The sequence below is a fragment of the Eumetopias jubatus genome, unplaced genomic scaffold (genome assembly GCF_037043125.1).
Source record: "Eumetopias jubatus isolate StellerSeaLion01/CBP00866 unplaced genomic scaffold, mEumJub1_p1.0 scaffold_4, whole genome shotgun sequence".
NCBI classification, from domain to species: domain Eukaryota; kingdom Metazoa; phylum Chordata; class Mammalia; order Carnivora; family Otariidae; genus Eumetopias; species Eumetopias jubatus.
In genome coordinates, this window is record NW_028274810.1 from 87,053,509 (window position 1) to 87,186,642 (window position 133,134).

At 50.8% G+C, this 133,134-nt stretch overlaps 8 protein-coding genes and 1 long non-coding RNA gene across 18 annotated transcripts; 5 read left to right on the plus strand and 4 right to left on the minus strand.

The window, feature by feature from the left end:
- Positions 1-13,154: 13,154 nt before the first annotated feature.
- KDF1 (keratinocyte differentiation factor 1) lies at positions 13,155-21,155 on the plus strand. The gene is made up of 4 exons (XM_028113925.2): positions 13,155-13,218; positions 18,560-19,627; positions 20,112-20,186; positions 20,756-21,155. The coding sequence occupies exons 2-4, from the start codon at positions 18,592-18,594 to the stop codon at positions 20,836-20,838; spliced, it is 1,194 nt and encodes a 397-aa protein (XP_027969726.1). The 5' UTR covers positions 13,155-13,218; positions 18,560-18,591; the 3' UTR covers positions 20,839-21,155.
- Positions 21,156-22,610: 1,455 nt separating this feature from the next.
- On the minus strand, positions 22,611-35,686 carry NUDC (nuclear distribution C, dynein complex regulator). Its single transcript, XM_028113982.2, has 9 exons — positions 35,475-35,686; positions 33,272-33,349; positions 25,762-25,965; positions 25,607-25,672; positions 24,694-24,816; positions 24,423-24,617; positions 23,505-23,588; positions 23,292-23,410; positions 22,611-22,885 (listed from the first exon to the last, which is right to left on the minus strand). Exons 1-9 carry the CDS (start codon positions 35,553-35,555, stop codon positions 22,834-22,836), a joined length of 1,002 nt encoding a protein of 333 aa, XP_027969783.1. The 5' UTR covers positions 35,556-35,686; the 3' UTR covers positions 22,611-22,833.
- Positions 35,687-45,982: 10,296 nt separating this feature from the next.
- NR0B2 (nuclear receptor subfamily 0 group B member 2) lies at positions 45,983-47,603 on the plus strand. Its single transcript, XM_028113587.2, has 2 exons — positions 45,983-46,523; positions 47,305-47,603. The coding sequence occupies exons 1-2, from the start codon at positions 45,983-45,985 to the stop codon at positions 47,601-47,603; spliced, it is 840 nt and encodes a 279-aa protein (XP_027969388.2).
- Positions 47,604-53,317: 5,714 nt separating this feature from the next.
- Positions 53,318-60,745, plus strand: GPATCH3 (G-patch domain containing 3). Its single transcript, XM_028114048.2, has 7 exons — positions 53,318-53,771; positions 55,705-56,126; positions 57,616-57,790; positions 58,103-58,162; positions 58,905-59,026; positions 59,143-59,270; positions 59,999-60,745. The coding sequence occupies exons 1-7, from the start codon at positions 53,336-53,338 to the stop codon at positions 60,213-60,215; spliced, it is 1,560 nt and encodes a 519-aa protein (XP_027969849.1). The 5' UTR covers positions 53,318-53,335; the 3' UTR covers positions 60,216-60,745.
- Positions 60,746-60,936: 191 nt separating this feature from the next.
- On the plus strand, positions 60,937-69,123 carry GPN2 (GPN-loop GTPase 2). Its single transcript, XM_028113924.2, has 5 exons — positions 60,937-61,538; positions 62,326-62,482; positions 64,658-64,818; positions 65,847-65,977; positions 68,821-69,123. The coding sequence occupies exons 1-5, from the start codon at positions 61,128-61,130 to the stop codon at positions 68,891-68,893; spliced, it is 933 nt and encodes a 310-aa protein (XP_027969725.1). The 5' UTR covers positions 60,937-61,127; the 3' UTR covers positions 68,894-69,123.
- Positions 69,124-79,278: 10,155 nt separating this feature from the next.
- On the minus strand, positions 79,279-80,114 carry SFN (stratifin). The gene has a single exon (XM_028113971.2). The coding sequence runs from the start codon at positions 80,106-80,108 to the stop codon at positions 79,362-79,364; it is 747 nt and encodes a 248-aa protein (XP_027969772.1). The 5' UTR covers positions 80,109-80,114; the 3' UTR covers positions 79,279-79,361.
- A 4,556-nt stretch (positions 80,115-84,670) lies between these two features.
- ZDHHC18 (zDHHC palmitoyltransferase 18) lies at positions 84,671-107,586 on the minus strand. 4 transcript variants are annotated; one of them, XM_088022546.1, is made up of 9 exons: positions 107,171-107,586; positions 102,796-102,956; positions 93,331-93,480; positions 91,683-91,820; positions 91,521-91,569; positions 90,879-90,981; positions 89,338-89,450; positions 88,349-88,448; positions 84,671-85,084 (listed from the first exon to the last, which is right to left on the minus strand). In XM_088022546.1, the coding sequence occupies exons 1-9, from the start codon at positions 107,485-107,487 to the stop codon at positions 85,016-85,018; spliced, it is 1,200 nt and encodes a 399-aa protein (XP_087878672.1). In that variant the 5' UTR covers positions 107,488-107,586; the 3' UTR covers positions 84,671-85,015. The 4 variants fall into 4 exon arrangements, with proteins under 4 accessions (XP_087878672.1, XP_087878671.1, XP_087878673.1 ...); XM_088022545.1 differs by lacking the exon at positions 84,671-85,084 and adding an exon at positions 85,091-85,409; XM_088022547.1 differs by lacking the exon at positions 84,671-85,084 and adding an exon at positions 85,465-86,064.
- A 127-nt stretch (positions 107,587-107,713) lies between these two features.
- On the plus strand, positions 107,714-110,849 carry LOC114216926 (uncharacterized). Of its 2 annotated transcripts, none has more exons than XR_003610878.2 (3): positions 107,714-107,997; positions 108,322-108,459; positions 110,448-110,849. It is a non-coding gene; the product is annotated as an uncharacterized LOC114216926 (long non-coding RNA). The 2 variants fall into 2 exon arrangements; XR_003610877.2 differs by having other exon boundaries at positions 110,467-110,849.
- Positions 110,850-120,538: 9,689 nt separating this feature from the next.
- Positions 120,539-130,750, minus strand: PIGV (phosphatidylinositol glycan anchor biosynthesis class V). 6 transcript variants are annotated; one of them, XM_028113879.2, is made up of 5 exons: positions 130,263-130,750; positions 128,971-129,066; positions 127,055-127,196; positions 122,671-123,792; positions 120,539-121,347 (listed from the first exon to the last, which is right to left on the minus strand). In XM_028113879.2, exons 3-5 carry the CDS (start codon positions 127,130-127,132, stop codon positions 121,066-121,068), a joined length of 1,482 nt encoding a protein of 493 aa, XP_027969680.1. In that variant the 5' UTR covers positions 127,133-127,196; positions 128,971-129,066; positions 130,263-130,750; the 3' UTR covers positions 120,539-121,065. The 6 variants fall into 6 exon arrangements, with proteins under 6 accessions (XP_027969680.1, XP_027969677.1, XP_027969678.1 ...); XM_028113876.2 differs by lacking the exon at positions 130,263-130,750 and adding an exon at positions 130,078-130,146; XM_028113877.2 differs by lacking the exon at positions 130,263-130,750 and adding an exon at positions 129,741-130,071.
- Positions 130,751-133,134: the final 2,384 nt, after the last annotated feature.

The following is a 133,134-nucleotide window of genomic DNA, read 5'->3' on the forward strand; positions in this document are numbered from 1 at the left end:
CGAACTTAAAACAAAGGTAAAAATCAGCAAATGCCTGGAAAAATAAAAATTTATATCAAAACCAGTGAAGGACAAGGGCGTCTGGGAGGCTTAGTCGGTTGAGCATCCGGCTCTTGATTTTGGCTCAGGTCATGATCTCAGGCTCCTGGGATCGAGCCCCACATCAGGCTCCACGTTCAGCGGGAAGTCGGCTTGAGATTCTCTCTCTCTCTCCCTCTGACCCTCCTCTCCCTGCTCAGCTCATGTGTGGGCTCTCTCTCTTTCTCTAAAAATAAACAAATCTTTTCAAAAAGAAAACAGTCAAGGACAGTATGAAAAAGAAAAATTACAGAGCAATGTTACTTAAGAATATGGATGTTAGGAGCGCCTGGGTGGCTTAGTCGTTAGGCGTCTGCCTTTGGCTCAGGTCATGATCCCAGGGTCCTAGGATCGAGCCCTGCATCGGGCTCCCTGCTCCGCGGGAAGCCTGCTTCTTCCTTTCCCACTCCCCCTGCTTGTGTTCCCTCTCTCACTGTCTCTCTCTCTCTCTCTGTCAAATAAATAAATAAAATCTTTAAAAAAAAAAAGAATATGGATGTTAATGCCCTCAACGAAATATCAGCAAGCTCAATCTAGCAATGTGTTCAAAAGATAATACACACATCATGACCAAGTTGAGCTTATTCTAGGAAGGTTGATTCAACATTAGAAAAGCTACTAGTGGAGGGGCACCTGGGTGGCTCAGTTGTTAAGCATCTGCCTTCAGCTCAGGTCATAATCCCAGGGTCCTGGGTTCAAACCCCGCATCGGGCTCCCTGCTCAGCAGGAAGCCTTCTTCTCCCTCTCCCACTCCCCCTGCTTGTGTTCCCTCTATTGCTGTGTCTCTCTGTCAAATAAATAAAATCTTTAAAAAAAAAAAAAAGAAAATCTACTAGTGGAATTAATCATATTAGCATGCTAGTGGAGAAAAAACAAGTAAACATTTCAATTTATACAGAAAATGCACTTGATAATTCAATAATACTTATGTTAAAAATTCTTAGCAACCTACATATAAAGCGCTGTTAACCCATTCATTCAATCATCTTTGATTTTAAAAGAAATCAGAACATTTTTATGGGCTTCTAGAAGTATTGTGGGTCTTAGGTGCTGTGCCCAATGGATAAATCAGCCCAAACAACTAACACCATTAAGGGAAGGATGGACACCATTTTCAGGGCGGTATTTTTCTCTGGGAGGATGAAAAAGGAGAAGCAACAGAAGAGGGCCATACATGGGCTTCAAAGGTACTGACATGTCCAATTAAACTAGTGGTGGGTGCCTGGATATTCCTTTTTATTTTTAAGATTTCATTTATTCATTTGTCAGAGAGAGCACAAACAGGGGGAGGAGAAGAGGCAGAGGGAGAAGCAGGCTCCCCACTGAGCAGGGAGCCCGACGTGGGGCTCAATCCCAGGACCCTGGGATCATGATCTGAGCCAAAGGCAGACGCTTAACGACTGAGCCACCCAGCCGCCTCATAAACGGTACACATATTTTTATATAGGGACACGTATAAGTATATATACAGTTGCCCCTTGAACAGTGTGGGGGTCAGGTGCTGTCAAAAATCCATGTATAACTTCTGACTCTCGAAAAACTTAACTACGAGGGCGCCTGGGTGGCTCAGTTGGTTACGCGACTGCCTTCGGCTCAGGTCATGATCCTGGAGTCTCGGGATCGAGTCCCGCATCGGGCTCCCTGCTCAGCGGGGTGTCTGCTTCTCCCTCTGACCCTCTTCCCTCTCGTGCTCTCTATCTCTCATTCTCTCTCTCAAATAAATAAATAAAATCTTTAAAAAAAAAAAAAAGAAAAACTTAACTACAAACAGCCTACTCTTCACTGGAAGCCTTACTGATAACATGAACAGTCAACTAACACATATTTTGTGTGTTATTTGTCTCATATTCTGTATTCTCACAATAAAGTAAGCTAGAAAAAAGAAAATATTCAGAAAATGATGAGGAAGAGAAAATACATTTACAGTGCCATGCTGTACTTATGGAAAAAGATCTGCATGTAGGTGGACCTTCACAGTTCAAACCTGCAATGTTCAAGGTCAACCGTATTATTTTATATATATGTATGGACACACACATATTCTTGTACATGTTATTCACAATAAACTTTTTATTTTTTTAAAGCTTCTTTTTTTTTAAGATTTTATTTATTTGACAGAGAGAGACACAGCAAGAGAGGGAACACAAGCAGGGGGAGTGGGAGAGGGAGAAGCAGGTCTCCCGCCGAGCAGGGAGCCCGATGCAGGCCTCAATCCCAGCACCCTGGGATCATGACCTGAGCCGAAGGCAGACGCTTAACGACTGAGCCACTCAGGTGCCCCCACAATAAAATTTTTACAATACAATGTGTAAGAACCAGGTCGTGCGGGGCCCCATCGACCACGGCGGGGCCTGGCCCACTGCAGGCACCCCCTAACTGTGTGCTGAATAATGTGAAGACTGGCTGGCTCTGGGTCACGTCCCTCCTGCTCATTCAGGATAAGGCTCCAGCTCTGGCTATCTGCCAACCCCCATCACAACAGGGGTGGCCGGTGGAGGTTCTGGGGACCCTCCCCCAGGCGCTCCAGTTGGGTCTAAAGCCTCCAGGCCCTGGAGGGTTTGCTGGGCTGGCCCTGGCTTCTCAGCTGTAGGATGCAGAGGAACAGGGGCTAAGCTAAGGGACAGATCCCCAGACTCAGGGGCCAGAGGGACAAACAATCGTCTAGGGCTTCTAGGGACCAGAGTGGGAGAGCCCTCCCCAACCTTTTCTATGGGGCTGGAAGTGGCAGTTCAGGCTCCCCAGTCCCTGGGAACGGATGGATCTAGGCCCTGGGCTCAAGGGGACTAGTGGCATTCAGAAGACTGGATCCCACACTGACTAGAGCCACCCAAGTGGCCCCCAGATCACCAAAGATTTCACGCCCCTGGCTGGCCATGAATGGCACACAGTACCGGACCTAATGGGGTCATGCCAGCCAGGTGACCAGACAGAAGGACCTTGTCCATGCCTAGTTCTATAACATCGTAACTCTAGGGCTGTCATAGGTTGAGGGAGCCCAACAATAATGGAGACTGGATTTTCCACTGGCCAGATGAAATGAGGGCTCTGAGTAACTTTTGTTTTGTTTTGTCTTGTTTTTTAAGTAGGCTCCACAGCCAACATGGGGCTTGTACACACAACCCTGAGATCAAGACCTGAGTTGAGATCGAGTGGGACACCCAACCGACTATGAGTGCTCTGAGTAAGTTTTTGTCTATTTTCAGGCACATGGGTGGCTCAGTCGGCTGAGCATCTGACTCTTGATTTCGGCTCAGTTCAAGATCTCGGGTAGTGAGATTGAGCTGGGCTCAGCGTGGAGTCGGCTTGTCCCTCTCTCTCCCCCTCCGCTCCTCCCCTGCTCACTCTCTTTATATGTCTAAAATAAGTTAAAAAATAAAATCTTTATATTTTCTTGCCTACCTGAATGCATGCACCCATATTCATACCCCCTACACCTGCTTCTGCCTTTTTTCTCCCTTCTCTCTCTCAGACTCTCTATCTCCACCTCCTTCTCCAGGCCTTTCTCTGATTCTGCCTTCTCCTCCCCCGAGCCTCCCTCTCTCCCCCTCACCACCCCCACACCTGCCCCCTGCACTCTGCTCCCAGTCTCTCTCTGGGGCTCGCTTCCAGCCCCACTGCAGAACACTTTGGGTCCAAGGAAAAGAGGCTTTGGCTGTGAGTGCATCAGATGCCAGGACCTACCCTCCCTCCATCTTCAGGTGTCTGAGGCCTGGACTTAGCAGCCACCTGCCCTGCTGCCTCCAGACAAGCTGGGAGGAAGGAGCAACATGGCTCCAGCTAGCGTCGGATGTGGGGCTGCTAGGGCCTAGCCGGCTCTTGTGTTATTGAGCTCCTGTACTGGTTGCTCCACTTGGCAGACCTCTGGGGACTCTGGGCACCAGCCTAGAACAGTGGGACAAACTCCAGGTCACTCAGGCTAAGGCTAAGCTAGACCAGCCTCTAAGCTCCAAGCCTCCCTCCATCTCTGCACCTGAGCCCCCAGGGCTAAACCTGACAACCCCCCACTCCTCCCCACTTGATAGGGAACCAGCCAGCCAGAGGTACCCTATGCCCTCCGCTGGCCCTGGCCTCTGACCCCTAATTTCCACACAGTCCCCCGCCCCATCCTTCATCCTTCAGACTATGTTCCCCCACCTCCACAGACAGGGCGCCCTGAGGGTTGGACTCCACAGGAGGGTCCTGAGGGCAAGAGTGGGGCTCTCTGCTCAGACTGGGGGCTCCAAGTCTGGTTTGCCCATCTCCAGTCCATGTCACCACCTCCCTTTATGTCTCCTCACAGGGTTCTGCCTGCTTTAGGGGAGGTGGCGCAAACTGGGGACCCAGCGGGGAGGGGTAGCCCGCCTCAGCTCCCACACCAGCCTCTATGGGCATTCCTGCAAGCTCAGGAGAAACCTGTCCTTCCCTCACCTTCCTATGATTTTGGCAAGAATTGAACAGTGTCGAAAAAAGCACAGGATGTGAGGAGCCAGATCGGATGGAATGACTTCCTCACTCCGAACCTCAGTTTGCTCATCCATAAAATGGGAAGAATAGTATCAGCTAATGGTCTGCCCAGAGAACACTGGTGGGTCCACTTTCACCCCTTCACTGCCAGGCCTGGAAGGCAGTTGGCCCAGGCTGGGGCCCAGGCTGGACTCTACCTGCTCCAGCTCCCAAATCTTGTCTGACCAGCTATATATTCTTCTAGTACTACTCCATTGGGAACCACTCTGGAATCCCTCCCCTGGGACCCTGGACAAGCTTCCCCTGCGGCACTAAGCTGTCACCTCTCACACTGCTGGCACTTCTGGGAATGGTCTGTCTCTCCCACACACTGTGCATTGCCCAAGGTCACATGCCAAGTCTCATCCCTCTCTGTGTGCACAGTGCTCAGGCCGGGGCAAGGCCCAGAGAAGGTGCTCAGTGATGCCTGCTGAGTGAGAGAATGGCCTGGAGACTTTTCACATTCTCTACCTTGATCACCACACCCTTCCTATCCCCGCCCGGGCCTCGCCATACCTGCCCGGGACTTTGTATCTCCCCTGCTGCTGGTCTCCCGGGCCCACGGTCCTCCTCAGTGTCTCACTTGGGGCAGGACACTACACCAGGACCTCTGGCAAACCCTGACTTTTGTCCTCCACCCTTGAATTTCACCCAGTTCCTCAGGCCACAAACCCAGGGGAATGTGTGCTAAACAGTCACATTCACGGCTTTCATGAAGCAGGCCTCCAGGTATGGATGCCCCTGTGTGTACCCTCCCATGTTGACACTGGGCTTGGCTTCATGGCTTGCTTTGGCCAATGGGGCATCAAGAAGCATGAAGCAGAGACTCAACAGGCACCTGCACATTGGGGCCTGTCCTCTCAGAAGCCAGCTACCACCCTGTAAGATGGTCAGCTAGACAACTGAATGATGAGAGGTCAGGTGAAGAGAGGTCCTGGGTGATTTGGCAATCCAGCCCCAGCTGCCCCCAACTCTGCAACCGGAGGAACAACCCCAGGTGAAACCAGCAGATTTGGCCAGCTGGCCCCAGCCAAACCACAGAATTTTCAGAAATAATATACCATTGTTGTTTTAAGCCACTGCGTTTTGGGACGGTTTCTTTCACAGCCATAGATAACTGAAGCAAGGCCCAATCCTGCATCTTCTCTTTCCTCCTCCTCCACATCTAGTCCTATGAAATCCACTCCCAGAATACATCATACATCTGAGCACTTCTCACCACATCTCCAGGTGCCCCCTGGTCCAGGCTACCATCATCTCTCGCCTGGACCATGGCCACAGCCTCCTCACTGGGCTCCCTGCCTCCAGTCTTAACGTCCCTCCAGTCACCCTCTGGCGACCAAGGTGAAGTCTTTGGGGTTTTGGTCAGATCACGTCACACCCCTGCTCAAGACCCTCCAGTCAGTCCCCATCACTAAGACTAAAACACAGAGTCCTCCATGGCCTTCAATACCCCGTGTAGTCCAGCGCCAGCCATGTGGCCATCCCCATCTCCAGTGGCTCTCCCCCTTGCTCATCACACCCCAGCAACGCCGGCTTCCTTTCTGTTTTTTGAATATGCCAAGCATATCCCCACCTTGGGGCCTTTGCGCCAGTCTGCCCAGCAGACTTCCTGTAGGTCTTTCTGTTCTCGACTTACATGTCCCCTCGGGAAGGCCCCTTATAGAAGAGGAAACTGAGGCTTGGAGAAGGGAAGCCATGGCCCATGTTCACACAGTTAGGAGGAGGCCGGGCTGATATTCCATCCTGGGTCTGTGGGATCCCCCCACTGTAGGGCTCTTTCTGCCACATCAGCAGTTTGGGAGGATGACAGTGGTGGTCGTGGGTGCCTGAGAAAGGAGAGGGGTCAGAGGGGTCTCCTTTACTTACTCCTTCTACAAACACTCCTGGCCATAGCCTTTGGACCCTGCCCTGGGCTGGGTGCTGGGGACTCAGAGATGAATCAGACCAGACTTTGCCCTCTGGGAGCTCCCATCGGGGACAGGGAAAACAGCAGAAGAGGTCAAGGGCAACAGAGGGGCTCAGGCAGCCTGTGGGGTTAGCTCAGGAAGGCAGTCTTCAAGCTGGGAACTCTCCAGGAAGGCTTAACAGGGGATGTGAGGTTGGCTAGCAGGGAGGGCCAGAAAATAGGGCTGGTGTTCAGTGGCCAGAGCTGACTGGTGTTCCCTGTGAGAGACCAGAAGCCTCAGCATTGGTCCTGGGTATCCATGCCCCGTTGTGTGTGTGTGTGTGTGTGTGTGTGTGTGTGTGTGTGTGTGTGTGTGTGTGTGTGTGTGTGTGTGTGTGTGTGTGTGTGTAGAGTGAGGGAGCAGTACCAGGGCTGAGGTGGAGATAGACAAAAATAGGGTGGAATGAATAAACGGATTTTACTGATGCGGAAACTCAAGTCCAGAGAGGCTGAGCGGCTTGCCCCAGCTCACAAAGGCACTAGCTGAGAAAGGCAGGGCTGAAACTCAGGCCTCTCTTGCCACCACACAGAGTACAGTATGGGAGAAGAGGCCTACCCCCTCCAGGGCCTGCTGCTTATTCACTATACCATCCCAGCTAAGGTCACTCCCCTCACGGGCCTCATTTCCAGGGAACCGGATGAAGGTACTTTGAACACAAGGACTCTGCAGAAAATACGTCTAGTGCAACCAAATTCAGGGCCAAAGAAACAGCCTTTGCCTTAACCTGGTACAGGATGGCTCCTCAGCCTGCAGCTCCTTCCGGGCCCAGCAATAGCCGCTCGGCTAGCAGGAGCCAGGGAGCCCCAGGAATCCCCAGTGTTAAGCGGACCCGGGATTTCCCACCCAACAGTCTAACCTAGAGTTCCAGAAGCCACCGCGGCCCAGCTCCTTAGAATCCCAGGGCTCCAGGTGCACCTTTATGTACATCATCCTCCCAGCGCAGACCTCAGCTCACTGGCCCTCACTCCCCAGCGTAACTGCCAGACTTCCCAGGTTCTCCTCAGCCTCCAGGACACACCACCCTTTGGCCAATGAAGGAAAGGGGAGAGGCAACTCACTGGCCCTTTGTCCAACCCGTTCAGCACATCTGACCAATCAGAGGAGCCAAGACGGCCTCGACTGCCATATTCCAGTTCTACTTATCCTGCACCATTCTGTCTCCTTCCACCCCGAGGGGTTCCCTTTCGCTGGTTCCATTCCATTCATTGCACTTGGAATTTCAGGAAATCCTACCTGAGCAAGAGGGACCTGGTGAGCAGAACTGGAGCTGATTACAGCAGGGGATTCTTGTGGGAGATCCGCCCCCCCCCCCCCCCCGCTCTGCTGGGGCCTGGAACAACCTCCAGGACCCAGTTTCTGGGGGACCCAGAGGAGCCTCTGCAACAGCTCAGGCTATCTGTGCAGAATCAGCTCTGGGCTCTACCACTTACTGGTTGTGTGACCTTAAATCTCAGAGCCTCTGTTCTCTCAGCTATACAGTGGGGATTTGGGACCTATTCACTGAGTGATGGTGAAAATTATATGGAATAAGGCACAGAATACACCTAAGACCTAACAGGTGCTCATGGGCAGCAGCAATAATTTGTTTTCCTGCTTATTCTCAGAGGCGATGGCCCTTTTAACCCTAACCCTCAGAGAGTCCTGGCCCCGGCACGGCTGGGGAGGCAGAGAAGGAAGAAGGAGTTCAAATGATATAGCTAATCACCACGTGAAACTATCGCTACTTTGACTTTATAGATAAGGTATCTGAGGCACATAGAAATTCAGTAACTTGGCCAAAGTCACACAGCCAGCAAGTGGCAGAACAGGGGCAAAATTCAGGCCCTCTGGCTGCAGAATTCGCACTCTGAACCACCATACTATCCTGCCTCACATGAAACCCATTTTCAGATGAGACGTGCTGAGGTTCCAAGAACTTAAATGCATAGAGAGCTAAACCGGTGCTCTGAAGTTCTGGCAATTTCCACTGTTGCATGCTGCCCCCTAGTGCCCCCTATGGGAGACACACACCAGAGGCTGGCAGCAGACACCCCTGCAGCCTGATCCACACTCCCCTGACCCCACCACTCCTGCCCATGACCAAAGCTGCACATCTTATAGTTTCTAAATATGAATGCCATCTACATATACAATTGTGATATTTTTTGACTATCTCACAAATCTTCAAATTCAACAAATCTAACTCCAAGTTTATACTTTTGCACCCCAGACTTGCCCTCCTCAGTCTTCTCCAGGCAGCCAGCCCGTGGCACAAGCCAGAACCCCAGCTGTCTTGACATCTCCTTCTTCTCCCCAGTCTGTTACCAGCCAAGGAGGCTGAATGGTGGCTGAGGAAGGAGATCAGAAAAGTAGACATCAGAGTAAAGCAACAGATGATGGCCCCTGGTCATGGCCAAGAGGGAAAACAGCTCAGTGGGCTCTGGTTAGAAAGGCACGCCTTGGGGCGCCTGGGTGGCTCAGTTGTTAAGCGTCTCCCTTTGGCTCAGGTCATGATCCCAGAGTCCTGGGATCGAGCTCCACATCAGACTCCCTGCTCCGCGGGAAGCCTGCTTCTCCCTCTCCCACTCCCCCTGCTTGTGTTCCCTCTCTCGCTGTGTGCTGTGTCGCTCTCTGTCAAATACATAAATAAAATCTTTAAAAAAAAAAAAGAAAGAAAGGCACCCCTTTCTGCTTAGAAAGAAGTCCAAACACAGCCCAGAGGGCTGTGAGGGCTCCTCATAGTGAGGAGCACGACACTGGGAACCAGAGGGCTGGGTGCTGCTCTGTCACAGTATGGCCTTGGGACCTTAATGAGCCTCAGTTTCCCCATCTGTAAAATGAATATGACAATGCCTACCTTGGGCTCTGTAAGGATCAAATTTAAGTGTTTGCTTTGTAAACTATACAGGGAAGTACACAGGAGAGGTTGATTGTTTTCTGGAAAATTCACTCCAGTAGACTTCTTTCCTTTGTTATGCTGAATATTGGACCCATAAGGTATGTTGTTGTTCTCAAAGAGGGTCATTGGGACACCTGGGTGGCTCAGCCAGTGAAGCATCCGACTCTTCAGTCCAGGTCATGATCTCAGGGTCCTGGATAGAGCCCCACATTGGGCTCCTCGCTCAGCGGGCAGTCTGCTTGAGATTCTCTCTCCCTTTCCCTCTGCCCCTCCCCAGCTTGCTTGTGCATTCTCTCACTCTCTCTCTCAAATAAATAAATAAATCTTTTTAATAAAAAAAGGTCATCAATTTTTTTTTAAATTATGGTAAAAGAAAATATATAGGGGTGCCTGGGTGTCTCAGATGGTGAAGCATCTGCCTTCGGCTCAGGTCATGATCTCAGGGTCGTAGGATTGAGCCCTGCATCGGGCTTCCTGCTCAGTGGGGAGTTTGCGAGTTTGCTTCTCCCCTCTGCTTGTTCTCTCTCTCTCTCTCAAATGAGTAAATAAAGTCTTAAACAAAAAGGAAAGAAAGAAAGAAAATATATAAAAACATAAAATTTGCCATTTTAACCACTTTTAAGTGTACAATGTGGCATTAATTACATTCACACTGTTGTGCAACAATTGCCATGATCTATTTCCAAAATTTTTCATCATCCCAAATAGAAACTCTGTACCCATTAAGCAATAACTTCCCATTTACCCCCTCCCTCCAGCCCCTGGTAACCTCTAATCTCTGTCTTTATAAATGAGTTTGTTCTAAATATTTAATATAAGTGGAATCACGATACTTGTCCTTCTGTGTCTGGCTTATTTCACTTAGCATAATGTCTTCAAGATTCATCTATGCTGGGGCGCCTGGCTGGCTCAGTCAGTGGAGCATGCCACTCTTGATCTCGGAGTTGTAGGTTTGAGCCCCATGTTTAGAGATGACTTAAAAATAAAACCTTAAAAAATATTCATCTATCTTGTAGCATGTATCAGAACTTCATTCGTTTTTTTTTAAGATTTTATTTTTAACTAAATCATGATTGTGGTGGTACTCATGCCATTGCATGAACATTTAAAGATTCACAGGGATGAGCCTGGGTGGCTCAGTTGGTTAAGCGTCTGCCTCTGGCTCCGGTCATGATCCCAGGGTCCTGGGATCGAGTCCCGCTTCGGGCTCCTTGCTCAGTGGGGAGTCTGCTTCTCCCTCTCCCACTCCCCCTGCTTGTGTTCCTGCTCTCACTGTGTCTCTCTCTGTCAAATAAATAAATAAAATCCTAAAAAAAAAAGTTAAGTCCCGACCCCGGGATCATAACCTGAGCCAAAGGCAGATGCTTAACGACTGAGCCACCCAGGTACTCCAGGACTTAACATTTTCCACTCAATATTATTTCACCATGATTCAGCCGCATTGCTGTTTTTCATTCATTTTCTTTCTTTCTTTTTTTTTTAGATTTTAAGATTTTATTTAGGGGTGCCTGGGTGGCTCAGCCGTTAAGCATCTCCCTGCTGAGCAGGGAGCCAGATGTGGGACTCGATCCTGGGACTCCGGGATCATGACCTGAGCCAAAAGCAGTAGCTTAATCAACTGCGCCACCCAGGTGCCCTTCATTCATTTTCTACTGTTGTATAATTATTCCACATTTCTTTATTTCCTGTCAATGGCATTTGAGTGTTTTTGGTTTGGGGATAATATGAACAATGCTTCTACTACCATTCTTATACATGGCTCCTGGCATATGTGGCCTTTTTTTTTTTTTTAAGATTTATTTATTTATTTTACTTTTTATTTTTTTTAATTATTTTTATTTGTTTTTGCAAGAGAGAGAGAACATGAGGGGGGAGGGGCAGAGAGAGAAGCAGGCTCCCCAGTGAGCAGGGAGTCTGATGTGGGACTCAATTCCAGGACCCTGGGATCATGACCCAAGCCAAAGGCAGACGCTTAACTGACTGAGCCACCCAGGCACTCCTTATTTATTCATTTTAGAAAGAGAGCATGCATGAGTGAGGAGAGGGGCAGGGGGAGAGCACAGAGCCCATGTGGAGATTCATCCCAGGACCCTGAGATCATGACCTGAGCTGAAATCAAGAGTCTGACGCTTAATCTAACTGAGCCACCCAGGCACCCCGTATGTGTGCAATTCTTGTGGCTGTACCCAGGAATGGACTTCCTGGGTCTTATACACAGACATTCAGCTATACACAATGTGACTCACTTTCTGGGCTCCAAATGAGGATATATCATACTACTTGCCTCTAGGTGAGAATGTGGACAAGATGTGGTGGGAGTTGCGGATGGTTCCTGGTGGAATTGAACACTACTGTGTGCACATGGTAAGGCACCCATAGACTGAGATGATGGTGCCCTCAGAGATGAGACAGGGAAGGAAACCCCCCAGTTGGCATGGGCATCATCTTCCAAGGAGTGTTCCACCCTGGCTGGAGGAGAGGGCTTGGGACCCAAACAGGGCAGACAAAGGGCTCTATGATTCTATTTGGCAGTCTCTCCGTCTAGGGTTGGGAGGATGTGTATCTGGTACATCTGAAGGGGGGAGGCCTCGCAGTGCTGAATTCCTCCTACTTACCAATCCTTGCCCCAAAGATCTCTCCACATATCCTTTATCTCACTTTGGATCCATTATCTTTTTTAATTCTCCCAGTTGGAGAGGTGAGGCTTAGAGAAAGGAAGTGCCTGCCCAAAGTCACACGGTTTTTTCCAACTGCCTGAACAAATAATTTTCCCTTCCTTATCCTCAGTTTCCATATCTGTAAAATGGGAATAACACCTGACTCACCTCACAGACTAGTGGGAGGATTAAATAATACTAGGCAAGCATGAGCCCTGGAGATGCTCCTTGAAAGTCACTTGTTTAAAAAAAAAAAAAGGATAGTCACTTATTTATTGGTGCTGTTGTTATTATTAAGTTGTTATTAAGGAGAGCAGGAACCCAAGATAATCTGAGCCCTGACTTCTAGTCACCCAGTGATGTTGCCTCTTGCAGAGACACCATGGGAAGTGGTAATCATGGCCCATTTTGATTACCTCTGCCGCTCCGTGAAGTGTCATTCAGGACTGCACAGCCCAGCCCCCTCCTCCACCCTGCTTCTAGGCCCCAGAATAGAAGGAATTGATCTCCCCTTCAGACTTCCCCAGAGGTGAATTAACCAGCGAGCAGAGGATGCACACCCCCTATTCTATCTCAGGGCAAAGGAAGAAATCGGGGAGCCCAGTGGTTCATTCAACTGAGAATATCTGCTGAGCACCTAGTATGTGCCGGTCCTGCGGTGGGCACCACGAGCACTGGGAACAAGACCAGACCCTGTCCTCGAGTCAGAAAAGGAGGAGTCAGAAGACAAGAAAACTGCGTGCTGAGTATTATGACAACGAAGTACAGAGAACTGTTCTATATAACAGGAAACCAGACAGGCCTAGGGTCGAGGGAACGCGTCCCAGGAGATATATGCCCTTGGAGCTGCGTCTTTAAGAACTGGCAAGCTCTCCCCAGGCGCGCAGAGACTGCTAGGACTACCTGCCCATTTAACAGAAGAGGAGACTGAACCACCAGCGTCGGTCTACCCTGCCCGCCTCGCTTAGCCAGACCAGGCTGAGCACCGCTTCTTGTCCGTAGGCCCAGCGCCCCAGCCTGGCCGCGGTGAACCACGCCCCCCCACCCCGCGCTCGGGGCGGGGCCTCTGCCCAGGTGCGCGGCGGCGTCGGCGGCAGCGCTTCGCGGAGGCAGGAAGTGTGTCCCCAGCGGCGGCCCGTGCAGCGCTCCCGCGAGACGCTCACCTGCGCTCCAGGTGAGCGGCGAGGGGGGCGGGGGGAGGGGCCGAGCCGGAGGCGGCTCACCTGGCGGGACAGGTAAGCCCCGCGCGGGCCTGTGGGGGGCGAAGCACGGCGGCACTGGTGTGGAGAGACCCCCGAGGCTACTCCTGGGCGGGGGAGGGTCCCGGGGCCGGTTCCTCGGGAGCCACCCTCCCACTTCCGGGGTGCGCGGGCCGGGCCGGGGAGCGGCCCGAGCGGGCGTCTGGGCTGGGCGGGCAGAATGTGGGAGGGGGGGGGCCGCGGTCGCCCTCAGGGCTGCGCTGGCTGGGGGCGGGAGCCGTGCTGGCCGGGGGAGGCAGGGTCGGGAGGAGCCGGGGGGCCGTGCACACCCAGAGGAAAGGTGTCAGGGCAGGCGGGGGGCCCTTGCAGCTGGAGAGGGTGGTGATCGCTCCGAGGGCACTGCTGGTGTAGGGGCTGTGCTGATCGGAGGGGCAGTGCCGGGGTCTGGTTCTCCCTTGCCTCGGGAGTAGGTGTCCCCGGATGCCGGAGTCGCGGGCTGAGTTTTGGGGCAGGAAATGGAGGGTGCGGGGATGCCGGGTGAGAGAGCAGAAGGCTGTTTCCCGAGCAGCGCTGGGGTGCCCCTCTCGGCCGGGTGTGCAAGACTAGGCTGGGTACGGGGGTGGGGCCTGTCCTGGGGACCTTGGGAGGAGGGGGATGGTACAGAGACAGACCCCTGTGTGTGTGTCTTCTCAGGGACTGGGGAAGGGGAAGAGCATCAAGACAAGTTTGGTGAGGGCGGACTTAGGACCTTCTGACTCTGAGGAAGATCCCTGCAGCGACTTGGGGCGCCCAGCGTCCAAGCCCCTCCCACGTGCCAGGCACCACACTAAGCAACATGCACGGAATATCTCATTTAAACCTCACAGTGGCCCAGGAAGATACTCCTCTCTCACTCCTCTCTCGCCTTTAAAGAGGAGAAAACTGCGGCCCAGAGTCTTGCTCCAGGCCACACAATAGGAGCAGGGGCCCTCCCCTCACTCAACCAAGTGACCAGTGTTCCTAGGGTTTGGGAGGTGGGGGCAGCAGCAGTCAGGGGAAGATAAAGCCTGGAAAAAATGGGCTGAGTTCAGGAGGGTTCTGGACCTAGAGGGGTGGGGGAAACTGAGACAAGCCATTGTCCTTACCCTAGGTCTTGCTCTCCACTTCTCTCTATCTCACCCGCATTCCAGATATGTGGCACAAAACAAAGTACATGGGCTCCAGAGTCTGGTAGAGCACAGTACAAATCCTGTTCCATTCCTTTCCAGCTGGGTGTCTCTGGGCAAGTCACTTCTGAGCTTCAGCTTCCTGATCTGTAAAGTGGAGTTATAATACTTACAGAGCAGGTGTGACTGTTAGGTAAAGTGAAAGTCCTCTTGGGCCGTAGTCTGTTTCTGGCCCATTCACTGCTGTTTCCCCAGCATTTAGCACATTGCTGGGCACATGGTAGTGCTCAATAAATATTTGCTGGGTGAATTTAATGAATAGTAGCAAATCCTTAAGCCTTGGAGGTAGAGAAGGAGTGACCCAGACCATCATCAGTAACCCCTTGATGTTTTTACAAACCCCAGGTACCCCAGAGCTCAGTGTGGTTCCAACAGTGTAGAGGCACCCAATCTCCTCATCCAAGGCCTGAGCCTGGAAGACTCAGGGCTTCCTCTGTGGTCCCTCCATGGGTACAGGTCCCTCCATGGAGCTGGCGGCTGGCCACTTTGCGCCTTCCTCCCAAGTAATAGATGGGATGAGGTAGTGGGCAAGAATCTGGGCCAGGCTGCTTGGGTACAAATAGATGTGTGGCTTGAACAGCTTACTTAACTTATCTGAGCCTTTCGATGTAGAGTAATAATAATAATAACAACAATAATAATACCTGCGACTAAGGTTGTGAGAATTGGTATAATACATTCGCAGTACATAGAACAATGTAAGCTGTCAATAATTAACTCATTTACTAGAATGCAGACTCCTGAGATTAGGGAATTTGGTGTCCACCAAATTTAGAACAGTTCCTGGCATTCAGTAGGCCCTCACTAAATATTTGTTAATTGAGTGAATGAATGAGTCCATACTCACCCCCACATTGCTCAAACCAAGGCAAAGGTTTTCAACCACTAGCCTGTCTGGATCGTGAGGGACTTCCAAGTCATCTATTACAGTTTCTGTGTGCACACCTTTGGAGAGGGGGTTTCACTGTCCTTCCCCAAGCCTGCTGCTACCCCCACTCTGGTCAGCCTAGAGTCTAAGTCATTTTTCTTCCTACCCAATGGTCCTGGTTCTACTCTGAGGTCGCACAGAATGTGTCAGTCCCCTCAAGCACTTACTGTACCCAACCCTGTTCTGACACTGAGGCAGAAGGGAGTCAGACACAGTCCCTGCCCCTTGGGGTCATATAGGCTTATCTTCAAACAGTGGGTTCAAGGCTGACCCAGCTGACAGAGCCCAGCAGGAAGCTGTGAGGAGAGGGGCTCCCATCTGACTTGGGGAGCTGGAGGGGCCTTGGAGAAGGAGTGCTGAATGGGGCCAGAGGAGTGAATTCTATAATTGCAGGAATAAAGAATTCCTGTATCCTCTTACCAGTCGCATGGCTAACATTCCTTCCCTCCCTTTCTCTCTTGAGACACATGCAGCTTCTGATTTTCGTGGGAAACTTTTTAGATTAGCTTGCTGATATCATGCTCCAGTATATACTTCCTGAGAATAAGAACATTGTCTTATATAGCCGCAATCAAATTCAGGAAATTTGACATTGGCATATTCCTAGTAAATAATATACAGTCTACTTTAAAATTTCATCACTTATCCACATTATCCAGTTTCCTGTTTTTCCTCTTGATCCAGGATCCAATCAAGGATCATACATTGCATTTAGTTGTCATTCCCTTAAGTTGGACTTATCTGATGTCTCCTCATGATTATGTTTAGGTTATACATTTTGGGCAGAAAATACTTCTTAAGTGATGTAGTATCCTTCTTAGTGCAGAGTATCAGGAGGCACAGGATGTCAGTTCATCCCATTATTGATGATGTTAACTTCGATCGTTTGATTACAGTGGAATCTGCCAGGTTTCTCCAGATTTTTTAAGTTCTCCCTGGCTGCAGCAAGTAGAAGGGAATGGAGGTGGCCAGAATGGGAGCCTTGACAGTACCTGGGTGAGAGATGATCATGGTCCTGTTTGTTTGTTTGTTTTTTAAGATTTTATTTATTTATTTTGACAGAGAGAGACACAGCGAGAGAGGGAACACAAGCAGGGGGAGTGGGAGAGGGAGAAGCAGGCCTCCCACCGAGCAGGGAGCCAGATGCGGGGCTCAATCCCAGGACCCAGGGATCATGACCTGAGCCGAAGGCAGACGCTTAACGACTGAGCCACCCAGGCGCCCTGATCGTGGCCCTGTTTAAAGAGGTGGCATTTATTTGTCCAAAGCACATTGTCTGTTAGATCCAGAACTGGGACTAGAACACAGATATTCTGATGCCCACTCCCAGGCTCCTCACACATCACTAGTTCTAGGACCCCAATGCCATTAAATCAGGGATAAAAAGATAAGGGATCAGTGTTGCAGAAAATCCAGGTTGTTGCGTGGCAAACCCCTACAGGGATCGTGGCCCTTCCACATATCACTACGTAATGTTCCCTGACTCCCTCAGGCATAGTTATTCACTCCCATGATGCCTCCTGTATCCTACACGTTACATCTTAGGAGCTTTTAAGCATCTGTTTTTCCTACAAAACTGAGTGAATCACAAGAACAGGGTCTCTAGTTTATTCATCTTTAGTTTTACAGCGCCTACGGGCTCAGTGATTATGGGATAAAGGAAGTCCTCACTCTGAGCCTGCTAGCAACCAAGTCAGGAAGGGAAAGAAGGTGCATTTTGTGGCTTGGCTTTCTTGTCTAATCAAAGGAAGCAAAAGAGTGCTTGGTTTTAAATATTGCTAGGAGAGCAAATCTGAGCCGGTCTGAAACACTGACAGGGGAACTGTCACATGCCCATGACTGATTTGAAGGAAGAGGGGAAGGGAAGGTAGTAACGGTCAGGTTCTGTAACAAGTCACATGGGAAGGCGTGTGTTGAGAGCCTCAGAGACTTTGTTGGGTAGGATTACCAACAGAGGGAATAAACTGGGGGAGACCACTCCCCAGAGAGTGAGATCTCGGGAGATTTTCTTTCCATGTGGTAAAACATTTTAAATTTTTTGTTACCATTTTAATTCTACAGTTCTGTGGCATTAAACACATTCACATTGTTGTGTGTTGTGTAACCATCACTACCATCACTACCATCCATCTCCAGAACTTTATCATCTTCCTAAAGTGGAACTCTACCCATTAAACGCTAACTTCCCATTTCCCCCTGCCTCCAGCCCCTGGCAACCACCATTTTACTTTCTGTCCTAAGAATTTGACGATTCTAGATCTTTCATATAAGTGGGACCATACAATACGTGTACTTTGCGTCAGGTTTATTTCACTTAGTATAGCGTCTCAGAGCTCATCTGTGTTGTGGCACATATCAGAATCTTACTCCCTTTTAGGGCTGAATGATATTCTGTCATGTGTATACGTCATGTTTTGTTTGTTCATTCATCTGTCAGTGGACATTTAGGTTGTTTCCGCCTTTTGCCTGTTGCGAATAATGCTGCTGTGTGGACACTGGCATACAAATGTCTGTTTCAGCCCCTGCTTTCCATCCTTTTGGGGGGCATATACCCAGAATTGGGATTGCGGGGTCCCATGGCCGTCCTGCGTCTAATTTTTGGAGGCACTGCTGTGCTGTCTGCCACAGCAGCCGCACCATTCTCCAAGGGCTCCTCCGTCCCCACACCCCCAGGGCCTGCCATTTTCTGCTTCTTCAACAGTAGCCATCCCACCACATCCATGGGTGTGAAGTCCCAGGACATTAAAAAAAATTTTTTTTAATTTTTATTTAAATTCAATCAATTAGCATGGAATGTATTATTAGTTTCAGAGGTAGATGCTAGTGATTCATCAGTCTTCTATAATACCCAGGACTTTTTTTTTTTTTTAAAGGTTTATTTATTTATTTGAGAGGGAGGGGCAGAGGGAGAAGGAGAGAGAGAATCCCAAGCTGACTGTGCACTGAGCGTGGGACCCCAACGCGGGGCTTGATCCCGGGACCCTGAGATCATGACCTGAGCCGAAATCAAGAGTCAGACACTTGACTGACTGAGCTGCCCAGGCGCCCTGTCCCAGGAAATTTTGACATGTACGTTAGACCAGAGACAGAATTTATTCTTTGGGGAGGGAGGGACACTAGGTGAGGGTTCATGGGCATAACTGCACCCTTGAACCTGACTCCTTCCTGGCCTCTCCTCTGTAGGTGCCTGGCTGCAACAAATCATGCAATGAGCCATGCCCCGCCCTGGACACCCCCGCCCATCATCTGGGCCCCCACGCTTGGGACCCTGGGAGCGGCCAACAGAACTATGCCTGGAGACTTTTGATGAGCCATCCCAACCCCCACCAAGCCGCCGCACCCGCAGGCCAGACCCCAAGGACCCTGGCCACCATGGGCCCGAGAGCCTTACCTTCATCTCTGGCTCTGCTGAGTCTGCTGCCGAGCCCCCAGCCTGTTGTCTGCTCTGGCGCCCCTGGGTGTGGGACTGGTGCCGGGCTGCCTTCTGCTTCCGCCGCTGCTGGAGTTGCCTCCAGCGGTGCGGGGCTTGCATGCGGGGCTGCAGCCCCTGCTTGTCTGCTGGGGACTCCCCTGAGGGGGCTGCTGAAGCCAACTGGGCCAAAGAACACAATGGAGTGCCCCCCAGCCCCGACCGTGCACCTCCCAGCCGGCGGGATGGCCAACGGCTCAAGTCAACCATGGGTAGCAGTTTCAGCTACCCTGACGTCAAGCTCAAAGGCATCCCTGTGTATCCCTACCGCAGCGCCACCTCCCCAGCCCCTGATGCGGACTCCTGCTACAAGGAGCCACTGGCTGAACCCCCACCCATGCGGCACAGCCTGCCCAGCACCCTTGCCAGCAGCCCCCGTGGCTCCGAAGAGTACTACTCCTTCCATGAGTCAGACCTGGACCTGCCCGAGATAGGAAGCGGCTCCATGTCCAGTCGAGAGATTGATGTGCTCATCTTCAAGAAGCTGACAGAGCTGTTCAGCGTACACCAGATTGACGAGCTGGCCAAGTGCACATCAGACACTGTGTTCCTGGAGAAGACCAGTAAGATCTCGGACCTTATCAGCAGCATCACCCAGGACTACCACCTGGATGAGCAGGATGCTGAGGGCCGCCTGGTTCGCGGCATCATTCGCATCAGTACCCGCAAGAGCCGAGCCCGTCCGCAGACCGCAGAGGGGCGCTCCATGCGGGGTGCAGCCCCTGCTGCTGCCCCTGATAGTGGCCACGAGACCATGGTGGGCTCAGGGCTCAGCCAGGATGGTAGGTGGGGTTCCACATGGCTGAAGGGCAGAGTGAAGGAGGCTCTGGCCAAGGGAGGGCTGCACTGGGTCTGTGGCCACTGCGGGTCCACCCCTCAGCCAGTCCCTGCTCTCCTTTGTCCTTTTCCTCCCTTTTCTCGACTCCCGTGTCCCCTAAGAGGACCCTCTGTCCCCCGCTACCACCTGCCAGAGCTTGCAGGCCTCGCCTGGTTAATATAACGCGATCCCATATGAATCTGGACCTCGGCCCTGGCCTAACCAAATCCTCCACCCAGCCACCACTGCAGACACACACACACAAATGCACACATGCACACACGCACGCACAGGCATGTGCACACGCAAGTCGTGTCTTTATTTTAAACATTGTTTCTCAAGCCTGGCCCAGGTAGGTGACCCCTCCCTCATCAGGCTGGGAGCTGAAGGGGGGGTAGGGTTAAAAAGGATGTGATAATGACCACTGCCCCCTCCTGTTCCCTCCCTAGAACTCACAGTGCAGATCTCCCAGGAGACCACTGCAGATGCCATCGCCAGGAAGCTGAGGCCTTATGGAGCCCCAGGTTTGGTCCTGACCTGATGAGTCAGAGAGGGGGCACCGCCCTCAGCACCACCCCCCCACCCCCGCCGCCATGCCCCTCTCCCAGCTTCCTCTGGGGTGGGTGGGGCTGGGATCAGAAAGGGACCAGAAGCCTTGAGCAGCCACAGACCCCATCCTAATCCTGCAAGCTGGCTTAAAGGGTTCACTTAGGAGACATTCAGGGAGCTGCCCCTGAACCAGCAGGGGGCAGGTGCTCCGAAGTTGCATCTCAGCCCCCCGCGTCACTGGGGAGGACAGTGAAGGGCGGAGGCCATCCATCAGTGCTGAAAAGACACCCCCGTGTGCATTCTGCTGCCTTCTTGGGCTTCCTAAGCTCCCAGGAGTGGGGTCACTACCCTTTAACAGACAGCAAGGCTGGGGCTCAGAGAGGTCAAGAAGCTGAGTGGGTCACCCGGCCAGGATCAGACTGAGATCAGACTGACCCAGGCTCGAGTCCCAGTCTGCTCGTTCTCAGCAGGCTTCTCCCTGCCCTTGGTCCCTGGATGAGCTACTTCCCATCTCTGAGCCTGTTTCCTCTTCCCTTCCCCTCAGGATACCCAGCCAGCCACGATTCATCCTTCCAGGGCACAGACACAGACTCGTCGGGAGCGCCGCTGCTCCAGGTGTACTGCTAACCCTCACCCGCCCAGTATGGCCCACAGCTGAAGAGGGGAAGCAGGACCCCCTTTGGAGGAGGCTGGGCCACGCTGGCTCCTCCCACCTCGGCTGACTGGTTCCTGGACCATGTGCATTTCACTGGGCCATGGTGCCCACGTCACTCTGGATCCCTTGCTGGCCTGACCCCTGCCCGGGCCTGTTCCTTCCCGCCCACGGTCTTCAGGCAGCCTGGATCATGGAAAGCAAAGACTTAGGAGTTACCTTCTGGGATTGAATCCCGGCTTTACCCCCATAAAATACACCCCATAACCAGTCATGCAAACTTCTCCCTCCACAGGATGAGGGTGGGGGGAGAGGGTGACAGCTCAGAGCAGCTTATCTTAAATGGATTGGGTTGGGGGGGGGGCAGGCAGGGCCTCTGTCTTGAATTCTGTGGGCAGTGCCCACTCCACCTTATGTTCTGTTGGTTCTTGGCTGATGTTCTATATCCTAACATGACCATAGTTGCAAGTACAAAGATAGATGACTGCCTGGTCATCTCGGCTGATACTGCCCTTTCTGTCCAATCTGCTTGACCGATACACAGAGCAGGAGACAGGATAGAGCGCCCAGCCTGCCTTAGTGTTGTGGGGTCAAAGGCGGCTAAAATGAGAGCAAGAGCGTCCACCTCTCAGGTTCACTGTGAGTTCCAAAGAGCCAGTTTCTGTAGTTTCTGTACCTGAGAAAGGTCTGACAAGTGGTTTCTGTCATTGCTGAGAGGTTCTAGGCAGGCCTACCCGGACTCCTGCTGCTGCAGTTCACCACCTGCAGGCTGGCCTGCTTCTGGCCATCCCTGCCGTTTCCCCAAGTCTTAAGCATGGGTCAGCCCCCACCCACCCTCAGACTTGAGGCTTCCTCCACCTCTCCCTGGTTCTGACAGAGCACTGTGGTCTACTGGAACCTTCTTGACCTTCCCAACTACCGTGGAGGGGGTCATTCCTTCATGGCTAGGAGGCTGGGGTTCAGAGGGGTCAAGGAACTTGTCACACAGCTAGTAACTCGCTCTGGACCTAGAAGCTGGCCTCTTGGCAGTTCTGCCCCAAAGCTGGCAAGCTCACCTGCTTGGGGCAGAAGCAGGGTCCCCTTGTTTGGACACAAGCCCAACTGGGTTCAGAAAGATCCTACTTGGCTACTCCTCACACACAGGAGTGTCTTGTTAGTCCTCTCAGCAATGACAGAGCAGGCCCACCAGACCACTCTTGACTAAACAATTAGCTATCCAGGATCCCCACGCCCTCACCTATAAGCCCCCACACCTCACCTTTTTATTGTCCCCACAGGCCCTTTTGGCAAGTGACAACTAGACAAACTGTACTCATCCAGCTCCCTATCAGACACACAGTACGGTCCCCTTGGGGGCTGTGACCACAAGGCCCAGTACCAGTGACAAAACTGGCCCCTTCCCTTCAGCTCTATCTCACCCACATCAAAGCCTCGCCAAGATTGAGAATGTTAATGGAATCAAGTCCAGCTGGTCTTAAATTCTGCTGAGTCCTGGGCCCCTTTAAGAATGACATATATTCTGGTCCCTGTAACCAGAAAAACTCACCTTTGCTCAGTCACACACAGACTAAAAGCCTTGTTTTAATTCTCCCTTTTAAGTAATGAAAAACAGCCTTACACTGAAAAACAGTGTAAGGACTTGCTCTGGGTCACATGGCAGAATCTGGGCTAGAAACCAAGCCCCCAGCAGCAGCAATAAGAGAGGCCTGTCCCCCAGGGAAAGGCCAGAGCGAAGAGAAGACACAGGTGGAGTAAATAGTTTTAATGTGTAACAGTAGGCCAACTGGGGAAGATAAGGCACCCCCCCACAAGGCCCCAGCCCTTCTCCCATGATGCCCTGGGACTAGTGTGCCTGAGCCAGTCCCGTGCCTACCCCAGCCCTGAAGCCCCCAAGTCCCAGGGGAGGGTAGGAAAAGAAGGTGGATGGCTGGGGGCTCAGCCCCAAGAGTTCAGGGAGGCAAACACAGGGCCTAGTTGAATTTGGCCTTGGAAAAATCCATTTCAGGATGCTGATCCATGAACCTGGGGAGGGAAAGTGGGAAGAAGGTAAAACAGGCCATCCCCTTCATCAAAGAGCCCCTTTCTCCCAGCCCCACAACCTCAGGTCTAATTTCTTTAGAACCCTGAGCAAGTTGGAGCCAGGCCAGGCAGTGCTAGGGCCTCAGGGTCTTCCTGTAGGAGGCAATGACTGCTTGTGTTATCCCTTCCTACCCCAAGGTGCCTTTGCCCTCAAGATGACCTTGGAAAATGATTAGGGTAGGCAAACTGAGGCTATAAATCCATAAACTTGGCTGGCTTATCCCGGAAGGGACAAGGCAGCTCCTGTGTCCTGCTCAGTGACCCACTCACTGCTGTCACCCAGGTCCAGGCCCAACACCCACCTTCCCCACCCCACCTCCCACCCCCGGCCAATCTCTGCATTGCTCACTTCTTCAGAATCTCCTGCTTTTTCTGCTCATCCGAGGTGGGCAGGCCCATGGACTTCTGCCTCTGGTCGTACATCATCTTTTCCACCATGCTGCGGGTCTCACTGTCCAGGTCTGAGAGCTAAGGGCAGGCGGTAACAAAGATAGGTGAACTCTGGAGCCCCCTACGCCCTCACCTCCCAGCTGAAGCCCCCCTACAACCAGCCAGGGCTCACCTTGGAGTTCTCAGGGTTGATCTTCTTGGTATTGATCTCAGGGTCACTGGACACCAAGCGGCTCCACCACTCCATCTTGTTGATCTGTGAGGAGGGGAACCACCGGGGGCTGGGAGGTAGCTCCCTCTGTGCCCTAGGATGCACCCCTCACCCTTTCCAGAACCCAACTCACTCCCATCCACATCCTGTGCGGGGACCTAGGGTGCAGATGGGCAAGGCCTCTGCCTTCCCCAGTGGCTGGGGGAAACGGATGAGACCGTAACAAATCAGCATCATCGGGGCAAAAATAAAACAGAGGGAGCTATTCATCCAGGGTGGAGAGCGAGAAGTTAAGAGTGGCACCTGGGCTGGGCCTGAGGGACGCACAGTACGCCTGATGAAAAAGCAAGACAGGGATTTCAGCTGGAAGGAGGAGCAAGTACAAGGGCAGAGGTGAGGGAGAGGCAGGTAGACTAGGAGAGGCCTTAGGTGCCAGGGGAAGCCTTCCTTGGACCCATGGCACTTAACAGAGACACTGCTTTACATTACATGCATTGCCCCGTCTCTCTGAGGGAATGAGCGGAGGCTTTCTGAGGGCAACTCTCTACATTTTGTCCACGGCCCTCTCACCAGCACTTAGAACACCCTCTGGCACATAGCAGGTATCCCCGTATCTGAACTGAAAGCATGTACAAACCACAGGAAGATGCTTCAGTACCAAAGACCTTCCATCTTAATTCCATCCCTACCTAGAGGGAGGAGCCTGGCAAATCTCGAGTTGCCCTTTTCCTGACTCTAAAATGGGACAGACCTACATTAAAAATCTGGTGCAGATTAAGCACGTCCGCTAGACCCCCAGCAATGGTCCCCAAGTGAATGAGCAGACACCTCCCTCCTTTCTCCACCAAGATGCAGGCCAGAAGGCCGCGGTGCTCACACCTTCTCCAGATGCACCGTCACCACCTTGCCGTCCTCGATGAGCCACGAGCTCTCCTCCACCTTCACCTCGTTGTAGAGCTCCCCGTCAATGACTGCCGGTTGCCCCTTGAGCCCCACTCGGAGGTGCCGCCGATGGATGTCCACCACCACATCCTTCCCCTTCAGCCGGAAGTTCACATGGAAGGGCAATGCCAGCTGCATGGGGCAGGAGAAGTCAGAAGGAGCCCCAGGCTGGCTCCCTAACCTCCTAACCCTAGCCGTGGCCACTTACGTCCAGCTCAGACAAGGTCTGGGTCCAGCGGTAATTGGGCAAGTCGGCCCCGTTGCCAAGGTTGGGCTTCAGTTTCCCTTTGTCTTTCTCCTCCTCCTCCTCCTCCTCGTCCTCCTCAGCCTCCTGCTCACAGTTGGGGTGCTCAGCTACTTACCTGACAGGCACAGACTGTACCCCACTGAGCCAGGCCCAGGGCTGACCCTGGGCATACAGCCGCCAGATGAAACAGACCCAGTCCCTGCCCACTCCATGGCCCACTGGGAGCCACAGCTTCTGATCTCTGCCTGAGAGGAGCAGCATACCGTGTGACAAAGGACACAGCTGGGGAACAGTGACAGTCAGAGATGGACCCAGAGAACCTAGCTGGGGATCCAAGCCAAGGGACTTGGAAAGAAAGCCCGGCGCAGAACAGAAGGTCACAAGGTAGCCATGCGCATGGTTGTTCTAAAACAAAACCAGACTGCCCAACGATCAATTTTCTTCTTCTGTGTCTGTAGGGCTGAGACCCCTAGTGTCAGACCAGAAACTCTGGAAAGCCAAACGATTGGGAAGCTGGATTTGAGTCAGAGGGAGGAGCCCTGAGGGGCACATCCCCCAGATGTGTCCAGAGTAGCCCAACACACAGGGCCAGGCTGGGCCCACAGACCCCGGCCCGCCTGAATGATACCTGTCCAGGCACTGCCCTCTCTGGCTCTTGGGCTTTCCTACCAAGGCTTTAAGGCCAGTGGGTTGTTTTTTTAAAACCTGATCCTGTGGTCCGATGTCTATGAGCGGGATCTTGAACTCTGGGGAGGACCCCCACAGCTGAAGGAAAGGGCACAGGGGGAGGCACTCTAGAGACAAGAGAAAGGCTAGAAGGTCCCTGGAAGTTCCCAAGCCCTGACTAGTCTCAGGCACCCCCAGTCCATCTCACCTGCTTCCCCAGTGAGCCAAGGCTGCCATTCTTGAGCTGGGCCTCATGATTCTCTGCATCTTTTTTCTGTGGCGAAGGGCACAGCAGTTGGCAAGAGCATCCTCGCTGCCAGTGCCAACAGGGATGGGGGCTGGGGTGGGGGAGCCCACTCTTACCCGGTCAATCTCCAGCTGCAGCCTCTCTGCCTCCTCATCAGTCAGCTCCTTGATCTGGGGCCCAGAGGTCTCGGACTTGGCCTCCTCGGCCAGCCTGGCTGCCCGCTCCGCCTTCTCCCGCCGCTCGGTCTCCTGCCGAGCTCTCTTCTCCCGCCGGGCCTTCTGTGCCAGCTGGTTATGGTGGTTGAAGGTCTGTGTGATGAGCTAGGGAAGGGAGAGAAGGTGATGAGGCACTGGGGCAGTGGCCAGTGTCCCAAGGCTTGGAGTCCAGTCCACCTCTATGTGCTGGATGCCTGGGCACGGCACTGTACTCAGAACCTCAGGTCCTCATCTATAAAACGGGGATCACACTGTACACAGCAATCGCAGAGTTATAATGAGAACACCTGCAAAGTACCTAGTGGGATAAACAGTGGCTATTTAAAACAACAGTCGAGGGGCACCGGGGTGGCTCAGTCGGTTAAGCATCTGCCTTCGGCTCAGGTCATGATCCCGGAGTCCTGGGATGGAGCCCCGCATCGGGCTCCCTGCTCGGCAGGAGGCCTGCTTTTCCCTCTCCCTCTGCCTGCTGCTCGCTCGCGCTCTAATAAATAATAAATAAAATCTTAAAAAAGAAAAAAGTCTAGTGACTAAAAACACGGACAGTGAAGCCAGACAAGCGGAGTTCTCACCCAGGCTGTCACACACTAGCTATTGTATTTTTAGCAAAGGACTTAACCTGTAAGAGCTTCAGATTCCTCACCTGTGAGGATGAATCTCTGTACCTCACAGGGTTGTTGTGCTCAGAGTCCTTCCCTACAGAGCAGAACTGTTAGAAGCCAAACTCCAGCCTCCACCCAAGAGGCCTCCCCTGAGCTCGCAGGCCTGCACTGCCCAGCTCCTGACTGATCTCTTCCCCCACATGTACCTGTCTCCAGGACAGCAGACCCAGCCGTGCTGCCCTCAGCACCACGTCCGGAACTGCCAGATTAGCAGGGAGCCAGAGAGAGCTTTCTTGAGGGAAGAGGCTAGACTCCTCTCCTCAGCCTGCAAGCTATCAATGTCAAGTCCCTCCTCTTCCACTGTGCCTCCCTAGGACGCTTCCAACCCACATGCTGCTGGCTGTCCTCCCTGCTGCCCAGGAGCTACCACAAGACTGCTGCCGCTGTCACTATCTGACTGTGTGGCCTTGGACAAGGGAACGACTCTGACACCTTGTAAGCTCCATTTTCTCACCTGTCATGAGGATCAAACACAACAGACACTTACACAGGCTGGCACAGTCCTTGCCAAATCACAGCCACATACAAAGTGTTAGCTTCCCAACACTCCTTGCCTGACTTAGGCTAACCCGGTGTCAGCTGGTTAGTGGTGGGAACAAGTACATTCTCCACTATAAAAATACAATGGGAGAGACGGCTCACCTGTTTATACCAGTAGGTCTCCAGACGTGGTTCCCCACACCTACAGCACCAGCATCATCTAGAATTTGCTAGGAACACTAAACTTCGACCCCACTCCAGACCTACTGAATCAGACATTCTGGGGTGGGGCTCAGCAGCCTGTATTTTTTTTAAATTTTTTTTTAAAGAGTTTATTTATTTGAGAGAGAGAATGAGAGAGAGAGAGAGAGAGAGCGAGCATGAGAGGGGGGAGGGTCAGAGGGAGAAGCAGACTCCCCGCTGAGCAGGGAGCCCGATGCGGGACTTGATCCCGGAACTCCAGGATCATGACCTGAGCCGAAGGCAGTCACTTAACCAGCTGAGCCACCCAGGCACCCCTGTATTTTTTTTTTTTTTAAGATTTATTTGAGAGAGCGCACGTGAGCACACATGAGTGGGGGGAGGGGAGAGATAGACAGAAGGAGAGAGAATCCTGAAGCAGACTCCCCACTGAGCACGGAACTCGATGCAGGACCCTGAGATCCTGACCGGAGCCGAAATCAAGAGTCGGCCGGGCCACTTAACTGACTGAGCCACCAAGGGGCCCCAGCAGTCTGTATTTTTTTTAACAAGCCCTCCTGCCCAATTCTCAAGAAGACCAGAGTGTCACACCTAGATTGGAGTTCCCAGACTACTCCTTCTACCTGTGTGACCCTGAGGTCATCACTCTGTGCTCCTATTTCATTATTTTCAAAAGCAATCTTGCATAAGCTGTTCTTTGCCTACAATGTCCTTGTCCCTACCCCCAGGTCACCCGGCAATCTCCTGCTCATCCTCTAGAACCAGCTCCAGTGTCTCTGGAGCTTCACCTCTTTACCTTCAGCAGGCCCAGGAACACACCCAACTCAGGAAACCCAACCGTGTCAGCCCACACACTTGGAAGAGACCTTGCAGGGCACTCAGCACATGATCAGTGGTCAATTTACCATCTTCCAAACATCTCTGAGCCAGAGCAGGAGGGGGGGAAGGGTCTGTAAGAGCTGAGAGGCTTACGTGGGGCTCAGGGTCACCAAAGTCACCAAAGTCACCCATGGGCTCCTGGACCTAGGTTCTGGCAAATGTCCCATGGCTTCTCATTCATTTGATGCCAATTCCTCCTGCTACCTCGGAACTCCCAACCTCATGCCACACCGTGGTAGTTCCATACTCTACAAGGCTAAAGGCACCAAAAGCATCCCCCAAACCAAATGGGTTAACAAAATGGGGTTTCAGTGAAAGAGAAGTTGAGTCACCCGGAGGCCATTCTGCTGTCAGCAGAATCAGTCATGAGATAATTACGCCAGCGGAGGCTGTTCCACCACAGGGCCTTGGTCCCAAATCCCTAATCGGGAAGACCTTGAACTCAAGCCATTTGCCAACCAGTGGCCAAGGGGAGGCGGGAGCAGGGCCCTCCCCTCTCCCAGCTCCAGTGAATCATGTTACATCCCATTTGTCCTGTTCCTTCCTAGCTCCTGGAGGTTAGGTGAGGGCAGAGCTGAACCACCAGGCCCAGTCAAGGCCAATCACAGCAGCCTCTGACCCCTCCTCCCAATCTCCTCCTCCCAGCCTTACCCAGGCCCAGTCCCAGGCAGAGACCCCTGGGGGTGTGTAGCCTACTCTGTGGTGCCAACCAGCAGGCTGTCACAGAGCAAAGCATCTGTCACTGGACACATCTTCAGGAACCACAGCTCAGCAGAGTAGGAAAGGGATGAGGACGGTCACGCTAGTTCTAGAAGACAGGCCCCAGATTCTTAAGCGGGCATACTGAGCACAGCCTTTCCCTGACCGAGGCTGGGTGATCGCGGAGTAAAGAGTGGTTCCCACCAGCCTGGCCAGGAGAGACACCAAGAGGTATTTAACCTGAACATAGCAGGCGCTTGGAGGGGTGGGGTGTGTGTGACCCAACACATCTGAGAGAGAAAACACGCTCCTGTTCTAGAACTTCATTTAAATGAAATCATTCAGTAAGTACTCGTAAGTGTGTGTCTTCCTTTAAAAGGCTGAACAATATTCCATTAGATCCACTGTAAGTATATACGAGACTCTTTACTCCTCCATCAATGGGTGCTTGGACTGCTTTCAGCTTTTGGCTCTGTGCACAGTGCTGCTGTGAACATGGGTGTACAAATCTCTCAAGAACCTGCTTTCAATTCTTTTGGGAATGTACCTAGAAGCGGGATTGCTGGACCATACAGTTCTATTTTTAATTTTTTGAGGAAGTGCCATGCTGTTTCCCACAGCAGCTGCACCATTTTATATTCCCATCAACAATGCACAAATGTGCCAATTTCTCCACACCCTCGCCAACACTTGGGAGTTTTCTGGTTTTTTATAGAAGCCATCCTAATGGGTGTGAGGTGGTATTTCAGCATGGTTTGATTTGTATCTCTCTGATTAGTGATGTTGAGCATCTTTTATAATAAAAAATTTTTAAAGAGCCACAATAATGCACTTTTATCAGAAATACCTGAAGATTACCCTTTTTGCCACATCCCTGTAAGCAATGGTTTTTGTGGGTCTTTTCTTTTCACACTTTCGTCAGTTTGGCAGGAAAAAAAGGACATTTCACTGTTTATTTCTCCTAGATTTCCTAGATAACTAGTGAAGTTGGACATCTTTTCATATGCTCTTTGGATCTGCTATTCTTGGAATTGCCTATTTTTCTGTTTATCATTTTCTTGTCAATTTACAAGTTCCTGCATATTAAATTAGTCATTAAATTTTCTGTCCTCTCCACTGAACACTTTTTCTAAATCTGTTTTCCAATTAACTTTATATGTCCCTTTTGCCAGACACACAAAGTTTTCAATGACTGAACAGGCAAAAAGCTACCTTTTCTTTTATAGCTTCCAGGTTTCTAATCTTGCAAGGCCTCCCCCACAGAAGATCATATGGTTTCCTAGCTTTCCTTAACAGACTCTTCTTGGTCTGCAATTTATTTTTACATATGAGTAAAACAGATGGTATACTTGTGGTTCTTTACAGATAAATAGCCAGTTGTAGGAGCAATGACTTATTCAATCATCCTTTGCCTACAGAACTGAATTACTACATCAGACGTGTACTGAATTCTCATGTGCTAGACTTTTTCTGGGTTCTCTATTCTGCTTCACTGTTCCATTTGTCTCTTCCTATGGCAATAACACACGGATTTGATCATTATGGCTTTCCTCAAATCCACAATCCCTTATCCATAATTCCTAGCCCCAAAAGCTATAAAAATTATAAAACTGTTTTTGAAATTATAAGTTTGTGGCATGAAGGTATTTATAGTCTTCATATCTCCCACTTGGTATGAATATTGATAGACGTTTCTCTACAGAAATACTAATGCTTCATTACAGGATGCTGCTCCTAACTCACACAGCACATGTTACACACGTTACTACACTGTAACAAATTACCATATGTATAGTATATGCACCGTTATCACCTCCTAAAATCCAAAGAATTCGAAATCCCAAAACACATCTGCACCTAAGAGGTTCAAAAAAAGGACCACGGGGGCATGTGGGTGGCTTAGTCGCTTAAGCATCTGCCTTTGGCTCAGGTCATGATTGTAGGGTCCCAGGACTGAGCCTGCTTCTCCCTCTCCCTCTGCCTGCCACTCCCCCTGCTTGTGCTCTCTCTCTCCCCGTCAAATAAGTAAAATCTTAAAAAAAAAAAAAAGGATCATGAACTTGGGGCACCTGGGTGGCTCAACTGATTGGGCGTCAACTCTTGATTTCAGCTCAGGTCATGATCTTGGGGTCATGGGATCAAGTCCCAAATCAGGTTCCCCACTCAGCAGGGAGTCTGCGTTTCTACCTCTTCCTCTCCCTCTGTCCCTCCCCTCATGAGCTCTCTCTCAAATAAATAAATCTTAAAAAAACAAAACAATGTTTTTTGTTTCCACCATGAATTTGTATTCTCAAACGTCAGCCACTTCATCTACATGACCTCTTTTTATCCTCACAACAGCCCTATGAGGTAAGGATTAAGACCCCTTTACAGGTAAGAAAAAAATGAAGCTCAGAGAAAAAAATGATTCACCCAATGCCACACAATTGCTGGGGGCTGGGGGGGGGGTGAAAGACCGGGGACTGGGATTCCAGCTCACATCTGCCTAACTCCAGAGCCCATGCTCCTGACCAGTGCACTTGAAAATGATGTATCTGGTGGCCTGCACACAGTAGGCACTCAATATAAAAGTTACTGTGTTACAAATGGAGACTAGGTGAGAAGGCTGGACAGGTTTCTGCCTGCCCGCAAGTCTGACCAACCTCCTGGGGAAGAGCTTTGTTTCTAAAGGAATGAAAAACCAAAGAGCATGACAAGGTCTAAGAGGGGACCAGCAGACATCCAATACGTGGCAGCTACCATCATCCCCATACTTCTAAAATACCACTTTTAAGATTTTATTTATTTATCGGGAGGGCAGAGGAATAGTGAGAGAATGTCAAGCAGACTCTGAGCTGAGCACGAAGCCCAACATGGAGCTTGATCTCATGACCCTGAGATCACAACCCGAGCCGAATCCAAGAGTCAGACACTTAACTGACTGAGCCACCCAGGCGCCCTAATACCTCTTCTTTGTATCACTCACCTCTCTCCCTTCATCCAGCTCACTCATCCTTCAAGCACCACAGCCTCACAGCTGACACCTAGCTGTCAGCCTAGGTTAGTCCCCATTTAATGCTCCCAGGTCTCCTCCCTAACACCCATGACTTCTTCATTTTTTAGGGGCCGGGGGCAGGGTGCTACACTGTGAGATCCATGAAAACAAAGACCATGTCTGTATTCATCTCTATAATCCCAAAGGGTCTGGCATAATACCTACCACAAACAAAGCATCAAGTGTTCGATAAATACTCATTGAACGAATGAATGACTATTATAAGGCAGTCTGGCCCACAGAAAAACAGGAGGTGCTGGTGCTAACACAGAAAGAATATATGAACCAGAAGGGGCCTACAGGTCAAAAAATCCACCTTCTTCCATTCTGCAGACATGTAGATTGAAAGAACCAGAGAACTAGTGGGAAATCAACCAAGCCACACAGCTGGGCCAAGATCCCCGGACTCTCCACTCCCAGGCTAGTGTGTCTATGACAGAGTAGCCTCAGATCATGGTGGGATGCATGCATGAGACAGCATGGCAGCTAAGCAGACCCCTGAAGCCACAGAAAGCAGTTTGCAAAAAATGTCTCCTTGTTACTATGTCTCTAAGTGAAAACAAATATCAAGGTCCTAAAAATCACTGTTCAATGAGGTAACCTTTTCATGACTTACCAAGCTGCAAAAATATAATTACAACCTAAGGAATCAAAAGAAAGTTCAAGGTCTCAGAGCCTGTAGCACAAAATGCAATTCCCAAACCCGTGAATTTTGGGTCACAGCGTCTGGGAATACTGGGATTGGCTGGCTTTAAGTTTTTCTGTATTTGTTTTCTAAGCTCAATTTCTAACATTTGCCCACTCTCATCTCCAGCTAGGTAATCAGATAAAACCTCCTTGATGGAAAAGGAACCAAGAAGCGTGGTGTCAGGGGCAGAAGGCAGTTTTACAACAGACTCTGGTTCCCACCCTGGCTCTTCTACAACTTAGCTCAAGACTTTGGACAAAGTCCCACTGCCCGGGTAGCACAGTCCGTTAAGCATCCACTCTTGGTTTCGGCTCAAGTTGCGACCTCAGGGTTGTGAGATCAAGCCCAGCATCAGGCTCCGTGCTCAGCTTGGAGTCTGCTTAAGACTCTCCCTCTGCCCTTCCTCCCCAGCTCATGTATGTGCATGCGTGCACACTCACTCTCTCTCTCAAATAAACAAATAAATCTTAAAAAAAAAAAAAGACTTTGGACAAAGTGCCAAACACTTTGAGCTAATTTCCTCATTTGCAAAATGGGAATAGTAACACCTGCCCGTCTCAAGCTGAAGGATCACAGGAAACAGGGGTAGATAAAGCACCTGGCAAGGAGAGGGGCTTCAATACACAACAGTTTGCTTCCCTTCCGCGACTCTTTGCCCTTGGCATTTTTACTTCTGCTGAACGTTATTATTAGGCCAAAGGAAGATGAGGTGAGCCTTCCTTCTGAAGAAACAGAGGCTCCAAAGGGACAGCAGGCCCCAACACTCACCTTCTCTGCCATCCCCTCTTCTCCTCCAACAAAAAAGTCTGTTTTGCGTCGAAGGAAACTGAAGAAAGTGTTCACAAGCTGAAAAACAGAAGGAGACTGAAGCTGTGGAGATGCCGCATTGGGAGTCCCTCAACTGCACAGAAATCAGATTCTAGTCCAGGAGGGAGCTTGAGACTAGACTGTTTCACCCTGAGCCTCTCATCTGAGGAGACAGCCTCCCCCAAAGGGCCCTACCTTAGTCACTTCCACTAGGAAGCCTATCCTAACCTTATTTAGATAGCCTGAGAGGCAGATTTTTCATTTCTCCTGTATATGTGTACATGCATTTCACATTCCTTGAGGCTCTCAAAACAGCCTAAGGATATAGAACACTCCTCTGCATCCAGGGCTTGAAATACCTAGGCCCAGTTTTCCTTCCAGATAGTAAAAAGTCCATCCAGACTGGCACTGGCTGAGTTACTAGGGCAGATTCGAAAAGAGGGGAGCAAATGAAGCCACTTCAAAGGGTAAAACCAACTAACTGGTGGGTATACCAGAGTTTCCAAGTGGTTAAGCATATGGGTTTGAGTATCAGACTGATACATATTAGCTGTCATCTTGGAGAAGTTTCTTAACTCTAAAACAGAAGTAGCAACAACACCTATTTCTAGGAACCTAGTGAGGATCAAATGAGATACCACAGGTGAGGGCCTTTAGCAGTGTCTGGCCCAGAGCAAAAGACCTCCTGCCAGAGTGAACTCCTCACACGTAGGTACCATGAACTATGGCTTATTCATCCCCAAAGCCTGGCACCAGATCTGGCTCAGCGTATATGCTCAGTAAAACTACTGAATGAAAAGATCTACTGGTGACCTAGAGTTAGCATATACAAGCCCTTTTATTTGCCCAAATGAGTGGTTTTAAGGCCGATGTTAGAACTTATCTCCATGGTTTGAGTTTCTACTTCTAGATACTTTTTTGATTCACTCAAAAATGCACTCCCAAATCCAATTTGGAGTCAACAATTTAGGAGGATGGGGGAGGGAACCTTTACACACGCAAATTAGTAACTCTTCCCACCTAAAAGGGCTTGGGAGTTCTTGGTCTCCACCAGTACCTGGGTAAAAGAATGGGAACAGAAAAGCTCAAAGAAAACTCGTTCCCAGTGAGACAAAGAATCAGCAATGTACTGTGGAAAGCAAACAGGCCTAAGGAATCTGGTCCTAAGTCAGGAACCTGTTGGGTGATTTTGGGCAAGTTCCTTTGGTTTCTTTTCAGAATGAGAGTTCTGGAACTGATCTTGATAGGCTTTTCTACTTCTAACTTTCCATGTTTTGGGTCCAAAAAACCAACTCCAGAATCTATACCAGTTGGTCTGTGTTATTGCATGGTCAGTATGCATGAATTATGCTTTTGAAAAGCTCTTTTTAAGCTCCATCAGGGCAAGGACAGATTTCTGCTCACATCTATGTAGCCAGGACCCAGTCCGGTGAGTGTCTGGCACACATCACTCAACAAGTATTTGTTGAATGAACAAACCTGATTATTGAGAATTCCTTACTATCCTTCACGTCAAGACACTACTCTCCTCACTGCTCAGAAAATAAGGGACTCGTAGCTCTGTCTCAAAGACAAAGGAACTGAGGCTTGCAGACGTGGAAAGGTCCCTTGTGGGTAGGTGGTAGAAACAAATTGTGAACCCAGGCTTCCTAGTTCCCATTCAAGGCCTGAAAGAACCACGTGCTAACATCACACCCCACCCCACCTCCACCCCCACCCCCCCACACACATTCGTCAGCTCGGTCCAGGTCTTGGTAGATGCAAATCCCAAAGACTGGGAGGGTTCAGCTTAAGAACTGCTCTTCGCCGGCGGCCATCAGAGGGGGAAACGAGGCCGGAAGCATGTGTGAGACTGGGGGACCGGCTACGGGGGGAGCTGCGGGTTTTCCAGGGCCGCGTTCGGAGACACAGGAATTGCTAAGACAGGAACTAGTGAGCGGCGCCGGGGACCCGGGACAGAAACGAATGGGGCCTGAAGTTAGGTGGGGAGGCCAGACCGGAAGCTGGGACACGGTGAGAATGGAGGAGGAATCCCAAGAACCCGCGAGGCCCAGGGGTGGATCTAAGCCCCCGAAGACAGGGAGGTGGAGCGAGCGTGGCTAGGGCCGCGCGGGTGGGCGAGCGCCGCAGGACCAGGCCAGGCCGACGCCGCGCGGGCCGTTACCTCCTGCACGCCGCCCTCGTGCTGCTGCGCCATGGCCAGCAACATGCCGTCGAACCGCTCCTCCTCCTGCTCTCCGCCCATCGCGCCTGCCCCTAGCCACGCTCCGAGATCCCAGCTCCTCACTCGCGTCCCGCGCTCTCCCTGCTCCTTCGGGTAGTGTCCGGCCCAACGGCTCCAGTCGTCCGCCTTCCGCAGCGGAGCCGGAAACACGCACGCGCCGCACCGCCCAGGCTCGCCTTCTCGCCCTCTCTTCCCGCCTCCCTCCCGGCCCGCGACCATTGACCGCGCGGCAAACAGCCCGCTTCACCAACCATTGGTCGACTCGCTGAGCCAATCGAGGAGCGCGTCCAGGAGGCGGTAGGCGGAGCCGAGGGTCCCGGAGTTTGGCGTGAGTTGCTATGGTCACCAGATGCTTTGGAGCCTTCCAGAAAACCCTGAGCTACGATCTGGTGGGGTTGAAAGTTAAAAAGGGATAAATGGCGCCTCCGCCTCGAGAGTGACTTAACATTTTATAGAACGGTGGAGCTGAAAATGTCCTTAGTTATCTCCTCCAATGCTTCCATGAGGCAATGGAGGCCCAGAAAGAAGGGGCTTGCCTAAAGGACAGCCTACCTCCGTCATCATCACAGAATCGCCAGGACCAGCTTCTTGGAATTACAAACTACAGTCGCGCGGGCCTCGGTCTTGGAAGTGCTCCGTGCTTGGTTTTAGTGTTCTTCTGCTGCAGTCCTGAAAATCTTAATTTTTGAACAAGAGACAACACGTTTTGCACTGGGCTCTGCAAGTTATGTAATGGTTGCTGTATTCGACCTTCACTCCTGTTAATGTGGGGGACATGTCCCAGCCATCTAAGGCCAGCCCCTCCACTTTTGCAGTGAATTTCATCATCATTGTCTTTTCAGAGATTCTACCCTTGTTATTAACCTTTTTTTAAAATTTCCTGCATCAAAAATGTCTTTCTTCTGGATCATTCCCCTCAACTTACAAACATGCTCTAATGTCACTTATTTTTTTACTATTCTGTGAGCCCCTTTTCTCTTTCTACCACCCCAATTTTCAGTTCTCACTTTCAGCAAAAGTTGAAAAGATTGCTATACTTGTCTCTTCCCTTTGTCACCTTCCATCTTTCCTCAATTTATTCTAATTAGTTTTTTCTTAAAAGACTCTAGCCAAGGGTATAATGACCTTTTATTGCCAAAGTCCATGGACCACTGTTATTTTCCTCAACTTCTCAACTGCATTTGACACAGTTTGCCCCTTCTTTTAGAAACACTTTTTTGGGGGGGGTGCCTGGGTGGCTCACTTGGTTAAGTGTCTGCCTTCAGCCCAGGTCATGATCCCAGGGTCCTGGGATGAAGCCCCTGGGTCAGGCTCTCCGCTCAGCAGGGAGCCTGCTTCTCCCTCTCCCTCTGCCTGCTGCTCCCCCTGCTTGTGCTCTCTCACTTGCTGCCAAAAAATCTTAAGAAATAAACACCTTTTTTTCCCTTTAGGCTTCTGATACGGAATTGTGTTCCCCGAAATTCATATGTTGAAGCCCCAGTGTGACAATTTGGAGTAAGGGCCATTTAAAGAGGTAATTAAGGTTGAATGAATTCATAAGGGTGGGTCCCTAATCCCATCTGAAAGCGTGTCCTTACAAGAAGAGGAAGAGATCCCCAGGAAATCATTGGTACACAGAGGAAAGGCCATGGGTGGCAACCTTCTGCAAGCCAAAGAGAGAGGCTGCAGGAGAAAGCAAACACCTTGATCTTGGACTTCCGGCCTCCTGAACTGAAAAACTATGTTTCTGTTGTTTAAGTCACACAGTCTGTCGTATTTTGTTATGCAGCCCTAGCAAACTAATAGAGCTTCTGTGTCACCACCCTGACCTGGTTTTCTTCCCACTGCGCTAACACTCTTTCTCAGTGTCCTCTTCTACCTAGACCAGTAAATGCTGGCGGCTCTGTTCTTTGCTCTCTCCTCTTACCTCCTTACACTGTCGCCTTAGGTGATCTCATGGTATCTTGGGCCCGGACCTCACCAGAGCTCCTGGTTCTTCTATCTCACTACCTCCTGGACAACTCCGCTTGATGACTGATAGGTATCTCAAAACTTACATGGCATTGGGAAGATGAAAAAGTTATGGAGACGGATGGGGGTGATGGTTGCACAATAATGTGAAGGTACTTAATGCCACTGACCTGTATACTTAAAAATGGTTCAAATGGTAAATTTAATGTCATGTATATTTTACTACAATAAAAACATTTATAACTTTTATGAGACAATTTGAAATTTGAACTCTGACTAGATATTTGATTATATTGAAGAATTATTGTTTTTAAAAAAACTAACATGGCCAACATCGATATTTCCCCACACACACACAAATTAATTCCTCCCAAGGTCTTCCCCACTGAGTCACATGGCCTCTTCTAACACCAATTTGCCAAACTCCAAAGCTCCACTCACCCACCCATTTGCACAGGCCAAAATCTAGTCTCATCTAATCCATTAGTGGTCTTGTCAGCTCTTCTTCCCAAGTATACCCTCTGTCCGTCCCCTTCTCACCTTGCCGTGTGAAGCAAGGAGCTGTTGTCACTCTAGTCCAAAACAGCACCATCTCTCGCATCCTAGCTTGTCTCCTTACCTCCTTTCTTGTCTCTTTCTGGTCCATCCTCCATCCAGCAGCCAGAGCAATTATTCTAAAAGATAAGGCATATCTTGTTACTCTTTTGCTTAAAATTAGCCCTTATGGATTGCCATTGCATTCAGGATAAATTCCAAACTTCCAACCATGGCTTCTGACGAGTGACACCATCAATGTGCTGCCCACCTCTCCGGACACATTTTGTCCCACGCTCCCCTTCACTCACCAGGCTCCCTCCTCATTGGCTTCTTTTGCTTCCTCAAATGCTCTGTCCTAGTTCTGAGGCCTTTGCCAGTCAACTCCTTTCTATCCATCAGGTCTCAACTGAAATGCCACTTCTGTGAGAACTGTACGAAACTTGATATGCAGATTAAGTCTCCACCTCCATGACTCTTGCTTTCAAAGTGCTTCATGCTCATCCTCTGTAATTACTGACTACATTGAAACATACAATTAAGAAATTTTGGTTCATCTCCTCTCACTGAAATATAAATTTCATGAAAGATAGTACCTGTTTGATACATCTGAACATTCAGCTCAGAACCTCAAACATTGTAGAGCCTCAGTAAATATTTAGGGAATGAATAAGTGGTCTTTGCCTGGTACCATTGAATCTCATTATACAACTTATCAATAAATACTGGTAAAATTTATTGACTTAAGTACCCAGTACTGTACTGAACGCTTGATAAACATTATTTGACTTAACATAATGCTCCTATGTTATTGTCCCCATTTGGAGGATGAGAAAACAGAGACAGAGAAGTGAAGTTATGTGCTCAAGGTCACACAGCTGAAAGAGTAGAGCCACGGTTCAAACCCACGAAGCCAGACTCCAGAGTCCACACACATTACCCACTTCACCACAGGGTTCTGCCTCCCTGAATTAGCACTCTGATTTTATAAATCATTCCCAGATGCTTGTTTGATATGACTCCTCCCTGGGAAACCAAGACCTGATCTTGGACCCTGGTGAATTCACTGAGATAATAAATGTTGCCTGGGAAGGCCTCTTGGTGACCAGTGAGCAACACCACCAACAGCAGGTAGGTGGGTGATCACACCACCATGTGCTAAGCACTCTATTAGGAGTGCGGGCTTGGTGACCTGGGAAGTCAGGAAAGGAGAAAATTAGTCTTCTGAAGAGGTGGAGAGGGAAAGACGTGAAGCCTGTGCTAGAGAAATAACATTTGTTCTAAGACCATGAAAGGGGACTGGGAGCTGACTAGGCAGACAGGGTAAGGGAAAGGCATTCCAGGCAGGGGGAAGAGCAGGCACAAAGACAGGTGACATGCCCAGGGAATGAAAAGGCACCTAATGCTGCTTCTCTGATTCCCAGTTCTAGTCCTTAACCCAGGCCCTCTCTGTCCCAAGATCTGGTGGCTGCCCCCTCAATTAGCCTGAGGGCTTTGTACACAACGGGAGCAAACAGGTGCACCCCGGCCACAGGATTGCAAGATATTTTCACATATATTATCTTACCGGGTGCGCTTTAACTTCACAGATGACACTCAGCCCAGTGCCTGACACATAGTAGGTGCTCAATAAGCCTCAGTCATTATAATTCTTGGGATGATGATGATTGTTGTTCCTGCTCGGGTAGGAACACCTTCATCCCCTCATCGCTTGAGGATTAACTGAGATCACTGCAGTGAAAGTACTTTGTAAACCAGAGTGTTGTACGTGAGAGCATTGTCAGGAAATTTCCCTCCAGAAAGCCCTCCGAATTCAAGCTGCTCGGCCCAGCTGCCCCATTCTAGCATCCCTGTGCATCACTGACATCCTCTGTTGGAACTACTGAAAGCAGGACTGTCTCTTCCTCCTCAGAATGGGGACTCCTCAGGGCTGGCCTGTGTCTCCCCCACAGACTGAAGACTTCCCCTTGAATAGGGACTCCTGAAGGTTGACCTGTGTCTCTGCCTTCAGACCAAAGGCAGGGCCTGGGCAGAGGGCAACTGATGGGCCATCTCCCCCACAGAGGCCTCCCACCTCACTGAATGAATAGCTTCAGTCATGCCCCAGGCTGAGAGATCCTTGCTGGGGCTGTTCCTTGCCCTCCAGGACTCCATAACTGACACGTTGGCTTTCAGGCCACACACAGGGCTCAGGAAACACAGTTCTCCACGGTGCAAAAAAAACCCCAAAAACTGCAAGATGAAACCTGGGGTTCCAGCTTTACCATGACACCCCCGTCCCCGGCTGAGAGATCTCCTCTCTTCCCTGGGTCTCCTCCTCCTCCCCTGCTTCCTCTAGAAAATGAGGGTGAGAGCAACAATAATAATGAGCATTGCCCTTCCTTTACAGAGCACTCGCTGTGTGCCAGGCTCTTTGTCTCTTGGTGACCTGACAAATACCTAGGAAAGATGTTATTAGGGGCAGATTTTCTGTGAAACTTCATGTGGCACCTCCAAGGCCTTGGAAGAGGCCCAGCAATGTCTTCTTAGGTAGATAGATAGATAGATAGATAGATAGATAGATAGATAGATAGATAGATAAATACAGATTTACTGTTATATGTTATATACAATATATATATACATATTCTTTTTAATTTGCAAAAATAAAATTTCAAAACTACAATTGCTAAGACCACTCTTTCTTCCCACTCTATCCCACTTCCCAGTATGAATGATTCCCAAGACACCTGGAAGTATGTGGGTGGTGGGAGAAAGGATATGTAAAGAGCAAGAAGCAAATCTGTGCAAAATTCATCACTAAGTTGTCTGTCATTTAATAGTGACACCAACTCAGAAAGGAAGTTCTCTCCTATAAGGAGTATGCAGCATATGCAATTATAAATACTACATGCATATCTTTCTTTTTTGATAGTAATTACACAAAGTAGAATTTATCAAAATTCCTACTACATATCTCTAAGCACTACTACAAGTATCAGAAACGTGTATGTGTGAAGTGGCATGCTTATATATCCCGGCTATAAAGAAAAAAACAGGGCGCCTGGGTGGCTCAGATGGTTAAGCGTCTGCCTTCGGCTCAGGTCACGATCCCAGAGTCCTGGGATCGAGTCCCACATTGGGCTCCCTGCTCCTTGGGAGCCTGCTTCTCCCTCTGCCTCTCTCTCTCTCTCTCTCTGTCTCTCATGAATAAATAAATAAAATCTTTAAAAAAATAAAGAAAGAAACATGTTTTTATTACTAAAAAAGAAGAAAACTTTTTTTTTAAGATTCATTTATTTATTTGAGAGAGAAAGAGCAGGTGTGAGCTGGGAGAAGGGCAGAGGGAGAGGGAGAGAGAATCCACAAGCAGACTCCCTGCTGAGTGTGGTGCTCAGCATGATCATGATCCCAGGCTCAGGTCATGATCCCAGGGTCCTGGGATCGAGTCCTGCATCAGGCTCCTTGCTCAGCGAGGAGTCTGCTTCTCCCTCTGACTGCCACTCCCCCTGCTTGTGTGCTCTCTCTCTCTCGCTCTCAAATAAATAAATAAAATCCTTAAAAAAGGGGGGGAACTAGAATGAACCCCATTATAGTGGATTAGAATTGCAGATGATAGTCTGAACCTGTTTTTTAGTATGTATAAATAGATACAGAAATAAATGTAACTGGGGATGCCTGGGTGGCTCAGTCAGTTAAGCATCTGCCTTCAGCTCAGATCATGATCCCAGAGTCCTGGGATCGAGCCCCACATCAGGATCCTTTCTCAATAGGGAGCCTGCTTCTCCCTCTGTCTGCTGCTCCCACTGTTTATGCTTTCTCTCTCTCTCCCTGACAAATAATTAAAATATCTTTTAAAAAAGAAATAAATGTAACTGTAAGTGTGTGTGTGTGTGTGCGCGCGCACACTCTTTAGCTCTGGAAGGGCCTGGGAACAGGGACACCCTCATAACAGTGAGTAAGTCTTGGTTTCTAATTATCATCCTGGCACCCAGATCACAGTTTTTCAATACTCCACTCCACTAAAAGATTGAATCAGAGATTCTTGGATTACTGGTTGATTCCAGGGCCTTGAAAAGAGGTATCTTCTTATATCAGAAAACAAAGGATGTTCGAAGAATGATGGGGCATGTCAAAAGGACTGTCAGACTCCAGTTTAAGGATTAGCTCCATTGGGCTAATCTGTGACAATCTGAGCATTGAAATAATGATAATAATAGATTACAAGCTACTAAACAAAATAAGAGACCATGAGTTCATAACTAAATACACACATATAGGGGCGCCTGGGTGGCTCAGTTGGTTAAGCAGCTGCCTTTGGCTCAGGTTGTGATCCTGGGGTCCCAGAATCCAGCCCCACATTGGGCTCCCTGAGCTCCCTGCTGAACCTGCTTCTCCTCGCTCTGCTGCTCCCCCTGCTTGTGCTCTCTTGCTCGCTCACTAAAACAAAGAAATAAAATATTTTTAAAAAATAATAAATAAATAAATAAATAAATAAATAAATAAGTACAAACATTCATTCAAACGATGAGAAGGTATATCTACATAGCTTCAAAATACCTCCTCACAAACTACCGGTTCCTTTCAAAGGGAAAAGAGTAAATAAGTGGAGAAGCCTGGCAGACATCACTTTAATCAAGTGAAACTTGGGACAGATAGAAATGTGTGCTACCCGGGCGCCTGGGTGGCTCAGTTGGTTAAGCCTCTGGCTCTTGGTTTTGACTCAGGTCATGATCTCATGGGTCATGAGATAAAGCCCCACGGCAGGCTTGAAGTCTGCTTGAAGATTCTCTCCCCCTCTCCCCCAAATAAATAAATCTTTTTTATTTTATTTATTTATTTATTTGAGAGAGAGAGAGAGCACAAGCAGGGGGAGCGGCAGACAAAGGAAGAAGGAGAAGCAGGCTCCCTGCAGAGCAAGGAGCCCAACACGGGGCTCAATCCCAGGACCCTGGGATCATGACCCAAGCCAAAGGCAGACACTTAACCGACTGAGCCACCCAGGCGCCCATAAATCAATAAATCTTTAAAACAAAACCAAACCACATCACTTCTGTGATATTCCTGTTAAAGATACATAATCTGAATCTAATCACAAAGAATCCTTAGGCAAACCTAAGTTGAGAGCCTTGCTACAAAATAACTACAACTCTTCACAAGTGTCAAGGTAGTGAAAGGCAAGGAAAGACTGAGGGACTTTTCCTGACTGACAAAGACTAAAGAGACATGACAAACAAATGCAGTGTGAGATTTGGGCCTGAGCCCCGTAGCTGCAAGGATTTCACTGGAGCATTTGGTGAAACTTAAATGGAGCCTGAGATTAGATGGTAAATGTTCCATGTTAATTTCCTGATTTTGATGGTTGTATTGTGCTTATGTAGAGGAATGTTCTTAAACGCAGGAATTACACGCTCAAGTATTTGAGAGCTAGGGGCAGCGAGTCGGCAATTTACTCAAACGGTTCAAGCTAAAAAAAATTTCCCTGTGCTGTACTTGGAACCTTTCTGTGTTTGTGATGGTTTCAAAATAAATCTCATGTGAAGAGGCAAGCAAAGAATGTGCAGCTAAAACACATGGGCAAATATCGTCAGTAATTAATCAAAATATTTTGGTTTTCAGTCAGCTTATTTTAGTTTGTGATTGGTCGTGATTTCTCATTTTATTTATTTTGAAGATTTTTTTTTATTTTTAAGTAATCTCTACACCCAACGTGGGGCTTGAACTCACAACCCCAAGATCAAGAGTCAGCATGCTCTACCAACTGAGCCAGCCAGGTGCCCCTCTGTTTTCTCATTTTAAATATTCACTTTCATACCTGATTTTCTTTTTTTTTTTTTTAAGATTTTTATTTATTTGAGAGAGAGAGAATGAGAGACAGAGAGCACGAGAGGGAAGAGGGTCAGAGGGAGAAGCAGACTCCCCGCTGAGTAGGGAGCCCAATGCGGGACTCGATCCCGGGACTCCAGGATCATGACCTGAGCCGAAGGCAGTCGCTTAACCGACTGAGCCACCCAGGCGCCCTCATACCTGATTTTCTATTCCTAAAAAGGGAACCTCCAAATTGTATAAGTGTCAGGCCCCATAAAACCACTATCCACTATTGGCCTTTCTTGTACCTTTTAAAGATGAGGAAACTGAGGCACAGAAATAGAAAGTGACTTGCCCAATGTCACTAAGTGATGAAGCAGGATTTGAACCCAGGCAGTCCGACTCCAGAGTCTCCTTCAGGGAGATGCTGAGGACTCAGTGAGATAAAAGGATGTGAGAGGAATTTTATGAATGGAAGGATTAAGATTATTCACAATCAAGGGGCGCCTGGGTGGCTCAGTTCGTTGGGCAACTGCCTTCGGCTCAGGTCATGATCCTGGAGTCCCTGGATCGAGTCCCACATCGGGCTCCCTGCTGGGCAGGGAGTCTGCTTCTCCCTCTGACCCTCCCCCCTCTCATGTGCTCTCTCTCATTCTCTCTGTTTCAAATAAATAAATAAATAAAAATCTTTAAAAAAAAAGATTATTCACAATCAAAAGAAAGAGGCACTCTGTCAGCTAGGGCTTAGTTCCTTCCACAGAGGAAAGGGAGGGGCAAAGTCCTCCTACTGTATGCCAGAGACTGCTTGGAATTTCACATCCAGGACCTCACTTTGTTATTGTCCCGGATGAAGCACCTGAGGCCCACAGGGATCAGCCCAAGGTCACACACCTGGAAAATGATAGAGCCCGGAGCCAGTGCCAGGGATGGTGATGGCTGCCCAACAGTGTGCTAGCAGAAGACTTGCCAAGCTGGGCTTGCCAAGGTCCATAGACCTGACACAGCCGAGGACCTTCCCACCCTCTCTCACACCCTGTGCCCCACCATCCTGAGACAGATGCCCAGGACAGAGTTGCCATGTGGCTGGCGGCAGTGCGAAGTGTCTGCCCAGATCATAAGTAGGCAATGTCTGTAGACCAGGTTGCTACAAGGGGGGGGGGGGGGCGACCCAGGTGGCCACCAGCTCTGGGAAACTTAGGTCACAGAGCTTGGGCCGCACAATTGGCCAGAGGGCCCAGGGGAACAAGCAAGGACTTTAGAGTCAGACAGATCTGAGCTCTTGTCTCTTCTTAGTGGTCTGACCTTGGGCAAGTCACTTCACCTCTTTGAGTTTCAAAAAGTAAGAATCTTGCCTCATGGGGAAGCTCTGAATATCAGAATGGAAAGTGCCTGGCATACAGTCAGTGCTCAATAAATAGTAGCCGTACTTCATTATCATTCTGCGAGGGCTTCTCAGCAGATACAGTCTTTCCAGAACTTTAGGAATCCAAGCTGAGGAGAGAGAGTTCTTAAGAACCTTATTTCTGCAGGGCTCCCAGAACTGGAGTCAGGGGAGGGAGGCCTCCTAGCCTGCACAGTGGGCAAAGTCCTCCCAGCCCCCCAGGGTCCTGGCTCCCTTCCCTGCAGCCGGTTCCTTACCAACAACAGGAGCAAAGCCCCAAGGTTAGGCAAACAAGTCAGTGATAAGGCACTTCCAGGTTGGGCCTTGCATTCAAGGCTTGTCCAGCTCCAGGGCTGGCTTCCCAGCTTAGTGAGAGTCCTGCAGGCTCCAACAGGGACACCTGCAATGGCCACCTGCTGATTGTGCACCTGAGGCCTTGGTGCCCTGGTACAGCCTAGGTTAATGACCCTGTTTATCCACTTGAGTCACCCGATAAGGGGCAGCCAAGCTGGCTGTGCCCTGCACGGGCTGCTTCATTGACTGAAGCGATTATCAGGGCCACGTGGAACTCCCAAAGCCCCCTCCCCCACCACTGCCCCACCAATCCTGCAGGCAGTGCGTGTTTCTTTTTTTCAATGAACACGACTTCTGGAGTCAAGGTTGTCAGGCCACTCCCCCCCCCCCCCCCCCCCCCCCCCCGCGCCGCACCGTCCCTCCCACTGGGGCTATAAATAGCACCCAGGGGGCAGAGCAGAGAGCAGGAGGGCCAGGCGGAAGGACGAGCAGATCCCCAACCATGAGCTCCAGCCAGCCAGGGACCTGCCCGTGTCAGGGTGCTGCAGGCCGCCCAGCCATCCTGTATGCACTTCTGAGCCCCAGCCTCAGGGCTAGGCCCGCTGTGCCCCCAGCTCCGAGTCGCTGCCTATGCAGACAGCACCGGCCTGTCCGACTGTGTGCCCCGCATCGCACCTGCCGGGAGGCCTTGGATGTTCTGGCCAGGACAGTAGGCTTCCTCAGGAACCTGCCGTCCTTCTGTCAGCTGCCCCCTCAGGACCAGCAGCGGCTGCTGCGGGGCTGCTGGGGCCCCCTCTTCCTGCTGGGGTTGGCCCAAGACACTGTGACTTTCGAGGTGGCTGAGGCACCGGCCCCCAGCATACTCAAGAAGATCTTGCTGGAGGAGCCCAGTAGCAATGCAGGCGGCGGCCAGCTGCCCGATCGGCCCCAGCCCTCACTAGCTGCCGTACAGCGGCTTCAATGCTGCCTGGAGTCCTTCTGGAGCCTGGAGCTGGGCCCCAAGGAATATGCCTACCTGAAAGAGACCATCCTCTTCAATCCTGGTGAGCTTCCAGACATTCCTGGATGGGGGCCCAGCCAGGGAAGGCACTTTCTCAGGGCTTGACCCCCGTTATCTCTTTGGGTCCTCATTATCACCGAAAGTCACCTCACAAAAGAGGCTCCGAGAGGTTAAGTGATTGGCTGGAGGTCACACAGCCTGGTACAGGCAAAGCAGGGACGGGAATTCAGGTTTATTCACTCCAGAGACTGGTCCTTGCCACTCTGCCTGAGAAACTTGCCGTTGACCCTCAGGGAAGGTGGGCAGACACAGCTGTGCCTCAGTCACAGGTAAAACTGCGGGTTCAGAAAGACCCCATAGAGAAGAATGAAAATGTGAGAGGAGAATTCCTCACCAGAAAGCCCTCATGGAATGTATAAATTAATTAATTATAGTGATAGTAATGAATATTCGTATTACATTTACCATATGTTAGGCCCAATTATAAGGGTTTTGCATATACTAGCTGTTTTAAACTTCATAACATGCCTAGGAGATAGGTATTATTATTGCCATTTTACAGAGGAGGAAACTGAGGCACAGATATTAACTTATCTGAGGTCATGCTGCTATTAAGTGACAGTGTGGGATTCAAACCCAGGCAGTCTGGCTCTTAACCATTACTCTGGGCTGCCCCATAAATGGATGAATAAATAAAATGATAAATACATTGAGGAGGTAGTAATGGCGCCTCAAAGACCAACCCAGTGACCTCAGGTCTTGGGCTAGTATTGCTGCCCGGGAGTGGGGTACTCACCCGCCCTCTTCACCCTCTCTGCCCACAGACATGCCAGGCCTCCACGCCTCCTCCCACATCGGACACCTGCAGCAAGAGGCTCACCACGCACTGTGTGAGGTCCTGGAGCCCTGGTGCCCCGCAGGCCAAGGCCGCTTGGCCCGTGTCCTTCTCACAGCCTCCACCCTCAAGTCCATCCCGCCCAGCCTGCTTGGGGACCTCTTCTTCCGCCCTATTATTGGAGACATTGACATCGCTGGTCTCCTTGAGGACATGCTTTTGCTGAGCCAACCTGTTCCAGCCCAGGCAGAGAGCAAGTGTAGGCTGGGCAGAAGCTGGCAGCACTGACTTGGTCCAGCTGTCCCCAAACGTGACACCGGCTCCCAGAGGAGGCAGGCCTCAGCTTCCCTGGAACCAACAAGACGAGCTATGGGGCCCCTCACTCACCGCACACCTCCCCCCCTTGGCCTTTCTTGGTTTGACACGGTGCTCCAGCTGTCTGGTCATCCCTTAGTGGTCCTCAGAGCCTCTGGGCCAAAACTCCCGACCCCTCCTGAGATGGGGATGGAAGCTTAGATTGCTCACTGGGACAAGAGTCCTACTGACTTTGCACAGAACTGATTTAAGTTATTGGTTTTTGTAATAAAAGGCATGACACCTTCGGAGCCTGACCCTGTAATTTGTACATGTGGAAGGGAATGTCTCACTTCCAGGGCCCACCCTGCTCCTATCAGAAAGAGTTCCAGAGGAAGGAACCATAAGGAGTGCTGGAGCCAGGCCTCAGGGCACTGGGGTATTAGTTTTTCAGGGTGGGATGATTATTTCATTTTGGGGGACGAGATTTATTTTGCACAGGACTGAATCCAGGGGTTAGGATCAGTTCAGGCCTCCTTACTTCCTTGCTTTTACCTTTGGGGCTGGGGGTGTCTCTTCCTTATCCCTAAGTCCCTCACTGACCCCTCCCTTGGCTTCTGACCCCTACAAGCTCCCTCTCACCTCAATGAGAGTCAGATCACAGCCAGTAAGGAATATGAAGCAGCCCATTCCCAAATTGAAACAGGCAAGGTCACTGGAATTTCTACAGTTTGGGATCATTCACTTCCCCATTCCTGCAGGTGACAGAAGAGGATAGTCCACTGCTGTCCCAATGGGAGGCCCTTCTTTTAAGGGCACCCAGGGCTGGCCTGGCGCAGCTGTGTGGAGGCCAAGGCCTGGTGAGGTTTAGCTGCCACCCCAGCTTTGAAGTCTGAGACTCTTCCATAGCAGTTGATTCACAGCTACAGCCCTGAGCCCCTCTGAGTTCCCTTCCATGGCCCCTCTGGCCCAGCTCTTCTCCTGGAATCCATTCTCAATCGCTTCTCAGCCTTTTGGCTAAGATCAAGTGTGGAATCCATTCTCATTGGCCAGCAACCAGAGAGGCGGTGCCTGGCATAACCAAGGCCTCCAGGACTACTCCATTCAGTGCGGGATCGGGTCTGTTCTGATTGGTCAATCTCTGTGGCTCACAGCTGGGTAAAGATTTTGAATACCATCCAGGTTAGGGTGACTGACCTGCACACGGGAGGGAATGATAACAACACACATGCCTATAGGACCCCCTTGCAGGCCTCCCCCTTTCTTTAGCAATAAGGCCCTGCCCATACCAGTCCCACCCTCTTCACCACCAGTTCGGATTCTCTTCATGGGGCCAAGTTAATTATTGCTCAATGAGAGGTCATTCACTCAGGGACAACAGTCGAAGAGTTGTCATTCAGGCCTCTCCTGAAGGCCCCCAGGATAGGACCACAATTGAACTAGCCATATACCCATTATGGGCACCCAGTGCCAGCAGCAAGGGCACCCCTGTCCCTCACCCAATCACCCACTCACCACTCAGACACCCAGAGTGGCAGAAACACACACCCCACACCCCACAAGGACACACACAACTCAGACCTATAACTCTCACACACGCACATGCACGCGCTAAGACACACACCTACGCAGACCCATAAAACAGACCCACCATCCACCCACACACAGCACGGAAATGGACAGCCAAGATACACTCACTCGGTGACATTCAGCAGACCCAAACACATGACAATAGGCACATGCACTGGAGACAGATGTTCACACATCCATCCCTATGCTCAAGGGCGGGCACACGATACGGAGACACCCTCACACTGGGGCATGTTCTCCATTTTCTGTATGTCACAGGAGAAAGACAAGTGGCCCCCAATGTAAGCAGACTGATGTCTGCACATCTTCAGGGTCTACCCAGAGCCTGCTAATCCCGGCCAAACTGCTCTGCTTGGCATTTGGGGCCTCAACTAACCAATCACCCCCTTTCCCCATGGTGATCCCAACACCTACCCTCCTCTCACACAGGCCATGCCCTGCTCCACAGCTCCCCCAAGCCAGGACCTAATCAAAGTCCCAAATACAAGCATCCTTTACAGCCTAGAGCAGGCCTTGCATTCCCCCTCCCCTACCTTTCCACCAGAACTCCCAGACTCAGAGCTCAGGCCCCCAGGGCCCCTCTCTCTGCCTGCCCCTCCGGGCACTTGGACATACACTGTCCATCTCACCACACAGATGCGGGAGGGAACTCTTCCAAGAGCAGATGCCTTGTCTCTCCAGAGGAGCCAAATCCAGAGGAGTCAGGGATTTCAGGTCCTTCTATCTTTTATGTTCCTTCACTAACTGCCCCCATTAGTTTATTGTTGCACCTCTCTGAACCTGCAGGCTGAATCTTCCTGCCCCTCACCCCTTCCCTCCTCCAACTTTGAACAGCCACTAGAAAGTGCTCCTCTCCACCACCCACCCCAGCCTTTCCCCTCAACTTATCTAATGTTTCCATCACCCAAATAGCTTCCCTGATCAGCATTACCTTGCTCCTTTGCAAACTTCTTCCCTGTCCCCTCCACATGGTTGGGGAGCTACACTCTGTTTCTCATCTGTATTTCTTGTCGTTCCCTGTGCCCTATCCAAACCTTCTGCAAGGAAGATCAAGAAAAATCTAGCAAAACTAAAGAGAGAATTATAATACAATAAGAGCACTGATGCTTTCTCTGTGAGACAAATGTGGGGGACTGTGTCTCCATTATCAGCAGCTTAGAAGTGGGAACTGCCTCATCAACCAGAGAGGGCAGAGGAGGAAACAGGCTCAGACAGGGTATGCAACTTATACTCAGTGTCTCGACTGATCACTATCTATGCTGAGATTTGAACTCAGGCCTGTATGACTGTGGGGGCCAGGCTCGCCAGCACAGGTTGGCATGAGTCATGGCCAGGATCAGGCTGTCTGGAGCCAGCTCAGCTCCTGTTTACTGACCATCTACCCTCGCAGCCGTGATCCTTATCCTCAGGCCCAGCCAGGGATAACTCACTAGGAGTCAGGAGAGGGCTCAGCCTTGGGTATCATTTTATTATCACCATTATCTCTACCTTTGTTAGCCTAATCGTTGACTGCTTAATAAACAGTCAGGTGCTGTGCCTTGGCCGACACACCCTGCCTGTGGGTATCCTAGAACCTATGATGCCAACAAAAAGCCAACATCCACCATCGATCCCTCCATTCATGCCATCATTGAACATCTCTCTTGATGACCACTTGTACCAGACCCTGTGCTAGGTGCTTAGGGGGGCAAAATACATAAGATATAGCTCCTGCCTTCACTGAACATCCTGTCTATGGCAGAGAGAGACACAGAAGTAATTGCAACCCAGAGAGATCTGAACTGTGATAGAGGGATGTTCAGAGAGCAGCAGGAGCTCTGAAGAGGGAGTGATTAAATCTGTCTGGAGGTGGGAAGAATGCTTCAGCCCCATGGTGACTGCTCTGAGCTAAAGAGAATGAATAGGGGTTTCCCAAGGGATGGGCATTCTAGATAGAGGGAATGAGAGGTGCAAAAAACACCAGGGTGACAGAGTGTTCAGCTAACTGCAAACCGTCTGGGGCAACTTGGGCCCAGGGCAGCAAGAGATGGGTCTGGAAAGGTGGACAAGAGCCCAGAACAAGGAAGCAGAGAAAGGCAATCCCAGTGAAACTGCTAGAGGCAACAAGGCTAAGGTCTCAGGGGAACCAGGGTTAAAAGGGGAATCACTCATTCCAGGTGGGTCGTCCTGGGTGGCTACTAAACAATAACCAGCTAACGTTTATCAAGAGCTGTGCTCTAAGCATTTATAAAATATATTAAGTGTAAAGAATAGGAGTACAATGAACCCTCATCATGTCCCATCAACTTTGAAGTCCCTTTCTAAATCTATCACCTCCCCCTAAAGGTAATGATTACCCTGAATTTGGGGTTAATCATTTCCTTTTCTTTATTATTTTAATGCATACTTACTTATGTATCCCTAAGAAACATTTTTGTATTTTTGAACTTTTCATATAGATAATTCTGTTTTCTGACTTGTTTATATCCCCTCAACATCATATACCTGCTTAATAGTATTAAATGCCAATTTTTTGCTCTTACAAACACTGCAGCTATGAATATTCATATATATTGTCAAATAAAAAACAAATCTGGACTCAGTAAAGAGGGACTTCATTTTACTTTATTTTTTATATATATTTTTTAAGATTTTATTTTACTTTATTTCAGAGAGAGTGAGAAAGAGAGAGCACGAGAGGGGGGAAGTGGGAGAGGGAGAAGCAGACTCCCCGCTGAGCAGGGAGCCCGATGCGGGGCTCAATCCCAGGACCCTGGGATCATGACCTGAGCCGAAGGCAGACACTTAACGACTGAGCCACCCAGGCGTCCCAAAGAGGGACTTCATTTTAAATGATTATTGCAAGAGAGGAAAGGAACTATTGCAAGGGAGAAAGAAGCTATTGCAATGGGACCATGAGATCTACCTTCAAGGGTTAGGCAAAAGGAGTTCATCATTCAGAGGGAAAAGTAAACAAGGCTAGAAAGAACTGGGTGTGAGGAAGTGCCAGGAGTGGCATGATGGGACAGTAGATCAGAAAATGTTTTACCCTGAAGCCAGCCTATTCTCAGGAGGGGTTGTGCGCTGGCGCAAACTTGGGGGGTGGGAGAGGGAGGCAAAGTTCAGGGACCCGGGGAAAGGAGAGAAGCTTAACCAAAGTTTGGTTAACAAGCATTTTGTTCTGATTGATCAGTGGGGACAAGCAGTTCATCTAAGCGTTTACAAGGCAAAGAATTGGAATTTGGAGCCTGTTGCTAGCCTTGACATAGGTAAACAAGGGGGGCACCCATGGGTTTTATCTAAGTCATAAAAGGAAGCGTGTTTCTTTGCAGTAAGCTGTGTTCCAGGACACAAAAGGGTGGGAATGGGGTTTCTTAACCTTCACTCTTTTCCAGGATCACAGGGCTGGGTGAAGCTTAACATTGTCAATAGAGACATATGCAAGAATTTCTTTTAAGTATATATACATAGTAGTGGAATTGCTGGGTCAAAGGATATGAGTAGCTTCACTTCTACTGGGTAATGGCAAATTGTTTTCCAGAGTGGTTGTACTAGTTTACACTCCTCAGTGGTGTATGGGAGATCCAGTTGTTTACACTGTCACCGACACTTGAGGATTTAAAATTTTTGCCAGTCTGATGGATGTTAAGTGGGTCTCACTGCATTTCCTTGATTATCAATGAAATTGAGGCTCTTTCATTGTTAATTCGATGTTTCTTTTCTGTGAAGTGTCTTCAGTCCACTTTTCAATTGGCTTATCTTTTCCTTAGAGATTTGTGGAAGGGCATGAATATGCTTTGGAAGAATAAGTGAATGAACCGAAAAGGCTGTGAAGGAGAAAGCTGTGATTAGGTGCGGGAAATCCCCAAAAACCAAAAATCTTAAAAACTGCACCTCCCGCAGGCTTCTAATTTTATCATCACTAAAGCCTTATGAAAGAGATCTGTAAAACCCATTTCTCAGGTGAGTGTTCTCATCATCGTCGGCTTCTCTCTGCCGGGGAGCGACCCGAACGACTTACCCCATACCTTCTCAGCGGCTCCACCACAACCCGGCGCACTAATCGCGGATTACTCTACATTGCGTAGCAGCGGCCTCCGCAAGGCTTGCGCTATTCTCGCGAGAGTTGGTCCCAGCGGATCACGTGACAATCCAAGATGGCGGTGCCCAGCGAGGCGGAGGAGGAGGCGACAGTCTATTTAATAGTGAGCGGTATCCCCGCGGGTTTGCGGTCGGCCCAGCTCCGGAGCTACTTTAGCCAGTTCCGAGAACAGCCCGGCTGTGGCTTCCTGTGTTTCCACTACCGGCATCGGCCTGAGCGGGCTCCCTCCAAGGCTGCTCCCGACTCTGCCCTAATTCCTGTGGGCCAGGACCTCGCCCAGACTTCGGCCACCGATGCCCACGCTCTCTCCACTCCGGACTCTGCTCCCGTCCAGACCCGCACCTGCTGCTGCGTCATTTCGGTACGGGGGGCAGCTCAAGCTCAACAGCTTCTTCGCATGTACTCGGGCCGCAGATGGCTGGATTCTCAGGGGACTTGGTTGCCCGGTCGTTGTTTCATCCGCAGACTGCGGCTACCTACTGAGGCGTCAGGTACGGGTGGGAAAGATAATAGACTGAGCCTACCGGCCCTGGAACGGAGACCCCTTTCCTGAGGGATGACGGGGATAAGTCAGGTCTCTGATTATCAGACTCTTAATTGAGAGTTTTAGGTCAGTTCTGATCAGTTTCAGGCTCAACTGCATGTTAGTCTAACTTAGAGTGGAAATAACGGGAAGAGGCCTGATGGGATGAAACTTCATTTTCCAATTTATTAGATTCCTTCTGAGACCCTTTTCTCAATCTGAGGGGTTGATATTCCACTGACACGGAAGGAAGAAAAGGAAATGAGATTTCTAATCCTCTTATTGTCTTTTTTAAGATTTTATTTATTTATTTATTTGTGAGAGAGAGAGCGCGCGCGCACATAAGCAAGGGGAGTGGCAAGCAGAGGGAGAAGCAGGCTCCCTGCCGATCAAGGAGCCTGATACGGGACTCCATCCCAGGACCCCGAGATCACAACCCTAGCGGAAGGCAGACGCTTAACTGACTTAGACACCCAGGCGTCACTTAGTGTCTTTTTTTTTTTTAAGATTTTATTTATTTATTTGACAGAGACATAGCAAGAGAGGGAACACAAGCAGGGGAACTGGGAAAGGGAGAAGGAGGCTTCCCGCGGAGCAGGGAGCCCGATGCGGGGCTCGATCCCAGGATCCTGGGATCATGACCTGAGCCGAAGGCAGACACTTAGTGACTGAGCCACCCAGGTGCCCCTTATTGTCTGTCTTTATCACATTCTTCGTTGCTTCCTATCCAGCCCTGTCTTGGCAAGACGCAAATGAAAAGACAATCTCTTTTCTCTGGACAGCTCCCATTTTCATGGGAAATCACTTTGATGGGGGAACAGGAAACACTGCAGAGTCCTCTCATTCATTCATTCAACAAATCAAGCTTATATGCTGCACTTAGTGTGACTCTAGCAGCTGTGCAGAGAACAGTTAGACACAGCCTGTGCTCAGGATTCAGAGAGGAAGACAGATTTGTAAAAAGGTAATTGTCACAGAGATGCCATTATAATTTTTTTTAAAGATTTTATTGATTTATTTGAGAGAGAGAAACAGCGTGAGAGGGGAGAGGGTCAGAGGGAGAAGCAGGCTCCCCGCTGAGCCAGGAGCCTGATGTGGGACTCGATCCCAGGACTCCGGGATCATGACCTGAGCTGAAGGCAGTCGCTTAACCAACTGAGCCACCCAGGCGCCCGAGATGCCATTATAATTGTTTACTGAGCACTTCCTGTGTACTTACTAGGCACTGTTCTAAGCCTTTCATTTTCCTATTGACTCCTTGCAACAATCCTATAAGGTAGGAGCTATTGTTACCCATTTTATAAGTGAGGATACTGAGGGATACAGAAGTTATGTTACCTGCTCAAGGTTACAGAGCTAAGAAGTGGGAGAGGCACAGTACAAACCCAGGCACATTGCCCCAGAGCCCATGCTCTTTATTACCAAGTGCTGCGAGATGACAGGAGGAAGAAACTGATCCCCTAGAGGGATCAGGAAATGTGGCTTTTCATCTGGATCTGAAAGAGAAACAGGAGTTTGTAGGAAGGAACGGTGTTCAAAGTAAATGGCATTTGCAGACACAGACAGATGGTGAAAGCCCATGGAACTTTCAGGGCATGTTAAATTGTTTGGTGTGGATGAAGCACATGGTATGAGGATGTGCAGGGAGTGGGGGTCGGTGGCATTTGAGAATCAGAAAGTCAACGGGAACCAGATCTGAAAGAAACTCATGTGCTCAGCTGGGGTGATGAGAAATGGCATGAAATTATTAGGTGGTTCTGGTCAGGAAATGGAGGAAGTTACTCTGGAGAAGTGTGAAAGGGAGGAACAGCATTAGGCCAAAAGAGTTGAACCAATTTCTGGCTCAAGTGTTGCTGGAGGCTTCTAGATTTCAAGAGCCATTTTTTCCTTTCCTTTCCAAGGTTTGGGCTCCTTTCCTTTCAAAACCCGGAAGGAGCTGCATAGTCGGAAAGCTAAGAGTGAAGCCTTCACTCTGGCCGATCTGAGGCAACTGCCAGAGCTGAACCCACCAGTGCTGATGCCCAATGGGAATGTGGGGACTCCTCTGCGAGTCTTTTTGGAGTTGATCCGGGCCTGCCGCCTACCCCCTCGCATCATCACCCAGCTGCAACTCCAGTTCCCCAAGACAGGTTCTTCCCGGCGCTACGGCAATGTACCGTTCAAGTATGAGGACTCAGAGACTGTGGAGCAGGAAGAGCTTGTGTACACGGCTGAAGGTGAAGAAATACCCCAAGGCACCTGCCTCGCAGACATACCAGCCAGCTCCCATGGAGAGCCAGAGGAGGAAGGGGAAAAGGAGGAGGAAGAGTCACACTCAGATGATGTGAGTACAGTGAGCTACCCTGTCTTTGCTGGCAGCTTACGAGAGGCTAAAGCATTAATACTATCACTCTTCGGTTGTGTATTACAATAGTTCTAAACGTGCAGGCTTCTCAGGAGGGTTCCAGAGAGTTAGAACTCCCTGTCGTTGAATATAAAACTGCATTTGCGTGTGCAAATACGCACTTCTTTGAGGAGAGGGGCCAGAGTTTTTATCAGAAGATTCTCGAAGGGGTCGTCTTTGCATTCTCTTAGAAGGAATGTGAGGAGCGTCCTTTTCATAGGTGGGATGTGAACTTGGCCCCCTTTGCTGCTTGTCTAACCTCTGTGTGCTTTCATTACGTGACTGAGAAGTCATCTCTATTTTCTGACCTTGAGTCTGTGGCTTGGACACTAGCTCCCACTCTAATTTTATCAATGAAATAGACATTTCTTTTTCCTCTTTCTCCGAATTTGGTTGTTCATCCATAAAATCAGGAGAGGTGTGATTTTGGAGAAACTTTTCTGTGTGTGCATACTCTGGGTAAAAAAATAATTCATCTGTGTCTTCAAAGCTGCCAGCCCAGAGTTGCTGACATCTGTACCACATCCTTAGTGTAGTACCGTCTGGACTGTTCCCCAGCACCTGTTCTGCAGCAGTGGCTCCTGAGGCCTCTTGGGAGTTTAACTAAGACAGGGACCCCCAAGATTTCAAGCCAGGAGTCATCCTATCATTCTGCAAGTCTAGACAGGTAGTTGTACACACAGGCTAGTGCAGGATTCCAGAGACATTCCAAGATCCATTTCCTGCCTTGAAAGAGCCTTAAATCTCCCTGAAGAGAGAGAATCAGCATCTGGAAAGGCTGTATGGTATGGCAACCTGGGTTTGAATGCTGGCTCTGCCACTCTCTTGGTGTATTATTTTGGGCAAATCACTTTACTCCTCTGAACCCAGGTCTCCTCATTTGTAGAACGGGAATGTTGGTACTCACCTCACAGTGTTGTTGGGGTGATCAAAGGAGCTAAGTTATGAGAAAGGCCTGACACAGTAGACAATAGGTTGTCTTAGTTGTTACCCCTCTTTCTTTATGACATAATGTGTGGAGGCCTAAACAGTGTGTACCGATTACCTCCAAAGTGAGGAGTTCGGAGACCAGCAAGAGTGCTGTGGGCCTCTGTGTGGGGGCTTCGTGTAGGACTGTAGAACTTGAGGGATGAGGATTTACCAGTTGAAGAAGAGAAGGTGGTAGGAGAGGAGGGCAGATATTTCCAGCAGGGGAAACAACATGGCCAGAAGCGCAGAGGTTAAGAGGGAGTCAGGCTTTGGGGAAGGCCGATGGAGAGATGTGTTGGGCAAGCCCTCTAGGGCCAAATATGTGCTGCTTCTAAGAGAAATTTGGAAGAATGGAGCTGAGGGCCTGGCTCACGGGCTTCCTCGGCCCTGAGCTGCCCTCCATGCGGGCATGAGGTCAGGAGGCTGGACAGACAGGTCACCTCTCCTCACCTTCTCCAAGGATGACGACCGGGGTGAAGAGTGGGAGCGTCATGAAGCACTGCATGAAGATGTGACCGGGCAGGAGCGCATCACTGAGCGGCTCTTTGAGGAGGAGATTGAGCTCAAGTGGGAGAAAGGCGGCTCCGGCCTGGTGTTCTACACAGACGCCCAGTTCTGGCAGGAGGAAGAAGGAGGTAATGCTGGCACCCAGACCAGGGCAGGAGTGATCCCTGGTGCATTGGGTCAGGGTTCTCCATTCCACATGGTGGGTTCTTTGGCAGTGAGGCCAAATAAAGGGCTAGCAAAGAGGCTTACCTTGCTTGTGTGAGAGACCAGTCATCCTTTTTAGGGGTGGGGGATCAGTGGAGTGGAGAAAAAATGACCCCCCCAGGAAAGATTTAAAAATACAATGAAAAGCCCCAAGTTCTAGAACATAGGTCTTAGTTTAGATTTAACTCTCAACAGAACTGTGAGTCCTTTGCTGACTCTGTTTGACTTCTCTGCAGACTTTGATGAACAGACAGCCGATGACTGGGACGTGGACATGAGTGTGTACTACGACACAGGTACTGGGCCAGGGCTTGCAGTATGGGGAGGGGGAGCTGGTCCTCTGGCCTTGCAGTGACACTTTACCAGGCCTGCTTAGCAGAGATGGGACCAGTTCCCTTGGGGTCGGCCACTGAGAGGGTTCCTCTCTTCAAACATCTCCACTTGTGTGCATCAACTGCTGGTTGTGGGCAGAGCCTTTTTCCTTTTTTTCGTGGAGTCAGCCTTTGGGGGGCTCTGGTTCTGGTGGGCAGGCCCTGGTAGAATGGGAGGGCCAGGAGCTCAGGCTCTGGTTAGGAGTTTAGATTCTGGAGTCAAAAATGACCTGGGTGAGGGGAGGGTGGGAGGGAAAGACCTGGGTTCTAATTCCACTTCTCATCTTTTGGCTCTGTGACTTCTCTGTAACCAGTTTCCTCATCTGGGAAAGCCAGGGTCCCTACTCCAATAATAATAAAATACTAAAACACCAGGGGCGCCTGAGTGGCTCAGTCATTTGAGTGTCTGCCTTCAGCTCAGGTCATGATCCCGGGGTCCTGGGATCGAGTCCGGAGTCGGGCTCCCTGTTCAGCGGGGAGTCTACTTGTCCCTTTCCCTCTACCTCTCCCCCCTGCTCGTGCTCTCTCTGTTAAATAAAAATTTTTTAAAAATTAATAAAACACCCTAAAGATGAACATGTAAATATTGTGAGGAGGGCCTAGAAATCTGATTTTTCCCCCCTTTCTGCTGAGAGACCCTTCTGCAAACTGAGCTCTGCTTCCTCAGATGGTGGAGACAAGGATGCCCGAGACTCTATCCAAATGCGTCTGGAACGGAGACTCCGTGATGGCCAGGAGGACAGCTCTGTGATCAAATGCCAAGTGGGCACCTTTGAGCGCTACACCAAGGTAAGCACTGTGCCTAGCCCATTGACCCCTCTTTTCCTTCTCTATCCCCATTCCAACCCCCCCCCCACACACACAAGGAACCCCATACTCTTGAGTCTTCTCTCTTCCCTGCACAGGGCATTGGACGGAGGGTGATGGAGCGGCAGGGCTGGGCTGAGGGCCAGGGTCTGGGCAGTCAGTGTTCAGGGGTGCCTGAGGCCCTGGATAGTGATGGCCAGCACCCTAGATGCAAGCGTGGATTGGGGTGAGTATGACCAAGGGACTTCCCTGGGAGACCCAGCTAGCCTTTCATCTGTACCCTGGTTTCCCCCTTCCCTCTGATTTTGGGATGGGTGCTAGAGACTCCTAGAGGATGAACTTCAAAGCAGAATTAGAAGGAAAAGGTAGGTCTGGCACTATTTTTTTGGACCAAGCCCTAAGGCTTAACAGGATCACTAATCTTTGGGGGAGTCATACCCCCTGGTCTGAGGAGTTTGGACTTGATGATTGCCGTTAGGGAGTGCTTGTAAGTCACAGTTTGCTGACAGTTGTTCTAAACTCTGTGTACTATTTAAAATGAAAGCAATGAGGGGCGCCTGGGTGGCTCAGTCGTTAAACGTCCGCCTTCGGCTCAGGTCATGGTCCCAGGGTCCTGGGACTGAGCCCCACATCGGGCTCCCTGCTCCGCGGGAAGCCTGCTTCTCCCTCTCCCACTCCCCCTGCTTGTGTCCCTCTCTCACTGTGTTTCTCTCTGTCAAATAAATAAATAAAATCTTAAATAAATAAATAAATAAAATGAAAGCAGTGTGTGAGGCCCCAGGTTGCTGGCACTGTCAGTGAATAGATAAGGAGGCTGAAAAGCAAAGATCCAGATTTAAAGGCTCTGTCTTTGGGACAAACCAGACATGTGAGAGCTGCTTCTCTGTCCTTTCCCAACCTATTAAAGAGTTTGATTGAGAGCAGTCCTCTCACTGTGAGCTCTTTTTAATGCAGGTACCACGGAGAGAAGCTACAGCCATTTGGGCAACTGAAGAGGCTCCGTGGAACTGGCTTGGGGCTCATCTCCACCATCTATGATGAGCCCCTACCTCAAGATCAAGGGGAGTCGCTGCTCCGACGCCAGCCACCCACCAGCATGAAGTTTCGGCCAGACGTGGCCTTTGTGAGGAGTTCCAGCTGTGCCTTGGACACCCCCTCAGAGCCTGAGTGACAGTTTTGAGGCCTTCCTCAGTATCACTCATAACTGCACAGTGGCAGCCCACTGCCTTGGCCTTATCTCCCACCACAGCCTAAAGAACTTTGGGAACAGCAATCTGTGCAGCTTGTTCAGGGTGCTTTATTCTGAACTTGCCTTCTGGCTCTCTACCTCAAGGGCAGTTTCCCCAAAGCCCCCTAGCCTCCTCTTTTAATATTAGGGCTTAATGACCTCTCATTGGTTTCCCATCCCCAGCCCCTGTTTGGGCTTGCCCGTGTTGCCTCGCCCAGTACCTTGAACAGCGGTATTGACTGGAGTTCTCAGCACAAAGTTCTTTGGCGGGGGGGGGGGTCGCTATAAAGGTCAAAAAGAAGGGGTAATGGACCTGGAAGAGGGGAGGACTCGTGGTGCTAGTAAGAGACGATCCTGGGGCGGGCGCTCCATCGCCTCCTCCCCTGACTGGCTGGGACCCGGAGCGGCAAGGCCGGCGGGAGGTGGCCCGGGTCTGCGACCTACCGGGAGAATAAAGAAGTTTACTACCGGAGTTCCCTTTTTATCTTCTAATTTGGGCCGGGGGACGGTCGGGAAAATCTGGGTTAGAGTTGCCCACCCCACCGCAGGGCCGCACGCAGACTGCAGTCCCCCGCTCGGGTAGAAACGCTCTGCACGTCACGTCCCCAGACGCCAAGCTGCGCCTCCATCGGGAGGGCGGGACTTCCTCTCAGGGCCCCCGCCATTTCCGACGTCGTCCGGAAGTCGGGTGCTGGTCCGGTTAGGAACGGGCCATTTGGTCCCCTTGCACCGCCCAGGTACCTGCACTTCCTCCGGGGACGCCCGGGCGTCGCCGCCAGCCCCCGAGATCCACCGCCGCCCTCAGCTTGTGTGTCTGCCGAGCTTATCTGCCCTGCACGGGCCCGCGTGCCGCCCATGGCGGGGGCCGCCACGACCACGGCCTTTGGGCAGGCGGTGATCGGCCCGCCCGGCTCGGGGAAGACCACGTACTGCCTGGGCATGAGTGAGTTCCTGCGCGCGCTGGGCCGGCGCGTGGCGGTGGTGAACCTGGACCCGGCCAACGAGGGGCTGCCGTACGAGTGCGCCGTGGACGTGGGAGAGCTGGTGGGCCTGGGCGACGTGATGGACGCGCTGCGGCTGGGGCCCAACGGCGGCCTGCTCTACTGCATGGAGTACCTGGAGGCCAACCTGGACTGGCTGCGGGCCAAGCTAGAGCCCCTCCGCGGCCACTACTTCCTCTTCGACTGCCCGGGCCAGGTGGAGCTCTGCACGCACCACGGCGCCCTGCGCAGCATCTTCTCCCAGATGGCGCAGTGGGACCTCAGGGTGCGTCTTGGTTCGAGAAGGCTCCTTTTGCAGATGGAGGAACTGGGACAGGGAGGACAGATGCCACGCCCCCATGTCACACAGCGAGGTAGGGGCCGAGTTGCTTTGGAGTAAAACTGGTGTGAGTTCGAATTCATGCTCTGCCCCTGACTCGCTGTGTGGGCCTGGGTAAGTTAGTTTCTCTCTCTGAGTCTCAGTTCTCTCATCTGCAGAATGGATGTGCTAGTACCCAATTTGGGATTATTGGAAGTATGGAACGGGTTATGTAGAAAGTGGTATGGTGATTTTTTTTTTTTAAGATTTTATTTATTTATTTGACAGAGAGAGACACAGCCAGAGAGGGAACACAAGCAGGGGGAGTGGGAGAGGGAGAAGCAGGCTTCCCGCCGAGCAGGGAGCCCGATGCGGGGCTCGATCCCAGGATCCCGGGATCATGACCTGAGCCGTAGGCAGACGCTTAACGACTGAGCCACCCAGGCGCCCCGGTATGGTGATTATTGTTGTGACTTGCTGGGCAAAAGTAAATGAAACAGAGTCAGATGCAGTCAGAATTGAGCTAGTTGCCCACTGGGAGGCACGGTGCAAGGCATCTTGTAAGGAAAAATGCTCCATATCTCCTGGCAGAAGGAAATGAGTGTCGCTATTAGAATGAAGCAGAAGCAGGAGGACACTAATGGGGAAGGCTTGCAGTCTGTCCTCAGGAGTCCCCAGCCTTTGGGGAAAGACATAGGCCGTGATGTTTCCTGCCTCCCCAGGCCACTCACCCTGTCTCTTCCTCCCTTTCCAGCTGACTGCTGTCCACCTGGTGGATTCTCATTACTGCACAGACCCGGCCAAGTTCATTTCCGTACTGTGTACTTCTCTGGCCACCATGCTGCATGTGGAGCTGCCCCATGTCAACCTCCTCTCCAAGATGGACCTCATTGAGCACTATGGGAAGCTGGGTGAGAGCTCCTATTCTGGACAGGCAAGGAGAAGGGCGCAGATCTCAGCTGAAGGGAGCTGCTTCCAGGGACCATGCATGTTGGTGATCATAGCCACAGGCAGGTCCTGATTCCTGCCTGTTTATTTTGTGCCACTCTGGGCCAGATACCGTTCTGGGTTTGGGGGACAAGAGAGCTATATAGTTGGTGATATGTACTGCAAAGGAATTAAAACAAAATGAGTGGTTGGGAGTGAGTAGCACTGCTACTCAGTGAGCAGCGCTATCTGAGCTGAGACCCGAATGGTGAGAAGCAGTCAGGCAAGGCAGGACTGTTCTAGGCAGAGGGACCAGTAGGAGGAAAGGCCCTTAGGGAAAGAGTTTTTTGTGTTAAAGGAAAAAGTGAGGGTGGGGGGGGAAGCCTAGGGTAGCTGAGGTAGTAGTCAGAGGAAGGGTGGTAGGAAATGAAGTCAAAGAGGTGGGCAGGGGCCAGAACCTATAATGTTGAAGCACCAGAGAAAGCCATTGATGAATATTAAGCAAGGACATAGCATGAATTAAGAACGTCATTGTGGCTGTTTCGTGGAGAATTAATTGAAACGGGTAAGAATGCAAACAGAAATCCCTGAGGAGGTTTTTGCAGCAGTCCAAACAGTGGTAGTGAGAATGGAGAGAAGTAGATCGATCCAAAACTCACTCAAGAAATAGGGTTTGCTAGTGGATTGGGCACGGAGACCAAGGAATTAAGGATGACTCTCAGGTTTCTGTCTGAGCTAATAGACAGATGGAGGTGCCTTTGTCAGGGTGCAAAAGACTGAGGCAGAAGCAGGAGGCAGGGGAGTTGCCTAGGGCCCTCATGGCCCGCACTCCTGCAAAATTAGTGCGCTGAGCTGGGGGCATCAGTTCCCTAAATAGCATCTCCAGCCACAAAGGAACCTGGAGAAGAAAAGCTGAAATGACCAGCAGTGAACAGGAAGAAATGTTGTTAGGATCACGATGTGTCAGGTCGTTGTCCAGGGAGGCCTGCTGGCTGTCAGTCAGGACATGGGAGGGATGTCAACATCTTGGAGGGGCTGCCTCAGCCCAGAGTCTTGGTCCATCTCTTGGTAGGCCCAGAAGCCCCATTTTATCTATGCCCACAGTCTTCCCAAGCCCCTCTCCCCGCCCACCTTCATGGCCTCCAGCCCAGATGGCTACGTGGTGATCCTTGACCTTTCTGCCTCTGACTCTTGCCAGTCATCCTTATAAGAGACTGATGTGCAAACCAGATGAGGCCATTGAGGCCCAGAGACATTATATGAATAGCCCAAGGTCAGTCACACAGCTAGTATATTAGCTGAGATGCAGTCCAAACCCAGGTGCACCTGGCTCCAATTGCTTAATTCCTGGGGAAGAACGTACCTGTCAGGCAATCCAGGAAGTCTGTAGGAATGCCCGGGCCATAATTCCTTGCAGGCAGAGGGGTGACAGTTTCTGATTAGAAGACAGGAGACAGAGGGGCGCCTGGCTGGCTCAGTTGGAGGAGCATGTGACTCTTGATTTTGGGATTGTGAGTTTGAGCCCCACGTTGGGTGTAGGGAGGGAGTCAGTCAATCCAACAGCCTAATGATTGCCTTGGCTTGCTCTGGGACGGACCAGTTGAGTAACCCGAGTGCTCGAGTTTTCCAGCAGAAATGGACAGTGCCGGGAGGCCCACTTTCCTTCTCTTAGAGGAAGTTTGCATTCCTAGAACTTGGAGTCATCTAGTCTGGTGTCCTCATTTTACATTCAGAAGGAGCTGGCGCAGAAAGGGAAAGTGATTTACACCAGAAGTGCCCTGCTAGAGTCCTTACAGTGCATGTGCCGGGTCCTGGGGGTCCGACTACCTGACCCTGAACTCCATGTGGCAGGGACCCAGCACTGTTCTCGGGACACATTCGATCTTATTATTTCCTACCATGGAGCAAGTGCTTGTGTGTACCAGACCCTGGGACTTAGAGCATTTAATCCTCACAGCAGTCCCGTCTAGCTAGTAAATGACAGAGCCAATGGGTAAAACCAAGTATTTTCTTCTGAGTAAGTTCATTTCACTGCCTCAACAAATATTTGTTGAATGAATGAATGAAAATAAAAGGAAGAAAGAAAGGAAATACGGTCCCTGTCCTTGGATCTTTTAGCCTCATATCAGCTGCTCCTAAACACCAATTTCTCTCCTTAGCTTTCAACCTGGACTACTACACAGAGGTCCTGGACCTCTCCTACCTGCTCGACCACCTGGCTTCTGACCCTTTCTTCCGCCACTACCGTCAGCTCAATGAGAAACTGGTGCAGCTCATTGAAGACTACAGTCTGGTCTCCTTCATCCCTCTCAACATTCAGGTACTGGGAACTAAGAGGCCTAGCCCTCGCCTAGGCTCTGACAGTACCTGGGATCTCACTAAGCCAAGGGTACAAAGAGGCTTTGAGGGGTCAAACAGGGGTCTTTGTCCTGGGTCTAACTATCATTCAGTCCCCTTGGTTTTAGGACCAGTGGCTCTCATGGGCAGGATTCCAGTAAAGAGGGTGGGCCAAACTTTGGCCCTGTTTATTCTGTATCACTAGGTTGTCTCAACACATGCTCCCTCATCAGTGTGAAAATGGGTGATTTCAGAAAGTCGTCAGCAAGGGACATGACCAAGGCCAAAGACAGGTCTCTCAGCCTCCTTCAGGATGGGCAATTGCCTGTTGACTTGACAAAGTAGTCCCCAGCCCCTGTGTGGACATGAGCAAACTTGTCTGTTCCCTATTTAATGCCACAATTTTCTCCTCTAAAATGAGAAAATCGAACCCTACAATATTAATCATAACAACTACCACTTACTGAGCACTTTCTGTGCTAGGCATTGTGCTGAGGACTTGTACATGCATTATTCTGATCTCTCCTTGCCATCACGGGACGTAGAGACTATTCTTATCACTATTCTGAGAATGAGCAAATAGATTATATACATATTTATTGGGTGTGCCTACTCTCAACTAAGGACTGTGCCAGGCCCTGAGGATTACCTCGACAAATAAGTCCCTGACCTCATGGGGTATAAAGTCAAATAGGGGAGGCAGATGAGTTCATGACTTGTCAATAGTAAGCTGGTAGGATCAGAGCTGTAATAGGATTGCCCCAGGGGACCATGGGTGTGCACAGAGGAGCTTATCTGTTCCGATTTGGGTGGGTTGGTGGACAGGAAAGCTAGGATGTAGCCATGCCTCCGGGGACATGTAGAGCTACTCCAGGCGCAGAAGCTGCACGTCCAGAGGCTTCATGAGGCAAGGTCGAGGGGAATGTTTGGAGACTGCTTGCGGTTTGGTACAGCCTCAGTTCCACACGCCTCTGTTTCACTCACAAAGCTGTCTCTCTCCTCCCTGGCCAGGACAAGGAGAGTATCCGGCGGGTCCTGCAGGCTGTGGATAAAGCCAATGGCTACTGCTTTGGGGTCCAAGAACAGCGAAGCCTGGAGGCCATGATGTCTGCCGCCGTGGGAGCCGACTTCCATTTCTCCTCGTATCCTTGCTCTCTAGTCTCTGGGCCACAGCCAAGGGGGAGACGTGGGGCTCAGGAATGGCCACATCTACCCTTGTGGCTGACTACTTCCATGATGGCCGGTTGGGCTCCCTGGTGACTGTCTCTCAGGCGCAGAGGCTGGTCCCCTAGAAGCCTTCAGCTTTGCTTGTATCTGAGGACAAGGGAGGGTATACTGATTAGAAGGAGCAGCAAATACAGATGCTGAGTATTGAAAGGGCAGTGGTCATTTGGGAGAGATGTGAGGGCCTCAATGTGCTTGGCGTCCTGACTAGGAAAGGGAAAGGGGATGTAGGGGGGCAGGGGCAGTAGAAGGCAGGCAGCAGGGGGCCTGGGTGCCCTGCTAAGGAGTGGGTGGCCCTCAGCTTGTGGGTGGGCAGTGGGAACCAGCATCGTATGGTTGTGCAGGGTGTGACGTGATCAGGCATACATTTTTTAAAAGCCCCTCTGAGTGAAGAAATTGCATTTAAGGGATGTGAGTGGGGGCAGGAGAGTGCTTACAGTCTGTAGATGAGAAGAGATGAAACATGAGTAGTGAGAATGGAAAGAAGGGTGTGACTTGGATACTACAAGGAGACGGCCCACCGACCGGATGGTTATGGGATAACTGGAGGTAGAGCAGAAGTTCAACTCCCAGTTCTGGCCAGTACAGTGGTGTGGCTGCTTGTGTTGGTCACTGAGGCAAGAAAAGAAGAGGAGAGGGCAGGTTTGTCACATGGGTGGAAGGGATGGGCCCTGGCAGATGCGCTGTGTTGGAGGGGACCGTGGGGACAGCCAGAGCTGTCTGGGAGGCAGCTGGACCTTCAGAACTGGAGCCAGATTAGTGACCGTTGGGGTGGACCTAGGGTCGTGTGTAGGTGCCTGTCAGGTCACGGTGGCCCCTGTGAGGCAGGACAGGGAAATGCGGGCCCACTAGGATAGTTCCAGATATTTGACACCTACACAGTATGCTGGAGACCAGGGGTGCTCCAGAGTCCTTGGCATGGAGGAAGAGAATTCCAGCCCGTACTTACGGGTCTGTGTCAGGCCCTTTCACAGGGGGGAAACCAAGCTCCCAAGCTCCCAGGGAAACAGACATGTTATAAATGGTGGCAGTAGAGTGCTCAGTGCTTGATGAAGGCGTTGAGTTGCTACCTCACACTTGCAGTTACGGTCGGCAAGATCAGCTGCGTGTGCTCAGCAAGAAAGAGAAGGGGCAGTTCCAACAGTGCTGTGAGTTTTTGCACGCGGTGCATTACGTTATGCATTGGTACGCGTTGCCGTGCAGGATTCTATTTATCCGACTGTGCATACTCTTTAATAGATGATTTGAGGAATTTTCACGGATATTTTTTAATCTACACATTTGTGCTGATTTTAGATTCTACCACCTCTCCTAATCCTCTTAAGGTTCAGCTTCACTCTAGGTAGAAGATGATTTAAGGATTGGTACAGAGAAGGAGGAAGTTAGCTCTGCCAATGAGTGGGTAGATAAAGCTTCATGGAGGTGGCGGCACTTGAGTTGCATTATCTTAAAGTGAGGGGCAGCCAGGCTGATGGAAAGGGAAAGGGAATTCAAGGCAGAGAGAACATTTTATACAGAGGCATGGCAGTTCAAGGCTGAGGTACGTCTGGGGGGTTGCAAGTAGAATAGCGTGACTTGTGGGCAGGACAGGGCTTTGCCTGGGAGCAGGGATAGGGCCAGACGGATGGGCAGATAGATGCAGGGTTTCTTGTGCCCTGCTCAGGAATGTGGACGTCAGGTTGGAGACAAGGCAAGTTTGAGATTATTGCATGTCAAGCAGGATGGATTCCACTCATCCTGAGTGACCCTCAGGGCCGACTTCCACAGGAACAAGGCATTACCTCCTGAGGAAGAGTGAAGTGGAAGGGGTGCAGGTTCCAAGTCAGTTTGAGTAGAGGTGAGATGGATTTTGGTGGCTGGATCCATAAGAGATGGGAAGGAAAGTCTGTAACCTGAACATCATTTGGTGGACTACGTACCCTGCTTGCAGGATCTCGTTTAAACCTCATTCAGTCCCTTCTTGCAGACAAGGCAGTTGGGGCTCTGAGAGTGACAGGTGCAAGGCCTTCTCCCTGGATGTGTTAGAAGCACAGTTCAAACCTCGGTCTCCCTGGTTGTAGAATCTCAGTTTCTGATACTGGAGTCATCTAGTAGAAGAGCCATGGTGGCCATCTTCCCACGGTCAACGGCCATCTCCTCCTCAGGCCAGCCAGACTCCCAGGGCGTCCTCAGCAGTATCGCAGTGTTTTCCTTTGTGAATCTGATTTGTATCCTTCCCGTTCCACTTCCCTGCTGTTCCAGAGAGAGGTAGAAGGTACCCAATAGCCCAAGTGGAAATTTGTTATCTTTGTGCTTCCCTGAGTTCCCTCCCACGGCAGAAGAGAAGTCAGAAACCCTTACTACGAACGTGCTGTGTGCCAGGCGCCATACTAGGTATTTTGTATTCATTGTCTCAATTTGATCCTCACAACAACTCCATTTTACAGAGGAAAAGAAAGGAAGTGGCAAAATCAGGATTTAAACCCCCCAGTGGTCTGGCTGGAGAGCATGTGCCCAAGCACAGCCGGGAGGGTTCGTGCTTCTCTGGTCCTTTGAGCCTCAGCAGTGTGGGAAGAGGCAAATACGGGAGCATTTGGGTTTGGATGTTTGAAGGGGCTTCTCAGACCCGATTGGTTCCTGTTGCCTGGAGCTATAATGGTGAGAAAGGGAGAGGGATGGGAGCCAGACATGACTGTAGAGCCAGCATCTGTCGAGGTCAGATCCTGCCCTGATCAGTGCCCATCCTTGCCTATGCTCCCAACCTTGACACGGCCTCCCTCAGTACCCTGGGCATCCAGGAGAAGTACCTGGAACCCTCAGACCAGTCGGTGGAGCAAGAAGCCATGCAGCTGTAGCAGCAGGCTGGAGAACAAGAGGCATAACCCAGCACTGGAGAACGTGGCAGCTCCCAGTGACAGTGGACAGCTCAGTGGACTGCAGATCCAAGAGCAGTCTTTCCAACCAGAGCAGAGCACCCACCAACCCCTCCGTGGTCATGAGCTCTTGGTGCTGTTGCCGGGGATTCGGGGCTGGCCCCACTTGGGCTATGATGGAATATGCTACAAATACAAGAGTTTATTTTCTACTTTTCGTGACTTCTAAACTTTCTCCAACCATCCAGGCCCAGAGAGTTGAGGCAGAACAAGGGAATGTTGCCTTCCCTCAGAAGAGTCCCGTTTCTTTATCTGGGGCAGTGTTTCCCCCAAAGCATGGGGTTGTGCTAGAGGACTGACACTCAGTCTCTGGTTGTGCAGTTTGGTTAATTGTCAGTTTTAGGAGTGAGACTCAAGCTTGAGCTTTCACAGGCAAAGCTTCCTAGCAGATCTGAACGTTTTATTTTCATGGTATTTATTTTACAGTTGTATTCCTTTTTGGCAAGTGTTAACTAGTTTTCCATTTATACGAGTGGTTAAAAGTTTACTTTGAAATTGTTTATAAAAAGTGAGTTATTTAAAGAAAAATATTAAGTATATAACATGACATCATGAGGAGTGTGGCAAAAATGAAGATGGCTTGAAGTTGGAATAGCGTTTGCTTCTTGCTCTTCTTGCAACTGGTTGAATGCAATTCACATTTTCGACCAATAGGTGGCACCCCAGGCTTTTTTTTCTTTTCTTTTCTTTTCTTTTCTTTTCTTTTCTTTTTTTTTTTGCTGCCACAGCCTGGGGACAGATGGCAGTTGTGCCAGAAGTCTTATTTGCAGACAGTTGGTCCTGTTAACACATGAGAAGGGCTTGGCATTTTACAGAGTACTTCCACACAACATGCTTCTCATGTGGCTCTCACAGCAACTCCTGGAGATTGAGACAAGATAGAATATTATGAAGGCTCATTTTACAGTGAGGCAACAGATGAGGAGTTTGAACTTTGGTCAGCCTGGCTGTCTCATTGTTCACTTTGCTGACTTCTTAATTGTGAATTCTTGATGGTGAAAAGTCACAGCCCTTCTCCCACAGGATCTGTAGCCCATCAGGAAGAAGAATTTAAACACCTGTAGAATATTACTGAATCATAAATCAGGGGGACGCTAGGTCACTGGTGGTTTGGGCAGTTGGAGAATTCAACTTAGGAAAATCTGTTCTGAAGTGGCATTGAGATGGGGGCGACTGGGCTTTGCTTCCCAATTTGGGGAGTCAGAGCAGAAGGAAGAAGAGTGAGGGGCGATGAGGAGGCTCCTCCAACTGGGTAAGTATGAAAGCCGCCGACCTCCACTCCCACGCCTGGCCATATCGGGGATAATAACTAGGTGCTGCTTCCCCAGCTGCTTTCATCTGAGAAGTTCAAAGCACCACACCCCTATTAACACCCTACAGTAGGTGGGGAGTATCAACAGAGCAAGCCAGGGAAACTGAGGCCAGGAGGCACAGCCTGGGGACGGCTGAGTCAATGGTGGGGCCTGGAGCCCAAGAATCCTGACGCCCAGGTTGCTGGACAAATGCCTCATCAGGTAGGGTGTGAGGGTGGATGCTGTTTTTGACCATAGTACCAATAGCTGTGGTCAGGGCTTCTGACGCTCACCCCATCACCCTGGCTCTCACCAGAGCAAATCAGCTGGAAGGAAGGTGTCATTTGAACTTTATGGCCTCGTATCCAAGCCCTCTCAGGAAGTATTCTCTGCAGTCATGGAGTGGGGAGAGATGGAAGTCATCCAAAACTTAATTTTCAGGCCTTGGTGTGACAGCAGGGCTGTTTTCTCCTCCGGTAAATGGAGCTCTGTTCATCTTTGGTGATGGCAAAATGATTCTGTTCCCCTGCCATGGTGTGGGGACAGCACAATGCAGAAAAGAAGAGACACCTGGGTCTGTCTGTTCAGCATGAAATGTGGGGTATGAGAAAGACCATCCTCCGATTTGGCTGGCATGGGGCAACCATTCTTGAGATTTTTTTTCTTTCCTGATAGAAAAGTAAAAGACTTGGAAAATGAAGTCACCCATAATCCCATAACATATGAATAATCAAAAATATTTGTAGGGGCTCCTGGACGGCTCAGTCCGTTAAACATCTGCCTTTGGCTCAGGTCATGATCCCAGGGTCCTGGGATGGAGCCCCCGCATCGGGCTCCCTGCTCAGAGGGGAGCCCGCTTCTCCCTCCCCTGCTGTTCCCCCTGCTTGTGCTCACTCTCTCTCTCTGACAAGTAAATCTTTAAAAAAAACTTTTTCGGGGCGCCTGGGTGGCTCGGTTGGGCGACTGCCTTCGGCTCAGGTCATGATCCTGGAGTCCCGGGATCGAGTCCCACGTCGGGCTCCCTGCTCAGCAGGGAGTCTGCTTCTCCCTCTGACCCTCTTCCCTCTCGTGCTATCTTTCATTTTCTCTCTCTCTCAAATAAATAAAATCTTAAAAAAAAATTTTTTTTCGGGGCGCCTGGGTGGCTCAGTCATTAAGCGTCTGCCTTCGGCTCAGATCATGATCCCAGGGTCCTGGGATCGAGCCCCACGTGAGGCTCCCTGCTCAGTGGGGAGCCTGCTTCTCCCCCTCCTTCCCCCTAGTGTTCTCTCTCACTATCTCTATCTCAAATAAGTATTTTTTTTTAAATGTGAACACGCTATCTGGAAAGAATGACACATTTCATGAAAAATAAAATTTTATATTCAAATGTTGAATACACTTTGTGTTTTTCTTTCAGTCTTATTTTCCTGTACGTGCAGAGGGATAGCTATAGCATTTGTAAGAGCGTGGAATATGTACTGCTTGCCTTGTAATCTGCTTTAAAAAAAGCAGATTAGTTAACCCTATTTCATGCAATTAAAAGCATAAAGACCCGTTTAAGGTCTACATGATAATATTCCATGGTAAGGCTATGACATTGGTTACCTGTCCAGACTCCCATGGTTAGCCTAAGTCATTACCAATTTTTTGCTCTTGTTAATAATGCTGTGATTACATCTTTGTACTCAAATCTTTGAGTCTCTGACTTTTAACGTATGATTAAGTCGTAGAAATGAAACAGCTGATGTTTCCCAGGTTCTGGATTCATATTGCCAAAATGCCTTCCAGAAAAGTAGCACTTTGCATCTCCCAGGCACTGTCTGAAAGCCGTCTTCTCACTTCCAGACCTCACTTGGCAATTATGACCAACTTCTGGAAGGAGGAAACCATCTGAGTGCCTTAGAAGAGACCTTCTTGGTCACCTCTGCTAACCACTGATGTTAGGATATGTGCATTTCCTGGCTCTGAAGTGGGGACCTGACCTCCCCCCAAAATTGGAAGATACTGTTTGGAACTTACCAGAGGCCATAGCTAATTGGACAGGCTTCCAGCCCAGACAAAGAGGCTTAGGAGTGAAAGTGATGCCCTAAAACCCACAGAGCTGAAGCACAGCCAGTCTGCTCTCAGCTGTTTCTGAAGTAGCAAAATGCTCACCCACCTCCAGAAAGGAAGCCTGATCCCATTAGAGTCTGTGGGAAGGTCTATCTCAGAGATTCTCTCTCCTTTCCCAGGGCTCCTGAGAAGGGGAGGGGAGTGATGGCAGACCCATCCCAGCACTACTAAGATCCACCCTGTTTTTACAATTTTTGAAAGCGGGCGCCTGGGTGGCTCAGTTGGTTAAGCGACGGCCTTCGACTCAGGTCATGATCCTGGAGTCCCGGGATCGAGTCCCGCATGGAGTCCCGCATCGGGCTCCCTGCTCAGCGGGGAGTCTGCTTCTCCCTCTCCCGCTCCCCCCTCTTGTGCTCTCTCTGTCTCTCTCAAGTAAATAAAATCTTTGAAAATAAATAAATAAAATTTTTGAAAGCAATAGGGAGGCCCAACTACCCCAGAATCCTGGAGGGAAATTCTCTAGCAAGCTGAGTAGCCCCTACTCCTTTCCCTTTACTTTTCTTCTGTCTCATCCCTGGCTGTTGAGCCCTCAGCCTTTCGAAGAAAGAGTCTGGATTAGCACATACTTCAGTGGCATCAGGCCTGCTGAGGGGAGGGGAAAGCCATACGCCTCATGTCCAGCCCATTGTGTCCTTCATTTCCAGCTAAGGATCCAACTTCAGGCAGCCCCAGATGTCCAGGTGGCCTGAGACTGAGGAGCTATGAGGGGATGGGCTGGGGATTTGGAGCCCAAGTGAGGTGAGAAAATATGAGTATTGGTAAAATCCTCTGGACCAGAATACATAGCGAAGTTTTGATTTTTTTTCCCCATCCAAAACCTTGAAGCAGTTGAGGGAAATGAGAAGCCCCTTTCCTAAATAAATCTGCAGCTATCTTGCTTCAAGAATCTGAAATCAGGTTTTCCCAAAAACGTACTGGACATTTGGATATTGGAAGGGTGTGTGTGTATGTGTATGTGTGGGGGGAATATCTGCTTGCTGTGCAAATACAGCATCAAGAAATGTTCCCTTACGCTCCCCTTCACACTGGATTCCCACCTCTTTCCGTGCATTAATCCCGAAGCCTTCACAGTCGTGGAATGATCAAAACAGTGGAGAAGGAATACTGGAACACGGGTAAGATTTCTCCCAACTTTTTTTTTTTTTAAGATTTTATTTATTTACTTGAGGGGGAGAGGGAGAGGAAGAAGCAGACTCCCCGCTGAGCAGGGAGCCTGAGATCATGACCTGAGCCCAAGGCAGACGCTTAGCTTAGCCAACTGAGCCACTCAGGCGCCCTTCTCCCAACTCTTCAGTCATACCCGTGGTCGCGTAGCCTATTCTGAGCTAAACGTCAAGCCCCTATACAGTTAGGATATTTCAGGTTAACTTTATTTGGGGGAAGAAGGTGAGGGTATTCTCTTATTTGTGGGGGTATTCTCTTATTCTCTTTATTTGGGGGAAGAAGGTGGGGGTAAAAGAGTATTTCTCTTTTAACAAATACAGCTTGAATGTCATAATCTGATGTATTCAATATTATACCTAGCCACAGATTGAAGGCTCCGTGCTTTTCAGAGTCTGGAATTTCCTCTTTTATCTCTAGACAGATAATGAGTTAAATTTCCCAGAGAGCAGTAAGAAGGTTGGGTGGAGATGAGAGATGAATCAGCCTCTGACACCCCCAGGGTGACATACCTGTCTGCTGCCCCCACAGACATTCCTGGCTCCTGACTCAGTGGGTAGGTGGGGCTAGGGGGGTTCTGAGAGGAGCAGCACCTACTCTCCAGAAACCTGCCTCCCTACCCCCACCTCCCCCACAGCAAGGATAGGGGATGGGGGGAATGCCCTGTGAACAGGGTGAAGAAAAGGAACAAAGGATGTAACCAGGGTAAGGAAAGTTTAACTTGGTCAAAATGCCAGGAAATTGGCCCACTACACAGTCTTTTCTCATTGAAGACAATTCCTTTCTGCTGGGTCCTGGGTGGCGTTAGATGAAGTCTGTCTTGTTTCTTAGAAAGTCCAAGATACAAGCAGGGCAGCATAACATCATGCGGTTCTTTTCAAACTTATTTTTAACTCATGAAACTCCAGTATACAAAACAGACATATGTGTGGCTATTTTAGCTGATGTGTGTGGGAACAGGGGAAACCCAGACTGCTGGGCTCCTGCCCTGTGGCAGTTTATGGGGAACCCTCTGAACACAATTTGGAAACAGCTGTTGTAGTTTAAAAATCATGGGCCTTGGAGTTAGACCCGTTCCACTCCCCAGACACATAAGTAATTGTATAACCTTGGTTATTAGGTTATTTAGCTGCTCTGAGCCTCAGTCTCTTCATAGGCAAAACAAAGATGATGATATGGATTGCTGTGAGGACCAAGGTATGCAAGTGGCTGGCACATGGCAGTCATGCCAACTGCTATTATTACTGTACTCTGTTCTCTAGGAAGAAAAAGTGGGGCACTGTTGGTCAGACGGGCAATCTTGGTGCAAGCATCCAAAAAGGCCCTGGACATTTGGACACTGGACATGTGTGTGTAGGAGTATCTTGCCTTTCTGGAAGGAGTCACACTGGCCTGCCTGACCCCAGTGAGTTGGCCTCCCTAGGGTGCCTGGTTAGTTCAAAGCCTTGCCCTTTATTTCCTACTCCTGCGGATCTACACAGCCAATTTGCATTTTGCTCTCTGAAGTAACTACATATGTGAGAAGAGCAGAAACCTTCTTGAGAAAATTTTAGGTTGTAGATTTTTCCCATACCCCTCAAATTCTTGGGAGAGGAAGATCTTTGCAAGCCCTTAGCCTCTATTTCCTGGGGAGAGGGGGGTACTCTGACAGTACAGGAAGGATAGGGCTGGGGTTATTGAATCTTTGTGAGCCCGATCTCTGTCTAGACAGCCCTGCCTCATCCCAGAACCAGCTGTATTTCCATTTCTACAATAGGTCTGGCACCAACCTTGGTTTCCAGGCATTTGGGACCATGGGTTTAAAACTAAGTTCTGAGGGGCGCCTGGCTGGCTCAGTCAGTAGAGCATGCGGCCCTCGATTTCAAGGTTGTAAGCTCTACACACAGTGTAGAGATTACTTAAATAACAGCAACACTTTTTTTTTTAAAGATTTTATTTATTTATTTGACAGAGAGAAACACTGAGAGAGGGAACACAAGCAGGGGGAGCGGGAGAGGGAGAAGCAGGCTTCCCGCTGAGCAGGGAGCCCGATGTGGGGCTCGATCCCAGGACCCTGGGATCGTGACCTGAGCCGAAGGCAGACGCTTAACAACTGAGCCACCCAGGCGCCCCAACAAAAAAATTTTTTTAATAAATAAATAAAACTAAGTTCTGAGCACTGTCCGGGACAAAAATCTTGCTGAAGTCACTGTAGCAAGAAAGGAAAAGTCATGAGATAAAGTTACTATTTTTAGGAAGCTGTCTGAAGAGATAAGAAATAGACCCAGGACACAGGTGCAAACCCAGAGGTAGAGTCTAGTAGATTTTAAATCATAACTGAATAAATGTCCCTATATAAATGAAAGGAGTTGGTAGGATAGCATTCCAAAGCTCTGTATACATGTTAAAGGGAGAGGGGAGGCAGGTAGTCATGTTCTGACCTGAAGATGGGCTTTTAAATTTGGAAAACTGGAGAGAAAACACTTAAACTGAGATAAAATACACATGCCATAAAACTCATCCTTCTCAAAAGACAAATACTATATGATTTCATTCATATGTAAAATTTAAGAAACAGATGAACATAGGGGAAGGGAAGAAAAAAATAAAATAATATAAAAACAGAGAAGGAAGCAAACCATAGAAGACTCTTAACTATAGGAAACCAACTGAGGGTTGCTGGAGGGGGGAGGTGGATGAGGGGATGGCGCAATTGGGTGATGAGCATGAAGGAGGGCACTTGATGTAATGAGCACTGAGTTGTTATAAGCAACTGATGAATCACTAAATTCTACCCCTGAAACTAATAATACAGTATATGTTAACTGAATTAAAAAAAATTCATCCTCCTCAAGAGTAGTTTAGTGGTCTTTAGTATATTCACAAAGTTGTGCAAATATCAACACTTGGGGTTTTTTTTTAAGTTTTTATTTATTATTTATTTAAGTAATCTCTACACACCATGTGGGGCTCGAACTCACAACTCTTGAGATCAAGAGTCGCACACTCTTTGGACTGAGCCAGCCAGGTGCCCCAATATCTGCTATCTGAATCTGGAACATTGCATCACCCCAAAAGAAATTCCGTATCCATTAACAGCAGGACTGAAAAATTTTAAATGTCAAATTTAGGTCAGGAAGAGATGGCAAGAGATGCTCATCGAGACTCCACCCTGGTAAGAAAGTTTCAGAGAGATTATGTCATAAACAAAAAGGTCTGGGACTTTCATAGTCAGAAGCTGGGGCCTAAGCCAGCTCACACCTAGCCATCTGATTTGGTGATATTCCAATCCACAGCATCTGCTTTTGAAATCTGTCAACGCCAACACATTACCTTAGGGTAGCTCATTTCTTTCCCCATATAGGGCAACCATGAGTGGTGTAGGGTAGACAAAAGTCAGAGACTGAGAGAAAAGAAAGAAGTTCCTTTCCCAGGACCTACCCCATTAAGAGAAAGTCACCAGACCTGTCTGGTAAGAGAAACTGGGTCACTTGCAGAGCTGAGGGAGAGTCACTTACCCTAGCCCAGAGTCTCTGCCTGCTTTAGAACCTTGAAAACCAACACCCTTCCAGGAAAGGAGAGGAGAAAACCGGGGGCTCAGAAGGCAGCAGAGTGGTCCTGCCAGCTTCCCCTGTAGAATTAGTAGCTCTGATAAGAGCCCTTCAGTTTCCTGTCCCATGGGTGTGACCAAACTTGGACTCTGGGGAACCTGATGAGGCTGAACTGAGTTCCCGCCAACTTGCCAGGTAGAGGAGTGACCACTTGATGTCAGGACAGTATCCTCAGGTGGCCCAGTAAGCATGCAGGCCAGCTTCGGCAATAAAGCTACTCCTGGGGACCGGGCCTGACAATTGTCACAGAAACGGATAAACCCTAGACTATTGATGCTGGAAGGTTTGATAATAGCTACCATGTATTAAACATGCACTATGGATTACTTTACGGGCATTTATTTTCTCAAACTTCATAGCAACTCTTAAGGTACAGTTTTTTAACCCCCACTTTACAAACGAACAGCGAGGGCACAATCGAAAAGCAAAACTAAGAGCCTTGGCCACGGAGGGCTGGGGTCCAAACCCAGGCAGTTCAGACACCACAGTTTTTGTCAGACTTTCGTCCAAACCCTTTGATACTGAAGGGGAAACTGAGACCCAGGGAAGCATAATGGCTTTTCCAAGGTCTCACAGCCAGTCGGGGACACAATCCAAGCCCATCGGTTCAGGGCTGCCTGGATCCTGGAGGGCAGTGGGGACGCCTTGGTGGCCGGGCAGCCAAACCCTGCCCGCCTGGCCGGGCCGGGCCACGCCAGCACAGCAGCTGACTCAGAGGGCGGGGACTCCTTTTGCCGCACGGCCCCGCCCCGTCCCGCTGCTCCGAGGATGCGGAGCTCTCGGGCTGGGCGAGTGGCAACTCGTCTGAGTGAAACCGGGAGAGCGCTACCCCTGGCGCTTGGCGGACGGCGAGGGGGAAGCCCTCACTCCGGCGGCGCGTCGCGACGCCGGCGGGGCCCGGAGGTTGGAGGGAAGACGCCCCGCGCGCGCTTGTTCCGCCGCGCTCTCCCCTATTGGCCCGTCGGGCTCCGGGGGCGGTACCCTGAGCAGCTCTCTCCCGAGATTGGACGACATCGGCCTCGGGCCCGCCTCCAGCCCCGGGGCCGTGAAGGCGGGAGCGAGCGAGGCGGCCGCAGGTCTCGGCGTGTCGGAGCTGGCGGCGGAGGCGGCGAGCTGGGCTGGCCTGGGCGTGTCTCCGCTCCCCGCGGCCCTTCCCACCCGGCTCGGGGCTCCTCCTCGCCTGCCCATTTCATTTCGTCCCCCACATCCGAACGCCGGGGGCGGGGGCATTCCCCTCTCCTCAGAGATGGGCTTTTAATGGCGGCGTCATGCCCCTGTCAGATTGCGCTCGCCCCGTCTCAGATTTGAGCGTTTGATGGGACTCTTCCTCGCTTTCAGAACTGGGATGCTCCCTGCCGCTCGCTACAACCTGTCCTTGCAGCACGGACCTCGGACCTCACACCCGAGACTCCCTGCTTTCCTGTCCTCTCAGATCGGAGTTCTCCAGCCTCCCCCCCCCCCCCCCCCCCCGCCTTCAGAGCAGCCTCAGAGCCGCCTTTGCGCTCTCCTGACGCTCCTGGGACCAGACCGACGAGTTTGTTGGGGGCCACCCTGGTGGAGAGCTGGACCCCACCCCGCAGCCTCTCACCTGGAGTCACTGGCTCCAAAGTCTTGCCTGTGGGTCACTGAGCCAGCCCCTTGAGAGGTCAGGGCCCTAAATCAGAAGCAAAAGTCAAGGTCTCTAAATCATAAGCCAATCCCTGTCCCATCCGTCCACCAATAACGAAGAGACAGGAGGAGTGTCACAGGGGAACTTTATTGAGAGGAAACAGGGTCACACCGAGCAGACACGCATTCCCTGTCATCCTGGGTCCTCCGCGCGCTCTCTCACTCGCTCTCACTCGCTCGCAGTCTCTCACGCACTCGTTTCCAGACTCTGCCGCACAGTGCGGCTCTCTGCCGCAAGGGTGGGACACTCCTCAATTCCTAAGATTCAGAGGCACACGGGGGCGGGAGGGAGGGAAGGGGGGGCTGGAGGTGGCCGGGTGGGCGGTGGGGTCTGGAGGAGGGGTGCAGAGAGCAGGGGTGGGGGCGCTGACCACCGGGGAGGAGCGCCGGCAGCTGCAGGAAGAGCCGGCCCCCCTGGCTCCAGTGGGCTTCAGCTCTGCTGGTCCCTCTCCTGGGAGCTTTTGTGAGCAGGCGGGGCAGAGCGTTGGGGGAGAAGGGCCGGGCCCCCCACCCCGTACTAGTCCTCTCTGCCACGGGCGGGGTGCTGGAGAGGGCAGGGCGCGGCAGGGAGGGGGCGGGCACGGCTCAGCTCTGGGGTTCCTCGGGAGCCTCGCCGGCCTCTTCCCCGGCGTTGTCGGCGGTCCACAGCGTCAGGTTGTCTCGCAGCAGCTGCATGATGAGGGTGCTGTCTTTGTAGGAGTCCTCGCTGAGGGTGTGCAGGTCAGCCATGGCCTCGTCGAAGGTGGTCTTGGCCAGTGAGATGGCCTCCTCGGGGCTGTTGGCGATCTCGTAGTGGAAGACAGAAAAGTTCAGGGCCAGGCCCAGGCGGATGGGGTTGGTGGGTGGCATCTCCTTCTTGCTGATGTCCATGGCCTCCTGGTAGGCCGACCTGGCTGAGTCAATGATGCGCTTCTTGTCGTCACCAGTGGCCACCTCAGCCAGGTAGCGGTAGTAGTCGCCCTTCATTTTCAGGTAGAAGACCCGACTTTCAGCATCCCCGGCCTCCTTGATGAGGTGGGTGTCCAGCAGGCCCAGCACCGTGTCACACACGCCCCGGAGCTCAGTCTCCACCTTCTCCCGGTACTCTCGCACCTCGGGGCCCTTCTCTTCCGAGCTCTCTTCATTGCCCTTCTGCTCGATACTGGACAGGACCCTCCAGGCAGCCCTCTGGCCACCCACCACATTCTTGTAGGCCACTGAGAGCAAGTTCCGCTCTTCGCAGGACAGCTCCTCACCCTTTTCCACGGCGCTCTTCATGAAGGCTGCCATGTCCTCATAGCGTTCAGCCTGCTCTGCCAACTTGGCCTTCTGGATCAGACTGGCTCTCTCCATGGCTCTGGTGACAGACAGACAGGCGGCGGGCTAGCTGGCTGCCTTGAAACCAGTGCCGGATTCTGTGCCTCTCCAGCTCTCGGCCTGCCTTTTGGCTGGATGGCCTGGCCCCAGAGAAGGGTGGGGAGGGAGAGAGGGCGGGGCTGGGGCCCAGGACCTGCCTCCCTCTCCTCTTCTCCCCACACCCTTTCCGGCTCTTCCTTAAAGGTAAAAGGCTGGGATACGGGGTGAGTCATCAGGGCAGTCAGCAGGAGAAAACCGGCCTGGCGTTGGCCCCACCTGCACAGACACCTTTCCAGGCTCCAGGCTGCCCCCTCTTGTTCAGGGCTTCGAATACATGAATGCCCACATAGCTGCCCCAGTTTCTCAAATCACATCCTCCTTCCTGGTGTTCTTCCAGGGGCCAAGGATGGCTTCAACCAACTGGCTGCTTCAGCCTAGCTAGAGGCCCATGAAGACAGGTGCACCCAGGAGGATGGGGTTCTTAATCCTACCACGTACATTTCCCACCTTGGTTCAGGTGAGATAATTATGTTTAGGTAAGGCTGTAGTTTCCCAAGCATCTTCACATCCATGATTGAATTTAATCCCTACTACATCACTGTGAGATGGGCCAGACTGTGACTATTACTCCCACTTCAGAGATGGGAATGCTAAGGGATGAGATGTACTCAGGGTCACACAGCTACTAAGTCCCCTGCATCCTACTTCCTCTGGCTTCTCTTGTCAAGGCCTCTGACTTGTGAGCTCCAGGTTGTATTTAGAAGTGAGATCCAGGCTTCTTCCGGAGTCTACCTGAAATGGTTCTATCCCCTGGTCATCACTCCCCCTCAGTGTTCCCTCTGCGTTCCCAGAATGCACAGGTGGCATCGCTCAGGGTGCCACTTAATGAGGTGTTTAACGAGCGGCCCCTGACGCTCCAGCCCAGCCTTTGTGATTAGTCACCCAGTAGGTTTGTTGGACACCTTCCCCATCACAGCACAATTTTCCCTTTCAAGTTGGTGGCCTGTTGCCACTTGTTTGAGGACCTGCCCTCTGGCTCTCCACGCCAGGTCATCTATCCCCTCCGAGCCGCCTGCCATCATGTATCAGTGGGGCCCACAGGGTGGGGGCCCAGCTTTCCTGCCTGACTCAGCCTGCCCTCTGTCAAAGGCTGGGAAGCAGGCCACTTGGGTGCTCAGCCCAATTTGGTTCCCCGGGGGGAGGGGGGGGGGACGCTAGCACCTGGGGAAAGAGACAGGACCGAGATAAAGAAGGAGGTGGTGACACATACTATTTTGTTTTATGGGGTAGCAGTCCCAGGTGAGTGCTGCCTCCCCCAGCCTGCCTCTCAGAAATTTCTCTGTCCCCTCCCTTTGACTATGGCCCTCCCTCTGACCCCTGGCAGAGGCCTCAGAGATGGGAGACTTCTCTCTTGCCAGCCTTCTGTCCCTGTTTGCTGGGATGCTGTTCTCATTCAGCCAGGAGTTTCACCTGAAGGTGTTGGCACCATGCCCGTGAGGGTGGGTTCCTGCTTCTCTGCCCCACCCCTAGCGAAAGCTCAGATGGGGCTCAGGGGTGGGGCTCCCCTCACTGGGATCCAGCCAGCTTAATCTTTGCGCCAGGGCCATCTCACAGGCCTGTCCCTCCCTGGTTCCTCTTGGTTGGTGTCTGAATACCCACCCTTCCCCTCCTGGAGGGAGGCTTAGGCCAGAACTCTGAGGCCCAAAGATGAGATCTGCCTCTTTGAAGGAAATGTAGGAGCATGCCTGGGCAGGTACTACAGGTTATCCGAGGAAGCAGAAGGGATTTTAGGCTCGACATCTCTAAGGCTTTGCTCAGATGGGATCACTGACACAGAAAATGATGGAAAGGAAATACATTAAAATACTAATTTAATAGAGTGTGTCTTTAGGTAGTGGGATTCCGAGTGATTTTTTTCCTTTTGATTTTCTTATTTTGTTCAATGGTAGATATGTATTATTTTTCTGTAAGAGATAGAATAGCCTAGCATCATTGGAATCAGACTGCCTGGGTTTAATTTTTAGAAGCTGTATGGCCTTGGCCAAGTGACTTAACCTCTGTGAGCCTCTGTCTTCCTAAGTGTAAATAAGTGTACAATGGGGCCTATTGTGAAGATTAAATGAGTTGATGGAAAAGCACTTAGTAGAGTGAATGGTAACTTTTATTATCATGTGAAAAAATCCAACCAATGGATTTCCTAACATGGAGCTGGGTTCTGTGAAATGACAAAGGGTCCCAAACCAAGCCTCAGCCGAGGACTGGACCCTGCCCTGTTGAGTGCCCTGTTGAGTGTCCCTAAGAGAGGGAAGACAGATGAATGGTCAGATGTGCTCACTCAGCACTGGCTCCTCCCTCTGCAGATGACATTCCTCTGGCCTATGCAGGCCCGAGGCCCTCAGGGACCTTCCTTTGTACTAGCCATCCAGCTCAGGCTTTCCCAAGTCCTGGAGGGAAGCTGGCGATCCCAGAGCACCAGAAACCTGGAAGGCAGGGCCTGGCAGGCCTAGGAATTTTGGAGGTGCTCTGTTCCTAGGGAAGGCAGCATTCTCTTCCTATCACTTAAGCCAGGAGACCTGGTGGTGGAGACCACAAGCTCCATGCCCTCGGCACAGCCAGAAGAGAGAAGAGCGAAAGGAAGCCTCTTCACTCCTCCCCCTCCCCTGCTGAAGCTTAGGGGTGAATCCGGGAGCCAGGCTACCCTGCCCGCTCTAGCCTGTCGATCCTGACTCAGTTCCTGTCTCAGACACCTCCCTTTGCCTCCAGGCCTCCATTTCCCAAGTCCAGGAGCCCAGGCAGGCAGGAGGCGGCAAGCCCTGGCAGGGAACGGAGTCCCACCGTCAGTCGCCTGAGTCAGCAGGACAGGAGCCGGGACTGCGGCCAAGGGGGCTTTCCTCCTCCTGCCTGCTGTCTTCCATATAGCATCCATCCCGCCAGCAGGTTCAAGAGGCAGCCAATCCTTAGCTGGTAATCACAGGCTTGTGACAGAGAAGGCAGCCACCTGTTGTTGCTATCTATCTGCATTGAGAACAGAAGACAGGACACTCTGAATACAGAAGGAGGGAGTGATTAGAATCCAGGAAGAGGGGCGCCTGGGTGGCTCAGTCGTTAAGCGTCTGCCTTCGGCTCAGGTCATGGTCCCAGGGTCCTGGGATCGAGCCCCGCATCGGGCTCCCTGCTCCGCGGGAGGCCCGCTTCTCCCTCTCTCACTCCCCCTGCTGTGTTCCCTCTCTCGCTGTGTCTCTCTGTCAAATAAATAAATAAAATCTTAAAAAAAAAAAAAGAAAGAATCCAGGAAGAACTTCCTATGAAACTTTTTCCAGTCTTGGAATGATCAAATGACTGGAGGAAGGTTATGACACCTCTCCCCCTGGTTAGTTGTAAACAAGAGTTCAGTTATCCAGCCAAGGGCTCACCCTACTAGTTGCCTTTGGGAGGGAATATTAGATTACTTTTAAGTGACTCAGCTATCCCGTCTTTTTCTCCTCAAGGCACTGTTGTTTAGAGTATCCCACATCTCCTAGACCAGTCCAGTCTAGGATACAGTGTGCACTTAGTGGAAAGGGATTGGGAATGTCAGCCTATGGGACTGCATCCCAAATCTGTTTTAAAGACTTTCAGGGGAAGGGGAGGGTCCCTTTCTGCCTCTGAGCCTCAGTTTCCCCATCAATACAAGGAGGCCAGCACAGATCACCTCTAAGCCCTCTGATAGCTATGAACAACAGCCTCTAGCTGGGTTTTCCCTCTGAGGTCCCCTCCTCCTGAAGCAGCCCTATTCATTCCTTGGGTAGTGCAGAAGGGTCAGAGGTTATGGCAGGGATTGGGTTCAAATCCTAGATTTGCTGCTTTATCAGTTGGGAGACCCTGCGCAACTCCTGTGCCTTCCTTGTGCCTCAGTTCCCTCATCTGTAAAAAAGCTGACATCACCTTCCTCATAGGTTTAGGTGAGAAAATGGGCCTGGCCCTCGGCTAGCGCTTGCTAAATGGCTGCCGAAATTATTTGTGAGCTCTTGGCATATAGTGCGTGTATCTCAGTGTGGGGCAGCAGCTGCGGGGAGGGAAAGGTCCATGAGATCGTTAACCTGGACTGGGTTCAGTTCAAGGGGTGACAGTTCCATCTTGGTGGGACTTTTCAGAGTTGAGGTCAGCTAAGGCTTGAAAGTCTCCAGCACTGAGACCAGTTCTAGAAGAGCAGAGCGAAGAGGACACTTCCGGTGTCACTTCTGGCTTCACTGTGCCTTTTCTTTTAAATCTCCAGAACGGGGGCACCTGGGTGGCTCAGTCGGTTAAGCGACGGACTCTTGGTTGCGGCTCAGGTCACGATCTCATGGATCAGAGCCCTACATCAGGCTCTGCGCTCAGCAGGGAGTCTGCTTTAAGATCCTCTCCCTCCGCCTCCCCCACCACCCCGCCACTCACTCAGTAAATAAATCTTTAAATCTCCGGAATGGCACTGACCAACTAGAACAAAGCTGGCGGTGAGGGTAAGCCAGATGTTCTGCACACTCATCACAGGCCTCACCCCTGGACCCCAAGTAAAGGTGGCACCAGACAGCCAAGGATATGGCAAGAAGAGGGAAATCTTTATTTCGGTTAAAAAAGGTACAGGACAGCAGACAAGCAGCCCCCGGCCGTGGACTCAGCCGATTTCCTAGGCCCAGTGCAGTTTCCTTTAGTTCCTCTGAAGAATGTGGGGCTGTCAGAGCTAGCTCAGTCCCTCAGCGCCTGGGGCAAAGGGCACAAGCATCCTCCTTGCATCTTCGGTACTTGGGGTAGTGGGGACGGAGGGGCCGTGGGAACAGTGTCAAACCGGTTGTGCTTAGAACAGTCACCAAACTTGTTCAGCAGCGTCATCAACCACCAACACCCCAGAGGCTCCTGAAGAAACCTGCTCAGCTCCACTATGGCTATGCCTGATTCTGGGAGGGGGCAGGCTGTAAGGCCAGATTCCTGAAGAGTCTTGACACCTTACGGATCTGGGGAAGGGGACGGGAAGTGGAAAAGGGGTCAAGTTTCAGCATAGTATTGTATCATTGTGCTGGCAGCTGCGTTATGGCTTTCTACACTCTGGCTGGCATGGAGTGGGGGTGGGGGCAAAGAGGCCAGCCCCTGCCCCCTGTGGGGGGGCTCTGGAGAGCATACGTGGGGGGCAGGCTTGGGGGCAGACCCTGTAGGCACAGACGGTGGCAGGTGGGCCACAGGTTAGGCAGGTGGAGGTGCCGGGTGCCTGGCGCCCCTCAGGCCGCTCCTGGAGAGGCAGAGGGCAGCGGTCCTCAGGAGGTCCTTAAGCCCCCGCACACACTGGAGATCCCAGCAGGACGGCAAAGAAGGAGAAGAGACAGGGTTAGCGGGATGGGGAGGAGAGAGGAGGCCTACAGGGGCGCTGGCGGGGACAGGTGCTACCCCAGCACCTGCCTCTTCCCCCACAGAAGGGCCGAGGCTTGGGCGGCAGGCAACGAAGCAGGAGAGAAAACGGGCGGGTGAGAGCTCAGCAGGGACAGAAAGCCAGGACCCAAGTGTTGGTGACCGAGGGCTCCTGCACACCGGGCCACCACCAGAACAGGCCCAAGCCGCTCAGAGCATGTACGCCTCCCTCTCCTCAGCCTCGCCCTTCACCTCCTGCTCCAGTGGGAGAGCTGCTCTGCGTGAAGCTACTTCCTCAGTCCAGAGCAGGGCTGGGCTCTTAGCCCTGCCCTCATGCCCCGATCCTTCTGTTTGGGGGGGAAGCCCTGGCGGCCCTACCACCGCCAGCACACACACCACACCACACACCAGACAGATGAATGGGCTCCATGGGGTTGGCAAGGCATGCGATGAGCATGAGATGGTGTGTGAGGGGAGCGGGCAGTGCTGGCTGACAGGGGAGGTACGGTCTTACCAGCTAACCCTCTGCAAAGAGGCCTGTTAGCTCCCCTCAGGCTGTGCAGGAGATGGCAAAATCCTGACAGGTGTCCTCCTGGGGGAGATACCAGAGAGGCGGGCCAGGGTTATGAGTTGTCTGGCTGGGCCCTGCTGCCCAGGTGGGGCTGGGGGCCAGGGAGGCTCTGGCTCACAAACTGGAATCTACTGTCTCAGAAACCTTTTCTTAGCTGGGCAGTCCCTGGGGGGTCAGAAACACAGCAAGGAAAGAGAACTTGGGAGTCTCTAAGTCCCTGAGGCAGGGGAAAGTGGGGACAAAGAGGGGACAGGGTGGCCTCTTCTTACACGCTCACGGGGGCCTCACCCCCTTGCTCGGCCTCCAGCACACACACTCAGCCAGGAGAGGAGAACGTTAGCCACATCACCGGGCTTCCTGCCTCCTGCCTCCCCAGGAAAGACCAAGTTTGGCTGAAAGAACAGAGGGCTGCCAGTTGGAGCCTCAGCAAAGAAAGAGCAAACAAAAACCAAACCAAAGCAAATCAACTCTTAAAAACAAAAATTTTATTACAAGCAGGAACAAGAATACTGGCTTAAATAAAAGGCAGGTGGGAGTCCCCTCCTCTAGCCAACTCCCTCCCCACTTCCCAGTACCGCTGTAGCATGGCCCAGGGTCCTGACACTAGGGCAGAGCTGCTTCTCCCAGAAGGGACCCTCTGGGACTGCCCTTTCTCAGCTGCCTCTGACCCACCAGCCTCTGCAGCAAGGAAGGGCAAGATGCTTTCCCGGGGCTTCAGGCCCCCTGAAGGGCCGAGGAGGGGGATAGAACAATTTCCTATTTTGACAAGAAGCTACAGTTTCCAGCAGAGAAGGGACATCCTTTGAGTTTCTGGCCCAGATTTAGGCCGACCTTCACTCGCCTCTTGGACCACCCTGCTCTTTCCTCCCTTTTCTCTGGACGGAGTCTTCCAGTTGGCAGAGACTCCCTGTCCTCTAGCCACTGGCACTAGGTCGCATACTCAGAGCCCAGAGGAGAGAGTGTGACTTGTAGAATGGCAGCCGCTCCCCCCAGCCATTACCCCATCCGCCACGCCCAGCCTCAGCCTGTCTGGGCAGGTCCCAGGCTTCCTAATGTCCGAGGAAAGGAAAGGCAGGCGGATGGGGGCTGAGCTGCAGTGGCAACCCAGTGGTCTCGTGATCAAGGCACGGGCTCCCTGTGGCCACAGCTCAGGCTGCTCCTGCTGCTGCTGGCTGACACCCGAGGGGGATGACGGGGAGAGGGGCAGCCCAGGGCATGTCAGGAAGTGGGAGCCAGCCACATTCGTACAAGGGCACATGCGAACACACACACACACACACACTCTCTCTCTCTCTCACTCCCCAGCCAGAAGTTCTCTTATAAATTTATTAAAACCAACTTGCCTTCTGATAATCCTTAACCTGGCACTACACAGAGAGCAATGTGGCTGACTTTTTTTTCTTCTTCCATTTAAAAAATGCTATGTAGAAAAGAGGTCTATAAAATTGTGCAAAATACCCAGCATTAATAAACCCGTTTCAAGTATTGCCAGCATGAGTGTAACCCGCCCAGCCCAAGACCGGACTTGGGAGAGAGGTGGGGGGCCAGACTGGGATCCCTTAGAGAACCCTCCATGGGTAGCGAGGGGGCAAGGCCCCCACTTCCTAGTGTGCTGCCCAGGAATCATGCAGGAGCTGAGGTCTTGGGTAGCTTCCTCTGACACAGGCTGTCCCCCACCCGCCCCCACCTCTGCCCTTTCTATCTGGAACCCCAGCTCTATCCTATTGGCCAACCCCATACAAAAAACAAGAACAAAAATGGAAGAGCAATGATCATCACAAAGAGAATGAAGGAGCCCACAAACCAAAGCAGCCCACGGAGGAGGCATCCTCTCCTACAGACTGCTGTCCAGAGCCGAATGCTCATGCTCATGGGCCCTGCTTCACCCCCAGGACCCGGGCTGAGCAGAGCCCAGCAGCTCCCCCACCTGGGAGGCATCGCACTCAGTCGGCACCCTCACTCACACAGGGCTTGCCCTGGCACAGGCAGAGACTTGGCATGGTCCCCTCGCGGCCTCGGGGGCCCTGGCTTCTCCCTCCTGTCACTCCTGCCACTGATCAGCTGGGGGGATCTAGGGCCCAAGGCTGCGGGAACTTGGGTTTGGGGAGCAGAGGGTACAGCCACGGAGGTGTGGGGAAAGCCACGCAGGGTGGGAAATAAATACGAAAGAGTCTTTGGTGGCTCTGCTTCCCGTGGATGGAATGGGGAGGATCCCGGCAGGTGTGGAGGGCGGCAGGTGAGTGCAGAGGGGTGGACAGGCCAGCAGGTGGCAAGTACTGAGCCCAGTTCAGGGGTGGCCTCCTACCATGCTGGCGTCGGGCTTGGCTCCGCAGGCTGGCTCATCGCTTCTGACGGGCGAGGGCAACACGGTGTCAGACTGCACAAATCCCCTTCGGTCAATCAGGCTTTCAGAACACAAGAGGGGACACGTGAGGGCCCCCGCCCGACACCAGTGATCCAGGCCAGGGGGCGAATGGCACAGGCCATTTCCCAGCCAAGGAAAGACCCAGTCCTAGAAACCCTGAGAAAGGGGAGTTGATCTCCAGTCGGGGGCCCAAGACCCTTCCCTTCCAGAAGGGCCCGCTCTGCACTCTGGACAGCTGGTTTTGGCCACTGGATTTATTCATTGTTAATTCAAAGCGGCCCATTTTGCTGTCTGGCTGCCACAGAGCCAGGCTGTGGGGAAGGGAAGAGCAGGATGAAAGGGCGTTCGGAAATAGTGCGATGCCCACTGTCACCCACCCCCACCCCCATGGCAAGCATGACGGGCATATCAGGCAGGAGAAGCTGGTGGGGTGGGCATAGACAGTGTGCGGTTCCCGCAGAGTCCACGGCAATTTAACAGCTGTTCTGGTGCTCTGGCGCCCCCTGGTGTGCAGACAGGGGGCACTTCCCTGCAGGTCTGAGCCACCAGGGCTCTCCCTCCAGGAGGGAGGATGGAGGCCACACCCCATCAGGCCATCAACACCAGAAGGGCAGAGTTGCTCAAGCGTGGCCAAAACATTAACTGTGGTGATCCCTGGGGAATAAGATTACAGGTGATATCTAATACTCTTAATATTTTGTACTTATTTTTTTTTCTACAATGAGCATATGTTATTAACAATTACACAAAATTCTTTTATGTGACAAACGCCTTGAGTACACTCTGCAGGGGATGGTGGGCAGAGGGTCTCCGTGGTGTGAGGAGAGGTCTGCTGCTTCCAGAACCTCTTTGAGAGGTGTGGACTCACCGGGCTGCCCTGCACTAGCCAGGCCAGGCCCTGGGACGTCTCGCCGCTACCCCTGGCTTACCTGGGAGGTAGGGGGCCGCAGAGCACAGCACAGCAGTTGGTGATAACACTTTTATGGCTGTAGGGATTGATGGAGGCCTCACCGCCCCTCTTGCTGGACCACGAGCCTTTGATCTGCCAGCAGGAAGGAGGTCTGAGTCAGGTACCTCCCTTTGCTTCCATTTTTTAGGAGGGAGGTCTAGAGGCTGGGAAAAACTGGTGAATTCTGAAACCAATTCTGGATAGACTATTGGAGGGGATGTGTCTTTATCCCAGGCTATTCAGCGAGTATGGGGGACTGCTGGATGTGGGGGGGCCTGGCAAAGAGGAAGAAGCCCTCATCAGGACAGAAAACAGAGCCCAACCAGAGAAGCCTCCAAAGGCAACCTTTTGGGTGCATCCTCTCTCCTCTGGCCAGCCACCTACGAGTGAAGGTCGTGCAAGGGGACAGGGCTCAGGCTGTTCTGGCTGTGAACCCTGGCCCTGCCACCGACACACTGACGACCCTGGGGGAGGCCACTTCTCTGAATCTCAGTCCTCATTTGAAAAATAGGGAACTCTGACACCATCAGTGGAGCATTCGATGAAATCCTGCCCATCTCTAGATCTGTGAAGTCAGCTATCAAAGGCACCGGGGAGTTTAGCAAGGAAGGATACCTGCTTGACTTTGACCCAGAGTTTTCCAAACTTACTTGGCCACCACACATCTTTTTACCTAACCCCTACTAACATGCTGAAGAACTAGCACCCATGAAACCGCCTTGGGAGATGCTGGCTGATGTCATTTCTGCTCTGTACCAATCATCCAACACATGATACCCCAACATGAGTGCTAAGTTTTGTCTCCTGGAATGAGAGGCTGAGGTCAAAAAATGTGCTTTCTGTTGGTCGTGGGCCTCTGAGCATATGTGATGGCGGCCGAGGCACAGATGCTCTCGTGTGCTTCCTTATTGTTTGCGAGAACAGAAAGGGGAGGTCCGGTCTGGCCCATGGGCTGGGCACACAGGGGGTGCTCAAACAACGCTTGCTGGTGGAGGGCTGCCGGACAGCCTCCCGGTCCTATCCCCGCTGTACCCTCAGTAAGGGAGCCTGGGGACACCCTGACAATCTCCGAGTGTAGTGTGGTGGGGGGCGCAGCAAGCTTAGCCGTGGCTTCCAGCCACAGCCCTGGCTCTGTCCCTTTCCAGCTGTGTGACCTTGGGGTTCACTCAGCCATCGAACGGGAGAAAAGCATCCCTTTCCCTTCTGCTTCAGAGTTGGCAAAAGGACCCCAAAAGAACTCTGGAAACAGTCACACGCTGGCTAATGTAATGGCTTATGGTGCAGCACTGCCTCTGGGTTAGCGAGAAAGCCCGTGCCGAGGGGCCGAGGCATGCGGGGGGCTTAGAAGCCTGCACTGGGTCTCCCAGGGCCAAGCCGTGAGCGCTGGAAGGCAATGTCTCCACCCGTGTTACCCCAGCAGCCGAGAGTCAGGCTGCACTGTGGCTGCTCCAGCCTCCCTCAGCCCTGCCTCCCTCCCAGGACCCTGCCCAGGGTATAAGGGGTGGCTCCAGCCTTACTCACGTCTTCGTTAGTTGTCAGGTTGGAGGCGACGAGGTAAGTATGAAACCCTGAGAGGCCCAGGATGGACCAGATGGAGAAGAAGCAGATCACCAACTCCAGCACAGTGAGCACGGTGGTCAAGGATGCACACGGGGACAGGGCCGGGAGCCTCCCTTGAGCCTGGGAGCTTGCCACGCTCTGCCTTTCTCACCTATCCTTCCATGAGCTATTTCCTCAGAAAGGAAGGGAGTTTGTAACCTTCCTGTGGCCCACTCACCACTTCTCAGCAGGATCACCTCCTGGGCCCTAAGGAGGGCTTGGGAGCCCCCTTCAAGAGCAGGACGGGTGATGGACAGTAGAGGGAAATGAGGATTCCAGGCACCCAGAACCCCATACAGGACATGGTCCAGGGAGCTTGGTGTCTTAAGGGAAGACAGGGACTGCAGGACTCGTGAGAGTTCTTGGCCACCCCAGCCCCCTGCTCAGGCCACTCAGGATCAGTTCTAGCCCGGGCGGGAACAGAAGCAGCTGGTGCAGCGGATTATTCTTGAGGACAAACACTGGCTCTACACCATTCCCCTCTGTTTATAGGAGGCGTGGGCCCCACCCCAGTGAAGGGGGGCCTTGCTCCCACCAGGGCATCCACCAAATGACAAAGGATATCTTGCTGGTGTCTCCTTCAGAGTGGAGAGAAAGTTGCTTCCCTGAGAGCCTGGGCAAGAAAAAACAGGACAGGGGACAGCTCGGAGGGAGAGTGACCACAGCCCCCTGACTTGAGCTTCCTGGCCCCCCCATCCTGCTTGCCCGACCCCCACCCCAACTCACGCAGCGTCAGGTGGGTGACCACACAGGCGAAGATGAAGGCCGTCAGGAACGAGAGGGAGAGAATAAACGCGTAGAAGAAGCGGTAGTTCCGTCTCCCCACACAGTTGCCCACCCAAGGACAGTGATGGTCAAACCGTTCTGGAAAAGGGCCAGGGGCGATGGATTAGTGTGCCTGGCCTGCGACCAGCGCAGGTGTTCAGAGGCCTCACGCCACGGCTGGGGCTTTCCTCCCCGCCATGCTCTCTGCACTCACCCACCCACTCACAGTTCCTCGGACGCTCCCTGCTTCTGGACCTTTGTGCACAGGTTCCTACTGCCTCACATTCGCTGTCTCTTCACCTGGTTAAAGGTAATTCCCCCTTCATGTCTCAGCTGCAAAGCCACTTCCTTAAGAAAGCCTCTGATCCCAGACAAGGTGAGGGCCCTCTGTTATCTGCCCCGTTCCTTATCTTCTGCAGCTCTTCGCCCATGTGTTACATAGTTATTAATAACTAGCGGCCTGGCCAAGGACCCCGGCTCAACTGTAAACTCCACGAGGGGGCCTGTTTTGGCCTCACACTGAGCTGAACCCTAAGGGTCCAGCAGTGCCTGGTATAAAGATCCACAAAAGAAGTACTTGTTGCCTGGCCTATGACCCTGGCCACATGCCAACCACCAAGGATCCCCATTCCTTGCTCTAGAACTAGAGGCCCAGGGAGGGGCTGGGCTGCTCTGTCACTTGCGGAGAGCTGGCATGAAAGGCCCGGATCACACCCAGACTGATAAGGAAAGTCCTCTGTGAGAATACGGATCACAAGCCCATTGCAGGCCTCACACCATGGCCAGCACTCTTCACAGGGCGGGGCGGGGGGGGGTGTGGATCCTCAGGGATGAATAACACTGAGTCACCCACTTCCCTGCCCACTGTCATGGGTATCCCCTGCTGCTCTCTCACTCGGGGAGTGCTGAGGTAGTGTGATGAGCTCACTACCTGGGGACCATGCACAGTCACCATGGCTCAGCTTACCTGGGTCCTCTTACATAGCATTTCCCTTATGACACCCTCCCAGGGGCACACCCTCAGTCCCCATCAGGGCTGTCTGGCCTCTGGTGAGCCAGAAGAGGAGACAAAACAGTCTCTGGTTCCCCAGCAACCATTGCAATTGTGGGTCAGGAGCTTAGTTTCCAATCCTGGCTACATCCTCTTCACCTTACCAGCTTGAACTCCTCTGTTCCCAGATTCTTGTCCCTCCCAAACCCTGGGAATCAGACCAAAGTCATTCAGTATAGCTGGCCCTGGGCCACTGGATGATAAATCATTCTCTTTCTGGCCCAAATGTATCTAGAATGTTATTGCTCCAGTCTCTGGTTCCTGGAAACTTGGACCTACTGAGAACCAGGCTGAGGCCTGGAAGAAGGGTCCAGGGCCTCTCTGTATCTGCCCCATACTTCAGAGCTGGGGGAAAGGGATCTACCAATCCTGGGCTGAAGCCAAGATAGCACTGGTCACACTCTGCGCCTCTCCCTATAGCCCCTCCTTGGTCCGAGCAAATTTGGGTGAAGCAGACTTCCTGCCCAGCTCTGGCTGATTCAGACACAGCCCCATCCCCATGAGTGACTCCCCTGTCTCCAGGGCTCCCTGCATCACTCCCTGCTGCCTCCCACTTACCCACACAGTTGTCACAGACACTGCAGTGTGAGGTCCGTGGTGGCCGAAACATCTTGCAGGTGAAGCAGTACTTCAACTTGACCATCTGCCCGTTGATCATCACCTCCCGGGTCCGAGGGGGTGGCCGGTATGTGGAACTGCCTGTGTTATCTGAGGGCGGGAGGAGAGGGAGATGGGGGATCTTCGAGCCTGGAGCCAAGAGCCCCACCTGGGGAGAAGCCACTGCTCCCTAGCAGGGACAAGAGAAGCTTTCAGGAAACCGCTTCCTGGGAATAAGCCACTGGGATAAAACACAGGCCCAAGGCGGGGACAACTATGAGGATCTGCTACCGCCTACCGAAACTTGCTGTGTGCCAAGCCCTGTGCTAAAGCTTTACACACTGGCTCACACCCCGCTGGTCGTGTACAACTTTGAGAAGGAGACCCTGGGAAGACTTAGGGAGGTTTATCTGAATCTAGTCAAGCTCAAGCTAAGTTCCAGTTTCCAGGAGGTTCAGGAGATGGAAGGACAAAGTAAACAACACTATGAGAACGCAATCAGATCCAGAATGTGGGATGCCTACAAGACCACTGGCCTGATCTCTAACAAAATCAATGTCACTTACAAAGAGAGGGAGATGGCTCTAAATTAAGAGACATGAACAAGGGGCGCCTGGGTGGCTCAGTCGTTAAGCGTCTGCCTTCGGCTCAGGTCATGATCCCAGGGTCCTGGGATCGAGCCCCGCATCGGGCTCCCTGCTCCTCGGGAAGCCTGCTTCTCCCTCTCCCACTCCCCTTGCTTGTGTTCCCTCTCTCGCTGTGTCTCTCTCTGTCAAATAAATAAAATCTTAAAAAAAAAAAAAAAAAAAAGAGACATGAACAAATGCAATGCATGATCTTAGATTGGAGCCCGTTTTGAAAAGCAAAACAAAACACAGCAACAAGAAAGACATTTGGTGGGAAACTGGGGAAAAAGGAATATAGGTTAGAAATTTGGGAGCTATTAATTTTCCTAGCTGTAATAATGGGATTGTGGTCATGCAGGAGGCTGTCTTTAGATTTGATTTGATTTATTTTTCTTTTAAAGATTTTATTTATTTATTTGACAGAGAGACAGCGAGAGAGGGAACACAAGCGGGGGAGCAGGAGAGGGAGAAGCAGGCTCCCCACTGAGCAGGGAGCCCGATGCGGGGCTCGATCCCAGGACCCTGGGATCATGACCTGAGCCGAAGGCAGACACTTAACGACTGAGCCACCCAGGCGCCCCGGCTGTCTTTAGATTTTGAAGACACATGTTGAAGTATTTATGGATAAAGTGTCTATAATGTCTATAATTTACTATGAAATGGTTTACAAACTATAAGCATAGGGGCGTCTGGCCGGCTCAGTCAGAAGGGCATGTGACTCTTGATCTCGGGATTGTGAGTTCTAGCCCCATGTTGGGTGTAGAGATTCCTTAAAAATAAAATCGTTAAAAAAATTAAAGAGAAAAGAAAGAAATTATAAGTATACACGGTATAAATAAGAGACACTAATAACTATTTAATCTAGACAGTGAACATGTAGAAATTCATTGTATTTTCCCACTTTTCTGTATGTTTGAAATTTTTCATAATAGAAATTTTAAGAGGAAAAGAAATGCAAAAATATATTGTATTCACAGATTAAAAGACTCAGCATTAGAAAAGGATTTATTCTCCCTAAATCAATCTGTACATCAACATAATTCGAGTCAAAAATCCCAGTAGGGGGGCGCCTGGGTGGCTCAGTCATTAAGTATCTGCCTTTGGCTCAGGTCATGATCCCAGGGTCCTGGGATCGAGCCCCGCATTGGGCTCCCTGCTCCGCGGGAAGCCTGCTTCTCCCTCTCCCTCTGCCCCGGCTTGTGTTCCCTCTTTTGCTGTGTCTCTCTGTGTCAAATAAATAAATAAAATCTTTTTTCCCCCAAAGATTTTATTTATTTATTTGAGAGAGAGAGAGAGAATGAGAGATAGCACGAGAGGGAAGAGGGTCAGAGGGAGAAGCAGATCCCCCGCTGAGCAGGGAGCCCGATGCGGGACTCGATCCCGGGACTCCAGGATCATGACCTGAGCCGAAGGCAGTCGCGTAACCAACTGAGCCACCCAGGCGCCCAATAAATAAAATCTTAAAAAAAAAAAAAATCCCAGTATGATTTTGGGGGGAGATGAAATTGACAAATTCAATCTAAAATTTATACAGAAATGCAAAGAGCCATGAATAGCCAAGGCATTCTTCAAGGAAAAAGCTAAAGGACTCACATGACTAGATCTCAAGACTAATGATAAAGCTCTAGTACTTAAGAAGGCCTGGTTTGGGTGCAAGGGTAGAAATGCTGATCAATGGAACAGAAAAGAGAATCCAGAAACAGACCTGACATGTACAAGGGGGAGGGAGGGTCCTGGGACACTGCTCATATAGTGTTTCTTGATCTGGGTGCCGATTATATGTGTGTGATTGGTTTGTGAACACTCAACAAACAGAACACTTACGATTTGTACACATCTTGTAAGCCCATTATTCTTCAGTGAAAACTTAACAAAAAGAGGTTTAAGTAACTTGTCCGAGGTCTTGAAGCTCAGATGCAGGTGAACAGGAATCCGAACCCGGGTCTGCCATATGCAAAAGCCCACAATTCTACCCAGTGAGCCTCTTGGTCCCCCAGGCCACAAAGGATCAGAGTCCCCAAAGCAGTGGCTCCTTCCTGGACAGAATTGACAGTCCCATGAGGCTGCTTGTGATCCCCAGCCCTTAGCAATGTTCCCAGCTGTTGCTTCTACTGAATCCACTCCCCAGATAGCATCTCCAGTTTGGCCATGTGCCTCCAACAATAACCTACGGAGTGCCTACCAGGTGCCAGACACTATTCTAGGCGCCTGGCATGCACCAATGAAGCAAACGGACTTGGGTCTCACATTCCAGTTACCAAACAGACTCTTGCTAGGCTGTTCACCATCACCCCAACCACCTTGTGTTTAAAATGGAGCTCAGCACCCCAACGTTTCTTCTTTAAAACCGGCAGCAGGGTAAAGGGCAGGGGGTGTGAGGTCAGTGGACACACTCTGAAACCTGGTTTTGCCAGACTTGCTGAAGTCAAGTGAACTTCTCTGAGCCTCGGTTTTCTCACCTGTAAGATGGAAGGAATGGGTAGAATGGAGCATGAATCCTCCCGGCTCCACCTCTTACTAGCTGGGCTTCTCCTAACGACAGCATACGCTAGATGTCCGACCAGGCAAATCATTTAATCTCTCTGTGCCTCTGTCTCCTTGATCACTGAAATGGGGATAATAACGGTACCCCCATCATAGGGTTGTTGTGAGGGTTAAATGAGTTAATATACATTAAGTGGCACAAAGTAAACGCTCAAGAAGCGCACAGAATTATAAAGAGAAAGAAAGGAAGAGACAAGCAAGAGGAAACACTTCACTGAGCGTCGACTATATGCTGAGCACGTTGCATACATTATCTTCTTGAACCCTGAGAACATCCCAGGAGGTTAAGGCTATCATTACCACCTCTAGGTCACAGTTAAGGAGACTTTTCAGTGAGGTGAAGTGAGGTGTTCGAGGCCACTCCCAGCTAGGAAGTGGCAGAACCTAGATGTGAACCCAAGTTTCCAAAAACTTGGGTTTGAGGTCTTTTTTAAAATTTAAAGTGTCACAGTGAGTGTTATTTAACCCTGCCTGCTTCCTTATTTCTGCCAGTGGCACAGTCCAAGAGCTGGAAAGAACCTCAAAGAACATATAACACAGCCCCTAGCACAGAGTGAACACTTGAAAATTGTCCCTTCACTGCCTGCTTCTCTTCTAACCTCTTCAGTTTACAAATGAGAAAACATATATAAAAAAAATAAAATTTAAACGTAAGTTAAAAATAAAAATTAGGAAAAAACGGGGGGAAGGGGCAGTGCCTGGCTGGCTCAGTCAGGAGAGTGTCCAACTCTTGATCCCGGGGTTATGAGTTCAAGCCCCACGTTGGGCCTAGTGCTTCCTTTAAACAAGACAAAAAACCACATTTGCTTTGTTCACCTAGTCTAGAAAATATCTGTTGAAGAAAAGAAGGAAGAGGGGCGCCTGGGTGGCTCAGTTGGTTGAACGTCTGCCTTCGGCTCAGGTCATGATCCCAGGGTCCTGGGATAGAGTCCCAAGTCGGGGAGCCTGCTTCTCCCTCTCCCTCTGTCTACTGCTCTGCTTACTTGTGCTGTCTCTCTCTCTCTCTGTCAAATAAATAAATAAAATCTTAAAAAAAAAAAAAAGGAAAAGAAGGAAGAAAGAGTGATAAGAGATGCTATTTCTGCCCTAAGGGAATCTAAGATCTACTGCAATGCTTTCTGCTTCGGGTTTTCCCACAAGAAGTAAAAAGGCCTCTCCTGCTAGCAAGGCCTTCCTGCTGCCCCCAGGCACGTAGCTGGGGCTCTAAAGCCCCTGGGGATGTGGTAATGAGGGGCAAGGCTCTTCCCCCTGAACACCTGTGAGAAGCAAATGAATCTCCCCACACTTCCTCCCTCACCAAGGGCCATACTATGGGTCTCTCCACAGCAACCACAGCCCAGGGAGGGGAGCAGGCCAGCATTCTGCAGTCAGAGCCAGATGGCTGGGTCTGTGACTGAAGCCCTGTGGCTGGCGGGGAACGCCCCAGAGGCTGGCATGAGCTACCAAGCAGGCTTTAGTGAGGGAAGGCCGGGATCGCCACACGCCTTGCTGGGTCCTGACTGTTGGCCTTCCATTGCCCCCACCTGTGGAGGAAACAGTGGCAGGGCTGTGGTCTCTCCAGCTTCTAGGTCAGTGCAAGGTCGGCCACGGTGCCCAGGCCGTGGGTCACTGTAACCCCCACCTGACCATTTCTGTTCATGCCAGAGGCTTATGGAGCACCCACCACCTACCAGCTGAGGGACAGGACTGAGGACACAGGAAGAGCTTGGCCTTAGGGTGGAGGGAGCGGGTGCAGTGGATAATCACCGAGTCCATGTAAGAGGCACTATGGGTCAAGTCTGGTGACTCTGGGGCCACAGCCTGATCTCATTTTGAAACCTGGCCTGGCCACTTGTTGGCTTGTGACTTTGAGGAAGCTGCCTAACCTCTCTGAGCCTTAGTTCCTCACTCGGTAATAACCATCTGAGACTTGTAAGATAGTGATGGGAATGAGAGATAGAAAGGCCTAACCCACAGCTTGAGGATTAATGGTATGACTGGCGTCTATACTCGATCCCAGGAGGAATGTGTGGGGTCGGGGCTGGAGGCGGCATTCAAGGAAGCAACAAAAGGTGAAGCACAATTAAGCTGGATCAGGAGGAATGAGCCGTCCCGCTCACCAGGGAGAGGGACAGCAGTAGAGGGGGCTGTGTGAACAAAGCAAAGGCACAGAGGCATGAACGCGCACAGCGTGGCTGGGGGCTCCAGGGGGCGGGGGCAGGTAGGCTGGGGTTGGCCTTGAGCTTGCAAGCAAGTGCACCTCTGCGGGCAAGTTTCAGGAAGGTGGAAGATGATCTGTTTCCTGGCCACAAGACTAAGTAACATTGATTCATGGGATCAGAAAGTTAGTCCTTTTCAATTTTCTTTCAAGTCTTTGACTCCATCAAGGGGAAAACGCTTGGCTTCTAATACCTAATAGCTGTGATCAGGCCTTAAAGTGACTATTTCTGCAGGCAAGTGTAACCACCAAGAATCTGTAACGTTGTTTTGTTTTGATGATTATCTTCTATTCGGAGTAAGAGGCTCTCCACTTACAAGGGTGATACAAACTTTCTTTGTAAGATATATTTAAAAACGAAACGCTTAAAGGAAAATACTAAGGAAATGAAGGTACAAGGTGAGATGCAGAAAGTGTAAACATCATAAAGGCTGGACCCAAATGACCGAACTTCAGGAAATGCTGCTGAGGCCACAAGGGAATCACCCAAATCCTAAGCCAGGGAGGGCTAGGGCCACATCAGGGTCTTAGAGAGACAACTGTGATTGCAGGGAGAGGCCAGGTGCTGGTGCCTGGTCGGCAGAGCCAATGCAGGTAGCAAATGGGGCAGGTCTGCCCTAGGGTGGTGGGCTTCAGAAGGACCTACGGGGAGACACTCTGGGCACAGACAGGCTGCAGTCTGTGACCTGCTGGGTGGTGGCGATGGGAGAGGCAGCCTTATGTCTGTTCTGTGAGCTGTAAACGCGTCTAGGTCAGTGTCTGTCGCTCTGATCTGGATTTTTCTATTGTCTCCCATCAGACTGGGAGCCTCTTGGGGGCAATATTGGCACCCCTTACCTCTTTTCCAACTTCCCAGAGTGTCTGGACTCTGTATGGCCCTGTAGGGAGACCCAGCTGCATGGCTCACCAGCTGACAAGTCAAGATCTCAGACCAGGGTGACCAACCGCCTTGGTTTGCCTATGACTGAGGGGTTTCCCAGGACACGAGACTGGAAGGAGCTGGTCAGCCCACCTCAGATGGTCCTTGCAGGGTGGCAGCCTTGGGCTAGAGCCTGTTGGGCTGGAGCTGCTGGCCTACGGGGCCGAAGTGAGAAGCCCACAGTCTGCATGGGCCCCGGTAATCATCAGTTCGTGTTTATATGAACAGCACCATCCACCTCGAAGCTGGTCCCCAGCCTTCTCAAAAAGGCTCAGTGACCTTAGTCCTTTTCGAGAAAATATATTTCACCCTGATTAGAAACCTCCTGGCCCCACCCTCAAATCTGGCTCCTGTTCAAGTTTCAGAGTTCAAAGGCCTCAACGATGTCACTTTCCAGGCATGGCAGCTGTTCTCAAAGGGAAGTCTCCAACCCTGACATTTAGGGCCCCAAGTGACTAGTGAATTCCACCCCATTCACCAACCAGAATTTCTCTAATTCTCTGAAGTACTCCTCCTGTTCCAGCTGATATGGCCTGCTCAGGGTTCCATGCCTGTCCCTGCTCCTTCCCCCTCGGTCTTCTCCTCCTCTGTTCCACCTGCGGGGAGGGCTCCCTTCACACATATTCCCATGCTTGAACTCCACCCAAACCTTAAGCTTTGGCTCAAGGCATCTCTCCGTGAAGCCTCTCCACCTCTTCCAGGCAGAAGATGCTCCTGGTTTCTCTGATTCTCTTCCAAAGCCTACTCGTCCCTGGGGCAGCTGGTCACCCCTGCAGGTGTGGTCACACGCCGCGGTGGACTGAGCTAGCCTGGAAACTGCCCGAAGGCAGGGGCCACATCAGATTTGGTTTTGGCCTCCTACCTCCTCTGCCTGTACTCAGGAGTCAGCATATAGAATTAACACACAAGTGACTAAAGCCATAATGCCTAATTGGGAGAAGTTCCAACTATCTCTCCATCGGTCACCTGGGGACAGCAAGGAGGGCCTCTACAGAGGCTCATCCATTCAGCCAACATCCCCGGACCCTCAAGCAGCAGACTAGGTGAACAAGACCCTCACTGTCCAGGAGAGGCTGCTGGGCCTGACCAACAACTTTGTTAACAATCACCGTGCAGCACGGGGCCAAAAAAAGAAGGACGAGGAGCTCTGGGAGTGTGTCATGGAAGGTCTGGCCCAACTGGGGTCATGAAAGCATCTCAGAGTACAGAGTACCTGGGTTGAGACATAAGAATGAAGACAGTGTGGCCACTGAAGACCAGAGACGTGTCCCTGTGGCCATCTCAGAAGAGAAAGCAAGGGGTTTGGGAGTCAAGGCACAGTCCATCTCCATGCCTCCACTCCCTGGCCGTGTGTTCATCTACCTCAGTTTCTGCACGAATGCAGCGGGGCTGTGGGGAGGTTTTGTGGGGATAACGGATGGGAAGCACTCAGTACACAGTCAAGCGCTCCCCGAACATGGGGGATTACGGTTGTCATTATTACCCACACTGCTCACAGGGGGCCAGAGGATTCCAGGCGGCCAGATTTCCAAGCTCAGGCTGAGCTGGATCATAATCCTGCCCACGATTAGCCCCAGCTTGGAGGGAGGAGAAACGGGCTGCCACCAGGCCTCCCCCGTTGTCAGGTGGACTGCCCGGGTCAGACTGCAGGATTCCGAAGGAGCAGAGTCGGGTCTAGGAGGCCAAGCGGTGAGCCGCCCAGGGTTACAAGCGGGGAGGAAGCTGGCGGCAGGCAGAGGAAGACAGCAACCGAGGGCGTGGCCGAGGACAGGCCTAGGCAGAGGAATGAGACCAAGAACAAAGAGCAAGAGAATATCCTCCCCCTTCCTGCCCACCCTCCTGAGTCGCTCCAAAGAGTCAGTGGACCGACTTCCAGTGATGGATGCAGCAGGCTCTGACATTTACAGGCTACCGGTTCTCTTCAAGGCCAGTTAGATGTTTAAAAGCCTGTCTGAAAGCCACTCTGTTAGGGGAAGGAACTGACCACGGACCGGAAACCCCTGAGGTGTGCAAACAGCCACGTCACTTCTCCCCAGGAAGGAGCTGGGGTGGAGCAAGCTGAGATTAAGACGCTGGCCCCAGCACCCGGCCTCCCAGGGGGACCCACACTGGTCTGGGAGGAATCAAGGGCTGTCTGTGGTGCCTGGGAGCACAGGTTCTTTCTAGCCACACTGGCCTTCCCGCTGTTCCTTAAACATGCCAGCTTGTTCACCATTCCAGGCTTTCGCTTTTACTATTTCTGGATTGCATATTACTGGCTCCCATCACATCATTCAGGGCTCCTCTCAAGGACCACCTCCTCCTAGAAGCCTTCCCAGATCACCTACTCTAAACAAGCCCACTCCCCACACCTACTGTGCTCTTCCTCCAGATACCCGCACAGCTCAATTCCTCATCTCTTCCCATCTTCACTTCTTTGCTCAGAAGTCACCTCCTTCACAAAGCCTTCCCTGACCACCCTATTTAAAACCATATACCCTCCCCCAGCTCTCATCCTTCCTCCCTGTTTTCCCCTTTGACATCCCAGATGTTTAATTATTGACGGTCCTTCTCCTCCTGCTGGAACGTCAGCTCCAAGAGGGCAGGGGATTATTGTCCTATCTGTTCACTATTGTATCGTCAGCACCTAGAAAAGTGCCTGGCACATAACAGGGGTTCAACGAATGTCTGATGAGAGAATGAGTAAATACACGAATGTTTAAGGGCAGAGACTCTGGTCAGACTGTATGAGATCTCATCCCAGCTCTTCCGCCTACTGGGTGATCTTGGGCCACTTACTTTGCTCCTCTGAGACTCAATGTAACCAGTAAAAGGAGAATAACAACAGTCCTTGTCTCATGGGATTACTGGGGGATGAAATAAGATCATGCATGTAAAGAGGTGAAAAGCCCGCCTGGCCCCCCGCGAGTGTTCAGTACTAAGCTGGCGGCCACCACAGCCTTCATTTGCCAGCATCTCTTGCTTGCTCGGCTGCTCCCTGGTTCATCACGTGTTCCCACTCTGGTGTCCGCTCCAGCCGGCCTTACTTACTGCCGTGCCCCCAGGGTCTGGCAAGGTGTGGGAAGAGAAACTCAGGCCTCCTCTCAAATCAAGGAGCGCGGAGCTGGCAGACACAGCTTCAGCCCGAGAAGGAGCCTCACCGATCTGTTTCTCCAGCGCGGCTGCCTCACAGACGGTGGCCCGGGGCAGGATCCCGGGGTCGGTGAAGCTGGTCCGCAGCAGGCAGCTCATGACGAAGAAGAACAGGATGGCAGCGATGATGGGGATGGCGAGGGTCAGCTGGCGGGCCAGGAAGGGGCAGCTGCGGGGGGGGGGGGGGAAGAGATGAGCAGATACCCAGAGAGCCCCCTGCGGCACAGGGCTACAGCACCAGGCAGGTGTTGTCATCCCAGAAACACCCCGCATTCCTGTTCGTGCAGAGAGCCTTTCCCTGAGGAAGAGGCACAGCTCCTGGGCCAGGGCCTCGGGCAGCCATCACTAATTGATCCTTGCGCTTTCCCTCTGAGCCAATAGCAGACATGATCAATAGATCCCAGCACTTTTTTTTTTTAAATGAGCTAAGGAGAGGAATCTAGATCCCAGCATTTTTTTTTTTAGATTTTTTTAAAATTTATTTATTTGAGACAGAATGAGAGAGAGAGAGAGCACATGGGGGGGGGAGGGTCAGAGGGAGAAGCAGACTCTCTGCCGAGCAGGGAGCCTGATGCGGGACTCGATCCAGGGACTCCTGGATCATGACCTGAGCCGAAGGCAGTCGCTTAACCAACTGAGCCATCCAGGCGCCCTAGATCCCAGCATTCTTAACCCCTGCACTTAGCTGCAGCCTCAGAATCCTTCCAAACACAAAGCTTCAGGCAGCCACTACCAACTCACGTGAGTTGACCATCCATGAAAATGTTCACTCACTCACTCACTCCACGAATATTTAGTGAGGTCTTACATACGCCAGGCAACACCTTCCCCAAACAGCAGTGAACACGAGCGTTGTTCCCCACCCGCCATGAGGCTCTGGTCTGGTGGGGAAAACAGACCTGTGGACAGACAGGAGCCACACAGGGCTGTGTGTGCTAACACGGGAAAGAGGAAGACAGCCGAACAGTCAGCAAGTCTGGCTGAAGGAGATAATGCCTAAGCTAAAATCTGAGGAATGAAAAGTGTCAGCCAGGTGAAGGGGGTTAGGTGGAAGAGCATGGTCCAGTCACTGCCACTGTCATCCAAGGGCTGGCATCCCAAGTCAGTGCATTCAGGGGCCCGAGCCTAGCTGGTTTGGAGAACAGCCTATGCACGGGCTGACTCTGAAGCCGGCCCACATGATTAACTGCTGTGGTCTGCTGTCTTCCCTCCCGGAGTGAGAGGGCCACCTGATGGGGGGAGGAGTTGCTACTTGGGAGGCCAGAATCAGCCAAGGAGCTGGCACAGCTGCAGAAGGCAGACCTGTGGACACCCGCATGCTCCTCCCAGAGCCTCCACTGCCAGAGGCTCTGGCCTCCAGAGAGGCCCTTCCCTTGAAGAGCAGAGGCTGCCAAGACCAAGGGCTCCAACGGGACCACACATTCTGCTCCAAACACCTCAGTGGTTGCTAGGTCCGAGCCTCAAACAAAGCTGGGCTCTCTGTGTCACCCACATGACAAACAGCCAGTTCGTGGACAGCCAGACTCTTTGCGGGATGGGGACTTGCAAGTCTGAGACTTGTAGAACCCTCAGAAACACCAAGTCCTGGCTTCCTGATTTTGTAGAGGGGGACTCTGAGGCCCACAGCTACATCCCAGATCGCCTAGCCAGCCAACGACAGGACTGGGGCGTCCAGGCCCTCAGCAAATACTCTCTACAACAAATATTTACTGTATTGAGTGCCTACTACACACCAGGCCCTGTTCCAGGCACTGGAGACATAACAGTGAGGAGAACTGAGACAGGCAACAAACTAGCAGAACGTATGCACCAGTATGTTCAGATGGTGGCAAGTGCTTCCAGAGAACCAGCAGTCAGGGGAGAGGAATAGGAGGGAGGGGACTAGTTTATGTTGACAGTCAGGGAAGGAGGGAAGAAAAGTGAGGGAGGAAAAGTGAGGGAGGGAGCCCTGAGACCAGCTAAAGGAAGGGTATTCCAATCAGTGCGAAGGCCCTGAGGCAGGAGTGTGCAAGGAGGCCAGTATGTCTGGAGGAGGATGCACGGGGAGGTGGGGGGGTGGGAGGAGAGGGACAGGAAGGAAGCCCATTATCAGGGCGCTGGCTCTTATTCGGGAGAGCCGGGGGGGGGGCTGGGGGGCTGGGATCTGACTTAGAATTAAAGGGGCACTCTGGTCTCCGTGTGGCATGGGAAGTGGGACAGAAGCCAGGCACCCTGCTGACAGCCCTGTGCAATAATCCACCAAACCAAACAATGAAGCAAAACCCTTCTCAGCAAGAAAAAGCCCTAGAGAGCCACTCTCTCTTTCCCCAGAGCAACGGGAGAATGTGAGCTCGCTCGCTCTCCAGTGTTTCCCCGTGTCGGGTCCCTACTGAGGTTTCACCCCAGTTGAGACTCAGGGGAGCTCTCAGCCCAAACCCAAACCCTCCTGCCAACTCCACCAGCCCAAGTGAGGAAGAGCAGAGACAAGGCGAGATGATTCACAAGCCCTCCCAAGCCCAGAAGTCCTCCTTTCTCCCTTCTCTGGGGGACAAATCTGTCACCAGTCAAGATACCCACGGAGCCCAGAAAATCCCGCTTCTGAACTGAACCCCATGCTGCAGGGTCACAGGGGTCAACTTCCTCCTGCCCAGGCTGCAGCCCCGGGGCTACTGGAAAAGGAACTTTCAAAACACTTATGTGGGTCAGCCCAGTGAGATGGATCTGCAACTCCGCCCAGGGAACATGCTGGAGGCTGGGGGTTCCCCAAAGCTTCTCTGCTTGTTATATTATCCTGGAACTTCTTACCCACCCTGACTCAGAAAGGAAGGGGGAAAGGGAGAAGCTAATTCGTAGGAAGTCCTCACCTTGCTTCAAGGGGAAACCCAGGGTTGCAGATACATGATCTGGCAGCTGGAAAGGGGGTGGTGTCTTTGTGGAAGTCTCAGTGTGGCCAAAGGCCCTTAGGAAGTGCTTTATGGTGAAGCCAACAGCTAACAGCAGCATCCAGCATTAAGTGCTTGTTCCTGATTAAAAGCTTACATACATGACCTTGTGCCACCTTCATGATGACCTATTATAAACCCCATTTTATAGATGAGGGCACTGGGGCTCTGAGGTGAAGGGACTGCCCCGAGGTCATGCAGTCTGCAGGTGGTGCGGGCTGGGGCTGGGGCTAGAACCAGGTCTGTTGGCTCCAGAGGAGTTGTTCACTACACCACAGTTAGGGAAGACCACAAAGGATGGACTGAACTAGGAGGGGAGGTGTGAGTGTGTGTGCAAAAGACTCACACAGCAGATGGCTCAAGCTAGAGACCCAAGTTTTCCAAGCTGGAAAACTTCCAATACAAAAATGCGACCCTGAGAAGTGACAAGCATCCCCTCTTCCAACCAGAAAATGGAGATACTGTGTGGACCAATCCTGGGTCACTGGGGATCAAAAGCCCCCAAGGGGGCAAATAAAACCTGTCACACCAAAGCACTCTGGACTCTGGAGAAATAACAAGGCCCTGCGGCTGTTCCTGCTGTGGGACAGGCCCGGGTATGCTCCAGAATGTTGAGAAGGCAAAGAAAACCAGGAGGTCAGAGGTGGGGGGCAGGGGCTTGGCGGAGTCTGAGGGAAGGCTGAGAGGTGCTGGGGAAGCTAAGGAAGGTGTTGGAGAGAGGAGGGAGGCCTGAGAGACCCAGAGCTGTTTGGGAAGATTGCCTGAGGGCCTAAGAGGGAGAAAGACTGAGGGGAAAGCAAGGGGGAAAGGTCTGTGCTAGAGAGATAACAGGGGATCCCAGACGGGGCCCAAAGGCAGCCAGATTTGTAATGGGGAGCATAAAGCCAAAGGACACGGAAGAAATCCAGAAGTTATCTGGAAGGGACAGAAAACAAAGACGCCTCGAGGGGTCGGAAAGAAGCTGAGGGGGTGGTAGTGGGCAAGGAGGTCCGGGAGGCCTGAGCCAGGTTCTGAGAGGGCACAGAGGGTGGGGCTGTGAAGGCCATGGAGGGCGGTGCTCCTGGCACAGGCTGGGTGCCAGGGAAAGGCAGGGAAGGATGGGGGGGCGGGCCACAGAGGATGGGGCATCGGGATGGGCGGAGGATGGGGGTGGGTAGGTGGAGAGGGCTCCGGAGGGCAGAGGAGAGATAGGCCAGGAGACTGGGAAGGCCTGGGGGCAGATCCCGGGCGGAGGGCGGAGGACGCAGGCCCCGGGGGAGCTGGGAGGGGAGGGTGCCTGGCAGGTGCAGGGAAGGGTGGAGCGCCGGGGGACGTGGGAGAGGAGCGGCGGCCCAGCGGGGGCCCAGAGGGGCTGGAGTGCCCACGCAGGACCCGCGCAGGTGGGGTGCGCAGCAGGGGGCGGAGGGGACCGGAGGGGACGGGGCGGCCGAGGGGGCGGGGCCGGGGGCGCCGCGGGACTCACTCGAAGACGAAGAAGAGGACGGTGGTGGTGAGGATGAGCAGCAACGTGAGCGCGAAGACGCCGCCGTGGCCGGCCAGCATGAGGCGGCCGCCGCAGTAGAAGCGGTTGCGGCCCGGGAACACCTCCCACTTGCGCCGCGGGCGGCGGCCGATGCTCCCGCTGCCGCTGCCGCTGCTACTCCAGCGGGGCGCAGCGGCGGGCGGCGGGGGCCCGGGGCCCGGGCCGGGGGGCGCGGCGGGGCCGGGGCGGCGCGCCCCAGGGGAGGCGGGCGGCGGGGCGGCCCCGGGGCTGATCTGCTGGTACTCGCAGTCCTTCATGCGGCCGGCCGCGGGCCTCGGCTCGGCGCCCCGCGGGCCGGCCGGGCCGCACCGGGACCGGGGCCGAGCAGCGGAGGTGGTGCTGGTGGCGGTGGCGGTGGCGGCGGCGGCGGCGCGCGGCGCTCGCTCGCTGGGGGCGGCCCCGCTGCCGCCCCGCCCCGCCCCCCGCCCGGCGCGGCCGCCCGGCGCGGCCTCCCGCCGCAGCGCCCCCTCCGCCTGGGCCCGGGATGGCGCTTGCGCCCCGCAGCCGGGTCCGGCTCCGCTGCGGGGCCCTGCGCTGTCCCTGCCGACCCTGAGCCGCGGCGGTCCCCTCTGCACAACGACGGGGCTGCAGATGCGCGCTCCCGGGAGCTTTCTGTTGTTTTGCAATGAAAGCATTTGTTGGGCGTCCCCTGGGCTCCAGGCACCTTGCCAAGCGCCGAGATTCGAGGGGTGGACTTCTTGATCTGCTTCTGACAATCTGTAATTCCAGGGCCAGGCTTCACCCATCTCTGAGGACTGACCGGATAGGTATTTCGGGGGGCAGGGGGGCAGGCAGGCAGGGGAAGGGGTGGGGGGACAGTCTGCGTCTGCTGTGAAACAAAACCAGGGGCCTGTTAACTACTATCTTGAAGTTCAGAGTGTCTAGGGGGTATGTGCGGCACATCCTCTGGCCTCCCTCACCCAGCTCTGTGATCTGGACCCAGACCAAGGATTTTCTAGATATCCGGGTTGATGTAGGGTTGATGCCACAGTATTTTTCAAGAATTTTGGGTGTATTCATTTTCCAAATTGCTGTGTAACAAATTATCACAAATTTAGTGGCTTAAAACAACACACATTATTGTTTCATAGGTTCCAGCTCAGGAGCGCCAGCCTGGTCAGCTGAATCCTTTGCCCTGAGTCTCAGAAGGCTGTAATCCAGGTATCAGCAAGGCTGCATCCTCATCTGGACACTCAACTGGGGAAGAATCCACCTGCAAGCCCATTCAGGTTTTGTTGGCAGAACTTACTTCCTTTTTGTCTATATGACTCAGGGCCTGGGGTTTTTGCTGGCTGTCAGCAAAGCAGCAAAATAGTTCCAGAGGCCATCTGCAGTTCCCCGGGGGGTTACCACAGTTCCTTGCCATGTGGGCTTCTCCAACATGGCTGCTTACTTTATCAGGCCCACAAGGAGAGTCTCTAGTTCCAGTCTGCTAAGACTGGGTTTCACATAATGAAACTTATTATGTATGCAGTGGGAGTGATTACTTTCCCATCACTTCTGCCATATTCTATAGGTTAGAAGAAAGTCACAGGTCCCACTTGAACTCAAAAAGAGGATCACACCTTTGTGTGAATATCAGGAGGCCAGAATCACTGGGGGTTACCTTAGGTTCTGTCCACCACATTGGGATTACTGGAAAACCTAATGAAAAGGATAAGAAAAGAGCGAGCTGGAGACTAGTATAGGAGAGAGTAAGAAACAAAATCAAAACACATGATGCAGGGGCACCTGGGTGACTCAGTTGGTTGAGCATCCGACTCTTGGTTTGAGCTCAGGTCATGACCTCAGGGTTGTGATATCAAGTCCCAGGTCGGGTTCCACGTTTGGCATGGAGTCTGCTTGTGATTCTCTCTCTCCCTCTCCCTCTGCCCCTCCCCCCTGCGCCCTCTCACTCTCTCTAAGATAAATCAATCTTAAAAAAAAATACATAATGCAGAGGGATAGAAAGGTAACAACAGTGACCTCAAGGATCACTAATTGTTACACATGCCAGAGGCTGCCCAGCCATGCCCTTTGTGCCAAAGATTCTGGGTTTGATGAGCCCCACCTTGGAGTGAACCACGTTGTGGGCTTCCTCCCCTCTTGTTCCTTGGCTGTAGAACAAAGTTAAAAACTGGACATACTGGTTTCAGTATAGATTCCTGTTGTCCCACCCAACTGGGTTCTTTTGCAACCTCAAACCTTTGCTTGCTCCTTGTCATTTTACAGAAACTCAAACTATCTTGCTTGATTTCAGCTTCCCTCCTCTCTACCTCATAATTTTTCCCTATTTGCATCGATCCTTGCCTCTCATCTTAAAGATGTGGGCCTCTTTCTGCCCATGGCCAGCCCTCCATTCATGTCCTACCTCTCTCTCTGTTCATAGAGACTACAAACACACGCTCCATACTCTCCCAATTAAAAAGCAGGGGGCACCTGAGTGGCTCAGTTGGTTAAGCCTCAGACTCTTGATTTTGGCTCATGTCATGATCTCAGGATCCTGAGATCGAGCCCCACATTGGGCTCAACTCTGGGCATGGAGCCTGCCTAAAATTCTCTCTCCCTCTCCCTCTGCTCCTCCCCCTACTTGTGCATGGGCATGCACGCACTCTCTCTCTCAAATAAATAAATAAATCTTTAAAAATAAACAAATAAATAAAGAGCAAAACTAAACTAAAATACCAACAACAGAAACAGCATTCCATGTTGGCTGCCTCCTCACTCTAGTGTCAGGTTTATCTTTTTCTCTCTCATTTAAAGAGTAGCTCTCACTTCCATGTCACCTATTCACTTATTACTTTTTAAATTCTTTTTTTTAAATTTTATTTATTTATTTGAGAGAGAGAGAGCATGAGAGGGGGGAGGGTCAGAGGGAGAAGCAGGCTCCCTGCTCAGCAGGAAGCCCGATGTGGGACTCGATCCCGGGACTCCAGGATCACCTGAGCCGAAGGCAGTCGCTTAACCAACTGAGCCACCCAGGCACCCCTCACTTATTACTTTTTAAATTTAGCCTCTGTCTACATCACTCCCCTAAAACTTCTATCTTGGGGCACCTGGCTGGCTCAGTGGGTAGAGCATGCAACTCTTGGTCTCAGGGTTGTAACTTAAGGCCCCACATTGGGTGTAGAGATTACTTAAAAATAAAATCTTTAAAAAAAACCCACCTTCTATCTTAAATGTCACTAGTGGCCCATTTAGTGTGACATAAACTACTCATTCTCACCAACACTCACAGTTCCCAGCCTCTCTTACAGATGGGTGTGACCAAGTGACTGAATTCTGGCTAACAGAATGCAAGTGAAAGTGACAAGCTGGCTCATAAAACTCCCAGGTGCTGATCTTTGCTCCCGTTCCCACCTGCTAGCCGAATGAAGGAGACTGAGTCAAACCAGATGTGCCCATTCCAAATTTCAGGGTCCCACTCCTCCTCCATCACTGGAAAGACTTAATAAGACTGCATTCAAGGGGCACTTGGGTGGCTCAGTCGTTTAAGCATCTGCCTTTGGCTCAGGTCATGATCCCAGGGTCCTCGGATCAAGTCTAATGTCGGGCCCACTGCTCAGTGGGGAGTGTGCTTCTCCCTCTCCCTCTGCCTGACACTCCCCCCCCCCCCGGCTTGTGCTCTCTCTCTGTCAAATAAATAAAGTCTTTAAAAAAATAAGACTGAGTTCAACTATTGTAAATCTGCAACATGTACAATATTTTATTTGTAGCAAATAAATCTGGGGCTAGGAGAAATAAGAGATTCTCTTATGGTTATCCTGGAAGCTCTATGACTCTCTGACCATGACTTAGGTTGAAAATTTAAAGACCCAAGCTTGTCATCTTCTTTGTGCAAGTACTCTGATGCATTCACAAGCATTCCTGCCATACCAAGTCCCCATAGTCATCATCACCGCCATAATAGTCTAGTGCAACACTTGGGCCCCCCAAGGCACTTGCTTGAGTTGGCAAGTCATCCCAAATAACAAGTGATAATCTGATTAATCATGATGCCACAGCCGTGGATTAGTTGCATTGCATTTCTCATTGGCAAGGAGCTCAGCACATTGAAACCCAATGACACAACCAAACCAGATCCCTATTCCCATCTTTTGAGGTCTATTTCCTGGGACCCCCTCCTATTACCAATTTCTGTATCAGTCAGGGTCTAGCCAATGGACAGAGGGAGTTTAATATAAAGAATAGTTGGAAGAGTTAACTAGGTATAAAGCTGTTAACTAACTGAAAAGGTAAAAAGACAACTCTGAGATATCACGGAGCAGCAACAGCAGGAGCCATCTATATAACTCACAGAGCTAGGAGAACAAAGGGAAGCATCTGGAATTACGAAAACTTAGAAGAGGGGCTCCACAGAGCTGAAACTCAGACCTCTAAGTCTGGTGCTGGTGTCTGGTGTCTGAGAGGGAGGAAGGACCAACACCGCTGAGGAGAGTGCCACCGGGCTGAGGCTGGTGTCTCTGACTGCGACACCATGAAGCTGGTTCTGCAAAACCAGCTGTTGTGAAAACTCTGCAGCGTGGATTCAGCTGCTGCTACAGGAAGGCCCGGCTGCTGCCCAGGTGAAGGAGCTTTGCTAGTGACCTCACAGGAAAAGGAAGCAAACAGAGGGAGGGAGCTTCTCTTCCTCCTCTGGACTCACTATCTCCCTCTGGTGGTCCTTACCGGCAGAGCCACACACAAAGCCAGCTGACAAAGCAGAAATGGATTTGCTGAGTCCCAGCTCCAGTATCTCATAGTAGAAAGCAGAAGGGTGTGTTTAGAGCTGAGAGACAATAACCTACTAACTAGCATGGGCGCTTTTATAAAGCATTAGGAGAAAGAGGTGAACTTAGGTGAGAATTGGCTGGTTTTCAAGCAGAGATGGAAGGGAAATAAAGTCCAGAGATAATGGGCCTTTCAGAGTCAGAAAAGCTGACCGCTTCTAGACAACAAGTAGTCTAAGATTGAAAAAGGTCTTGAAAGATGTGAACACCTGTAAGGCAAATATCAGCTTATTATTTCACATGACTTTGGTGTAGCCATCATTACATTAAGAGTGAGGCAAGGGGGAGTGCCTGGGTGGCTCAGTTGGTGAAGCGTCTGCCTTCCGTTCAGGTCATGATGCCGGGGTCCTAGGATCGAGCCCCACATCGAGCCCCACATCAGGTGCCCTGCTCAGCGGGGAGCCTGCTTCTCCCTCTCCTTCTGTGCCCCACCCCCGCTCGTGCTCTCTCTTTCTCTCTCAAATAAATAAAATCTTTAAAAAAGAGTGAGGCAAGGGGTGGGGCACCACGGATGGCTCAGTAGGTTAAGCACCCAACTCTTGATTTCAGCTCAGGCTGCGATCTCAGAGTTGTGAGATCCAGTTCTCTGTCAGGCTCTGTGCTCAGCGCAGAGTCCACTTGAGATTCTCTCCCTCTCCCTCTGCCCCTTCCCCACTCACACACACCAGTGCTCCTTCTCTCTCTCTCTCAATAAATAAGCAAATAGGGGCACCTGGGTGGCTCAGTCGTTAAGGGTCTGCCTTCGGCTCAGGTCATGATCCCTGGGTCCTGGGATGGAGCCCCGCATCGGGCTCCCTGCTCAGCGGGAAGCCTGCTTCTCCCTCCCCCACTCCTCCTGCTTGTGTTCCCTCTCTCACTGTGTCTCTCTCTGTCAAATAAATAAATTAAATGTTAATAAATAAATAAATAAATACAATCTTTAAAAGAAGAGGCAAGGGTATCAAAACAAATATAGAAGCTTGAGAATTCTGTCTAGGAAAGAGCTTAAGGGTGGTTAGTGTCACATGGATCTGACTGGAAGCAAACACAGCAGAAACCTGTTGTATTAATTTTTCGGTCAGTCTGGCTAAGCCACACAGTCCACAGATATGTGGTCAAGTACTATTCTAGGTGTTTTTGTGAAGGTATTTGTAAGGTGAGGTTAACATTTTTTAAAATATATTTTTAAGTAATGTCCACACCCAATGTGGGGCTCGAACTCATGACCCCAAGGTCAAGAGTCACATGCTCCACCAACTGAACCAGCCAGGCGCCCCATAAGGTGAGATTAACATTTAAATCGGTAGACTTTAGTAAAGCAGACTGTTCTCCATAAAGTAGGTAAGCCTTGTCCAATCAGTCGAAGGCCTTAATAGAAAAAAAGATTGACTTTCCCTAAGAAAGAGGGGATTCTGCCAGCAGACTTGAATGGCAATATCAGCTCCTCCACGGTCTCTGGCTTCTGGCCTACCAGCAGATTTTGGCTTTGCCAGCCTCTACAATCACGAACCAGTCATCTCCCCTGCACTCATATATATGTACACACGCACACATATACACATACATCCTGTTAGTTATGTTTCTCTGGAGAATGCTGACTTATACATCAAAAAGGTTTTGAGGTAACTGTATTGCCAGAGAAACCATGAGCCCAAATTTTAAAAAGCCTTTGTCTGGGATGCCTGGGTGGCTCAGTCAGTTAAGTGTCTGCCTTCAGCTCAGGTCATGATCCCAGGGTCCTGGGATCAAGTCCCGCATCAGGGAGCCTGCTTCACCCTCTGCTGCTCTTCCTGCTTGTGCTCTCTCTCGCTGTGTCAAATAAATAAATAAAATCTTAAAAAAAAAAGCCTTTGTCTGCCTAAAATTCATATGAAATCTCAAGGGACGCTTGAATAGACAAAACAATTTTGAACAAGAAGAATAAAATTGGAGGTCTCATACTCCCTGATTTCAAAATGTACTACAAAGCTACAGGAAACAAAACAGTATGGTACTGGCATAAAGACAGACATATAGACCAATGGAATAAAATAACGAGCCTAGAAATAAACCCTTGCATGGATGGTCAAATAATTTCGACAAGGGGTCCAAGACCAGTCAATGGGGAAAAGACAGTCTTTTCAACAAATGGTGCTGGGAAAACTGGAGATCCATGTGCAAAAGAATGAAGTTAGATTTTTATCTCACACCACATACAAAAACTAACCCCCGATGGATAACAGACCTAAACATAAGAGCTAAAACCATAAAACTCTTAGAGGAAAACAAAGAGCAAAACTTCATGACACTGGATTTGGTGATGATTTCTTGCATATGACACTGAAAGTACAGGCAACAAGAGAAAAATAGATAAATTGGATTTCATCAAAATTAAAACCTTTTATGCATCAAATGACACTATGACCAGAGTGATAAGGCAACCAGGCAACCTACGGAATGGGAGAAAATATTTGCAAATCATATATCTGATTAATATCCAAAATATATAAAGAACTTCAGCAACTCAAACAACAAAAAACAAGTGACCTGATTTAAAAATGGGCAAAGGATCTGAATAAACATTTCTCCAAAGATACAAATTTTATGTGCCAGTAAGCACATGAAAAGATGCTCAACATTGGGGCGCCTGGGTGGCTCAGTTGGTTAAGCGACTGCCTTCGGCTCAGGTCATGATCCTGGAGTCCCGGGATCGAGTCCCGCATCGGGCTCCCTGCTCAGCGGGGGGTCTGCTTCTCCCTCTGATGTTCTTCCCTCTCGTGCTCTCTGGCTCTCATTCTCTCTCTCTCAAATAAATAATAAAATCTTAAAAAAAAAAGATGCTCAACATCACTTATCATTAGGGAATACAAATCAAAATGACAATGAGACACCACCTCACCCCACTAGGATGGCTACTATTTAAAACAAAACAAAACAGGGGCGCCTGGCTGGCTCAGTCACAGAGCATGCCACTCTTAATCTCAGGGTCGTGAGTTCAAGTCCCATGTTGGGTGTGCAGCCTATTTAAAAAAATAAAACAAGTGTTGGTGAGGATGTGGAGAAACGTGAACCCTTGTGCATTGCTAGTGGGAATGTAAAATGGTGCAGCTGCTGTGGAAAACAGCACGACAGTTCCTCAAAACATTAAACATAGAATTACCATATGATCCAGAAATTCCAATTCTGGGTATATACTCAAAACAATTGAGCAGGGACTTGAACAGATACTTGTCTACCACTGTTCATAGCAGCATTATTCATAATAGCCAAAAGGTGGAAGCAACCAAAATATCCATTGACAGATGAACGGATAAACAAAATGTGGTGTATTCCTACAACGGAATGTTATTCAGCCATAAAAGGAATGGACAATCTGACACATGCTACAATATGGATGAACCTTGAAGACATTATGTGAAGTGAAATAAGCTCATCACAAAAGGACAAAGATTGTGATAGAGTAGTCAGATTCACAGAGACAGAAAGCAGAATGACGACTGCCAGAGTCTGGGAGGGTAGGGGGAATGGGGAGTTAGTGCTGAATGGGTATCAAGTTTTAGTTTGGGAAGATGAAGAAGTTCCAGAGATGGATGACGGTGACTGTTGCATGACAACGTGAATATATTAATGCCACTGAACTTTACACTTAAAAGTGATTAAAATGGTAAATTTTATGTTATATTATAAAATATTTATTTTAACACCCCCCCTACACACACGTGCATGGGTGCCTCTGGCTGGCTAAGATTTAGGCCCCCATGCTTGCACCAGCAGGAAGTAAACTGTGAAAGCTGCACATTCTCCAAGGAGGTCTTACTCCCCAAAGCCCATCTCAGATGTGGCCATGAAGGACAGTCAAGCGGCCAGAGGGCACAGCCAGAAGGCATGGAGAACACTGGACAAAGGAGTCCCTCCTAGAACTAATCAGGGTGTCTAATCAAGGAATGTTGTTGTTCTCCAGCCCCAGGGAAGAGGGCTTTGTCAGTTTGACCAGTGGGGATTCAGAACTGCTTTGGACCAGAGACTGCTATTTGTCTTCAATTCTTTCCTTTCTTAGATAGATGTTTGTATTGAGGTTATTCTTGCTCTACCATTGTATATTTTGTTTTTTTTAGTTCATAAGGAATGATATCAGAAGCTGACTGAGAGACTTGGAGCTGAATATAGTCACTGGATGGGATTTGGGGTTATCTCCCTTGGGAAGGGATGTGTTCTCTCTGTGAGAAGAGCAAAAAAACAGGTATTTGGCTCAGAGAGACAGACTGAGGCAGACTGAGACACACAAAAATCTGTGTTTTCTTCTTCCTAAACCTATATTCAGGCTTCATGTCCCAGTAGGGTTGCCAGATTTAGCAAATAAAAACACAGGATGCCCAGTGAAATTTGAATTTCAGATAAACAACAAAGAATTTCTTAGTGTAAGTAGTATGTCCTGTGCAACATTTGGGACATAATTATACTGAAAAAAATATTTGTTTACCCCAAATTTAAATTTCACTGAGCATCCTGTATCTCATCTGGCAACCCTACTTCCCAGCCTCCCTTGCAGTTAGATGCGGTGTATGACTGAGGTCTGGCCAGTGGCATGAAATGGAAATGATGTGCATCTCTCCCAGGCCTGGCCTCTTCAAACCTCTCCAAAAGCAGAGGACTTTGAGCATCTAGAGGAGGGGAGAGTCACAAAATGGAAGGAGCCTGGGTCCCAAATAACTGGATAGAACAGCCCTCCCTCCTCAAACCTGCATTAGACCACGATGTAAACAAGAAAGAACTTGTATGATGAAGCCACTGAGTTTTCGAAGTTGTTGATTACAGCAGTCTATCTTTTTTTTTAAAGATTTTATTTATTTATTTGAGAGAGAGAGAATGAGAGATAGAGAGCACAAGAGGGAAGAGGGTCAGAGGGAGAAGCAGACTCCCCGCCGAGCAGGGAGCCCGATGCGGGACTCCATCCCGGGACTCCAGGATCATGACCTGAGCCAAAGGCAGTCGCTTAACCAACTGAGCCACCCAGGCGCCCTACAGCAGTCTATCTTGAATAATATCCCTAATCCCTAAATTCAATAGCTCTTCTCATCCTTTCCTTAAGAGCCTTTGACCTTGGTAGCCATTTCTTTCTTTTTGAAACTCTCCCTTCTCCGATACTATTTTTTTCTAGTGCTTTAACGATGATGATGATGAGCAGGAGGAGGAGGCGAAGGAGGATTAACCACCATTCACAAAGTTCTTACTATGGGCCAGGTGCTGTGCTAAGTGCTTTATCTAGTATCTCATGTAATCCTCCTAACTACTCTGTGTGGTAGGTGCAATCACCCCCATTTTCAGGGTAAGAAAACAGGTGTAGAGAAGTTCAACCACTTGCCCAAGGTCTTTTGGGTCCTTCTCTCTCTCTAAACTTTTCCTTTCGACAGTCCCATCTAATCACGGCTGCCCTAATGACCATGTGTTGTGTGGACGGCTCCCTGACCTCTCTCCTTGTCTCCACTTGCACATTTTCTGGCATATGAATGTGCTGATGGCATTGCAAACTTGTGCAGCTACTCCAGTGTCATGTTGTTCTAAATACTTTTCATTTAACTTCCACGACAATCCTGAGATAGATGTTATTCATATCTACAAGGTAGCCAGCGTTACCCACATTTCACAGACGAGTGAACTGTGGCTCAGAGATTCCGCACCTGGCTCACTTTCATGCATGAGTACACACCAGCTCTCAATGACCTCAGTTCTACTCAAACTGAGCTCTCCCTGTCCTGTTCTGCTGCCCGCTTCCTATACTCATTCTCTGCCCTTAACTTTCAAATCGTCCCCATCCTTCAGAGTCCAGCTCAAAGGCTATTTCCCCACCATGTCTGTTTGGGTATTCCAAGCTGGAAGGGATCTCCACCTTCCATGAATTTACAGAGAACTTACTCTGTACCTCACTTTTTTTTTTTGTAACCATACAAGCAAAACTTTAATCCCTCCTCATCATAAAAAGTTCAAGGAGAGAGGTACAGAGAAAGAAGTTTTTTTTAAGATTTTTATTTATTTATTAATGAGACACGGAGAGAGAGAGAGAGGCAGAGGGAGAAGCAGGCTCCCAAGGAAGCAGGGAGCCCGATGCGGGACTCGATCCCAGGACTCCGGGATCATGACCTGAGCCGAAGGCAGACGCTTAACCATCTGAGCCACCCAGGTGCCCAGAGCACGAAGTTTTTATGGCCCTTCGGTTCCCCAGAATTTACCAGTTTCTATTTTTTTTTTAAGATTTTATTTATTTGAGAGAGAGAGAGAGAGAGCATGAGTTGGGGGCGGAGCAGAGGGAGAGGGACAGACTCTCCGCTGAGTGGGGAGCTGGATGCGAATCTCGATCCCAGGACCCCGAGATCATGACCTGAGCCAAAGGCAGACACTTAACTGACTGAGCCACCCAGGCGCCCCTACCAGTTTCTACCTTGATTAAAGTTTCTGTGTATCTGCTACCAACTCTATTAGACAATTATTGGAGTACAGAACATGCAGCGAGTCATCTTTAGTCCCTAAAATAGGCATTCATAAACAATTGTTGAAAGAATTGATCGATTTCAAATCCTCTGAGCCTGCACACACTACATTTTTAGATGAAGGTGAGAAGGTCTGTTCAGGAAAAGAAGTGATTTTTCCCCAAGAGGACTGGTAAAGATATGTCAAACACTCCCTCTCCTCCCACCTTCATTAAAGAACAAAAAAGCATCTACTTCTTAGGTGTATGAAGCGTCTGGTTTCTGTTTTAGCTGGGTCTCAGAAGGAAATGACTTTTCTCTGAAATTGTAGACACCCAACCCAGCTGCAGCATTGTTAGGCCTCAGGGTAAACAGGAAGCTTCCTGCCTTGGGCCCTTCATGTCCCTCTCCCAGACTATTAACGACTGTTAATAGGATGGTAAAAGGACAGCTGCTGGCCATAAAATCAGCCCATTCCTTAGATCCTTGGAGAATTGCAACTAGATCCCTCCAAGTTCAGAGAGAAAACTGTCTGTCTCCAGGTCACACACCAGGTGCGTCCACCTAGCTGGGGTCGTCAGTTATCTCTTCTATGATTAGCCGTAACCATAATGGCCTTTGCAGGATACCAGAGTTTGGTTCCTTGGCATTAGCTGAGAAGGTGGGATTTCCACTTACAGAGTTTCTGGTTCTTGAAACTATTTGTTTCACGGGCGATCCGTCCTGATTATCCGCCAAAAAGAGGTAAAGAGGAGAATACATGAGAGCGAAGGATCTAGTGCTCCTACCTCTGTGATACAGGGCTGAAATAGGACCTCCAGTCTTCCTGCACACCGGGTAGAAGTCCCTGGATTTGCAGCTGTTGGTGAGGAGGGAGGGAACAGTTTCTGCCAACTGGAGGGACACTAGGGCAGGGGTTATCCTCTTTTGCCAAGAAGGGCACTCGGGTGTCTTGGCAGAAGGCAGAGGGCTGCCCCGATCTGTGTGTACATTTTCAGAAGCATTTGACTCTGGACCAAATGCTCTCAGCTGTGCTAAAGCTAGGGCGATGGATGGGAAATGCTTATTGGCCAGGCTGACTAGAAGCTCCAACAGAGGGTGCTGGGGCTCAGCCAGGAGCTTCCCTTCAGCTGGCAGGTTCAGCTTTCTGTCATGGTCAGAGGGAGTGTGTCAAAATTCCAATTCTCAGTGCTCTCCAGAAGCTACGATTACCCCTCTATTTTGAAGTTTCTGCTTGTTGGAATTTTTGGCTCAAATAGGGAATGAGTGGTGACGCTGCAGAGCCTCTTACCCCCCTCAAAGAATGAGCACAAATAGCTCAGCAGGAGTCAATGCTCTTACTACAAGTACAGTGATGGGCTCATAACCAAATGGGGGCCAGGAAGATACCATTTCATTCAACCTTGGACTTAGCCACAATTTATCAATTCATGCTGCCTTGTTGGCTCCTCTGCCCCATGTCTACCAATCAAGCAAGCACAGGCACCTGGGCACGGCAGGAAAACCAGTCACCGCTTTGACCGTTTACTTGCCTGGCACAGATTTACTTACACAGAACAGGGAGCCTGATTTGCGACGTGTCACTGCTTTCCCTCATTCAAAGGAAAGGTCACTTAAGTTACTCCTCAGAGTTGCACCTGAAGAGGGAGAGTTTCTTCCGAGTACCGAAAGCAGGAAAACTGGATACCTTCTCCTAAAATCACGTTTGAGCCTCTACATAAGTGTTTAGATTGGGATGATGCCATTGCTTAAGGCAGCTCTTAAGATCTTAGAGCAGAAAGGGACCTACTAGGTTATATGGCCTGCCCCCCTCGCCTCTCCCAGGAATGTCATTTCCCCCAGTTTCAGAAGAGGTCACTAAGGCTGTGAAAACGCTCCCAAGGTCACACAGCTGGTAAGTGGGGTTTTACTGAGAGGACTAGAATCTGGGTCTCCTGGTTCTTTGTGCAGTGTTCTTTTTACCATGACTTTTTCCCTAAGTATTTTGTATTATTTTAAAAACCGTAATTCAGGGGCACCTGGGTAGCTCGGCCGGTTAAGTGTCCAACTCTTGATCTCAGTTCAGGTCTTGAGCTCAGGGTTGTGAGTTCAAGTCCTGCCCAGCGTGAAGCCTACTTATAAATAAATAATTCATTGCATGCATAACCAAAAGTTGTTTAATTTGTGTATCTTTGTAAGATTTTTCATATAAATAAATGAACAAATCATGACAATAATCAGAAACAATGTCCCATTTAAAAAAGATGGTCCTGCTTCTTACTGCCAGTACACTGTTCAGGCCTCCACCATCATGTGTGGACTATTACCAGCCTGTCAGCTAGAGCCTTTGATGAAACTGACATTTGAAGGACTCACATTTACATTGACATTTAAATACTTTACATTTAAGTTTACAACTATCTCTGCTATGCTTGGTTGACGAGACAAATGCAAGTGTACTTTAGACTTGGAGAGGAAGATTTCTTCACTTACAGAGAAAATAGGTACTACTCTAAAATTTGCCATAGCCAGGACCAGATGGGGGGCTTCCCAGTGGCTCATGCTTCTCCCATTCCTGACCAACCTTCGGAGAGACTGGAGGTTCCTAAAGGACAGAGCAAGGGTCCCCGGGCAGCACAGACAGTCCCAGTGTCTATCTGTACTTCCAGACCCCTGAGACTCCAGGTCATGTCCAAGGAAGGAAGTTGCAATGTAGGAGCAGTCCCAGGAGCCAGTAAGACAGGAAGTAGCCCAGAATGCATCGTGTGACTAGAGAATAGGTTTTCCAGTTGTATAAAAGTCCCATGATAGAATTTCTGGGGACCTTTTGTCCTGGTACGGAGTCCCCTGTAAGGGGCTTCCAAGGCACAGTCTCTAGAGATCTCAGCAGTGGCTCTTGATTCTGAAGCAAGTAAGCTGGAAACCAGTACACAATAGGAGTGGAGGAACCCAGAAACCTGGTGAGAACCTGGAAATCATAAGAGGGGGAAAACCCACACATTTATTGGAATATCACTGCTTCACAGTGGACCAGCCCAGGACTTCCCTGCTGCTCGGTCAACTACAGCCCCATGACTAGAAATGTGTTGTTCTGGATAAAAGATTCAGCAGAACTTAGGATCTGCCTTATAAAGAGCTGTGACACCAGCCAGATGACCTCAATGTTACAAACAAGCAGAGCTACAGACTAATTACCACAGTAATGGGCCAATCAATACTAAAAACTATGGGGTCCAACTTGAGCCTAGGGCCTGGACTCTAACCGCTAGGCTGTGACATGGGGCTTTGGGAACCTGAAGGGGTTCCCTCATCCCCTGGGGGCGGCAAAACAGAGGGAAATGGGGCAGGGGATCCTGTGGTTCAACATTTTCCCTCCTAGGGGAATTCAGAGCCAAGCCTCCACATGGCCTCCCTCATCTGAGCTGGAAACTCGAAGCTGTGCTGGCACTCGCTCTACTAGTTAATCCAGCTACAAACACAGAATGCTACTTTCTATTTCCCCTGGGCCTCTTACTCACACAGCTCAGAGAACTTTACAAACAGCCAGTGTGCGCCTCCCAGAGGCAGAAGCTGTTAAGGAGTGGCCGGCGTGGAGGAAACCACTTCCTCTGGGTTATGTGGGAACTGGGGTCGTAGCCAGGAATAAAAAAAATGGAAATATCAAAGGCTTCCCACCCCAAACATTACACAAGGGATCTCCTCTAAAGACTGGGCACCTGCCAGAGCTGAGAGTGCCTCAAGTCACCATCCAAGTAGACCCTCGGGGTAACCGTACAGTCGGGAAGGACCCGCGCTCTCCTCTGTGCTTAGCTACTTCATCTCAGTCACTTCAGGTCCTTCCATGACTCTTGTGTCTCTGCATGCACCCTTCATTTGCCCAGAATCCTCTTCCTCTGCTTCTTAAATGCAATTTCTTCTCACTCTTTAGGACCCAGCCTTAACAGGACACCCTCCTCAACTCCTTCAGTCCATTAGCTACTTTTTCCTCTGGGTTTCCACAATACTTTATCTCAAAACAGCAATTCCTCTTCCATCCCACTGTACTAGAATTTTATCTCTTAAGTGTCCGTCTCCCCATTTCTACCAAGAGACCCACTAGGGCAGCCTCACTCATGTTCCATTCCTCAGTGGTCTGACCCAGGGTCTGGACAAAGAAAGCCCCCAAATAGTTGGTGAATGAATAAATTAGGTACAGGTCACACAAACGGGAGAAGCTGGCAGTCTTCCTTGACCCTGACCAAGGGGTTTTGCCTGTATTCACACCCTTACCCCAGTCAGGAACCCACCTCACCTGAACATGCATGCATAGACTGCCGAACAGCAACAGCGCCGCAGCGTGGGCCAGGTACACAAACACCCGAGGGCCGAGGAATCCAGGGTCAGGTTTCTCTAGGGTCTTGCTGTTCTTGCTCCTGTGCATCCCAAGTGTAAGGCAGAGCCAAGGGTGGGTGGTCACATATGTCCATGTTGCCCAGGCAACCAGTATAGCCACTGGTGCAGCCAGTAAGAAATTGGGCACCTGCTTGAGCTCATAGTATCTCAGAAAGCCAACATTCCAGTAGATATCCTGGATATAGCTATATATTAGGGGAAGTTCCCAGGAGCACCAAGGTGGCTCATTTCCCTCCACAATCCGGTAGCCCTTGTCCACAGCTAACTTCAGCAAGGGCTCAGGGATGGGGCGGGCTAAGCCTGACAGACAGAACTGGGTATAGGCATAATACTGAAAGAGGGCAAAGGGAAGGCCAAGCGTGAACACAGACAGGAACACAGAGCCCATCAGCTTCAAGAGTGGTCTCAGAGGATTCAGCACCATGAGAGAGGACAGAAAGCCTTGGCACTGAGAATACACAAGGAAGCCAATGTTGACCAGCCCATTGGAGCGTACGCCAGTGGCAAGGGCAAAGAGGAGTCCACTAGTCCAGCTTCGGCCCCTTTCCAGCTGCCCCATGGCGCTGAATGTCAGGAGGGCAAACAAAGCTTCTGAGTAACCAGCTGCCAGAAAGACATTGGCGGGGCTGAGGCAGAAGAGTAGGGCTCCATAAAAGGCCTGGCGGGGACAGCGCAAAACCAGACAGCCCAGGTCGTGAAGTGCGACAGCGGCCAGCAAGGAGAACAAGGAATTGAGCAATGCTACTGAGATTAACAGGCGACTCCGTAGGTTCAGTAATGCCTGCAGGGGCCTCAGCAGTTCAGCTCCCACCAAGAGAGCCAGGGGGAAGCCAGGGAAGAAGGCAAAGTTGTGCTCATACAGATAGCCATGCTCGGCAATGAACAGGAAGTGTTCGGCATCCCAGTGAGACAGGCCACCCAGGAGACCTTCCACAAGTTGGTCCACAGAGCCTGAGGGGGTGAGGCGAGGAGGAGAGAAGGCTTCTGCATGGTGATCAGGGATGATGGCATTGAAGAGAGCCTGTGGGATGAAGAAGAACTAGGATTTCGGTTGAGCAACTGGAAGGAAAGAATTACCATTTAATAAAATGAGGAAGAACACGGGCGCCTGAGTGGCTCAGTTGGTTAAGCAACTGCCTTCGGCTCAGGTCATGATCCCGGGGTCCTGGGATCGAGTCCCACATCAGGCTCCCGGCTCAGTGGGGAGCCTGCTTCTCCCTCTGACCCTCTCCCCTCTCATGCTGTTTCTCTCTCTCTCTCTCAAATAAATAAATAAAATCTTTAAAAAAAAATGAGGAAGAACAGACTTGTTGGAGGACAATTAGGAGTTCAGTTCTAGACTAGTTAAGTTTGAGTTACATATTCCAGGGCAGAGGTCAACAAGACAGTGAGATATGAGTCTGAGGGTCAGGAGAGCGATCAGGGGCTGGAGACATAAATTCAGATGTCATAGGTGCACAAAAGGTATTTAAAGGCATGAGACTGAATGAGATCACCTGGGGAGGGATGAAGCAGGGCTAGAGAAAAGAGATCTGAGAATTTGGCCCTGGATGTGTCAACATTTAGAGGCTTGAAGGAGAGTGAGGATCCAGAATGAAGATAAAGAAGGAACAGTCACTGAGGTATGAGGAAAACCAGGAGAGCAGGGTGTCTTAGAACCAGGTGAAGGAAGGGAGTGATCAGTTCTGCTAGTAGGTCAAGGAAGATGGGGACTGAAAAGTGACCGCTGGATTTAGAAATGTATAGGTTACCTCACTGCTTCAGTAGTGAAGGTACACAGGTGCAGACGTAGGCATGGGATGGATGTGGGGGGAGCATGCACAAGGTCACTTCTGATTGGACCTATTTTTGTGAGTTTTCGCTCAGAAAAGCAAGTTGGGGAAAAGGTGTTAGTTAGGGACTTGAATAAAAAGATAAACATGTAAAATAAGTCATCTATGACCCCCAGTTCTCAAAATAGCTGTGCACTGGAATCATCCAGGGAGTTTCAAAAATACTGATGTCTAGATGTCTGGGTCCCTCCCCCAGAATTAATGATTTAACTGGTATAGGATACAGCCTGGGCATCGAGATTTTTTTTTTAAGCTCCCCCAGGTGATTCTGATGTGCAGAACCATTTCAGAGAATGGCAGGGTGAATGGGCCAGGGCAGTAAGATCACCAGGTAGCACTAAAGACTCACTTGGGCCAAAGATCTTGAAGAGAAAGAGACCAGTCAATACAGCTGTGTGTTTCTCTCCGGGCATGATGAGAAGTAGAGAGAGAACGAAACTGAACCATGGCTGGGCTTCTGTCTTGTGACCAAGCCGGGGAGCAGGGAGCAAGCAAGTTGTGCATGTGTGCCTGGTGGATCATGGAATCTAAGAAGGGGTGCAGAAGCTAGAAGGTGGGTGAGGCACAGCAAAACGGTGGATCAGTGGATTATAGGTCCTGAGGGGGTGGAAGAGCCGTTAGAACTGGGGTACTAGAGGGAGTGAGCTGGAAAGATAGGAGATAGTGGTTGGTTGTATCAGCTTTATTAATACTGAAACCACCAAAAGATCAACAGGAGTGCTGGAAAGTGCAACAGTGAATCAGGAGCTAAAACCTTTAAGGAATGAAGAGGAACGAGCTGTCACTAACAGAGATGACAGCAACAGTGAAGGGTAACTGGGGAGATCATCTGATGGCATGAGCTTTAAGGCTGGAAGGAGGGTGGGGGAGAGAGAGGGATAATGAAATAGCATTATCATTAAATGTCTTTTTGCATCGTTAGATTGTCAGCTACTCAAAGGAAAAGAGACCGTGACTTTTCCTTCTCACCACCTAGCAGTTCTTGGAACAGAGTAGGCACTTAACACAATCCTGGGTGAGAGGAGAGGAGACAACTCTTTCCAAATCACTATCTGAATTAGTCTTGCTTCCCTATCCCAGATGCCAGTTCACAATCCTGCCCCCAGGGGCCTGCCAATCACTCATCTGATACTGTTCAAAGCCATCGCTGGGTCAGTTTCCCCAGCCCCACAACCGGGGTATAAGCCCATTCTTAAGGCTCTTTCTCTTTTTGGTCAGTTTCTTTTTCTTTTTTTTTTTTAAAGATTTTATTTATTTATTTGACAGAGAGAGAGAGAGAGAGCACAAGCAGGCAGAGAGGCAGGCAGATGGAGAGGGAGAAGCAGACTCCCCGCTGAGCAGGGAGCCGGATGCGGGGCTCGATCCCAAGACCCTGGGATCACGACCTGAGCCGAAGGCAGCCGCCTAACAGACTGAGCCACCCAGGCGCCCCGGTCAGTTTCTTTATCAGGCCACTTTAAACAGTGAAAACGAATGGGGCAGGAATGACAGTCACAGTAACAGCCCTAGTCTCCAAGCTGAAGCTACTTTTAACTAAACCTGGGGCCCAGCAGAGGCTGCTATGCCTCATAGTGCAGGAAGGGAGAAAGGAGGTTTCCAGAAAGGAAAAAGAGAACCCTGAGAAAATGGCATTTGTGGAAAAAAAGAGCACACGTAATTATGTTAATATAACACCACTAGACTGTTGACATACATTCAACAACAACAACACATACTGAGAACATACTAAGCCACTGGGCACTGTGCTAGACATCAAACAGAATTCATATATATGGGAAATTTGATTAAAATATACATCAAGAGGAAGCTTGGAGGCGAAAGGAAGTTGCAAAAGTGCAAATGCATTCTGAGGGTTGTGGTGGGTGAGGCAGCAAGGGGAGACACTTGGGGGAAGAGCCGGGGACATTGCTGACTAACCAAATACACTCACCTGACTGACTCTGTGCTCCGTCTCCTGGTAAGGAGACCCAGGCCAATGCCTTGGGCTGTCACGCCCTAAAAACATCTCTGGTTACAGAACCTCATGGTCCACTAGAAAGACCACTAGCTCAGGTGTTAGGAAGGCTGGGGTCTGATTCTGGCCTTTCTCTAACTTGCTATGTGACTTTGGGGAAACCATTGAATCTTTCTGGGCCTCTGCTGCTTCATGTGTAAAACAAGGGATTAAAAGACCATTTCTGGGGCGCCTGGCTGGCTCGGTGGGTACAGCACGCGACTCTTGATCTTGGGGTCGTGAAGTTCAAGCTCCACGCTGGGCACGGAGTTTACTAAAAAAAAAAAAAAACGTAGACCATTTCTAAGAGTCCTGCCCATCTTTTGGTTATCAGGTGTAGGTGTTTCAACCACATGGAAGGGCACACCTGGGAGGCAGAAAGAATATGGGGATGATTCTTAGTGCCTATCCTAGTCATGTGGCAACAGCATGTTCAGGACAAAAGATCAGAGACTGACCTGAAGCACCAGAGTCAGGACACGGCAGCTGACTGCAAACCTCAGCACTTCTTTCCTGGACGGGTCCAGGGTGCACATCCTCTCACCACCGGGAATTCAGGGATGTTGCTGCCTGGACTGAGTTCCCTCAGGCTTCTAAACTCTAAAACCCAAGGAGGAAACATCACACATAGGCCAAAAGTAAGTATTATTTTTTTTTCCACAAAAGTAAATTCTTGAAAGCATTCTTCACAGGAGAGTCCCCCTTCAACATTACATGGCAAACTTAACTGCCTAACTGCCCAGGTGAGGGAAAAGCATTTTGAAGGCAGATGGGACCACTTGGTGTCATTTTGAAGCACTGTATTGGAGCACTATTCTACACAGATAGGCATGAAGTTCGCAGCTAGGCTCACAGAAAATCTTCAAAAGCCTGTTGGGTACCCCTGTGCAGAAACTAAAGACCTGGGTTCAAGTCCTGACTCTGTCACTCACAAATTCTCATTCAGTCCTTCTAAGCCTCAGTTCTTTAGGTATAAAATGGGATCAGACTGTTGTTGTTGTTTTTTTAAAGACTATTTTCTCTCACAAAATTGTCATGATGGTGAAGTGGACGAAAGTGTGAAAGTACCACCGAATCCATGTTGTGGTTGCTATTATTTGGTGTGTGCCCTTTTCCTCTTGCCCAGAATAATAAACTAGATCCCAAACCAGAGTCCCAGAAGTGGGGCACAGAACTCAACTGGAAGACCATAATGACTACACACTCTAGCCTAGCTCTCTGATGTGTGTTCAGCTGGTCTGTTAAATTAAGTGGAGAAGGAAAAGAAAACCACCACTCAGCAGGACTTCAGCCAGCTCACATTGCTAAAACAAACTGAGGGGGAAGACAGAGTTGACTACTAGGGATGGAGAAAACTGTTATTTCCCCATCTCTTTGTTGGAATGGCAGCAATGTATAAACAACTGCAAAGCCATTCTGAGGCAAGGAATGAACTTGAAGACTTTTTTTTTTTTTTTTTAACACAACTCCTTGGGCTAAAAGAAGTAGCAATGGCTCCTAAAGAACATTCAAATACCAGTCTGGGAAATCAGAAGTGGGGGCAAGAGCACCAGAGGCAGTTCACTGATTTGGGGTGAACTATGCCTAAAGGAAAAAACATTTCAACTGAGAAATTAACAGGGAGGGCTGGAAGACTTTCCTTTCTTATCTAATATCTACCAAACCTTTAGGTACCATTTGTCTCTGGAATTCTTCTCTGATGCTCACTAGACTATTTGATATGCTCTCACTGCAGTCTGCTTCGTCGTCTTTACTGCTATTGTTTAACTAAGTTGCTTGTGAGGGCAGGGGCTCTGTCTATCTCGCTCCCAACTACACCTGCAGGGCCTGGCATTACAGACAGGCACTTCAAGCCCGTGTTCTCACTGAGCAGAAGTGGCAAGAACAAGATATGGCATCACCAGTTCACTGGCTCGGGATATAAAAATCACTGCTATAAGTATTCCTCTCACCATATCTCATGTTAAGATCAAGACCTAAGTCACAGAAGCCACGGGAAAATACAATTTCTCCAGCAAGGGAGCAAGATTGGCCAATAGCAACAGTACACTTTCCTCAGCACAAGGGGGCGCCTGCTGCTCACTCCATCACCAGGAGGCCTGGAGGAAGGGAGGGGCCGTCGACGCCACACCGGTTTGCTCATCAAAATTCAGTTCAAAGGCAAGCTTTTGAAAACCCCAGAGAGCCGCTGTAGTTTGTGAATCCACCCAACATTTCCAGCATCTGACTCGCGGAATCGAGAGGAATTGCAGAAACAAGTATGGCCAACCTCACACGGCTGCTGATTCTCTAGCCTAGGGTGAATTCACTTTTTCCCTTCACTTCCCACCCACATGCATTAGAAATGTTGGGGACAGAAAAGCACTTAACCCACCTCTGCCTCTTCACCGGGCTTCCAATTCTTCCTTTCCTCTCTCCAGAGTCAAGCTCTAGCCCCAGCGACCACAGGAGACTTGTAACCTACACTTAGCTTACAGGTAAACCAAGTAAAAATAAAATAAAGCCAGTTGAGTTGTCCCTCTCTGCTAGTTGAAGACCTCACTTCCCAACAAGGCCTTTGCGAAATCACAGTCTCTTGAATTGGCAGGACACTTTAAGCAACTAGTTTTACTCTATTTTCCCGTGAGATAAATATGCCCAGAGTGGTAAGTAATAAAAATCTCCATGGTTTTTACATCCGATATCTCATTAGACCCTGTGAGGCCAGTATAATTACCATCGCCATTTTATGGATGTGGAAACTGAGGCTCATTGGGGTCAAGTGACACACCCTAGGCTATATTTAAAGAGAATGTCATCTTTTCCCCTTCTGGAACCTCATGGTCTTCCCACCGGCCCTCAACAGGGCCAGAGGGATGTGCTCTTTCAGAGGCAGGGTTACAACCCAGGACTCCCAACTCCTAGCCCAATACTTGTCCAAAGACAGCGCATGCTCTTACTGGGTATGCTTAGGAAAGGGAGGGCCCTAGCTGAGACTCTGGGTAAGCCTGAATTGGAGCCCTGGAGCCTTGGAGTAAGACAGCGTCCTCTGTAGAGTGGGGAAGTCTCCGTGACCCAGGGTCCTCGGGGCCAGAGGCGCTGCTGGCTGTCGCGAGCCAGGGACCGCCTTCTACCACCCCAGCCGAGTCCGAAGCCCATTCTAACCCTTTCCTTTCGGACACAGTCCCAAACGGGCCGTGGGCACCTCCTCTCCCCAAAGGGGGGCCACGGCGCAGGGGTTACTCCCGAGGCGGCCGGCGGGGCACGGCCTGACCCGGCCTACGGCCGGAAGGCAGGGGAGGGCCAGAGGCTGTAAAGGAAGTGGCGGCACCGGGAGGCCGCTATGGCGGAGGGGTGGGGCTCCCCGCTTCTCGGCGGCCTCCGCCTCGTTTCCCTCGGCCTCCGTTTGACGACCTCCCTCCCCCCGAAAACTCCAAGGCTCCGGAGCTGGCGCCGGGTCCACAGCGCCGGCCCGTCTCGACCTCCCAGGCGGGGCCCGAACCTCAGCTCCTCCATCCGGGGACCCCGAACGGCCCGCGCCTGCGCACCGGCCCCGCCGAGGCGGCCCCGCCCCCCTCCTGCCCGGACTCGGAGCTGCCCCGCCCCCTCCGCGGCGGCCATGTTGACTCCGGGCGCGCGGGGCGGGGACGGCGTAGCCCCAAGACTCCGTGCCCTCCGCCTTGGCACCTTCTCGCCTTGGTGACACCTGAAGAGTTCCCTTTGGCGCTTCGCGCGCCTCAGGTCCCCTCCCCGCCTTCAGTTAGCCCATCCGTGCTGCTATGGCAGAGTCGGCGCTCTCGCCCGGGTTGCATCCCGCAAACGTCCACTGAGTTCCCGATGTGTGTGTGCAGAGGAGGCTTTCGGAGTTGGGGGCCGCCCCGCGGCCTCTTCGCAGAAGCCAGAGCCGCGCTTTCCCTGCTCTGAGGCACCAACCGCTCAGCACAGGGCCTGGCACACAATAGATGGTCTCTGAATAGAAAGAGGAGTCTTGGGGTTTCTGTGGCCAGCAGTGGCACCCAGCGTCCTGGGTGTGAGGAAAGTGGGGGATCCCCCTGCCTTTTCCCTCCTCCAGATACCGGGGACCTCGTGTCCGACTTCGATCCTCAGCCCCACCTCAGGTGGCTAACGAGGACGGTGCCGAGAAGGCCCCCCAGGACTCTTCCTCATTCAAGCAGTTGCTCTCGTGGGAAGTGGGGCCAAAAAAGCAGCAGCAGCAGCAGCTAACTCAACAAAACCGGCTGTTAGGGAGGAGCGGCCAGTGGGTACCCCTGTAAAGGAAACTGTTAGAACAACTTTGCACCCTCCTTCAAGGAAATAGATAATAAATCCTTCTCCGTTGGTGGATTTCTTGTTTCTCAGGATTCTAAAGCCTTCTGTGGTTTCAGTTATCGGCCCCCTAAACGGAGCTGGGGTCTGGGTTAGCCTCCGGCCACAGACCTGGATAGGGAGGGGGTTTATCTTCTGCCACAGCTACTAGTGTGGGTGGGAACAAAGGGATGGTTGCTATCTCTCCAGGCAAAGAAAACTAGCCTACATCAGTTCTGTGGGGGCCAGGCACTGCACTTTTAAATTCTAACTCATTTCAGGCTCTGACACCTAAGCTGCCCTAAGATACCGTTGTGTGTGAGGTGGATAAAGTAGAAATCACATCTTAGTCCTGAGTTGGAGAAGGGAACAAAAATGGAGAAGACTCTTCCCCAGTTTTTTTCAGTGACACACACTCGTTCTCAGCTCCAGAAGCCTGTCAGTGAATTGGCAAAGCTGTGGTGCACACTCGTGACTAGGGCCTGAAGTTGTGGCTTGAATCTCTAGAAGTCCATGAGGCTCCCAGCAGCACTCTGTTTGCAAAGACAAAACCGAGCAATGAACTGTACTTGCTTTGTGAATTCACAAGGGAAAAAGACATGCATTCTTAAGGTTTCCTCCATCCACACCAAATTCCCTCAAAAATCTGTTTGTAAAAAGGACAGGGGTCTCTTGTGATAAGTCAGAATGTTTCCTAACAGCTCAACTGTCGCCCGTTAGAGGTAGAACTTTGTCCAGATCTTCAGCTCTACTTTCCAGCAATTTCTCCTTCCTTTCCTTCTCTGCTACCCACCCCCCTCCTCTTCCACTCTGTTTCCTGTTTCATTTTCTGGCTCCTGCTCTGACAGGAAAACAAGAAAGCTGAACCTTGTGCTCTCAAAGCCCTGGCTTGTCAGAGTGGAGGAAGACTAGGTGGGATGGGAAGGGGTTCTAGAAGGGCCTCCAAGACTGCGGGCAAGTAATTGAGGAGGCAGCTCTCTCCAGTCTGCTTTTAGAGTCTGCAGCTAAAATGGAGCCTGCATCTACACAGGGAGCCAGCTGAGCAACCAGCACAGTGGGAAAGCCAGGGAGACAGACGTATCCAAGGGCTCCAGAACGACTCTATACCACCCGGTCACTTCCATTAAGAAGCAAATGTCCCATACCACCAACAAATGATTTCATAATACACATTTCTGACCTAAACAATACAAGCAATGCATCACTGTTTCTAGAATCCTAGAAGGTAAGAGAGTTACAGCATTTCTGTTTCTTGAACTTGCCTGGCTCTGCTCTTGCTGCTTCCCCTGCTTGAAATGCCTCACTGCTGGACCACCCTTTGGCCAGCCCACAACCTTCAGGTCTCAGCTGAAAGGTGGCCTCCTCAGAGAGGCTTTCTCCCACTACCCAGCCACGTGCAGCACCCTGTACCATCCCATCACCCTGTTAACTGTTATCTCCATAGCACCTATCACCACCTGATTGTCTTGTCTATGAATTTTACTGCTTTCATTGTCTGTTTCCCTCTTATGGAATATAAGCTTGTGAGAGCAGGGGCCATGTTCACCAAAGTATTACCAGTACTTAGACCAGTGCTTTTGCACATTGTGTGTACTCAGTAAAGATTTGGTTGATAAATCAGTTTTGTTTACCCTGATACCTATATTTTATGGATGTGGGAACGAGGCTCAGAAAAGGGAAGTGGCTAGCCTGAACTTACATAGCTGGTGGCTAAGGCGAGACTTGAATTCAGATCTCCAGGCTGTTTTTTTTTTTTTTTTTTTCCTGCCACTCCACATTATTTTAAACTTTCTCAGGTTTACCTCTTTCTCTCTCTTCCTTTTGTTCCACACAACTGAGAATCTGACCAGGTTATGCCAAGAACCCTGCGTAGTGCACACCGCGTCTTAACAGCTCCTGTCTACTCTTTCCTCTACTAAATTCCCATCTTACTCCACAAAATAGGAGTGCCTACCATGTGACAGGGAATGAGGAGGATGTAGCACTGAACAAGACAGACACAGTCCTTGTCCTCATGGAGATGACAGTAATATCTACCTCATGGATTCTATAGCGCTTGGCCCAAAGTGCTCCAATGAAGATGGGCTGTTGTAATTCCCTGAACAAAAAGGGGAAAGAGCGATGTTCCCACTGGAGGTGTGAAGAAGGAAGTTCGGTAGTTCTCATGGAGCACTCACCATGCTGGAGCAACCTGACAACTCGTTTCTTTCTGTAGCACCTTGCCTGGCTCTAGGTACCATATCCAAAGATGGCT

Excerpts from the sequence above, each read along its gene's own strand:
- KDF1 (XM_028113925.2), top strand. The coding sequence starts at position 18,592 with ATGCCCCGCCCTGGACACCCCCGCCCATCATCTGGGCCCCCACGCTTG. Across the intron at positions 19,628-20,111 it reads CTCAGGGCTCAGCCAGGATG|AACTCACAGTGCAGATCTCC; the intron begins GTAGGTGGGGTT and ends TTCCCTCCCTAG. Across the intron at positions 20,187-20,755 it reads GAGGCCTTATGGAGCCCCAG|GATACCCAGCCAGCCACGAT; the intron begins GTTTGGTCCTGA and ends CCTTCCCCTCAG.
- NUDC (XM_028113982.2), bottom strand. The coding sequence starts at position 35,555 with ATGGGCGGAGAGCAGGAGGAGGAGCGGTTCGACGGCATGTTGCTGGCC. Across the intron at positions 33,350-35,474 it reads ACGAGGGCGGCGTGCAGGAG|CTTGTGAACACTTTCTTCAG; the intron begins GTAACGGCCCGC and ends TCTGTTTTTCAG. Across the intron at positions 25,673-25,761 it reads TGCAGCTGGAGATTGACCGG|AAAAAAGATGCAGAGAATCA; the intron begins GTAAGAGTGGGC and ends CCTTCGCCACAG.
- NR0B2 (XM_028113587.2), top strand. The coding sequence starts at position 45,983 with ATGAGCTCCAGCCAGCCAGGGACCTGCCCGTGTCAGGGTGCTGCAGGC. Across the intron at positions 46,524-47,304 it reads GACCATCCTCTTCAATCCTG|ACATGCCAGGCCTCCACGCC; the intron begins GTGAGCTTCCAG and ends CTCTGCCCACAG.
- GPATCH3 (XM_028114048.2), top strand. The coding sequence starts at position 53,336 with ATGGCGGTGCCCAGCGAGGCGGAGGAGGAGGCGACAGTCTATTTAATA. Across the intron at positions 53,772-55,704 it reads GCTACCTACTGAGGCGTCAG|GTTTGGGCTCCTTTCCTTTC; the intron begins GTACGGGTGGGA and ends TTCCTTTCCAAG. Across the intron at positions 58,163-58,904 it reads GAGTGTGTACTACGACACAG|ATGGTGGAGACAAGGATGCC; the intron begins GTACTGGGCCAG and ends CTGCTTCCTCAG.
- GPN2 (XM_028113924.2), top strand. The coding sequence starts at position 61,128 with ATGGCGGGGGCCGCCACGACCACGGCCTTTGGGCAGGCGGTGATCGGC. Across the intron at positions 62,483-64,657 it reads TGAGCACTATGGGAAGCTGG|CTTTCAACCTGGACTACTAC; the intron begins GTGAGAGCTCCT and ends TTCTCTCCTTAG. Across the intron at positions 65,978-68,820 it reads GCCGACTTCCATTTCTCCTC|TACCCTGGGCATCCAGGAGA; the intron begins GTATCCTTGCTC and ends GGCCTCCCTCAG.
- SFN (XM_028113971.2), bottom strand. The coding sequence starts at position 80,108 with ATGGAGAGAGCCAGTCTGATCCAGAAGGCCAAGTTGGCAGAGCAGGCT.
- ZDHHC18 (XM_088022545.1), bottom strand. The coding sequence starts at position 107,487 with ATGAAGGACTGCGAGTACCAGCAGATCAGCCCCGGGGCCGCCCCGCCG. Across the intron at positions 91,821-93,330 it reads TGTCTGTGACAACTGTGTGG|AACGGTTTGACCATCACTGT; the intron begins GTAAGTGGGAGG and ends GCCCTTTTCCAG. Across the intron at positions 91,570-91,682 it reads GGTCACCCACCTGACGCTGC|GCTCTCAGGGAAGCAACTTT; the intron begins GTGAGTTGGGGT and ends TTTCTTGCCCAG.
- PIGV (XM_028113879.2), bottom strand. The coding sequence starts at position 127,132 with ATGTGCACCCTGGACCCGTCCAGGAAAGAAGTGCTGAGGTTTGCAGTC. Across the intron at positions 123,793-127,054 it reads TCCTGACTCTGGTGCTTCAG|GCTCTCTTCAATGCCATCAT; the intron begins GTCAGTCTCTGA and ends TTCATCCCACAG. Across the intron at positions 121,348-122,670 it reads GTCTATGCATGCATGTTCAG|GTTCTCACCAGGTTTCTGGG; the intron begins GTGAGGTGGGTT and ends TATGATTTCCAG.